At 41.5% G+C, this 144,179-nt stretch overlaps 3 protein-coding genes and 2 long non-coding RNA genes across 5 annotated transcripts; 3 read left to right on the top strand and 2 right to left on the bottom strand.

Annotated features, from left to right (window-relative positions):
- Positions 1-2,197: 2,197 nt before the first annotated feature.
- On the top strand, positions 2,198-21,058 carry LOC120528194. Its single transcript, XR_005633474.1, has 4 exons — positions 2,198-2,725; positions 12,772-12,864; positions 18,870-18,947; positions 21,018-21,058. It is a non-coding gene; the product is annotated as an uncharacterized LOC120528194 (long non-coding RNA).
- Positions 21,059-30,353: 9,295 nt separating this feature from the next.
- Positions 30,354-50,970, top strand: LOC120528187 (zinc finger protein 664-like). The gene is made up of 3 exons (XM_039752273.1): positions 30,354-30,467; positions 35,302-35,861; positions 48,586-50,970. Exons 2-3 carry the CDS (start codon positions 35,468-35,470, stop codon positions 49,449-49,451), a joined length of 1,260 nt encoding a protein of 419 aa, XP_039608207.1. The 5' UTR covers positions 30,354-30,467; positions 35,302-35,467; the 3' UTR covers positions 49,452-50,970.
- Positions 50,971-54,640: 3,670 nt separating this feature from the next.
- On the bottom strand, positions 54,641-85,830 carry LOC120528193. The gene is made up of 5 exons (XR_005633473.1): positions 83,877-85,830; positions 62,395-62,620; positions 55,453-55,645; positions 55,095-55,200; positions 54,641-54,912 (listed from the first exon to the last, which is right to left on the bottom strand). It is a non-coding gene; the product is annotated as an uncharacterized LOC120528193 (long non-coding RNA).
- Positions 85,831-86,098: 268 nt separating this feature from the next.
- On the bottom strand, positions 86,099-104,862 carry LOC120528184 (zinc finger protein 501-like). The gene is made up of 3 exons (XM_039752269.1): positions 104,784-104,862; positions 95,363-95,859; positions 86,099-87,405 (listed from the first exon to the last, which is right to left on the bottom strand). Exons 2-3 carry the CDS (start codon positions 95,772-95,774, stop codon positions 86,426-86,428), a joined length of 1,392 nt encoding a protein of 463 aa, XP_039608203.1. The 5' UTR covers positions 95,775-95,859; positions 104,784-104,862; the 3' UTR covers positions 86,099-86,425.
- A 2,648-nt stretch (positions 104,863-107,510) lies between these two features.
- Positions 107,511-137,394, top strand: LOC120528183 (zinc finger protein 501-like). Its single transcript, XM_039752268.1, has 3 exons — positions 107,511-107,636; positions 114,451-114,987; positions 134,634-137,394. The coding sequence occupies exons 2-3, from the start codon at positions 114,591-114,593 to the stop codon at positions 135,629-135,631; spliced, it is 1,395 nt and encodes a 464-aa protein (XP_039608202.1). The 5' UTR covers positions 107,511-107,636; positions 114,451-114,590; the 3' UTR covers positions 135,632-137,394.
- The last annotated feature ends 6,785 nt before the right edge of the window (positions 137,395-144,179 follow it).

Here is a 144,179-nt window from a genome sequence, read left to right as displayed (position 1 = left end):
ACCTTGGATCTCTTTAGAAGTTTTTCTGGGCTCTTTTGTTACCATTCGTATTATCCGTCTCTTTGATTTGTCATCATTTTCCTCCTGCGTGCCACGTCCAGGGAGGTTGGCTACAGTCCCATGGATCTTAAATTTCTGAATAATATGTGCAACTGGAGTCACAGGAACATCAAGCTGCTTCGAGATGGTCTTATAGCCTTTACCTTTGACATGCTTGTCTATAATTTTCTTTCTAATCTCCTGAGACAACTCTTTCCTTCGCTTCCTCTGGTCCATGTTGAGTGTGGTACACACCATGTCACCAAACACCACAGTGACTACCTGGAGCCCTATATAAAGGTCCACTGACTGATTACAAGATTGTAGACACCTGTGATGCTAATTAGTGGACACACCTTGGATTAACATGGCCCTTTGGTCACATTATTTTCAGGCTTTTCTAGGGGTACCATCATTTTTGTCCAGGCCTGTTTCATTAGTTTTTTTTTTTATTAATTCTGTTGAAGCATGGTTGAAAAGCAATGTCTGACTTTTATTAGTTAAATTTCATAGAATTTTTATTTATTATTACTTTTGTCAGATTAAAGTTATTTCTGTGACCATTTTGAGTTTTTCTTGCATTGACTGAAGGGTACCAACAATTTTGTCCACGTGTATGTCAAGGGGGTCTGTTGGAACCAATCCCAGCCAGCACAGGGCACAAGGCAGGAAATAAACCTCAGGCAGGACGCCAGCTCAACGCATGGCACACACACTAGGGACAATTTAGGATTCCCAATGCACATAACCTGCATGTCTTTGGACTGTGGGAGGAAACTGGAGCACCTGGAGGAAAGCCACGCAGACACGGGGAGAACATGCAACCTCCACGCAAGGAGGACCCGGGAAGCGAACCCAAGTCTCCTCACTGCGAGGCAGCAGCGCTACCACTGTGTCACCTCATTATTATTATTATTTACTATTATAAAAAAATCTTGGGAAAAGAGACGAGATGTGACTTTCTCAGAGAGATAACTTCACGCCCCACGAGATGAGACCTTGTGCCAAGAGATTTAACCACGCCCGGAAATTATAATTCTTTGCATTTATATAGTGCTTTCCTCACTACTCAAAGCGCTCAGCAATTGCAGGTTAAGGGCCTTGCTCAAGGGCCCAACACAGCAGAGCCTCTTTTGGCATTTACAGGATTTGAACTGGCAACCTTCTGATTCACTTCAATTAAACATACAGTCTTCTGCAGACTTTCAGGATGACTCCAGATCCCTTTAGGACAGGCAAATTCAGTCCTGGAGGGCCACAGTGGTTGCAGGTTTTTGTTCCAACCCAGTTGCTTAATTAATAACCAGTCCTTGTCAATTATTTAATTTCATGGCTTGTTTGTGCTTTAACTCTGCCATGTCAAGTCATTCTCATATCCTAGATTTATTTTTTCCTTTCTAAGGATATCATCCAAATGATCTGAAGTCTACAACGGATGACTTATTCTCAGTGCTTCACTTTTTTCTCTTCACTTTAATTAAACCCAACAGTACATGATAAATACACACAAGTGTAAATGGAAACAAGCTAAATGGAGAAATGCTGCTCTCTTTTGTCATTTGCATCTTATTGCTAATAAGGAGCAATTAAAAACCAAGAATACAGTTGTTTAAGACTAAAATAAGCAATAAAGGTTCAAAATCTTAATGAGCGAGACAACTAAAGTGAAGCAGAAGTGTTCCTTGAGTAATAATTGCTTGTTATTAAGCAATTGGGTTGGAACAAAAACCTGCAGCCACTGCGGCTCTCCAGGACTGAATCTGCCCACCCCTGCTTTAGGACCTACTGAGAGAGCAGCAGCATGGCTGGCATGCTGAAGACCACCTGGTGGTCACAATACATCTGTGCATACTGAGTTACAGTAGGTGTTGTGTTTCATTTTTATAGTGAACTTCGCAATGCATCCCAAATATAATTTGAAGCAGATTTAGTCACGCATTAACAGAAAACTAAGCACGGATCATCCCTCTTATTCCTGTATGTCATATCTTCATTATCTGGTCTCATGTGTCACATTACCTGTTCATCACAAGTGTCACATCAGGTGTCATCTCTCAGGTTACACTTCAAATCTCCTCCTTATTCAAAACAAGTCACCTCCTTGTTTGACTGACTCATTGGCTCTGCCTGCCAGTCTCCTGACTGACGATAGCTGAAGCCCACCTCTTTGGACTAGGGGATGAGTTGACCTGCTAGCTGTGTCTGGACACCCTGACTGATCCCATGTCACTTGATTGTGGACACAGTTTTTGTTTGATGTGCCTCACCTACTATAGGGATTGGGGTCAAGTGTGTGAGCAGCTTTCCTCAGTGCCCACAAATCGTCATGCTGAGGCCTCAACAATGTACTGAATTAAGTCATCAAGACATTAAAGAAGACAGAACTCATTCCAGTTCCTCCATCTGAGAACTATGCTAGCCATGGAGGAAGAAGTTCAGAGCAGTGAAGTCATGTCTGATCTACCTTCACTGGCAGTCTAATTATGAAGGAACTACCTGGAAGGAACACAAACTGACTGATCCAGATGGAAATCTAAAATAAGGAGGAACTCTGTGCACAACATCAGAAAAATTTGGAAATATTTTGCAAGATTGAGGAGACGTGTATCCGCATGATGTGTGTGTGGTTACTGGACATAATGGTTATAAAATGTTCAAGCTGGAGATGGACAGAGGAGACAAACAGGTGAGTGGGGTTTAGTAATAGAAACCAAATGAACAAAAAGAATTGAGGGATATATAATTGTGGTCTGATAGAGCAATCCACACATTTCACTGGGGAGTCTGAATTTACTTGTCTAGGATAGCAAGGAGCTGGAGCCTGTTCTGATGGGACTGGGTGCAAAGCATGGACTAGCCCAGGATGGGATATCCTGTATTACCACTGTACACTCAATGCTTTCAGCAACCAAGGGGAGATTCTTTGTGCTCTCATCTAATGTTTTTTGAATGTCTAAGATCACTTTAACAGACGTGTGATAGTCACATGTCATGATTCTTACGACGTCCATCAATTTCATTGTAGTGTTTTCATACAGAAGTTCTCACTTTAGTAATTAATAAAGTAATCAACCACTTAATTAGTGATCAGAGATCATTTAATTTGTCACATGTATGATGATTGTGAGATGGATTCGAACCTTTAAAAAATCCACCAAGTCCAGTAGTTGAGTAAAACATTTGGTAAAGGGGTCCAGAAATGTGAATATTGAAATCATCCTTCAACATGACAGGATCATGATTCATACTGAGATCAGATAAAAGGTAATTAAGTTCAGTGATAAATGAGGGACTGCAGATTAACACTCCAGCTCCACTTGAATCTGTTTGAATGTCTAATATGAGCACTTTTGTTAACTCACTCATATCTTTGCAAGTCCTGTGCAGTTCATCACATAAATTGTTCCAAGGCCACCCCCTTGACTGACGTCTCTTCATTTATGCAGGATTGAAATCTGCTTGGCCACCATTCAGTAAATTCACAAATGGCTGACTGTGTTCTCAGTACAACGTTGTTAACCGAAACAAGCAAACATTTACATAACAATAAATAAAACCGTAATGGTGTAGGCTGATTTTCAATTTTCAAACTTGATACGAATCAAAGCACTAATGCAGGGGGCTCTGGTGGAGGATCTGATTTTAATTCCAGGTCTCTCTGTGTTCCTTACCTTTTTTGGTTAACAGTTCCTTTAGATTCTTTTACATAAATTAGTTCCTAAGATGCCCCAAAGACAGACATCTGATGTTCCATTTTCAGCAGATCTTTAATTATTCCTCTGCAGTATCTGAGTTGTTAAAGGTTCTGTCATCCTTGAATGGGGAATATGTTCATAACTGAGATTTGGTTTCAATGAATGGAATGGAATTATTCTATGGTACTCCAGAAGTTTTAGTTTGTAAAAATCATTTTCATTTTGCCTAATTCGGATTAGAATGTGGAACCTGACTGTGCTGTCCTTTTCACCATTTTTATTTTTTTTTGTTTTTGAACTGTTAACAATCAGTTTCCAGAAAAAACTCATAGGTAAAGGTCATCATAAGAAATTATTTTTCATAATACTGATGATATGGTGCTGTGCATCTCCGATCCATACCCATCATTACCAGCTATTACACAAACTTCGTAAGACCTCTAGGTTAAAATCAATTGAAACAAAGAGTGATCCCCTCCCTGGGAATTCCCTCACATGCCAAGCTAAATTTGAACTCTTATTGTTGATGCTCTCTGAACAAATAAAGTACCTGGAAATAACAGGTACAGGAAATTGTAAAGGTTTCTTGAATTGTAACGTTTGTATTATTCTGGGGACCATTAATATGGGAATAGATGGACTTGTCTTCATCTTCTAATTGGTAGAGTAATGTTCCCAAAAGCCGTATCTTCCAAAGTTCCTATATCTTTTTCAGAGCATACCAATATAAATTAATATTTAATTTTATATAGATAGTGTAAAAGAATGAGTCTCAACACACTAGTCTTTACACTTTACATGCTTCCACTGGGATCTGTCATTAAGAAACATGTTAATTTTTACTCGTATGCAGATGACACCCATTTATACTTTTCATTTAGATCAGTTTCTCTGATGTTGTCTTTAATTAGTTGTGAACAGAGGCGACCTTGCTGTGTTGTGGTTGGACCTGGCCAATGCCTTTGGGTCTATACCACACAAACTGGTGGAGCTTGCACTACATCGCCACCATGTTCCCAGGAAAATCAAGGATCTGATCCTGGATTATTATAACAACTTAAGGATAAGGGTCACTTCTGGGTCAGAAATATCAGACTGGCATCAGCTTGGCAAGGGGATAATAACAGGGTGCACCACCTCAGTTATTCTCTTTGCCCTTGCCATGAATATGGTGGTCAAGGCAGCTGAGGTAGAATGTAGAGGGCCCCTGACTAACTCAGTGTACGACAGCCCCCGATAAGAGCCTATATGGATGATCTAACCATCACGAAAACATCAGTCCCAGGGAGCAGGTGGATCCTACAAGGACTTGAGAGACTCATCACATGGGCAAGGATGAGTTTTAAGCCTTCCAAGTCAAGGTCCATGGTGCTGAAGAAGGGGAAGGTGACTGATAAGTACCGATTTGCTATTGCAGGAACAGTCATCCCATCCATCACAGAGCAGCCAGTCAAGAGTTTAGGGGAAAATCTTTGACTCAAGTCTGAAAGACACAGCTGCCATTCAGAAATTCACGCAGGAGCTTGGGACATGGCTCACCAAAGTTGATAGGTCTGGCCTGTCTGGTAGGTTTAAAGCCTGGATCTATCAGCATTCAATCCTGCCCCGGGTCCTATGGCCTCTGCTGGTATATGCAGTCCCATTTTCAACAGTTGAGTCCCTTGAAAAAAAGATCAGCAGCTTTCTTCGGAGGTGGTTGGGACTCCCACGCAACCTCACCAGCGCAGCACTGAATGGAACTAGGAACATCCTGCAGCTACCATTTAGAGGCCTCACGGAAGAATTCATGGTAGCACGCACCAGAGAAGTCCTACAGTACAGGGACTCCAAGGATTGTAAGGTGTCAGCAGCTGGCATTGAGGTGAGGACAGGCAGGAAGTGGAGGGCGGAGAGGGCTGTGGAGGTGGCAGAGTCACACCTGAGACAGAAGGCTCTGGTTGGCACCGTGGCAACAGGTAGAGCAGGTCTGGGCTACTTCCCAATGACCCAGGTCTGCAAGGCCCAAGGCAAGGAGAGAATCCATCTACTCCAGGAAGAGGTCCGAGCAGGGGTGGAGGAAGAGAGAGTGAGCAGGGCAGTAGGACTCCGGCAACAGGGTGCGTGGACAAGGTGGGAGAGTACTCTCCAGTGAAGCATCACATGGTCGGACATCATGCAGGGAGATTTCTTTCGTGTCCGGTTCCTGGTGCAGGCAGTCTAAGATGTCCAGCAAACCTCCACGTCTGGGGAAAGAGCGAGACACCATCCTGCCCACTTTGTTCAGGAAGAGGCTCTCTAGAACATCTACTCAGCAGCTGCCCTAAGGCACTGGTGGACGGCCGCTACAGGTGGCGCCATGACAAGGTGCTCAAGGCAGTTGTTGAAAGCTTGACTGCAGCCATCAAGACAAGCAAACTCCTCCACGGCCCAAAGAAAGCAGTTACCTTCATTAAAGCGGGAGAGCAATCCCAGACAAAGGCAGTAACAACAGGCCTCTTCCACACAGCCTCTGACTGGCAGCGACAGGCTGACTTGGGAAACCAGCTAAAGTTCCCGCAGCAAATTATAACAACAACACTCCAGCCAGACATGATCATTACATCTGAGGCCTCAAAACAGCTGATCGTGCTGGAACTGACAGTGCCCTAGGAAGAACGTATTGAGGAAGCTAGTGAGAGGAAATGCGCCAAGTACCAGGAGCTGGTGGAGGAGTGTAGAAGCAGAGGCTGGAGGGTACTCTATGAGCCCATAGAAATTGGTTGCAGAGGATTTGCAGGACGCTCACTCTGTAGAGTCCTCACACAGTTGGGCGTAACAGGAGCGGCCAAGAAGAGGGCCATTAAATCCGGAAGTGAAGCTGCAGAGAAAGCCTCAAGGTGGCTTTGGATGAAGATGGCCGATCCGTGGATTGCTACTGGGACACAAGTTGGGGAGTCATCAACCCCGGCTGGGTCGCCTAAGCGAGGGTGTATGATGTTGTCAGACCCAAACGCCCGATGACCTCAGGATACATCACTGATGATGTGTCCCAGTGCATCCAGGTGATGTTTCTTATATTGTCTGACTGTGGATTGGTGGAGTGGATGGATGAGAACTACTTGTCATTAAACACCGATAAAACAGAGATGTTAATTGTTGGAGGGAATGACATTGATCACAACAATATTCTGTCATCGTTTAACTCAGTTGGAGTCCCCATTAATTTCACTGAATCAGCCCAAAATCTCGGAGTTCTCTTTGACTCTAACATGTCATCTAAAGCACATATTGCAAAGTTGTCCAAATCATGTTTAGTCCATCTTAAAAATGTTAGGAAATTTTAAGACGCTTTCTAAATAAACAAGATTCTGAGAAATTAATTCATGCATTTATCTCTAGTAGGATTGACTACTGCAATGCGGTGTTCACTGGCTGTTCAAACTGTTCTTTATACAGCCTCCAGTTAATCCAAAATGCTGCTGCAAGAATTATAACAAGAACTAGAAAATACGAACATATAACTCTAGTTCTTAAATCATTACACTGGCTCCCAGTTAAGTTTAGGGCAGATTTCAAAATCCTCCTTTTAACATATAAAGCATTAAATAGCCAAAGTCCGGCTTACTTGTCTGAACTTATCATGACTTACAAAACAGAGTGCACATTAAGATATCAAGATGCCAGATGACAGACCCTACCAAAGGTTGCCATTGATTTCAGGCAAGATTGCTTTCCTCCTAGACAACTATATGTTGCATTCTCAAGAGTGAGCTCGCGCAGCTTCGTCATATTACAACCAGAGTGCTGAACTGACAATGTGATATATAAAGAGAACTATAACAATAGTAATAAACGAACCATAAAACAGCGGAGAACCCCTGGATTAAATAAAAAGGCAGCTTCCTTGGCAAAGCAAGAAAAAAGGATGGCTTTATATGTCGTTCGTTTATAAAACAGCGGAGAAGCTGTGTAAAGGTTGCTTCACAAAAAACAGTGGAGCACCTTATATGAGCAGGCAGTCAGCTAAAGAAGGGAATCAATAAATAACTATAATCATAATAAACGAACAAACAATAGAGTACAAGCCGCGGATTAAATAAAGGAAATGGGTACCTGAACAGTAAAGTAAGTCTCGAATAGCTACACAATAACTATAGCAATTGTAATAGACGAACAATAAAATAGTACAAAACCGCGAAGCAAGGAGAAACGACGGCCTTATATGGTGTTCGTTTATAAAGCAGCGGAGAGGCTGTGTGAAGGCAGCTACACAAAAAACAGCAGAGCGCCACACTCTGAATGTATTCCTGGCATCACCGTTATACCCTCTGATCTCCATTTCAATTGAAATGCCTCAAATTTCCAGTAAGGCTCTGCTTCGCGATGACAATTAATAAGTCTCAGGGACAGACCCTACAAAAGATTGCCATTGATTTGAGGCAAAATTGCTTTCCTCCTGGACAAAACTATACGTTGCATTCTCAAGAGTAATCTCAGTGCACAGCTTGGTTATATTACAACCGGACTGCTGAATTGACAACGTGGTATACAAAGAGATCCTTAAAAGATAGTTATTGGTATATTTTCCCTCAGTTTAAAAAGGTTTTCTTTTCTTCTTAATAAAAATTTAAAAGCAGTACTTCGTCGCTGCGAAGTGCGGGGATTTTGCTATATACAGTATATATATATATACAGTATATATATATATGTAGATATATATATGTAGATATGTATATATTCAGTATATATGTGTGTATATATGTAGATATGTATATATATGTGTAACTGTATATATATGTATACAGTGGAACCTCAGTTCACGAACGTCCCGGTTCACGTACAACTCGGTTCACGACCAAAAAGATCGCCAAACTTTTGCCTCGGTTCACAACCACACACTCGGTATACGAACAAGCCAGGTTCCCTTGCCTGCCTGCAAGCTGAGCTGAAAGAGAGAGAGAAAGGGCGAGCGAGCACGTGCCTGCTAGGGAGGTGGAGGAGGAGATTGCTTCACGTGTTTGCTGAACAAGCCAGTTTCCCTTGCGTCCTCAGTAGAGAGAGAGAGAGAGAGAGAAAGGGCGAGCGAGCACGTGCCTGCTAGGGAGGAGGAGGAGGAGATTGCTGCACGTGTTTGCCTGCCTATCTGTAGGCTGTAGTGCAAGCGAAACCATCCCCCTCCCCCACAGGCAGCCTGAGAGAGAAAGAGAGCTGTCATGCTTTTTCATTTAAGCAAAGCCGCTCCTTGTTCATTGTTTTCAATAAGACGTGCACTCTTTGTGCTCTACAGTATTTCGTGTGCTTTTGCAGTTAACTATGGCTTCTAAGCAAGTGAAGAGTGGTCAGGAGAAAGTTTTGAAGAAAATTGAAATCGAAGTAAAGAAAGAAATTACAAGAGGTGGAAAAACTGTTTACCAGTTTACTCATTTACCAATGTGAGAACCCTCGTGCTTTCAAGCAGCATAATGTAAACAAAGCCAGACTGCCAGTAATGTGGAGCGTCACAAGAACGTTCTTTTTGGAATGGCTGCATGAGGCTTTCACTCCCACCAGCTAAACAGCTAAAAGCACCAGAAACCCAAGAAATCACAAGAGAGAAAACACCTGAAGGAAAACACTTCATGCTAGAACTCGTTTCATGCAAGGTTAGTTTTCTTGGTGGTTTTTGTATTATGGATTTTTCAAAAGTAATTTTTTTAGTTCATAATGCGATTTGTTGCAATGTTATTTTTCTCTTTTTCAAATGTTCGCTTTTTTCCTTGTGCTTAAAACTCATGAAAGGTTTACAGATGGAGTTTTTCATAGCGCGATTAGGTGCAATGTTACATTTCTCTTTTTTCAAATGTTCGCTTTTTTCCTTGTGCTTAAAACTCATTAAAAATTGTTTACATGGAGGACTTCATCGTGTGATTTGTTGCAATGTTACTTTTTTGGTTGCTTGCGAGTTGGTTTTTAAATGAAGTTCGGATTTGTGCGATGTTTTTTCTGCTGTGCTTAAAACTCATTTTAAAAACATTGTTTACAGCGATCAGGCTTTAGGTTTAATAGCGTGATCTCCTGCAATCTCGCTTTTTGTTTGCTTGTGAGTTGGTTTTGCAAGCGCTTTGGAATTTTTTTTCTGCTGTGCTTAAAAGTCATTTTAAAAAAAATGCTGCGCGAGCACGTGCTACAGAGAGATTAGAGAGCCGGGCAGCTGACAGGGAAGGGATTGGGGGGACGGATAGGTGTGTGTGTGTGTGTGTTTGTGCGCTCGCGCTACACAGAGAGAGAGCGCGTGAGCGAGCCAGCTCCTGTAGCTGATCAGGGAGCCTGGGTGTTTTGTGTCAGTGTTATTCAATGTTTTTACATTAGTTTACTATTACACTGTGGATTCTATGGTGTAATTAACTATATTTGTGCTTAATCTGTACATATTTTTACATATTTACATACAGTTTGTACGGTCTGGAACGGATTAATTGTATTTACATACAATCCTATGGGGAAACTGCTTCGGTTCACGACCAACTCGGTTTACGACCAAAGTTCTGGAACGAATTATGGTCGTGAACCGAGGTTCCACTGTATATATGTGTCTGTGCGTATATATATTGTGGTAGATAGGGGGCGCTCTCGCTCCCTTGAACCCCTGTCCACAACTCCAGACACCAGGTAAAAGTCCAAGATTCAACTTTATTTAATCGCCACAGTGCACAAAGCACACTCTCCACCACAATACTCATATAAATCACAATAATCACTAATAAACAATTCCTCCACTCCCAGAGGCGTTGCCACCCTTCCACCCAGCTCACCTCATCGTCTGGGAGCTCCCACAGTCCTTTAATATCTCCTGACCCTGAAGTGTTCCTAAACCCCAGTCCATGTGACTCTCAATCACTTCCGGGTCAGGTACAAGTTCTTTTCTTCACCCCGGAAGCACATCATTCCTCTTGTCCACGTGTGCTTCCGGGGCATAGGGAAAATATCCATTACTCCTCCCTGCAGCGTCCCTTAGTGGCCCCCATGGCATCCAGCAGGGCTGTGCATAAAAACTACATTGTCCATGATGCCCTGCTGGTCTTCTGGGGACCTCCATGCTGCAATGGGGTATTGGCCAGCCATCCTCCACAATATATATATATATATGTGTGTGTGTGTATGTATGTATGTGTGTATATATATGTACAGTAATCCCTCCTCAATCGCGGGGGTTGTGTTCCAGACCCCCGCGATAGGTGAAAATCCGCGAAGTAGAAACCATATGTTTCTATGGTTATTTTTATATATTTTAAGCCCTTATAAACTCTCCCATACTGTTTATAAATATTCCCTGCACAGTTATACAGCATAATCCCTTTTGTATTCTCTTAGATATTAGGTAAGATTCATTGAAATTATATATATAAACACACTGTTTATATACAGTAAAACCTAAATATTATTTTAAAGATATCAAGTGTGTCCGATATCACATATGTTACAGCCATTATGATAGACAGGCCACCAGCAATAAATACGTACAACGCAAGAAAAATAGCATACAGTAAAAGTGTGTACAGTGACACTAAACGTACGTACATGTACTAAGTACTGTAAGTAGAAAATTAATTATGTTTACTCACCAACAATGACACGACGACTTGTCCGATAACAATGAGTTTAATTTTACTGCACAACAAAGGAGAGCGTTACAGCCCTTATAAAAGAGCCACTTCAGGCGATTGTGTAGCACTGCCGTTGTTGTTCTTCTGCCAGTCTTCAATCCAAATCCCTAAAGCAGATTCCATCCAGACTATTGCCTTATTACATCCACTTACAACTCATTTTGCACCCTGGTTAAAAGGCTACTGCGGGCATAGATCTTATATTCCTTTCCAACTTTTTAAATAAAAAGAATCGTAGCCTTCAACAAATCCAAAACGTTTACCTTTTCGGCAATCGTTAACATCTTCCGTTTGCGCTTGGGCACGGCCCCTGAAGCAGTAGCAGATCGTTTTGGAGCCATAATGAAGGGCTTGGCTATACACAAAAATAAACACAAAAGAGCACAACTCTTTACACAGCGAAACACGTTGATGCTGAATGAGCGAGACGAGACTTCCTGGTTAACACCGCATTCAGCAAGCAGGAACTTAATTGCGTGCTCTGATTGGTTAGCTTCTCGGTCAGGAGAACTTAACTGCGTGCTCTGATTGGTTAGCTTCTTAGTCATCCGCCAATAGCGTCCCTTGTATGAAATCAACTGGGCAAACCAACTGAGGAAGCATGTACAGGAAGTAAAAAGACACATTGTCTGCAGAACCCTGAAGCAGCGAAAAATCTGTTATATATTTAGTTATGCTTTCATATAAAATCCGCGATAGAGTGAAGCCACGAAAGTCGAAGCGCTTGATATAGCGAGGGATTACTGTATATTTATCTGTATGTGTGTATGTGTATATGTGTGTGTGTGTAAGTATGTGTGTATATGTATGTGTACATATATGTTGATATGTATATATATATATATATATATATATATATATATATATATATATATATATATATATATATATATATATATGTGTAGATGTGTATATGTGTGTATATATATATATATATATATATATATATATACACAGGGTGGGCCATTTATATGGATACACCTTAATAAAATGTGAATGGTTGGTGATATTAACTTCCTGTTTGTGGCACATTAGTATATGTGAGGGGGAAAACTTTTCAAGATGGGTGGTGACCATGGTGGCCATTTTGAAATCGGCCATTTTGGATCCAACTTTTGTTTTTTTCAATAGGAAGAGGGTCATGTGACACATCAAACTTATTGGGAGTTTCACAAGAAAAACAATGATGTGCTTGGTTTTAACGTTTTACTCGCTTGCCTCCCACTGGGAGTCTACCTGAAGTGCTCACTTGCTCCAGCTCCCAGGCTGCTCAGCTGGAGGAACCCTCAGCCCCCTCTTGAGCATCGGCCACACGTTTCTCTCCTATTGTCACACATGTGACCTTAGGAGTCAACCAAAGGGACCAGGAAATGACAATTTCACGGCAGACAAGGGGGTGGAGGGGTGCAGTGAACCTCTCTCTTTTCTCTCCACAGACCAAACATAAGAAATCCTTCCTGTCCCGGGCCTGAGGATGTCACGTCCTGTGAACCAGCTATAAAAAACCCTCATCCTCCATACTCAAACAGGTCTGTTTTGAACTGTACCCAGTACACATTGTATGCTACTTTAAAGCCTTTTGCAGCCAGGGAAACTAGACGGGTGGCTGCTCCAAACCTTCATTGTGCGTCCGGCTGTTTCTTTCACTATATATACTGTATATATTATATAAAAATGAGACAAGACCTGTTTAGGGAGATGAGATGTGACCTTCTCAGACAATTTCTTTCTGTGCTAAGACATTTAACCATGCCCGGGGCCAGAAAAAGACAGCGTAAATGACAAAATAGAATGTCATAAAGAATTTTAAAATGTTGGTGCGATACACAGGCAGAGCAGGTTAGAGATAATGGATGTAGGAAAATTTGAAAGTCTCAAAAAAAATGAGAGTAAAGATCACATTAGTGCAAACAAATGGAAAAAATTACTCAGTCAATAATGGAATAGCAAAAAGAGATCAAATAGTGTTTGAGGATGTCTGGGGGAGAAGAGAGACAAGGAAATGAGTTAAAAGGACAGCTGCTGTACAGACTTTTAAACAAGATGCAGAGCACACGGCACAGCACAGCAGAAAGCCAGCAGCTGATCAAGCAAAGAGTGGGGTACAAAAAAAAAAGTATTTGTTTCCCATTGTATCACCGTTTAGGAGGGCTTTCGGAGGAGCGACTGTGTCTCCTTCGGGTGCGTTCAGCCCCCTCCTTTCACAACAGCGCGTAGCGCAGGCGGGATTAGGTTTGGGCCAGCGAAGCCCCCTAGTGTGTATATATATATATATATATATATATATATATATATACTAGCAAAATACCAGCCATGGAGAAGTAGTGTGTTAAAGAAGCAATGAAAAGAAAAGGAAACATTTTGAAAATAACGTAACATGATTGTCAATGTAATTGTTTTGTCACTGTTGTGAGTGATGAGTATTGTTGTCATATATATATATATATATATATATATATATATATATATATTTACACACACACATAAACATATATATATACATATCTATACATATACACACACATATATATACACACACATATATACACATACATACATATATATATATATATATATATATATATATATATATATATATATATATATATATATATATATATATATATATACATACACACACACATATATAAACATATATATACATATACATACATATCTACATATATACACACACAGCTATTTCATATCAGTGCAATACGCTGCTTGTTAAAACGGATAACTCCCGCTCTTACGTGCAAGTCTGCGTGGATATTATGAACTATCGTATTTGTTCAAGTTCTATTTAAATTTTAAATAGAAGGAATTTTTATTTAGTCGACAGAAATATCTTTGGTAGGAATGGTAAAACAGACAGGAATATTATTCTGAATAAATCAACTCAAACCTTAAACAACTTATAATATTTTGCTCTCCATAAAAATATATCCTGTCTAAATTATACAAGTTAGAAATAAAGTAAACGTTAAAAGAACAAACATTCAAATTTCTTTACTCTTATGTAATTTTATATAAAAATAAACTTAGATTTTAAATATCCCAAAAGATTTTGCTCTCCATAAAAATATATCCTGTCAAAATTATACAAATTCAAATATGAACATGCTGCATAACAAAACCTGGAAATATAAATAAAATGTGTTCCTTTCAGCAATAACAAATCAAATCATTCAGTTGTCTTTGCTCATATGTCATTTTAGAGCTGGACGCCTGGCATCTTTTTGGCACAGGTTCGTTTCTGTTTGGTGTGAGGTTCTGTGTTGTGGAGATTCTCAGGATGGATTGCAGGTGCTCATCAGTGAGGTGACTCCTGTGTGCTGTTTTGTTAGTCTTTATCACTGAGAAGAGCTTCTCACACAGATATGTGCTACCAAACATGCACAAGGTTCGAGCCGCATGTAGACGGACTTTTTGTTCTTCAAAGTCACCAAAGCGCCGTGCAAACTCAGTGCGCTCAGTTTATCAGCAAAGTGCGATTTGGGAACACCGTAGTGACGACTTGGTTTAACATTACTTGGCAACAGGGAAAGTGGGGCAAGTGCACTGGTGCATTTGTGTCTCCCATAAAAGCAGCTTCACTTGAAATCACTTTGTGATTGTGCACGGTAAAACGTCCGCTGAAGTGTCAGATTCTTATTTAATTATGCTGCTTTCTGTATCTTCTGCATTGCATTCAGGTTACCCTGATGTTTTGTCTCATAGTGCCGTCTTAGATTAAATTCTGTAATTACAGCCACATTAGCTCCACAAATGAGACACACGGGTTCAGTAAACATATACTCAGCCTCCCATCGGTTTTAAAGGCTCTATTTTCAGAATCAACTTTTCTCTTCAGCATCGTGTGAGCTAGCTTCGCAATAACTTGCAGCATCATAAGGTAGACTTGATTAACACGGTAAGTGTTCGGCAAGGCAGCTGAAGCGCTGCATTATGGGATCTGTAGTTTATTGTGTTACCAGCGCTTCATATACCCGGCTTTAATAACAATAATACAGTATATAAAATGATCTCGGGCGGATATAATTACGCCGGGCGGATGTGGCCCTGCCCTTGAGTTTGACACATATGGACTAAATAGAACTTGAAAAGATATATTTTTCAAATGTGATCGCGCAATTCAGATAGAGTTGACGCGCACTACAGCCTGCATGCCTCAATAAGTCATCCTCCCCTCGCTCTTACTTTTTTACAGTTCATCTAATGAATACACTGAGTATGGCTTTACCAAAACAATCATTGATGGCGAATAAAGTATCCATTATTCGAGTATGTAGATCGGGATATATATATACATATATATATATACCCGCGTATCGCAGCGAGAAGTAGTGTGTTAAAAAAGCTAGAAAAAAAAAGGGAACATTTTAAAAATAACGTAACATGACTGTCAATATACAGTATTTGTTTTGTGAGTGTTACTGAGTGTTGCTGTCATCAAGGATTTGATTATCATTATTTCTTTCAATCAGGTTCGTATTTGTAGGATGTGTTGTGTTCAAGTTACATTCCGTGTTTGTCAATCGTTGTAAAGATGACAGGTTTCATTCATCGATTCGTTTCTTACTGCATCAATAAACAGCTCGTCTTCTTCTTTATCTGAGACCTGACACACTGCATGCACGGTTTTTTACACTGTCTTCCTTTAGCGGGACATTGACTTTTTCCACGTGTGCTTTGTTTCCGCAGTAGCTGGATTTATGAATATGCTTATCAGACGCTTCATATTTTTGCTGCCTTTTCAATTGTGTAATTCGGTTTTGTTCAGCTCTTTGGAACTGTTGCTTTTATCTGTGCACTGCGCCAGTTCACGTGAGCCACTCGGTGTACATGCATCGAAGGTTCCCAGCTGTGCTGGTGCCATCTCCTGCTATGTCCATGGCTGTATTTAATGTTACCTTAGTCCTGGCACTTAAAACTTTCTCTCGCAGTTTCGCTGAGTTTGTGTCAAACACCACCCTGACCATCTCATCTTCCTCTCCATAAGCACAGTCCTTCACCCGTGAATATTTACCCGTGGCAGTTTGCTATTGGATTGCCGCTGACGGACGGCCTTATATGGGCAGGCACTAAATTACAAACGCCAGGCAGCCTGTCTATGAACTTAATTTAAAGGGTAGGTTTACATCGTGCTTTGTTTCAAGTAGCAGAACTCATCAACATGGTTGTATATGTCACTCGCTCGCTTCTTATTGTTTCGCTGCCTTCTCAATTATATAATGCATGTTTTCTTCAGCGCTTTTTGAGGTCTTCCTGGTTTTCTATGTACTGCGTGTTTACGTGGGAGGCGTGATGATGTCACACGAAACTCCGCCCCCACGGCGTTGAAGCTCATCTCCATTACAGTAAATGGAGAAAAACTGCTTCCAGTTATGACCATTACGCGTAGAATTTCGATATAAAACCTGCCCAACTTTTGTAAGGAAGCTGTAAGGAATGAACCTGCCAAATTTCAGCCTTCCACCCACACGGGAAGTTGGAGAATTAGTGATGAGTCAGTGAGTGAGTGAGTGAGTGAGTGAGTGAGTGAGGGCTTTGCCTTTTATTAGTATAGATATATAGTGTCGAGGATGCCAGGGGCCACAACCCGGCCGAGACGCTTTGAAGGACCGGAAGTGGGAATGTGCCCATCTGGGATCACGTGGGGGCCGCCTTCCTGGTTGCTTTGGGGGCCACGGGTTCAGGGCATGGAAGCCCTACCCTGTAGGGGCCTGTGTTCACCACCAGGAGGCGCCCCAATGCCTTCGGGACTTGTGACCTCAGCACTTCCGCCACACCAGGAAGTGCTGGGGGGAAGAATTAGACGGACACCCGGAGAGCTGCCGGGAGAACAGCCGGCACTTCCGCCATGCTGGGGCGTGGCCAAGAGGGGAATGCCGGGAACCACCTGGAGCTCATCCAGGAGAGAATAAAAGGGGCCGTCTCCCTTCATTCAGGGCTGGAGTCAGGTGGAAGAAGGACAAGGCACGTGTGGAGTGTGGAGGTGGCCCGAAGAGAGGCATTTGTGTGGCCAGGACTGTGTGTTGGGATTTGGACTGGGTCTGATTGACCATATTATTGTAAATTATTGTACATAATAAACGTGTGGTGGTGAGTAACAACATGTCCGCCTGTCTGTGTCCGGGTCGGCTCCACTATATATATATTTATATAGATAGATAGGGGAGCCGACCCGGACACAGACAGGCGGACATGTTGTTACTCACCACCACACGTTTATTATGTACAATCAGCATAATACATTTTGAACAACATGACATAAGTAATTCATAATGTAGGACCCAGCAAACACTTGTACGTAATCATTGGCAGGAATGTCCCAAAACATTTGCTGATTGTTCAAAATAAAGAGACAGTGCTTTTATGATGTGCATGAGTGACTGGATGATGTGGAGGTTGGAGTACTGATCTGTGAAATGTACCAAAGGGACTGAGAAAAACTGTAAGTGGTTTGATTCTCTGAATGATTAGGTTAAAACACAATAAAAAGAATAAAGTCAACTGTCTAACCAAAAGAACATGTCCATTAATGTTACTGGTGAGACATGGCCAGTTATCAACAGAGGAGAAGAAAACAAAAATGCCACTTGTCAGTAACCATGTGGGAAATTAAACCACTGGAGGTCGATGGTCAGTTAGAACAGATAAAGTCTGTAGACTTTGGCAAACTGGATGCCCATCACCTCCTGGTCCTTTAACAGTAGCGTCTGTACTGGGCAGGCTTAATAAAACGACAAGACCCTTTCACCCTTTGAATCCAAGCTTACGGGATCTCATGGGCTAAAAATAGCTGAGAAGTAGAGCAGTGGCACTAAGTGGACCAACAACTTATGAAGACGAGGAACAGAATAGAAGAGGGTTAGTAATAGTTCATAAATAGTTCATCATTATTTCTTTATGCAAATGAGTAACAAAGAGAGATGCAATAGGAACAGCTGATCTGCCACTCTAGTCGGGGTATTCCAGATTAAAGTAGATAGTCTTTCTCTATTCAGGCCAGCAGCTAAGAACTCAATCTCTCCATTGTTATTTTATTAAGCCTTGGACACACCACACACACACACACACACACACACCTTTTTGATATATTCAATAAAAAAATAGCGGTTCTAGCTTTTCTATCCTACTCATCCCCATCTCTTGGACCTACAGGTTCCATTTAGGACAATGACATCATATTTATGTGCACCAACATATAAAGTGGCATGTAAAAGTTTGGCACCCGTTGCTTAAAATGTCTTGTTGCTGTGAACAGTTAAGTGAGCAGAAGAGAATCACCAAAAGGCACAAAATTCAAGAGGACATATTTTGTTTCATTATTTGATACAAGATTAGTGTATTGTTGTTGATTTGTACAATTGTTCTGTTGAAATAATAATAATAATAATAATAATAATAATAATAATAATAATAATAATAATAATAATAATAATAACTGCAGTTCCTGATTGGTTCTTGATAATTGGTTATATTGTGCCCCATCCCCAACCTTCACTCATTTTATTTTCTCTCTTTTCAGACTCCTCTCTACTCAAATTGAACAGCAACATGGCACGCCAATTCCTCCATCTGTCTGAATGGAAGACGAAGGAGATATGTGAGTGCATGTATTATTATTATTATTACTAGACATTAAGCCTGTTACAATAACGGGCGCTAGAACAGTAGTGCATAAACATTAGTAGGAACAGTCCGTAATATGCCTTGAATTTTCTGTCACAACAGTGGGCAATCAGCAGAGTCTCACCTGCAGCTGATGTAATGTATGGCGTGCAGATGATAATCGTGCCTGTGGCGTCTCCCCAGCAAGTAATTTAATGTGTGGCATGTGTCAGCTGATGTAGCCTGTGGCGTCTCCCCAGCAAGTAGTGTTCAGCTCCGCAGCAAGTATTTGAATCCGTGCTGGCGTGCAGCTGATTACTGTATGCCTTGTCTCCCCAGCAACGGATTTTATGTGCGTGGCCACGACTACCCAATCAGCACTCTCCCCAGCAATGATGTCCTTTATTTGCTTATCATGCGCGGCTGCGGCTTTGCCATTCACTGTGAGCCCAGCTTCCAGTGTGTGTACGTCCACGGTGCCGTGCGCATGTGCGGGGCACGTGCGATGCGCGGCCCCGCGCATGCGCACTTCACCAGAAGACACACACACACATGGACACCCCTGACCCCTGGATGCACACAGGGGTTTTATTAAAGCAGATTATTATTATTATTATTATTACTACTACTGAGACCAAATATCCTGATCATCCAGAAGGATTTGATTGCTGTACCCAAATTCTGTGCAGAGAGCCTCTGACTGGGACTAGGTGATGCTGGGAGGTGGAGTGGAGTGGAAAAAGCATGGAGACGCTAGAGAGAGCCACATATTAAGGACTGAGCAGGAAGGAGCAGGCAGGGAGTGCATCCTTGACAATAACAACATGTTCTAGAGTTTGGTGTGGTCACATTCTTAGTTCATTATGTTTCATAATAGCAAGCAGATTATAATCAGCTCCAAAACAGGAGTGTATCTGAACTTACCAGCTGGCTCTCTGTCTCACACACAATGATCCTTCTTCACAGGATCTAAACATCCTTTACTTAGCCGCCCTATCCAGGGTTTACTTTTGTTCCTGACTTTGTGTAACAATTCACCATCAGGACATCTTTTTGTTTGGAATTCCGGGTCAAAATGAATTTTACAAGATGGTGGGGAGAGGGGCAGGGTGGACAGCACCTCAAAAAAACGGAATTTAGGCATGAGAATGCAGACTGAGTACAGCTGTCAGTGTCTCCATTATTACTGTGTTGGAGCTAATTTTTGAGAAGACAATCAGGTTTGTGAAATTTTAGTAACTGGCAAAAATGGAAATAATGAGGGTATTAGAAATAAACTTGATGCATTAGGATTAAAAGTCAACTATTGATTCTGACCTGAATTTTACATAACATATTAATCAGATTACTAGGACATCCTTTTTCACTTAAGAAATATAGCAAAATTTAGACCTCTTATAACATTGCAAGATGCTGTGAAATTTGTTTGTGCTAGATTACTGAAACGCACTCCTCTCAAGACCACCCAGAAAAGACACCAGCAGATTACAATGAGTGCAGAATGCAGCTGCTAGAATCTTAACTAGGAAAAGAAAATCTGAGCACATCACCCCAGTCTTAGCGTTGTTACACTGGTTACCTGTGTCATTTAGAATTGACTTTAAAATACTGCTTATGGTTTACAAAGCCTTAAATAATCTGTCCCATCCTATATTTCTGAACGTCTCTCACCTTACACTCCAAATTGCAACCTTAGATCTTCAAATGAGGGTCTGCTTATTATTCCAAGACTAAACTTAAAAGAAGTGGTGAGGCAGCCTTCTGCTGTTATGCACCTAAAATCTGGAATAGCCGACTGATAGAAATTCATCAGGCTAATATGGTGGAGCACTTCAAAAATCTGCTAAAAACATGTTACTTTAATATGGCTTTCTCAGAGCTTCATTTTAGTTGAACCCTGATGCTCTGAATTTTCAATTAATCATCATAACTATTCATGGTGGCTCCAAAATCCTTACTAACCCCTACTCTCTCTTTTGTTCTTTTTCCGGTTCTCTGTGGTGCTGATCTTCACCCCCATCATCTGATCAAAGCACCGTGATGTCCCTACATTGATGGATTAAAGGCCAGAGGTCCAAATGACCATCATCATCAAGTTCTTCCAAGACAACCCTGAATACCATGAGGACTGATTGATGTCATTGATGTTAGGTAGAATGCCTAGAGGGAGCTGGGTGGTCTCGTGGTCTGGAAACCCCTGCAGATTTTTTTTTTTCTTCTGTCCTCCCTGGCCATCGGACTTTATTGTTATTCTATGTGAATTAATATTGCCTAATTTTATTTTCTTATTTATTTTGTCATTTTATCTCTTTCTTCATCAGCTTTGAGCAACATTATTTGTATGAAAATGTGCTGTAGAAATAAAGGTTGTTGTTGCTGTTGTTGTGTGTCAAAGTGAGGGGGCAGTGACTCCTCAGATGTATAACTGCCAGTCTGGTCAGCAGACTGATTCACATGTCTTTCAGGCTGAAAACCCAACAACCTCTGCAGCCCATAAGTGTCATTGAATGTCATCTGCAAAGTTGAACTGGCATGTAGTCCTGCTGAAACAGCACTACTGAAAGGTGCTATATAAACTAAGTATCAAGAGCCATTCACCAGTGACTATATGTAGGAGCAAACATTGACAGAAGTGACTACATTGCTGTTCCCTCACCAGGCATTCTGTTCCTCTCTATTGGTCACTCAAGGTGTCCATCATGTCTAAATGAATTCATTGTTGAATATCTGAAGATGAGGTCTCTTATGTTGGCCATATTAACAGACTTTTATATTTTACTGAGCCTTTCCTGCTTCCAGATTTGTCACTGTCACCCAAACCCATGCAGATGTTTCAGTTAAACGACTTCACCATCACTGTCAGATTCACAGTGCCAACAAGATTTGATACTTGGAATCACTTGACACACACATTCCCAGGATTAATTCAGTGTTCTTGTAGGACCCCTGAAGCAGCGGAATGCCACCTGATATCAGGCAGACTGACAGCCCCTACACCCTGAAGTACGGCCTCACCAATAGGTGGTGGCTACAAGTTCTAAATCTGTCATTTTCATGGAGCCTGAGGAGATAAAAGGGAGAGAAGAAAGTGAAAAGGAGTGAGGGGTGAGAGTGACAGGAAAGAGTATCAGGGGGATAAAGGGAGAGATGAATGACCTTGGCCACCTGTGCTGTTGTGACACAACTTACACAAATAAAGAACTGAGATTTGATCCTCCTGTCTGATTTTCTCCTCTTTGACTCTTCACAACATGGTGGCCATTCTGCAATCAGAGGTTGCAGTCCTCGTTAATCACATATATATCCTGATGTGTGACAGATGTCTGATTCTTTAAGCACTCTGTCTCCACACTGGCTATCACATGATGGACTCTTCACTACTGACCTAAGCCTTACTGTCCTCTCCTCTTTCCTGATTTTTAACTCTGGCCATTGCTTCAATCCCTGCTGAATGACCTCACAAAGCCATTGGTCTCTCTGGTCATTCAGGTCCACATCACAGCTGCATATTGGAAGTCATTCAAAACTCTACGGGCCTCCTAGAATTTTGTGTTGGCTGAGCTCAGGATTAGAGAAAAGACGACAGTGAAATGGAAATGTCAATCAGCAGTGTGGACAGGTGGGCACATTTAGGTCAAAATCTCAATTAAAAGTTGATGAGCACATTGGACACCTTCTCAGTCACTGACGATTGACTCCATGTCACCTCCTGAGGCCCTCATCGCCCTGATCAGCTCTCCTGTTCACCTTGTCCAGATACGTCTATTCTGTCCTGATGTCTCTTCAAGGTGTTACCTGAAGACAACCTATTGATGTCTCTTGTTGTGGTCCATCTTGCCAGGTTTTGTTAATCATTTCCAGAAGACTTTGTGACTGACACTAATTCTCCATTCTTGTCCTCGGATGACCACAAAGGACTTCTTCAGCAGCTCTAAAGACGATGGGCATAACAACAGTTGGTTCAGGATTCCTACTTCTGTCCACTCTAGATATTACACAGCACGTTATACAACAAATAAAAAAGAAACATGGCAAAAAGCTCAGGATTGAAAGTGGAGAAAAGGTGCACATGGACAAGAAACTCTACTCTTACTTCACTACATTGGGCAACACTCGACTCGTTCGTTTTTTTCCATTAGATAAAGTCTGATAGATAGTTTTCAGTCTGATGTGTGCAGCGCATGCTGTCAAGTTGCGCACACGCCTTCCATTGCGTCTCCAGCTCTGACGCGAGGTTTTGGATGTTCCCCAAATCAAGGAACTGCAGCTTTGAGGACAGTTGTTTCATTTTTCGTTTGAAAGCATTAACTGAGCTAATCATATTGACCATATTGGTTTTCTCTTTTCCTTGCAGCTGTAAATTAAGCCCATTCAACATGTTGGCCAGATTGGGAAAAAAATGCCAAGTCTAGCGGCCATTGATCGTTATTAAGTTGCTTGTATTCTGCATTTTTAATGACAAGGAGAAACTCCTTTTTCTCCAGCCAGGGGTCTTGAAATCTCAGCAGGAATTTCTCCCTATAGCCACCTGTCTCAACGAAGGCATCTTTTATCATCTCTCCATTTTGAAAGGACCTCTTATGCTTAATGATCGAGTGACTCACCCGGAATGATGCTTCTATCTGTCTGCCTTTGCTTTTGAATTCAGCCGAGTTAAAAATGACGGCTGTCCGATTAACTGCGATTTTAGTTCTTTCTCCTTTCTCTTTCTCAGATCACTTTTCGGAAAGCAGTCAGTTTCGTAGTTTTTATGAACAGTTCCGAAGTGCCTTTCCACATTTTCCTTCTTTGGAATAGTAATGATTGATTGATAGATCAGACAAACGCACTTCGATTGTGACATTGAGAGAAAAAATCCTCTTCCAATTCCTCATCCAGCCCATAAACAACATTTTTTTTTTAAATCCCTTCTTTAGTCGATATAAATTGGAAGGCTAACAAATCACTTAGATAGCTGGAGTTTAGCAGTAGCTCGCGCGTTTGATCATGAGTGCAGGATGACCAGTGTGTTGGCAGAAAAGAGATCTCAGACTGGCTGCCCTGTATGTCAATCAAGTGGCAAACGCCATAGGGAGGATATATGATAGACTAACATTTAAAAAATGTTTTTGAATGCATCACGATCTACCTGCACTACCTTTACGATCTACTGGTCGATCGCAATCGACACATTGGACACTAGAGCATCGGATCTAATCGCCGGGCTTCCAGCAGAGATACTGCGTAGATGTCGGACAAAAAGAAGAGGCGTCCAACTCCACAGCCAGAGAGGAAGGTGCAGACCTTACCTGCAAACGATTATCATGGGAAATGTAAACTCGCTGGTGAATAATATGGCTGAGCTTCTGTTGTGGCGAAAAATTCATCATCAGAAGGCTTTTTACCTAAAAATAAAGGCTATTAGGACTCGGGATAGACAGACAGAATTTTAAAGCTTTATTGTAATAAATCAACAACACGGACTCAACCCAATTTGGCCGAATGAGATTGAGCCCTGAACATTGTCATAATCGAAGTTTTTATAACAATTTCTTATCATTTTAACCTTGTTCAGTGAGCTCATTCTGCACCTGGCCACACTGTTTATTGTTTATTCCAGTTTCTATTTGTCTTATTCTTGATTGGTTCTTCAACTGGGAAGATGTCCTCTATTCCATATTTGGTCTTTCATGGTGTCACTTCCTCCTCTAGCCTTTCAAGCTATACTGTAATAGTGACCTAAAGCTAAACTTTAATTAAAAAGAAATATTGTACACTGTATGCTTTCATTTAATCATTGCTTGGCATACTTGATTTGTCTTCATTTCTACACTAAAGCTAATTTCTAATATTTTCTTCTAATATTTTTTCTAAAGCCTGAATTTACTAAGATTTTCTCTTACTGTATTACAGTGTGACCTTGCTTACAGCAAAAGCCTTTCATTGCCTCTCTGCTGATTCTCCAATCCAGCTGGTTTAGCTACGTGCCTTCCAGAGCCATCTTCTCTGTGTGGGATTGTTCTTTTAGCTTCTCAGCCTTGAACACAGGTGTTCTCAATCTCTTATCCTATTCTAAACTGGTTTCGATGCGTCAATTTCTGTTCTTTCCCAGACTAGAAATTTTGCTGTAAACTTAAAAAAATAATGCAATATAACAGATTTTTAGTTAACTATTTGCTTGACCTATCTTATTTGCTTAACATTCTAATTTATGCTTAATCTAATGTTTTAGAAGCTTAATTACTTTTTATAGCTTTTTATGTTAATTTACTATTCTCTATGTTAATGTAACAAATTTCCCTTCTACACTCTCAGGATTGATCAGTTGCCAAAGGAAATCCAAACTCGGCAGTCTTGTGTGCTTCACGTAGATGTGGCTTCGAGCTGAAAACTGCGGACTTCACGGTGGCACTGGATGGATTTAAAATCTTGCGGGCAGACAGAAACAGAAGGGAGAGTGGCTAAGAAGAAAGGAGGCAAGCTTGTCATTTTTGTGAATGGAAAATGGTGCAACCTCAGACACATTAGCTGCTCCTGGGGGTGCTGATTATCTTATTATATGCTGAGAATTTTCACGTCCCTGTGCTGCCAGTTTACATCCGCGGCGAATCACAACAGACATGGCATATTCTGTAATAAGCAAGCTCTCTACTAACCATCCCAGTGTTTTCATTTCAATTTCAGTGGACTTTAACCATGTTTCATTTTCCTCAACCGTCACTAATTTTTACCAGTTTCTGGACTACACAACAAGAGAAAACGGGACCCTGCAGCACTTGTTATGTGTCAATATTAAAGAGCCATCATCAGGTATGGCTCACACATGCATATAAACCCATTGTCCAGAGGTTGCCAGCCACCACCAGGACCATGCAGAATTGGTCAGCAAAGGCTTAGGAGACTCAGAAGGATGCCTTTGAGAACACTAACTGGGATATGCTTTGTGAGTAACACTGCAAAGACATTGGGGGGCTAAGCCACTGTATCACAGACTACATCAAGTTTGGTGTGGTTAACACAGACTCCACAAAGGTAGTGCAACTTTTTCCCAACAACAAATCATGGATCACAAAAGACCTGAAAGTCCTACTGAATATGAAGAAGAAGAGAGACTTCAGGTCTGGAGATAAGGATGAAATCATGCAGGTGCAGTCAGAAGTAAAGAAGCAACTCCATGAGAGGAAAGCCCACTACAGAGACAAACTTGAGGATATGTTACAACAAAACAACATGAAGGAGTGGGATGAGGATTATCACTGTAAAACATGCAGAGGAAGGGAGGAAGAGCAGAACTAATTAAATGAAGTAGATCTGCAGGTTTGACTCACTCTTGTCAGTCTAGCCCTCAAATAACACTGTCAGCCTCTGAGGAGGTTCAGGAATTCCAACTACCATTTGGATTCTTCGTGACCTAAAATGACATCACATATTCGGTCTCCAGCCCCCTTCCACTCCTTGGACTATGTGTCTCTGGTGATAATGTGAGAAGATTACTGGGAAAACTCTGCATTAACAAGGCTTTAGGGCTGGATGGAATCAACAACAGGGTGCTGAAAACATGAGCCAGCCAGCTCTACGGGGATCCTTCAGCAACTGTTCTACCTTTTCCTGAATATGAAGAAGGTTCCCTCCAGCTGCAGAAAACATCCTGTGCGGTCCCAGTGCCAAAGAAAGGACATTCTAGTGATCCCAAGGACTTCAGAACAGTTGGTCTTACTTCATACTTCACGAAGACCCTTAGAGAGGCTGGTCCTTAAACAGCTATGACCCCTGGTCTGAGAACATCAGTTTGCCTATCAGACACATATTGGTGTGGTGGATGCTTTCATCTCCATTCTCCACAGAGTCTACTCCCACTTGGACCAAGCCGACACCACAGTCAGACTCATGTTCTTTGACTTTTCCAGTGCTTTTAACACCATTCTGCCTCATCGACTAGGGAAAAACCTCAAGGTTTTGAAGCTTGATGCCCCAGAATCTCCTGGATGATGGACTACCTGACCAACAGACAGCAGTCTGTGAGGCTGATTGACTGTTTGCCAGAAATGGTGGTGTGTAACACTGGAACACCTCAGTGAACTGTTCTGTGTCCCCTTCTGTGCACTCTCTACACCTCAGACTTCCACCTCAACACCAGTGCTTGCTATCTACAGAAAGTTTAAGCTGTGTCCTCTGTCATAGACTGCATTAATAATGGAAATGATCCACAGTACTGGAAGGAGGCCTTTGTCTTGTGGTGCAGAATCCACAACCTGCAACTCAACATCAGCAACACAAAAGGACTGATGGTGGACTTCCTATGTGTCAAGTAGCCTCTTAGACCAGTCACCATCCAGGGGGAGCACATGGAAGTGCTACAGTGCTACAAGCACCTGAACATAGAATAGATCAGAAACAAGAACCATAATTACAACAGTATTCAAGTACCATGAACAACAAACTGGACTGGTCTGGTAGCCAGTGTGGTTTTCTACATTGGAGTTTCCTGGGGAAGCAACCTGAGCTCAAAACAAGCACAACACCTGAACAAACATATTAAGAAAGCCAACCCTGTACACACTGGAAGTTGTGGTGGAAAAGAGGATGGGGGCAAAATTGGATACCATCATGAAGAATCCCCTCCATTCCCTTCTGGATAGACTGGAGAGTTTCCTGGACATGGACCCAAAATTTCAATGTTTTGTTCCCCAAGCCACTTAGTTCCCACTTTTACCTTATGGCCCAGTGGTCCATCATGCTGGAAAAGGCATTGTTCATCACTAAACTGTTCTTGGATGGTTGGGAGAAGTTGCTCTCGGAGGATGTTTTAGTGCCATTCTTTAATCACTCCAGAGATCTTTAATCCCATTGAAAACTTGTGGTCGATCCTCAAGAGGCGGGTGGACAAACAAAAACCCACCAATTCTGTCAAATTCTAAGCACTGATTATGCAAGTATGGGCTGCCATCAGTCAGGATTTGGCCCAGAAGTTGATTGACTGATGGCCTGCCAGGGCAAACTGCAGAGGTCTTGAAAAGAAAAGAAGGACAAACACTGCAAATTTTCACTCTTTGCATGAACTTAATGGAATTGTCAATAAAAACTTGTGAAACTTATGAAATTCTTTTAATTGTACTTCAGTCTACCAGAGAAACATCTGACAAAAAGATCTAAAAACACTGAAGCAGCAAACTTGGTGAAAACCAACACTTGTGTCATTCTCTAAACCTTTGGCCATGAATGGATTGATTGATTGATTGATTGATTGGCTGTAATAACTGACCTGTGAGTCTGTATCCTTGTTTTTAGTTTCCTTTGAATAGAACAGAATTATAGAATGCCTTTTATTGTCACTATACACACGTACAATGAGATTAAGAGCAGCTCCTTCAGTGCAGACATATATGTAGAACACAACAAGTAAATAAACAAATGGTGCCAAAAGTTGCAAAAAAGTTCTGCGATGCTATATACATATGGAAAGAATAATAACTATTGCACTATTGGGTTATTGCACATAATTTAAATACTGCGCACTAATGATGATCATGTGCAGTGAGTAGTGGATGTTGGACCCTGAGAGTAATGATATTGTACAGTATACCGATATTATTATCAGTACCATTTCGATATTGGATATTGCACAGTTGATGGATAGAAGGAAGTCCAGGGGTTGGGGGGTTAGACTGTGTAGTCAGTGCATGTGTGAGTTTAGAATGGTTATGGCTTTTGGGAAAAAAAAACTGTTCTTGAGTCTGATTGTCCTTGTTGTGATGCACCTGTAGCGCCTCCCTGAGGGCAACAGGTCAAACAGATCAGAGCCAGGGTGGGAGCTGTACTTGATGATGTTTTTTGCTCTGCTGAGGCAGCGGGAGGTGTAAATGTCCATCAGGGAGGGGAGAGGGCAGCCGATGATCTTCTGTGCTGCCTTTACTACTCTCTGAAGCTTCTCCCTGTCTGCCATGGTGCAGCTGCCGTACCATACTGTGATACAGTACTTCAACAGGCTATCGATGGACGAGCGGTAGAAGGTAAGGAGCAGGTAGGAGTCCAGGTTGTGCTTTCTGAGGGCCGTCAGGAAGTGTAACTGCTGCTAAGCCTTCTTGATGACTGCTGTGATGTTGTCTGTCCAGGAGATGTCAGCAGAGATAAGGACGCAGAGAAACCGGAAGGTATGGACCCTCTCCACACACTCGCCATTGATGTAAAGGGGGGCTAAGTCGGTGCTGTGCCTCCTGAAGTCAACAATTATCTCCTTGCTTTTCCTGGTGTTCAGAGCCAGAATGTTCTTTGAACACCAGGCTGCCAACTTCAGGACCTTCTCTCTGTAAGCTGCCTCGTCTCCCTTTGAGAAGAGTCTGACCACTGTGGTGTCGTCAGCAAACTTGACGATGAGGTTATTGTTGTGGGCCGGACTGCAGTCGTGGGTGTAGAGACAGTACAGGAGGGGGCTCAGCACGCAGCCTTGTGGGGTACCGGTGTTCAGTGTGTGAATGGAGGAGAGGTGGGGACCGAGTCTCACAGTCTGGAGCTGGTTGGTAAGAAAGTCTTTTATCCAGACACATGTGAGAGGGGAGAGGCCAAGAGTGACCAGCTTTGTGATGAGAATGTCAGGAATGACTATTAAAAGCTGAGCTATAATCCACAAAGAACATCCAGACGTAGCTCTGCTGCTGCTCCAGATGGCTCAGCACAGAGTGGAGAGGTACGGCGATGGCGTCTTCTGTGGATCTGTTCACACAATATGCAGATTGGTAGGGATCGAAGTCTTGGTGGAGATGGTCCTTGATGTGCTGCAGAACCAGTCTCTCGAAGCACTTCATGATTACCGGAGTGAGGGCCACAGGGCGATAATCATTTAGGCTGGTGATGGGAGACTTCTTCGGCAATGGTAAGATTGTGGCTGATTTTAGGCAGGACAGAATGACTGCCGGGGCTAGGGAGAGGTTGAAGATTTTGGTGAAGGGTGAGCTGGTGGGCACACGCTCTGAGCACCCTACCAGGCAATCCATCTGGGCCGGCAGCCTTCTTGGGGTTCACTGCCAGGAGCACCCATCAGACATCGTGCCCTTTTACAGTGAGTGGCGTAGTACAGGAACCTGGTGAGGGTGAGAGCAGGGCTGGAGCAGGTGAGTGCTGCTGTTGTGATGATTCAAAGCGAGCAAAGAAGCAGTTAAGCTCCTCTGATAGTGGCACACTCAAATCTCCTGTTGTTGCATCACAGCCTCTGTAGTTTGTGATGTTTTGTATTCCCTGCCCTTCCCTTGCTGTATGTATCTGAATTACTTTATGTGTTTATTAAGTTCATCTATGTAATCAACTCTAAATAATCCCCCTTCCGTCCAGTAGATGGCAGTGTTTACCAGAAGATCCGCACCGGAGCGCTTTCTTTCTTTCGAGTTGCTCATCGATGTCTTGTTTTGTTCCTCTTTGATTTCTCCCGCGGACTGCTCGGGCTGTCGTACAAGGCACGTGTCTGCACTTGCGGTGACAAAAGGGAGCAGAAGAAAGCGAACAAGTGAAAGAGCGGCGATGAGGAGAATATGTCCGTGTGTCGGTGAGCAACGGGAGCATGACGCGGGGTGGGAGAGGACATGGGCCGGAATGTTAGAGAGAGAAGAAGAACAGCTTGTGGGCGATGAATCAGGAGAGACGAGGAGTCAAAGAGTGGCATTCAAAGTGAAATTGACAGTGAGAGAGCGAAAAGAGAGTCGCGGCGATCTGCCGAGGCGCTCCACTGTTAACGGTCACCCCGCCCGCCCGCGTTACACCGGCCACTCGCTTCCGCTGGCCCGTTTACGTGTAAGTCGCTCGGTTTCCCCGTCTTGTCATTTGAACTCTTCCCGAGTTTATTGTGCGTTCGGATTCGAAAAGAGTCGAGATTAAAGATTGGCAATTTCACAACTTTCTTTCTCCCGAATTTCGTTTGCAGTACGTGTGGAGTACCCGAAGGAAATGCCATGTTCATACGGGGAGGATCGTGCGGAGGGCTCGATTAAGACACTGTGTTTGTACCTCTTGCGCCCCCCTATACTCAAACGAAGACAAATCAAATGCAGTTTACTGCACATCTGAAACAATTTAGTCAGCCAGTATTCCAAGCAAACGGACACGTTTTCAGAGGACAGACACCTGCATGAATGTTCATCGATTCCACAGGAGTGTTCGATGAACATATAAATGATTGTATTGCTAGTCTTACCAAAAAAATTAGTGTTTGGATTTTGAAAAATCTTTATAGCTTTATACGGTTCTTTTTTGCCCCAAAAGAAAATCAAGTAAACAAGGCCTGAACTCTTACTTTCTAATTCAGTGTACTAAAGCAGGACAATAAAATGTGAACAAAAAGTGCAACATTAAATAGGAAAAAGAACTATAATTACTTTTAATTATAATTACTACAGTATTCAATTCTTACGGTTCAAAATACAACAAATCAGCATTAAATGTCAAAGTATGGTGCCTTTTAGCTGTGTGTACAGAAGTAAGACAAATCTATAAATGTGAACCTAGTGTAGAAAAAGAAAATAAAAGCAGCAAAGGACATCAGAACTTTTTACGAAAGTGAAGACCCCGCCTAATAGTTACTACTCTTACATGTGCTGTGCAGGGTCTACAGAAACCCTGTAAAGGGGTCTTCTGCCAATAATCAGGTGGGCCCTGGGCACCATCATCATCATCAGACACACTGACCTTGACAACTTGTTTATGGGTAGTTGTGATTCTTCCACTTGAAATACCCCAGTAGCTGCCCCTTAGACCTAGCCAAGCTCATGTTAGCTTATTCCCTGTTAATGCTAAATTCTAATCATTGTGATAATAATAAAAACTAAAATGTAGTAGTTTCAGTGGTTTGTAAAATGACCCCATTTCTAGACTTTTTAGTGTTTCTTTTAGTTCACCCACTAAGCCCAGTGTTCTCAATGTTCTCTTACTGGGGCAGCAGCCGTGGTGTCAACAAGCCAAGTGGGCCACACAATAAGAAAATTCAGGCTTACATATAAAATATTTACCTGGTAATGACATTTATATTTGTTTATAAGTTTTGAAATCAGATCTTCACAAAAAAAAAATGGGAGTGATCTCCCCTTCACTTTCTTGTATACTCAGATATGAGGATGGATATTTGAGGAGTAAACTGCAAGGCAATGATTATATTTTTATATTATGTACACTAAAGGACCATCAACAACAAATCAAATTAATAATACATTGAACAATTATTATAAAAGTAAAGTTGAATAAATCAGACTCTGCAGCTGCATGAAAAAAAGGTAAAGTACCACTTCTGGTGAGCAGAAATAGCCCAAAAGTTGATAGAAATCTACGTTTTGTACCTAATACTTGTATGCAAAAATTGGTCGACCTACGTGAAAGCGTACTTAAGTTATCGTGTTTACACACACACACGCAGACATAATTCCAAAAATGGTATTTTTGGACTCGGGGAGGTCTAAAACGTTGATATTCATCAAAATCTCAAAATGGAATTTTTTGGAGGATTGCAGCACTTCCCCTGTACTTCATACATGAGAAAGTCAGGGTGGTATAAAACACTGAGATTCATCAAAATCTCGACATTGAATTTTTACACGATTACAATTCTTTCCCTATACTTCGTATACGAGAAAGTGAGGAAGGTCTAAAACATTGAGATTCATCAAAATCTCAACATCGAATTTTTGCACGATTACTATACTTTCTCTATACTTCGTATATGAGAAAGTCCGGGAGGTCTAAAACGTTGAGATTCATCAAAATCTCGACATCGAATTTTTGGTCTAAAACATCGATTACAATACTTTCCCTATACTTCATATGAGGGAGGTCTAGAAAGTCAGGGAGGTCTAAAACATCGAGATTCATCAAAATCTCGACATCGAATTTTTGCACGATTACAATACTTTCCCTATACTTCGTATATGAGAAAGTGAGGAAGGTCTAAAACATCGCGAGTCATCAAAATCTCAACAGAAAGACAGGGAGGTCTAAAACATCGCGAGTCATCAAAATCTCAACATCAAATTTTTGCACGATTACAGTACTTTCCCTATACTTTGTATATGAGAAAGTGAGGGAGGTCTAAAACGTTGAGATTCATCAAAATCTCGACATCGAATTTTTGCACGATTACAATACTTTCCCTATATTTATTTCGTATACAAGAAAGTCAGGGAGGTCTAAAACATCGAGATTCATCAAAATCTCGACATCAAATTTTTGCAGCCGGCTGGCACTTAATTCCTTTGAGGGTAAACAGTGGACACTTGCAGCATGGGGTGCAGAGCAGCAACTGACCCTGGAGGGGGCGCCAGTCCATAACCAGTTAATTTAGAGCTGTCAGTGAGCCTAACACACACATTTGGAATGTAACAAGAAAATTGGAGGACTGAAAGAAATAATTCAAACCTTGAGTGGCCAGGCCTGTACTAGAAACAGGCCATCTGAATGTCTGAGGACAATTAACGGTGAGTGGGATAAATGGTTGGGAATGTCAAATGTGTTTTAAGTGGCCATCAATTACTGGACATATATTTCCAGTATAAATTTGAAACGATGAAAAAAAAAAAATACATTTAAACATTTCTCCTTTGTTTAGTTTCGTCTTGACTGGCCAGATATTATTTAAGCGTCAAGTAGGTTTTCACTTTGAATCTGCCGAGATCTCCTTAGTCCGGGGGTCTCCAACCTTTTTTCCCCTGAGAGCTACTTTTACAAAATGAAAATGGCCGAGAGCTACTCGTGTTTTCTAACATTTATTCTCATAACTTATTGCAAACTGAGTAAGCTTGTTTTTCCTGTACATTTTCAAAATGTTGGTGTCCACAACTCACATTTTGCTTTTTAAACATCACAAAAATTTTTAGTTCATTTTGTAGATCTGTATGCATTTGCTAGTGTATCTCACACTACTGAATTAAAACATGAATGCTGTCAAAGCAAAACAATGCATTTCCAAATACACTTCTAACCATTATCCAACATGCTATATCCTAGCTACAGGGTCACGGGGGGTCTGCTGAAGCCAATCCCAGCCAACACAAGGGCTCAAGAGGAGAAAGAAACCCTGGGCAGGGTGCCAGCCCACCACAGGGCACACACACTAAGAACAATGATGCACCTAACCTGCATGTTGTTGAACTGTGGGAGGAAACCGGAGCACCCGGAGGAAACCCACGCAGACATGGGGAGAACATGCAAACTCCACCCGGGAAGCGAACCCAGGTCTCCTTCCTGCGAGGCAGCAGTGCTACCACTGCGCCACCGTGCCGCCCTCCAAATGCACAGATATGACTTATTCCTTTGTCATTTTGTTCCATGTCATTGTTTCACTTCCCAAGAGTATTCACATGTCCGGTTGCATGTGTGACGTGTTTTTTAGTTAGTGAGATGACTGGCACTGCATGGAGTCAACAAGAGAGGCAGGTGTACGGTGGAGTGGAGCCACTTAGGTTCACTCTTATGGAGTCATTTCAATGTTCATCTGTCAGTCTTGTTCTGAACTTTCATTTCATAACATTCCTGTGTCAGAAAAGAGAGACTCACAGAGGGACATTTTCGGAGCTGCTTGGTGAAGACTCTTATAGTTATCGGGCTTTACTAAGCTCCAGAAATGCTGAGAATGCTGTTGAGACTTTAACTGCACATTACATGTATTTTGAAGGTTTACTAATATTTAATGTATAAAATCCAATGTCTGTCCGCTTTTCACGAGACAACTACTAACAGATTTAGATTGCTTTTTTTTTTTTCTTCTATAATTTGCTTGAACATTAAGGTTGATTTTTATGACTTCTCTCATTTCACTCTGTATCATAGTTCGCTTGCAGTACCGATTTATTTGCGCAAATCCGAGATCCACGCAACGGGTGGGGGGCTCTCCTCACTCCGTCACCAGCTTCGAGGCGTGTTCCTTAACTCCGCTTAGCTAGCAAACGTGAGAACAATTGAATTCAACTTTGTTTGATATTTAAGATAAAGTGTTACTTAGGTCTTGATGAGTTTGAGTCCGGATATTCTCTTAAGCGTATGCCACATTCAAAAGAGAGATTGCAATTTAGGTTGTGGATTGCGAATTTGTGCTAATAGGATCGTGATATGATTTTTTAGGAAATATCGCCTACCCCTAATTTGACTAATCAAGTTTTCAAATTTACGTAGGATTCATTAACCCTTTGGCGAGCTACTTGGAAAGGGGTTGAAAGCTACCGGTTGCTAGCGAGCGACGTGTTGGAGACCCCTGCCCAAGTCTATCATGGAGGGTTCACAGCATTTCAAATTTCTCAGTAAAGTTTAATCGATTAGTTTTGTGGTGTTTAGTGTACTCTGAAATGTGCACAATTTATTTTTGACAGCTTTATGAAGTAATTGTGTCACTTTCATTTTAACAGATATAAAGGACCCTCCTTTACAGGTCATATGGACATGAAGTGAGATGTCTAATGACCTCCAGGCCAGGACCGTCCATGTGAGAAGGAATCTTAGAAGAGAAGAGCAGACACTTGCGGGAGTGAGAAGAGCTTTACTTGGAGCACAGCCTCAGCAAGCAATAACCGCATGGATGGAGGACTGGAGCCCATTAAACAAGAGGACAGCGAGTGGGGTCCCCCCAAACATTTGTCTGTTAAGCTGGAGGATTGTGAAGGAAGAGTTTCACTTTTTAAAGAGGAGGAGTGCAAGGAGAAGACTATTGAAATTAAAGCTGAGAAATCCGAGGATTTGCCAGTTAGTCTTGAACTGCAAAAACATGAAACAGGGAATTTTTCTAAGGAAGATATTTGTGAAGAATCGCATTGCAATTCACAACCTTCTTTCACTAATCTGAAACAACAGATGAGCCGGCAGAATTCTATAGAGCTGAAATCTGAGCTAACTGAGTGTGAAGAGAAAATCAGCAAAGGAATCGGGAGAGACGCAGATGAACGGGATTCATCTATGAGTGTGGAAAGAAGTAAGTCATGTAATGAGACATTCTCCTTTCACCTTTTATACATTCTGTGTGTGTTTCTTATGGTGTTTTTGGTAGATGGAAATGAGAGTGAAATACATAAAAAATACTAACAATAGCTGACCTAATAAATAATAAAATGGAAATGTTTGTGTGAACTCAAACAAAAAATAAAAATGAAAATCTCCAGTATATAAATTTCCTACACAAAGTTCTGTAAGAAAGAAAGAAAATCAGAAAATCCTTCCACCAATGCAGCTAAATATACTGGAGAGATTTTGGTCCAAAGTCTTCATTTTCTAAATAAAGGTCAGTCAAGGAGGAGGTGAAGTGCATCAGGAATAGTAAAGGAGAATTAAAAAGTACAGACAGTGAAGCAGCAGATGCTCTAAATAAGCATTTTTACGATGTCTTCCCAAGTGAGAAATTAGATAACCTCCCAGCGGTATTTGGGACTGCTGAGGAGGTACTGATTGATTTGGAAGTTTTAGAGGAGATTAAATTGGCTGAAATCAAACAAATCATCAGGACAAGATAATATTTACCCTCTGGTTCTTACAGAGGCTAGAGAGTACAAATATAAACCCTTGACACATATTCGTAGGAAGTCACTGCACACTGGGGAGATTGTGAAGGACTGGAAAATGGCAAATATCGTCCCGTTCTATAAAAAGGGTGACAGGGCAGATCCAAGCAACTACAGGCCAGTAAGCTTAATGTGCATCACAGGAAAATGAATGGATGGAATTATTAAGGGTAAGATTGAGCAACACATGGAAAGGGCAGGAGTTTACTGAACAGTCAGCAAGGGCTCAGAAGAGAGAGGTTGTGTTTTACTAACATGCGGAATTCTATGAGGAGGACACAAAAGGATTTGATCAAAGTGGAGCTTATGATATTATTGATCTGGACTTTCAGAAAGCATTTGATAAGGTGCCACATGAGAGGGTGGGCATCAAATTAAAAGAAGTGGCAGTTCAGGGTGATGTGTGTAGATGGGTGCAGAATTGGCTCAGACACAGGAAACAGAGGGTGATGGTGTGAGGTAACTCATCAGAACTGGCCAATGTTAAGAGTGGTGACCAGCAGGGGTCAGTGCTAGGGCCGCTGCTATTTTTAATATATACTGCTCACAAAAATTAAAGGAACACTTTAAAGAAACACATTAGATACATCAGATCTCAATATGAAGTTGGATATCTATACAAATAACGACAGGGCAATGTCTTAGGAACAAAAGGATGCCAAGTCTTTTAATGGAAATAAAAGTTTTCTGCCTACAGAGGGCTCAATTGTGTAGACACCCTAAAATCAGAGTGAAATGAAGATGTGGCAGGCTAGTCCATTTTTTCGAAAACTTAATTTCTGCTACTCAAAATGCTTTTCAGTATCTTGTGTGGCCCCCACGAGCTTGTATGCATGCTTGGCAACGTCGGGCCATGCTCCTAATGAGACGACGGATGGTGTCTTGTAGCATTTCCTCCCAGATCTGTATGAGGGCATCCCTGAGCTGTTGTACAGTCTGAGGAGCAACCTGGCGCCTAATGGACCGAAACATAATGTCCCACAGATGTTCTATTGGGTTTAAGTCAGGGGATCGTGAAGGCCATTCAATTGTTTCAATTCCTTCATCCTCCAGGTACTGCCTGCATACTCTTGCCACATGAGGCCGGGCATTGTCGTGCATTAGGAGGAAACCAGGACCTACTGCACCAGCGTAGGGTCTGACAATGGGTTCAAGGATTTCATCCCGATACCTTATGGCAGTCAGAGCACCATTTCCTATGCAGTAGATGTCTGTGCATCCCTCCATGTATATGCCTCCCCAGACCATCACTGACCCACCACCAAACCTGTCATGTTGAACGACGCTGCAGGCAGCATATCGTTCTCCTTGTCTTCTCCAGACTCTTTCACGTCTATCACAGCTGCTCAGGGTGAACCTGCTCTCATCTGTAAAAGTACAGGGCGCCAGTGGCGGACTTGCCAATTCTGGTGTTCTTGAGCAAATGCCAGTCGAGTTCCACGGTGCTGGGCAGTGAGCACAGGGCCCACTACAGGATGTCGGGCCCTCAGGCCATCTTCATGAAGTCTGTTCCTGATTGTTTGGGTAGAGACATTCACACCAGTGGCCCTCTGGAGGTCATTCTGTAGGGCACGAGCAGTGCTCAGCCTGTTCCGCCTTGCACAAAGGAGCAGGTATCGGTCCTGCTGATGGGTTGAGGACCTTCTACGGCCCTGTCCAGCTCTCCGAGAATAACAGCCAGTCTCCTGAAATCTCCTCCATGTTCTGGAGATTGTGCTGGGAGACACATTAAACCTTCTTGCTGCAGCACGTGTGGATGTGCCATCCTGGAGAAGTTGGACAACCTGTTCAACTTCTGTAGGGTTAAGGAATCGCCTCATACTGCCAGTAGAGATAATTACTCAAGCCAAAACTAGCACGAGTGGAAAACCAGCCAAAAAAGATCAAGAGGGAGAAGCTTGAAATGACCTCCACATGTAAAACCAGTCCTGTTTTGAGGGTTTTCTAATTGTTGCCACTTTAGTGCACCTGTCGTTAAGTCCATGAACACCAATACAGCTGAAAGTGATTAACAATGACCTCAGCTGCTTAACCAACCAGAAAATTATCAGACAGGTTTAATTGATTTCATGCCAGGCCCAATAAAAAAAGTGTTCCTTTAATTTTTGTGAGCAGTGTATATAAATGATTTAGACTGGAATATAAGTAACAAGCTGGTTAAGTTTGCAGATGATACCAAGATAGGTGGATTTGCAGATAATTTGGAATCCATTATATCATCACAGAGGGGCTTGGGCAGATTTATGGCAGATGAAATTTAATGTCAGTAAATGTAAAGTATTACACATAGGAAGTAAAAATGTGAGGTTTGATACACAATGGGCGGTCAGAAAATCGAGAGTACACCTTATGAGAAGGATTTAGGAGTCGTAGTGGACTCTAAGCTATCAACTGCCAGACAGTGTTCAAAAGCCATTAAGAAGGCAAACAAGTTATATAGCGCCTTGACGTGTGGAGTACAAGTCCAAGGAGGTTCTGCTCAAGCTTTATAACGCACTGGTGAGGCCTCATCTGGAGTCCTGTGTGCAGTTTTGGTCTCCAGGCTACAAAAAGGACATAGCAGCACTAGAAAAGGTCCAGAGAAGAGCGACTAGGCTGATTCCAGGGCTACAGGGGTTGAATTATGAGGAAAGATTAAAAGAGCTGAGCCTTTACAGTTTAAGCAAAAGAAGATTAAGAGGTGACATGATTGAAGTGTTTAAAATTATGAAGGGAGTTAGTCCAGTGGATCGAGACTTGTATTTTAAAATGAGTTCATCAAGAACACGGGGACACAGTTGGAAACTTGTTAAGGGTAAATTTCACACAAACATTAGGAAGTTTTTCTTTTTGTAAAGAACGTTAGACATTTGGAATAAGTGACCAGGTAGTGTGATGGACTGACTTTAGGGACTTTCAGAACTCGACTTGATGTTTTTTTTTTTTTTGGAAGAATTAGGTGGATAGGACTGGCGAGCTTTGTTGGTCTGAATGGCCTGTTCTCATCCAGATTGTTTTAATGCTCTGCCAGGTTCCATTCAGACGGAGTGATTTGTCTGTGATGATCGTGTCTACAGACTCGCCCCCTTACACAGATAGATATTTACTCTGTAAATGGATTTGTTAAATACAGCACTGACATTAGGCTGGTTATTGTAGAATTTACACATAGAGGAACATATGGGGAATGTTCACTTATTCAGCGTGCACTTAAGATTAAAATATATAAGCTCAATCCCATAATATTATCAAACGCTTAATTTCAGATTTGCATGTGGGGCAGCAGCAACATTAGACAGCAGGCCTATAAGGGGTGAAAGCCCAGTTCATCTCAGGCCCCTTTACCTCCCACTGACACCCCCATTGGACCAGTTTAGAGTCCCCAGTCCACCTGACCTGCACATTTTCTGAGAACTTCAGAGAATAACTGGAGTGTCTCTTGAGGAGGACTTGTGCAGAAAACATGTGAGGTCCATGTGGATGATATCTGGGTGTAGAATTTGACCTCAGAATCACAAACCCATGAGACAGCAGAAAAAAATCAAACTGTCAGTACAGATTCCATGTGATGTTGAATAGCAAACCCACTCCCCTCAAAAGCCCCTCTATTGTTAAACTACACATCAACAGCCTTCGAGCCATCAGTGGCTGTGCCAACAACTGCACCACTGTGCTTTGTTAATGCAAGGCGAATCGTTGAATTTCTAATTCGTTTCTCATTTCTAAGGCATCAGAATTATATGAAACTAGCAAAATACCCGCGCTTTACAGCAGAGAAGTAGTGTGTTAAAGAATTTATGAAAAAGAAAAGGAAACCTTTTAAAAATAACGTAACATGATTGTCAATGTAGTTGTCGTAGGCTTTTTTTGGTATTGAGAGTGAATCTGATGATTGTAAAGAGTTTAATTTAGGATTGTAAATGTCGTGTATGAGAAATGCCCATTTTTAGGATGTAAGGATCTCTTTGTAAACGACGTTTGCAGTACTCGGGCTGCAAAATGACCAAGCGGTCTGCCGAGCTCACTCTTGAGCAATGCAACGTATAGTCGGCCATGTGAGAAGCCATCTTGTGTCAAGTCAATGGCGACCTTTTATTGAGAGTCTGGCCCTGTGACTTATTTATTGTCATAGCGTACTGGAAATTGGAGGCGTTTGAAATGGAATGAGAGGTCAGAGGGTGTGAGAGGGTCTCCCCCACTGAGCCAGCTCCAGTGAAGACAGTTGCCTCAATGAGGTTCTTGTGCAGAGATTTCATCTGAAGCCTGGTGCCGTTACAACGTTTTGGTGGTTGTAAGTTTCGTCGTAACATAATTGGTGCGGCGCCCTTCAAAAGTAGAGTATGTGGAGGCATGCCTGGAGGATTAAGAGTGTGAAGAAACTAAATGAAAAGGCAGGAGTCGCCAGCAGGAAGACGTGAAGCAAGGTGAACAATAACAGGCTTGAAGCGGTGGTCTAAAGAAGAAGGGGAGGAGTGAGCACGACAAACAGCTGAGGGAAAGTAAGGAAGCGAGTGAGGAGGCACAGGATGTCGTTAATGTATATAGGTAGGACATCGGCCATGTGGAAAAAGGAAGGGCGACTGGGGGCGGCCCTTGTGCGTCTCTGCCATGAAATAAATCCTCCGTTAACGGAAATAAGGAATGAAACCGGCAAAAGGAGAGGTCAGTTCCGAAAGTTCCTTACAGAATAATGGTGAGAACCGCCAAAAAGAAAACGTTATTTTCTAAAGTTCGATACGGGGCACGGCATGAAATGAAACATACTTAACGTTTGTAAGTATAGTGTAAAGGATGAGCGTGGGAAATTTGGGCTTCCTATGTATTATGGAAGTCGCAGAAATAGTGAGGTGGGTTTTCCACTATCTATATATACAGTTTAGGGAGTACACCCGTTTCCCCCCTTGGTTGTTGCAATAGGACATGAAACATACCTAACTTTTGTAAGTACATTACCAGAAATGAACATGCAAAATTTCAGCTTTCCACCTTTATGGAAAGTAGGAGAATTACTGATGAGTCAATGAGGGCTTTTATATGTAGAGGTAAATCGAACAAAGAGGGAAAACCCAAATTCATATCCCAGATTTTCATTTCTTTTGGTCAGCTGTCCACTCAGGCCTTTTCTGTTCCTCCATCTTGATGGATATGAATGTTAACAGAAAGCTTTGGGGCTGAGACCATCATGGAAGATGACACATCAACTGCAGGGTCTTGTTAACAATCAGGGGGATATGAATGAGAGAATTGAGAGTAACAAGTAGATCATGAGAATTTGCAAGAGCACTGAGAATAAGGAAGAGTGGCCGCTCGACATGGAAGGCATTGAATTTGAGTTTGAGTTTGGCTGAATCCACATGACAGACGCATTTGATCAGCTCCACTTGTTAGATCCATCCATCCATTTTCTTCACTCAAGGTCTTATTTATAAAATGTTGTGTGGGTTCATACCTGAAAAAGAAAAGCAAAATATATACAGTGGAGCCTTGGGTCATGACCGTAATTTGTTCCAAAACTCTGGTCGCAAACCGATTTGATTGTGACCCGAACTAATTTCCCCCATTGGATTGTATGTAAATGCACTAAATCCATTCCGGACGTAGGAACTGTATGTAAATATGTTTTTTGAAGATTTTTTAAGCACAAAAATAGTTAATTATACCATAGAATGCACAGTATAATAGTAAACTAAATGTAAAAACATTGAATAACACTGAGAAAACCTTGAACAACAGTGAAAACTAACATTGCAAGAGTTCACGCTACAGCCTCACGAACCGCTCGCTGTAAACACTTTTTTTAATGAGTTTTAAGCACAGGGAAAAAAATAAAAATTTGAAGAATCCTTAATTTATAAAAAAAAACTAACCATAAACAACCAAGAAAACTAACCTGGCAGCAAATCGCCATGAATCTTCCTGGCTTTCTCACATAACATCGCCTCGCATACGATATCCCCTGCAAGTTGCTTCTCGTTCGGCCACACTAGCAACAGTTTTTCCACCTCCTCCAGCACTTGAGGCCTCTGCTTAGTTAACACTGTAACTCTTTTTGCAACATCAAGTGCTTTAATGGCCTCTTTCTGCTTTAGAATAGTCGAAATTGTAGATTTTGACTTCTTGTACTCGGCGGCAAGATCAGTAACATGAACACCACGCTCATACTTTTCAATGTGTGTATATATATATATATATAGATATAGATATAGATGTAGATATAGATAGAGATATATATATATATATATATATATATATATATATATATATATAGATAGATATATAGATATATATATATAGATATAGATAGATATATAGATATAGATATAGATATAGATATAGATAGAGATATGTATATAGAGATATGTATGTATATATATATATATATATATATATATATATATATCTCACCTAAAGGATTATTAGGTACACCTGTTCAATTTCTCATTAATGCAATTATCTAATCAACCAATCACATGGCAGTTGCTTCAATGCATTTAGGGGTGTGGTCCTGGTCAAGACAATCTCCTGAACTCCAATCTGAATGTCAGAATGGGAAAGAAAGGTGATTTAAGATATTTGGAGCGTGGCATGGTTGTTGGTGCCAGACGGGCCGGTCTGAGCATTTCACAATCTGCTCAGTTACTGAGATTTTCACGCACAACCATTTCTAGGGTTTACAAAGAATGGTGTGAAAAGGGAAAAACATCCAGTATGCGGCAGTCCTGTGGGCTGAAAATGCCTTGTTGATGCTAGAGGTCAGAGGAGAATGGGCCGACTGATTCAAGCTGATAGAAGAGCAACTTTGACTGAAATAACGACTCGTTACAACCGAGGTGTGCAGCAAAGCATTTGTGAAGCCACAACACGCACAACCTTGAGGCGGATGGGCTACAACAGCAGAAGACCCCACCAGGTACCACTCATCTCCACTACAAATAGGAAAAAGAGGCTACAATTTGCACGAGCTCACCAAAATTGGACAGTTGAAGACTGGAAAAATGTTGCCTGGTCTGATGAGTCTCAATTTCTGTTGAGACATTCAAATGGTAGAGTCAGAATTTGACGTAAACAGAATGAGAACATGGATCCATCATGCCTTGTTACCACTGTGCAGGCTGGTGGTGGTGGTGTAATGGTGTGGGGATGTTTTCTTGGCACACTTTAGGCCCCTTAGTGCCAATTGGGCATTGTTTAAATGCCACGGGCTACCTGAGCATTGTTTCTGACCATGTCCATCCCTTCATGACCACCATGTACCCATCCTCTGATGGCTACTTCCAGCAGGATAATGCACCATGTCACAAAGCTCGAATTATTTCAAATTGGTTTCTTGAACATGACAATGAGTTCACTGTACTAAAATGGCCCCACAGTCACCAGATCTCAACCCAATAGAGCATCTTTGGGATGTGGTGGAACGGGAGCTTCGTGCCCTGGATGTGCATCCCACAAATCTCCATCAACTGCAAGATGCTATCCTATCAATATGGGCCAACATTTCTAAAGAATGCTTTCAGCACCTTGTTGAATCAATGCCACGTAGAATTAAGGCAGTTGTGAAGGCGAAAGGGGGTCAAACACCGTATTAGTATGGTGGTCCTAATAATCCTTTAGGTGAGTGTGTATATATGTATATATATATATATATATATATATATATATATATATATATATATATATACATTGTCTCATAGATTCTTGCTTTACTAATCGCAGACATATTTTTTTTTGTTATTACAGATCAAGTGACATTCTTTTTTCAATTGCTGAAAACAGAACTGGTTCTTTTTTTCCCAGGATACACCATGCATCCCATCAGATTCACACTTTAAGTCACAGATACTCAACCTTACAGATATTTTGCTCTCCACCATGTATCTTTTCTTGTGGTAGAAACACGCTTATCAAAGATGGCACACATACTGTAGTTTCAGGAAGGTAGCCAGTTTTATTGCGTGATGCATACACAGACAGAACCCAAATAAAATGAGTAATTAGCAAATTCAGAAAGCTTACATTTATTACAGTTCTTATTACTTATGCAAAATACTCTCCTCCTTCTGGCTCTTCCCATCATTACCTGACCGAAACTGCAATCATTACTTCATAGCCTGTGCAGGTGTCCAAAACTTACAATCGATTCTCTCCAGTAAGACAGAATCAGGCAGACCCACACATTAGATACTGGGCTAGAGGTTGGGGCAGTTGCACCCCAAAACAATAACGCTCTTTCTTATAAGCTGCATTTTCCTTGACCAGGCAAGCAGACAGGGAGGCAGAGGACCAGCCACTCACTGCAAATGAAAGCAAACAGCCCATCTGGTTTTCTCTCATGGCCAAATCCTCAATGGCTGCATTTCTTTAAACAATGGCCCGTTTAGCCCTCTAAAAGTACACAATTGACAGAAGTTTTTAAGCTTAGCAGCTGCAAAGAGAAAAATAACAAAATAGACAAGTGAGGTCTTTTTATGGTTTAACCCCTTACTATGCTAATGTGCATCAGAATATATAATATTTGTTCTCATACATGCTTTACAGTTCTCTTTAAATATATGTAAATCATCAACTTTAAGAATATTCTTTTCTACAATTTCAGCCCTCACAGTGATCTGCTGTCTGGACATTTTACAACTATGCACAAAATTAATGGATTGCCTCAGTCCATCTTGAGCTGACGGTAAAGCCTTTGCATTTGTGAAATTGATTGGGCCTGTTTTATCTTGGTAGAGTAATATATTGCTCTACTTTCCCGTTTGTATTATTAAGATGTAGCCTCTGTCAGAATGTCTAATCCCACAGACTTACCACTGTTAATAAGGTATTATTGTATATAACTTCTCCACACCTTCCTTTCTACATAACCTCAGGCAATTAGATGTAGTAAAAAGACAAACAGGAGTTAAGTTAAAATTTAAACAATGTATTATTGATAATTTTCATAAATAATAACAATATGCAAAGTACATTTGAATATTGGCGACCATACAACCTGATTAAATGGTGACGTGCGGCACACAGACTTGTTTGTTACTTAATGTCTCAAGTTAAGGCATCATTGGTGCTCAGCTTTCTTCAGAACAGGCCACAAGCCTGGTCAATATGGCTGCTGAGCTGTGCTTTTCATTGTGTTGTCTTCATCATCAGAGGTTAGTAAGAGATGCTTCTTTCAGATGTTAGTAAGAGAGAGAATGTGGTTGAGCAAGCAGATTTATAGATTCTCTGTACAACCCCTAGAGCCAATAGGACATCATGGTACTTAAAGGCTTCTGATAAAAGCCAATTCCAAACAACCATACTTCAGACCAATGGGGAAAATAGAACATCTTAACACCTGCCATCCCTTCCCAAAACCATATGTTAAGGTGCAGCTTGGCAGTTAGGCAATTTGGCTTTGTGTGGGGGATGAGAGACTATATACAATACAATACAAATTTTTTTGTATACCCCAAAATCACACAGGAAGTGCCGCGATGGGCTTTAACAGGCCCTGCCTCTTGACAGCCCCCCTGCCTTGACTCTCTGAGAAGACAAGAAAAAACTCCCAAAAAAACCCCAGTAGGGAAAAAATGGAAGAAACCTCGGGAAAGGCAGTTCAAAGAGAGACCCCTTTCCAGGTAGGTTTGGCGTGCAGTGGGTGTCAAAACGAATGGGGTCAATACAATACACAGAACAGAACAAAACCTCAATACAGTATAAAAATTAAAATTTTAGAAGTACGTAGCAGAATTTAACAATGGATGACATCACATAATATGATTTGGATTTGTTTATAATCCTGGAGACCTCATCCATCAAGCTGCCTCCTCCATTTGGCCATTCCACAGCCGAAACAGTGCTGGGCCAGCCAATCCGATGAAAGGACCTCTCTTTCCCATGATTCCAGCAGTCCTCCATCAGGGATGACTTTACCATAAGCAGGCACAACAACTTGGCAGGTGGTCTGTGGCACCGAGTGCCACATTTGAGTACCGAGAAGAGAAGCAGAATAGGTAAGGGTTAGTAACAAATTCTAACTATCATATTACTTATGTTTTAGTGCTAATGACTAACAACAGAGATGCAGTCTGAACAGTTAATCAGCAGCTCTAGTCAGGGTGTGCTAAACTGAAGTAGTGAGTCTTCAGCCGGGATTTAAAAGCTGAAACTGAAGGGTCATCTCTTATTGTAGCAGGCAGACCACACCACAGTTTAGGGCCCCTGTAACTAAAAGCTCGACATCCCACTGTTAGTTTATTAATCCTTGGAATACTAAGCAGACCTGCATCTTGAGATCTTAATGTGCGCTCTGGTTTGTATGTCATGATAAGTTCAGATAAGTAAGCCGGACCTTGGCCATTTAATGCTTTATACAAGGGATATTCAGAAAAAAAGGTTACAACAGCTGTTAAAAATCAAAAAATGAATATATTTCAACCAAATTTACAGGGTATGTTCCAAAATATGTGTTTATTTCTCAACATAATCACCGTCAACTTTGATGCACTTCTTCAGCCTGGGCACCAGCTTTTTTATACCCTCGTCGAATACGCTCCGCTCCACCTCCGAAAGCCACTTCTCCACTGTCTCCTTCACCTCCTCATCGTTGGAAAAACGTTTCCCACCCAGGAATTCTTTCAGTTTGGTGAAAATCTGAGGGCGCAAGGTCCGGGGAATAGGGTGGGTCGGTAACAATATCCCATCCAAAGGACACAAGCAGGTCCTATAGGGGCTGGTGTTGTCGTGAAGGAGGGACACACCACGAGTCAGCATTCCCCTTCTTTTGTCTTTAATATTTTTTTTCAATTTTTTTAGGGTCTCACAATATGCATTGATGGTGGTCCCTTTGGCTATGAAATCCACCAACAAAACCCCTTTTCTGTCCCAAAATACAGATGCCACAATCTTCCGCTCTGAAAATTGAACTTTGAATTTTTTGGCTGATAGGGAATGGGTATGGCGCCATTGTTGGGACTGCCTTTTGGACTCAGGAGTATAGTGACATACCCAAGTTTCGTCTCCAGTCAGAATAGAGTCAAGGAACGCCTCACCCTCGATTTCATAATGCTGAAGAAAATTACGTGCAGCCAAACCGCGATTTTGCCGATGTTCTGGAGTCAACATTTTTGGCACCCATCTTGCACTCAGCTTCCTGTAATCAAGTTTTTCTGAGACAATTTCAACCTTGAGACTTCGTGAAATGTGTGGGAACATTTCATGAAGGGTGTCAATCATCACACGACGATCACTGTGAATTTTTTCATCAACTTGCTGCAGAAGCTCTTCTGAAACGAGACGCCTCCCACTCCTTTCTTCGCCATGAGTGTCAGTGCGACCTTCTTTGAACGACCTAACCCACTTGTAAACATGCTGACGTGACATTACCTCAGGTCCATAAGTTTCCACAAGCTGACGATGGATCTCGGCCGCGGATTCGCGACGCAAAGTGAGGAACTTGATGACCGAATGAATCTCGCATTGGCGGTAGGTGGAGCAAACAGCCTCAGCAGAGGTTGATGAACTCGCTTGCTGTGATGACATTTCACAACTGACTGATGCAGTCCCGGGCTTATTTTGTCCGTTAGGACCCCCCTAAACGCAGGTATGCCAACCTTCGAAAAAAAAAATTCTCTGCACTCTCCAGGGCACTTGTAACCTTTTTTTCTGGATATCCCTCTTAAGGGAGTAAAAGGAGGATTTTGAAATCTGCCCTAAACTTAACCGGGAGCCAGTGTAAGGATTTAAGGACTGAAGTTATATGTTCATGTTTTCTTGTTCTTGTAATAAGTCTTGCAGCAGCATTTTGGATTAACTGGAGGCTGTATAAAGAGCAGTTTGAACATCCAGTGAACACCGCATTGCAGTAGTCAATCCTACTAGAAATAAATGCAAATCCTGCCGTAAAATTCAAACAGACCCATTCCTTTGTAAACATGAATGCTTCTCACTAATATTACATTGCTTTGCCTAAATTACAAATAAAGACATACAAAATATTTATCAAGTTATATGCAAAATCTCGCATCACAGCAGGGCCTCAATTTGAAAACAAGGCTTATTCAAACAAGACTTAATCAGACTGCCCTAGGAGTAAGAAGAGTAAGGCAGAGACGCCAACCATTTTGCTTACCTACCTCATGTTAAAGTTTTATTTATTTAAAACTATTTCAGTTCTATGTTTCATTGCAGATTTACGTGTGAATGTCCGCTTCTCCCCATCTTCAACTGCTCAGCCCTTTCTTGAGTGCAAACTGGAACAGAAACAGGACAAAGAGAAGATAAAGAAATCAATAAGAAGATCAAAAAATTTGACAACATCCTCTTTCCAGTGTAGTTCTCTTTTTCTGGGAGAAGCTATCAAAACTGACCGAGAACAGGCACATAACATGGATCAAGAGGCGTTGTGTCTTGGTCAAGAATGTGGAGAAACTTTGAAAAAGAAGTCTGACTGTAAAGATAACAAGTCAGCCCATTCAAAACCAAAGCCATATGGCTGTTCTGCATGTGGCAAACGTTTCCTCTATAACAGCAAGCTTCAAAGGCACATAACAATTCATACTGGAGAAAAGCCGCATTGCTGCTCTTATTATGGCAAAAGATTTAGCCAACTTAGCAATCTTCAGAGTCACACAAGAATTCATACTGGAGAAAGGCCATATTGCTGTTCTGAATGTGGCAAAAGCTTCTTCTATAACAGCAACCTTCAGGTACACCTAAGAATTCATACTGGACAAAAGCCATATTGCTGCTCTGAATGTGGCAGAAGATTTAGCCGGAGTAGCGATCTTCAGAATCACACAAGAATTCATACTGGAGAGAAGCCATATTGCTGTTCTATATGTGGCAAAAGATTCAGCAAGAGTACCAATCTTCAGATTCACACAAGAATTCATACTGGAGAAAAGCCATACTGCTGTTCTGAATGTGGCAAAGGATTTAGCCGGAGTAGCGGTCTTCAGAGTCATGCGAGAATCCACAAAGGAGAAAAGGTCCTAAAGGAGTACGTTGGGGGGCTGAAGAAGCAGGAGGAAGAAGTCAAAAATTCCTCTTTCTAATTACTAATGAGTACCATCATGTGGAGGGCTTTGTTGTAAAAAATCTAAACCAAACCTCATGAAGGCAAAACTACTTTTATACTAGGAAAAGGACCCGACAAAGTAATTCATGCTGGCCGCACGTCTTCCAGATTTAAAAGGTGCTCTTTACGTGACACTGCACCAGGGTAGGTGATGGTGCTAGTGATAGTGCAAAATCTTCAGGAGAAGGAAAGAGGATCTCCAGTGTGTTGTCAGTCTAAATGGACAGTATTGCTGGCCCCACCACAGGGGAACAGAAAAGACTACAAAGATGTAGCGTGAGTAAGAAATGAAGAGGACTGGACATAGTCCATTGGTCACTTGAAGATAAAGAGGAGATCGTGTACTGCTACTTTTATGTACCAAATCCCAAATTTCTGACTAAACGATACGCCAAGAGGTCTTGCACAAAACTGGAATCTCGGAAAGTAGTATTGACTTCCAAACTAAATAACTGATGACAACCTTAGATCACTAATCACAATACTTAGAGTGTAAATGAGCCAAGACAGAGCAGCAAAAGAAGAAATAATACTGGAAGAAAGGCAAGACCCGGGAGCATAAGAATAGAACAGTCAAAGACCTGAAGAGAAGAGGAGAGATCTTGTATGGTGTGGCATCTACGCAAACAAAATCATTAGCCACCTAACTTAATAAAAAGAGAGGAAACAGACATTTGAAAACAAATTCAGAAATAAAACACCTAAATTTGAATAGACACACAGAGAGAATGCTTACTACTCAGAAATTAAATGTCTTTAAAAGTAATCAGTTCTCAAATAAAGAAATAAAGGAAAAAAACTTTTGAAGGAGTTAATCGAAGGAATCGAGGTACAACATTCTGAATCTGACAGTGAGAACCTGTCTGCCACAGAAACCACCCAAGGACCACAAGAGAAGTTGACTCCAAAATGTCCAGGATGCAGAACAGCCAGAAATAGAAAAACCTGCAAAAACGCCAACAAAAGTTTAATGGAATTCTAAAATGAATAAATATACCATGAAAGAAACAGAAAAGAGACCATCAATTAAGGATAAAGGAAATCAAGGAAGAGCTGCTGGACCTTGTCGATATGGACAAACACAGAGAAATCTATAGAAGAGAAAAGTGACCAAGAGTGTCATTAAACAACGTGACACATGCAGTATTATAGCCGAGGTCAACAAGGCCGTAACTGAAATAAAGCAAAGCCAACAGCAGATGATGGAGCTAACAGTAGTCAACAGGATCAAATACTGTCCAGTGAAACTGATCGCTGTTACATTAGCAGACCAGAAGAATATTAGGGTAAGGGAAAAACAACAGAACTACATTCCTCCATAGATGAAACAAATTGAGGGGAAAAAATAAACAATCTGGGCGATTTCATTAATCAAGGCCTACTTGGAAGAGGTGAGATCTGGTAAAGTCCTGGCTGAAATACGACAGCTAAAACTACAGTTTTGTGTATTAAACACATGAGAAGTTGGAAACTACACAGTAAAAAAAAAAAAAATCTGTCGTTTTTAAGAAAACAAACTGGCAACTGTGGTTGCCAGAATAATTCTGTAAAAAAAAAATACGGTGAAGATGTGAACAGCTTTACAGAACAACCTGTAAATTTCACACTTTAAAACTGTTATTTACACACGTGGACAAAATTGTTGGTACCCTTTCAGTCAATGAAAGAAAAACTCAAAATGGTCACAGAAATAACTTTAATCTGACAAAAGCAATAATAAATAAAAATTCTATGAAATTTAACCAATGACAGTCAGACATTGATTTTCAACCATGCTTCAACAGAATTATTAAAAAAATAAACTCATGAAACAGGCCTGGACAAAAATGATGGTACCCCTAACTTAATATTTTGTTGCACAACCTTTTGAGGCAATCACTGCAATCAAACGATTCCTGTAACTGTCAATGAGACTTCTGCACTTCTCAGCAGGTATTTTGGCCCACTCCTCATGAGCAGACTGCTCCAGTGGTCTCAGGTTTGAAGGGTGCCTTTTCCAGACGGCATGTTTCAGCTCTTTCCAAAGATGCTCAATAGGATTGAGGTCAGGGCTCATAGAAGGCCACTTTAGAATAGTCCAATGTTATCCTCTTAGCCATTCTTGGGTGTTTTTAGCTGTGTGTTTTGGGTCATTGTCCTGTTGCAAGACCCATGACCTGCGACTGAGACCAAGCTTTCTGACACTGGCCAGCACATTTCTCTCTAGAATCCCTTGATAGTCTTGAGATTTCATTGTACCCTGCACAGATTCAAGACACCCTGTGCCAGATGCAGCAAAGCAGCCCCAGAACATAACAGAGCCTCCTCCATGTTTCACAGAAGGGACAGTGTTCTTTTCTTGATATGCTTCATTTTTCCGTCTGTGAACATAGAGCTGATGTGCCTTGGCAAAAAGTTCAATTTTTGTCTCATCTGTCCATAGGACATTCTCCCAGAATCTTTGTGGCTTGTCCACATGTAGTTTGGCAAATTCCAGTCTGGCTTTTTTATGATTTGTTTTCAACAATGGTGTCCTCCTTGGTCGTCTCCCATGAAGTCCATCTTTGGCTCAAACAACGACGGATGGTGCGATCTGACACTGATGTTCCTTGAGTTTGAAGTTCACCTTGGATCGCTTTAGAAGTTTTTCTGGGCTCTTTTGTTTCCATTCGTATTATCCGTCTCTTTGATTTGTCATCAATTTTCCTCCTGCCACGCCCAGGAGGTTGGCTACAGTCCCATGGATCTTAAATTTCTGAATAATATGTGCAACTGTAGTCACAGGAACATCAAGCTGCTTCGAGATGGTCTTATAGCCTTTACCTTTGACATGCTGGTCTATAATTTTCTTTCTAATCTCCTGAGACAACTCTTTCCTTCGCTTCCTCTGGTCCATGTTGAGTGTGGTACACACCATGTCACCAAACACCACAGTGACTACCTGGAGCCCTATATAAAGGTCCACTGACTGATTACAAGATTGTAGACACCTGTGATGCTAATTAGTGGACACACCTTGGATTAACATGGCCCTTTGGTCACATTATTTTCAGGCTTTTCTAGGGGTACCATCATTTTTGTCCAGGCCTGTTTCATGAGTTTATTTTTTTTTATTAATTCTGTTGAAGCATGGGTGAAAAGCAATGTCTGACTTTCATTGGTTAAATTTCATAGAATTTTTAATTATTATTACTTTTGTCAGATTAAAGTTATTTCTGTGACCATTTTGAGTTTTTCTTTCATTGACTGAAGGGTACCAACAATTTTGTCCACGTGTGTATTTAAAAATAAAAACACAATTTAAACTGTTAAATCCAACAGTCCTTTTCTGCTGAATTAACATGACCACACTGCTATTAAACTGATTTTTTTTAGGTAAAATTTACATGCAGTTGTTTTTTATTTTACAATGAACCCCATTCAGTTTTACTGTGATCATGCTAATTCAGCAGAAAAGAGAAGCTGGACTTACCAGTTTAAACTGTATTTTTTTTTTTAACAACAGTTTTAAAGTTTAAATTTACAGGTTGTTCTGTAAAGCTGTTCACATTTTCACTGCATTTTTACAGAATTATTCTGGCAACCGCAGCTGCCAGTTTGTTTTCGTAAAAAACAAGATTTTTATTTATTTATTTTTTTTTTTTACAGTGTACCAAACAAAATTGTTTAACTGTAAAAACCTCATTATAAGACTGTCATCCATCCATCCATTTTCCAACCCGCTGAAATCAAACACAGGGTCACGGGGGTCTGCAGGAGCCAATCCCAGCCAACACAGGGCACAAAGCAGGAACCAATCCCGGGCAGGGGTGCCAACCCACCCACACACCAAGGACACACTAGGGCCAATTTTGAATCGCCAATCCACATAACCTACATGTCGAACCCGGGTCTTCTAACTGCAAGGCAGCAGTGCTACCACTGTGCAACCGTGCCGCCAATATAAATATATATATATATATATATATATATATATATATATATATTGTAACATCCCTTTACCAAACGGGCAAATGAATCTCGCAAGCAAGTGGTGGTAATTATCAAATAAAGAGCTAATCAAAATGGTTTTTACTCACTTTCCTTCTTACTTCAACAAGCCGAAAAACAACGTTGTCAGGACAAAAGAGCCAACACAGGGCACAAGGCAGGAACCAATCCCGGGCAGGGTGCCAACCCACCGCAGGACTGTCATTTAACTGAAAACTAATTTTTTTACTCAAATTTTGTTTTAGTGTCTTCTGCAGTTTTAAAGATAAGATAGCAAGTTGCTTTTCAAATAATCTCTTAACCTCAAAGTAGTGAAAAATGAGATGTTTTTGTTCAACATACATATTCCAATTACAAACTTTACAAAACAGATTAATAACAAGAACAACATTTATTTATACAGCACATTTTCATACAAAAAGTAGCTCAAAGTGCTTTACATAATGAAGAATAGAAAAATAAAGGACACCGTAAGAAAATAAAATAAGTCAACATTAATTAACATTGAATAAGAGTAAGGTCCGATGGCCAGGGAGGACAGAAAAACTCCAGACGGCTGGAGGAAAAAACTAAATAAATTAAATAATAATGGTTATTGGAGCTGAAAGAAGAAAGATGCAGATAAAGAGTGAAAAAGAAAAATAGCGAAAGGGCAAGAAAGAAGGAAAGGACTTTCATTCTAAACCTGTCTTAAGGACAATTAAGGGGTTATTTTTTATGAAAACAGCCTTTAAGGATTACTGCATTTCCTTACTAGAATACATAGAACACATGTACAAATATTTTCATACAAGCTCTTCAAATTGAGGTACAGGCATAGAAATGAGGAACTACAAGACAGACAAAACTCCGTAATATTGCTTACAAACTTCGTCTGAAACTTTGACTTGCTTCTTGAACTTGTACAGCTGAGCAGATAATGGACTGGAAAACAGAAATTCAAACTCTAAGTGAGGCACATCAATAAATGTCATAAATATCACTGTCCATAGTCAGGCATCACGCCACTCATGATCCGAAAGTTCTTGAATCGAGGGGTTAACATGAAGACGCGATGTGTTTGTCTTCTGCACTTTAGTGACCTTCTCTGGGTTGATTGAGAAAAAAAACACCTTGGGAAACAGAAGAATCACAGATGACCATATTAATAATGAACCCGCTTCATTAACAATAAGCAGATTATCTTAAAGCCTCTTATAATAGTAAGAAGGTGCAATGATGGGTTAACCTCGAAGTTAAATGCAGCAGCTATTTTAGATTTTTGTGTAAAAATTGGGTAAAGCCAAGTCAAAGTGACACCCCTGCAGAAACTCCAGAGTTGATGCCAGCTCCGATGGGTAATGGATGTTGAAGCAATAATCGCTCCCAAACATCATGCACAGGGCAGAAACGAAGGAAGGGTACGTTGTTGCTTACAATGTTTCGATCAACACTCAGCATGAACCGCCTTGAAAAATAGCAGGATTGTCCTAAATAGAGAAAAAAAAAAAAAAAAAATTCAAACAAAATTAAAACAAGTCTTGAATTCCTAAAATATTTCACAAAGCAATTGGAGGATTTGTTTTTAGTTTTTCAAGGTCATTTAAAATTGCTTACGATCAGTACAGAAATCAATGTATGTGCAGATTTAGTTAAGGCCACTTTGACTAACCTTAAGTGCTTACAGTAACAGAGGATGAACTGGGTGAAGGAGACTAAGGATCCGGGAGGTCCTGGTGAGGCACCAGCAGAAGAACTGCTGCTTTCAGGAGTCTGGCCTGCAAAACACACACACACACGTAAAAAGAACTACAAGGAACACTATGTTTCTAGTCCTGCAGTGGGTTGGCACCCTGCCCAGGATTGGTTCCTGCCTTGTGCCCTGTGTTGGCTGAGATTGGCTCCAGCAGACCCCCGTGACCCTGTGTTCGATTTCAGCGGGTTGGAAAATGGATGGGTGGACTATGTTTCTATATTTGTGATTGATCTTCTATGCAGGCTTGCATCCTGTACTGTAATACTTGACTTACATCTCCGCTTCCAAGCAGCAAGGACTTTCCTGGCTTCAACGCTGACAGCAAATCGGCTTCCTCAAATCATCATATGTCTCCACCCCAAAGGACTGCAAGTTCTCTTCTGGAATATCTTTTGTGGCCTCCGGAAGGTCAGGCAAGAGATCAGTGATAGCGGTGCGTAGAAATATTTGCTCCAAGTCAGCCATTTCTGGAATTGAGGAAGAATGGCACCGGTTTTCAAGATTATAAATAAAAGACGGGCGTAATTAGACATTCATTCAAGTAACACTGGACATAAATACCGAGAAGAGGAACCTCTGCTTTGAGTATATAACGTGGGTGAGGATTTGCACTTTTTATTTCTGTATCGCTAAAAGTAAAAACTGCTGTCACTTTCATATTTTTCCAATAGTACTTTTTACTAAGCATACATATGCATTTTTGTGATGAAATGTAAACTTTTTTTCTATATTGAGGTCGCCCTTTTGAACCCCCCTGATATTTACTACGCGGTGAGGCATTTGTACTCCATCAACATTAATTATTTCCAGAGACATCATTTTGTCTATTTTTCCAGCGCATCGCGCACAAAAGCAAGGGAACGATGGGAGCACCAGAACTCTGCTCACATCATGTCGCCGCACGCAAGCTGCAAGTAGTAAGTCTGTGATAAGCGGAATACCGCTACGCTTTCCACTCATGGGACGGAAGGACAATCCCGACCGCTTTTATATAGTAAGAAAGAAGAAGAAGAAGAAGATATCGCACAGTCTGGAGTAGAAAATCATCTTTTACCTGGAAAAACGAAACTACAAATCCCATCGTGCATTGCAAAATGGACGGGGCGTGTGTGAAACTCTGCACTCACGGGATGGAAGGACAATCCCGACCGCTTTTATATAGAAGGATTCACAGCAATCGATGCTAAGAGATTTATAGTCACCTGGAAGAAAACAATTGAATGGCAACAGAACAAATAGGGAAACAAATGATCACCATATGGAATAAAAGACCAGCTATTGTTGAAGACAGTTGTGATGGAGTGCTGCACAAAGGGCTGAAACCTGAGTGTGGCTTGGGTGGATTACACGAAAGCCTTTGACAGCGTGCCACACTCATGGGTACTCAAATGTGTGGAAATATATACAATCTATCGTACTCTCAAAGTTCATTTTCACTGTCATGAGCCATTAGTAGACAACCGTGCAGTTCCACCACAACAAAAGACAAATTACAATTCCATATACCAAAAAAATTTAAAAAGGAATTTTCCAGGGAGACTCGCTTTCACCACTGCTGTTCTGCCTATAGCATTAAATCCATTAAGCACCCTTCTTAGTATCCTCGGCCACAGATTCAGTATCTGCACCCAGAACCAGTCAAACCGCCCGATTATCACACATCTGCTGTTTGTGGATGATTTGAAGTTCTTTAGCCCCAGTGACCGGCAACTAGAGGAAGCGCTTAGCCTGGTAAAGAAGTTCTCAGAAGACATCAAAATGGCATTCGGGCTGGACGAGTGCACCAAGGCAACTTTCATAAAACAGAGTAAAAATATCAAACTGGACGGGGGAGTGTATTATCAAACATCTTTATCCAGAAGAGACAAACAAGTACTTGGGAGTAAATGAAGGTGCAGAAATCAATCACATAGAAGAATGGAGGAAAACTGGAAAAGAATACATTCACTGAACGGAGATGGTACTCGAAACTTGCTTTGCGTCACGCAATAAAATCCAGATGATAAACCAACTTGCCATTTCCGTCCTTTCTTACTGCTTTGGTATCATAGACTGGCCGCAGAACAATTTACATAAACTGGACATAAAAACATGGAAATCTCTTTATGCACACCAGTCAATATACAAGAATCAATGCGTCCCAAGGTTATACATCCCCACATTTGAAGGAGGCTCGGAGCTCATTGAAACAGATTACTTACACAGAGCTAAAATCATTGGACTGCAGATAAACCTCCTCTACTCAACAGACGGTGACAGGAAAGAAGCGCAAGGAGATAGATAGATAGATAGATAGATACTTTATTAATCCCAAGGGGAAATTCACATAAATATTACATATCTGAAAATATGTTTAAAATATAAAAATATATCTGCACAGAAAAAAGCTCACGGGAAATAACCGCAAGTGGAATAATGCACACATGGAAAAATGCGTGAACGGCAAAGGCGTATATGCAAAGAAGAAAAAAATGTTGTTATACATCGCAATAAACGAAATTGCATAATTGTTCACTAAACGTATTTATAAGTTTGTATGTTTTAATTTGTTAGAGTTTTCTTTAATCTTTCCCTGACTTTCGAGCAAGGCAAGTTGACTCTTTTTTTTTTTTTTGAATAAGCGAGATGGAGTTTTCGAACCAGTCAGAAAGGCAAGCAAATTCTCGGTTACAAGGGATTTGAATATCTGCCTTTTCGCACAACAAATGGGATACTTGGAGGTGCCGTGAGAATCGATCAACAAAGTGCCATTCCTTAAGGAAAAAGAAGAACGGAGACATTGTACGAGAGCCAACCGGTCATTGTCATGACTCCTGTCCCCAGAAAGCAGAAGCAAACATCGCCATCTTATCAGAAGTGAGCAATGACGCACTGGCTAATTTACAATAATACTGCTAATTAGAGTGTGTTAATCATTTATATTTTATTATAATAAAAAAAACGTCTAGCAGCATAGGTGGTGTATATTTTATATTTGTAATAGTTATATGTCGGCGCCGTGTGCTTTTTTCCACGTGCGCACTTAATTAACTGTATGGGTATTCTTCCACGTGCGTTTTATTCTGTGCGCATGTTACCGTGTGAGGTTATTTCCCGTGCGCTTATATGACTGTGCGAATATTTCCTGTGCCCTTCCTTCCGAGATTCCAACAGACAACCATGTAAAGAAGATATGTCAATAGAATGATACTTTACTAATCCCAAGGGGAAATTCACATACTCCAGCAGCAACATACTGATAAAGTCATACACGGATGACACAAACAAGTCTAAATCAACCTCAGTCATTAAGTCCGGACAAACGTTTTGAAGAAACGAAAGCATGACAGAGACGCCCTCACCTTGTGTGCAAAGAACAGCAGTGCAGCTGACATGGCAACAAAAACAAGAATATAAAAGGATTGATCAACAGATGTGGAAGAGCAATTGGAAAAACCACAAATATAGCGGGCAAAATCCAAACCTTTCAACTCCAGTCCCACGTTGACCAAGATCTAAGACATGGATGGCTTAGGGCCGATTTATACTTATCATGGCTGCCACGCGTTACCAGCGTTCATTTCACGCGTCCTCTGAGCAGGTCCTCAGAAATTAACGCGACGCGTGCGCGAGTTGCAGTACCAGCAAAAAAGTCGGAATGTGACGTCAGAGTCTCTGTTTACTATACATGTGACAGAAAGCTATACGGGGATCGATGTGCGTGCTTCGCTGTTTGATGAATGGTTCGATGTGGTGAAGCAAAATGCCGACATACAGATGCATTCGTGGCGCTTTTATATTCAAGCGTCGCATATTCCCGATCGTAATGACACGATGCATTTTAAAAGTCTGACATAACATCTTTTGTGTCGTCTTTTTTATTTTTGCGACTTAACAACAGCAACATAATGTATAGCGTTATATTTGAGCCACTGAGAAAAAAATAAAGGACACGGTGAAAACGTGTATTTTGTGATTAAAGTGGAAATTTCAGCTTTAATCTTGAATTGTCCACTTTAACCTAGTAGTTTACTTTATCATTAAAGCAGACGGTCGTAAACGTCATCCCAGTTTTTAATCGCTACGAGTTTCTTGGACCTGACAGCTGCGGCAAGCAACAATAGATCGCCAAACAGAACAAATTAAATATATGATATTCCAACTCTTCTGCACATTTACAATCTTTAGATTTATACTTGATATCACTTTCATGATGAAATGCATTAAAGTGTGTATGTTACACTTTACATATAATTTCATTTAAATAATGAATACTGTTAATAATTACACACATGGGGGTGACACGGTGGCGGAGCGATAGCACTGCTGTCTCGCAGGGAGTTATGTTGCTGGTATTTCCTGCTTGTATTCCACACTGTGCTCCGCTTTCCTTCCAAAGATATGCAGATTTGGTGCCGCTAAAATGACGCTAGTGTATGTGTGTGCTTGTATTCACCTTGCGATGAGCTGAGACCTCATCCAGGGATTGTTTCTCACTCGTGCCCAATGCTTGTTGGAATGAACACATCCCTGGATTGATGGATTTAATCAGTAAACATCCTTTTCAGAGATATTGCGGTAAGGTGTCATCAGAATTTAATGAGTGTTCTAGGCAATTCACTACACAGAGAACACGAACATGTTCTCTCACCGTGATAATATCTCGCACTGCCACCTGGTGGATTCCTCCAGATTTACGTAAAGTACGCGCGCAAGTATAAACACTAGTACACTTGCGTAGTTGGAACGTCCGCTGCAGCATGCGTCGCGTCGCGAGAAGTATACTCCGGCCTTAGAAGCAGTCCGTTAAAACCAAGAGACGAGCACCTAATAATGGCTGCACAGGTCAGTGGTCTGAACACAAGATGGTTCAAGGCAACAGTAGAAAAGAATGGTCAGTGCTGATCCTGCCAGACAGAGATGGAAACAGCCACTCATCTGATTGCCGGCTGCAAGGTGCTGATGGCAGAAGGCTTACACACACAAAGACACAATAAAGTTGCCAGACTACTGCAGTGGAAAATATGCAAAAAAAAAAAACAACTTGCCAGGACCACAGATGTATTGAGATACACTGCAGAATGAATAACCGAAAACGAGGAGGTGTTAGTCACTTGGGACAGAGCAATGCCAACAGACAGAAAAATAGATGCTAGGAAACCAGACACAGTTGTCCGTACTCCAAATGGAAAGACGAAAGCTAACCAAATATCAAGAAATGCAATCTGAGATGAGCCAGATGTGCATTAATTACTGAGATAGTGCCAGTGGTGCTGAGATCAACAGGCCCTTATCCAAAAAAAAAAAGAAAAAAACCATTCCAGGCTCATCTGGATACCTAACCAATCACCATCGCTCCATATGAATTACAGAAGAATGCACTATTAGGAACAAATCAAGTGCTACACCGAACCGAAGAGAATAACAACAGTAGCCGTGCAAAAAGTGCTCCAGAAAAACGAGCAAACTTCAGTATTCAATAGTGAGAGTCATTCCTATCCTGAAAAGTAAGCCAAACTTAACAATTATTGAGAAATGAATCAAAAGAGAAGCCATATTGCTGTTCAAAATGTGGCGAAAAATTTGGAAAGAGTTCCTACTGGAGAAAGTATGCATTGCTGAATGTGGCAAACAGTTTTTCATACAATGGCCACACAAGAATCCACACATTTTTAACTTATATGTTCGTTCTCTGAGAATTTACGTCCTTTATAAGCCAGAATATGTTTTACTAATTTGGGACCTTTAAAATACACTCACCTAAAGGATTATTAGGAACACATTAGGAATTTCTCATTAATGCAATTATCTAATCAACCAATCACATGGCAGTTGCTTCAATGCATTTAGGGGTGTGGTCCTGGTCAAGACAATCTCCTGAACTCCAAACTGAATGTCAGAATGGCAAAGAAAGGTGATTTAAGCAATTCTGAGCGTGGCATGGTTGTTGGTGCCAGACGGGCCGGTCTGAGTATTTCACAATCTGCTCAGTTACTGGGATTTTCACGCACAACCATTTCTAGGGTTTACAAAGAATGGTGTGAAAAGGGAAAAACATCCAGTATGCGGCAGTCCTGTGGGCTTAAAATGCCTTGTTGATGCTAGAGGTCAGAGGAGAATGGGCCGACTGATTCAAGCTGATAGAAGAGCAACTTTGACTGAAATAACCACTCGTTACAACCGAGGTATGCAGCAAAGCATTTGTGAAGCCACAGCACGCACAACCTTGAGGCAGATGGGCTACAACAGCAGAAGACCCCACCGGGTCATCTCCACTACAAATAGGAAAAAGAGGCTACAATTTGCACAAGCTCACCAAAATTGGACAGTTGAAGACTGGAAAAATGTTGCCTGGTCTGATGAGTCTCGATTTCTGTTGAGACATTCAAATGGTAGAGTCAGAATTTGACGTAAACAGAATGAGAACATGGATCCATCATGCCTTGTTACCACTGTGCAGGCTGGTGGTGGTGGTGTAATGGTGTGGGGGATGTTTTCTTGGCACACTTTAGGCCCCTTAGTGCCAATTGGGCATCGCTTAAATGCCACGGGCTACCTGAGCATTGTTTCTGACCATGTCCATCCCTTCATGACCACCATGTACCCATCCTCTGATGGCTACTTCCAGCAGGATAATGCACCATGTCACAAAGCTCGAATCATTTCAAATTGGTTTCTTGAACATGACAATGAGTTCACTGTACTAAAATGGCCCCCACAGTCACCAGATCTCAACCCAATAGAGCATCTTTGGGATGTGGTGGAACGGGAGCTTCGTGCCCTGGATGTGCATCCCACAAATCTCCATCAACTGCAAGATGCTATCCTATCAATATGGGCCAACATTTCTAAAGAATGCTTTCAGCACCTTGTTGAATCAATGCCACGTAGAATTAAGGCAGTTGTGAAGGCGAAAGGGGGTCAAACACCGTATTAGTGTGGTGGTCCTAATAATCCTTTAGGTGAGTGTATATGTAAGACATGAGAAATGTTACTAGAAAATACCATTTATTTTGCTGATTGAGGTAAATTGAAATGATTTGAATATGATATGTACTGTAAATGAATCTTTTGAACTTTACAGGTTTGTCTTTTTAGTCAGCCTTGCAGTTATGCACTACACAAGAGCACGGCGTGGCTTCATTAAGTTGGTGTAAATAAAGGATGTCCATCTTTGAATTTATTTGTAACAGCGACTCATGACTTTACTTACAGAGTATTTTTCCATAGCAGTTACCTTCAAACCTGGGAATGTCTGCACATCTTGCCGTGACCTTTGCCTCCATGGTCCCTGAGCAATGGATTCTCCTTGCTTGAGGCTCACCGAGGTTCGGCACGAAGAACATTCCTTGTTTGCTGCAGGATTTGAATCACCAATGGGTCTCCCAACTCTGGACCAGAAAAAGATTAGTAGAGCCTGACCTTTGGGTATATCAGGAACTGTTGGTGAGTGTTAATGTTGTCTGTTACAATAGATAATAAGATGAGATATGTTAGCTTTTTTAAATAAGTAAATTAGAGAAAAATAAAATAAATTACAGATACTATAATATACTGTACATGATTTATGAGACTGAGCTCAGTACAGAGAGTAATAAAGTAACATCGATTTAGAAATTGCATTGAGATCATGCTAAAGACACTTAAATTGAAAAACAGCAAAACAAAAGATGGAAAGAATAAAAGGTTTAAATAGAGAGAGACTCAACAGTAACAAAGCAAGTTGACGCGGACATAATTTTTGAAAAACAGTGCAGTAGCTTAAAAAGGAAATGCTGCAACGGTATATGTTTAGATAGAAAGATAAAACTCAAGCATACTTGTATACCGTATATACACTCATATAAGTCGGGTCTTGAAACCCAAAAAATTGATCATAAAATCAGACCCCGACTTATATGCCCGTTCAAAAATACCACATTTAATTTAATTTTTTTTAAATCTTCTTGCTTTCTCTAATCTCACACCAGTTTCTCAGACACATCGAATTTTGTTGCAGCAGTGCAGTTAGCAATTTCTTTCGCCACTTCAACGACTTTTAATTTAAAACCAGCTTCATATTTTCTTGTGATTGAACGCTCCATTGTAGATAGGGAATGCTCTTACAATAAAGGTGTAGGAGGGTGTAAGATACAAAAAACACAAAACAGTGCAAACGTCACTTCTGAATAGTTCGGGTATTACCATGTGGTCATGTAGGCATAATACATAGAAAAAAAAAAAAGGCAGTGTGCTTCGTGGTTACTCTCTCAGGTGGGTGTTAGCATATCATAATCCCTCGTACCAATAGAGTGAATTTTCTGCATTCGAACTTATATGACCGACATTATAAAATACTGGAAATTATATGGTAAAATCAAGCCCCAACTTATCAGCAGGACTACTTAAATGTGGGTATATATGGCAAATCCCTTTTGCAATGGATTGTGGACAGCAAGAATTGGACTTCCCAGCTGCCTTTAGGGGAAAGACTAAAAGGTAACAATAAAACAAAAGAGGTAACCAGTAACAGAGACTGAGAAAATGAAGACATGGAAAGTTTAATCATGAAGCCAGTAGGGTCAGACCCTGAACTGAAATGAAGGGGTAAGTAAAAAGTTCCTGCATAAGATCTTTTTGAAACTCGGCAAAGTATCCGAGACAGAAGCAAAAAATGGCAGATGGTAAAGCAGGAAGTTTGTTTTTCTCACAGACACTACTAAAACAATTTAACGGTGGCCGAATGCATAGCTAGACAGAAAGATCTTAACGTGCACCAAGAACGTACATGCAAGAAAAACTGAGAGGATGTTTGAAAAGGTGAAGGGAGATAAAATGCTGCTTTGGTTATTTTATAAGGTAAAATGTGTGAAGAAAAATGTTGCAAGTAATTCAAATGAATTAAATGGAAGCTGAGTGAGTCCAAGAATGTTGTATTATGAGAATGCAAAGAGATTTGTTTGTTTGAAATATTCTAATGTTAAAATGTTGGTCCCATTTAAATCATTAAAGCAATTACTAAAAATAATTTGAGCACACAAAATTAGAAATATTTTTGGTATAAAATAACAGCACAACTTTACACAATTTGGGTAAAATATAGTTGGCTGTGAATATGTGTAATATTTGGTATAATGCAAATGTCTTTACATTTGCTTTCTCTCTCTCTCTCTCTCTCTCTCTCTCTCTCTCTCTCTCTATATATATATATACAGTCATGTGAAAACATTAGGACACCCTTTGAAAGCATGTGGTTTTTTGTAACATTTTTAATAAATGGTTATTTCATCTCCGTTTCAACAATACAGAGAGATTAAAGTAATCCAACTAAACAAAGAAAACTGAAGAAAAGTCTTTTCAAGATCTTCTGTAAATGTCATTCTACAAAAATGCCTATTCTAACTGAGGAAAAAGATAGGACACCCTTGCCCCTAATAGCGAGTGTTACCTCCTTTGGCTGAAATAACTGCAGTGAGACGGTTCTTGTAGCCATCTACCAGTCTTCGACATCGGTCTGAGGAAATTTTACCCCACTCCTCAATGCAGAACTTTTTCAGCTGTGAGATGTTTGAGGGGTTTCTTGCACGTACAGCCCTTTTCAAGTCACCCCACAGCATCTCAATGGGATTCAAATCTGGACTTTGACTTGGCCATTCCAGGACTCTCCATTTCTTCTTTTCAGCCAATCTTTGGTTGATTTACTAGTATGTTTTGGGTCATTGTCATGTTGCATGGTCCAGTTCCGCTTCAGCTTTAATTTTCTAACTGATGGTCTCACATGTTCTTCAAGCACCTTCTGATACACAGTAGAATTCATCGTGGATTCTATGATGGTGAGCTGACCAGGTCCTGCTGCAGCAAAGCAGCCCCAAACCATGACACTTCCACCTCCATGCTTCACAGTTGGTATGAGGTTCTTTTCTTGGAATGCTGTGTTTGGTTTACGCCAAACATGTCCTCTGCTGTTGTGTCCAAATAATTCAATTTTGGACTCATCTGTCCAAAGAACATTATTCCAGAAGTCCTGGTCTTTGTCAACTTTATCTCTGGCAAATGTCAGTCTGGCCTCGATGTTTCTCTTGGAAAGCAAAGGTTTCCTCCTTGCACACCTCCCATGCAAGTTAAACTTGTACAGTCTCTTTCTGATTGTAGAGGCATGTACTTCTACATCAACAGTAGCCAGAGCCTGCTGTAGTTCTCGAGATGACACTTTAGGGTTTTGGAGACCTCTTTTAGCATCTTGCGGTCTGCTCTTGGGGTGAACTTGCTGGGGCGACCAGTCCTGGGCATGTTGGCAGTTGTTTTGAAAGCCCTCCACTTGTAGACTATCTTCCGGACAGTGGAATGGCTGATTTCAAAATCTTTTGAGATCTTTTAAATCCCTTCCCAGACTCATAGGCTGCTACAATCTTTTTCTGAAGTCCTCTGACAGCTCTTTTGTTCTCACCATGGTGCTCACTCTCACTTCAACAGTCAGGAGCACACCAAACTAAATGTCTGAGGTTTAAATAGGGCAAGCCTCATTCAACATGCAGAGTAACGATCTACTAATTATGTGCACCTGGTGTGATATACCTGTGTGAGATCTGAGCCAATTTAAGAGGGAATACATGTGAGGGTGTCCTATCTTTTCCTCAGTTAGAATAGGCATTTTTGTAGAATGACATTTACAGAAGATCTTGAAAAGACTTTTCTTCAGTTTTCTTTGTTTAGTTGGATTACTTTAATCTCTCTGTATTGTTGAAACGGAGATGAAATAACCATTTATTAAAAATGTTACAAAAACCACATGCTTTCAAAGGGTGTCCTAATGTTTTCACATGACTGTATATATATATATATATATATATATATATACTGTATATATATATATATATATATATATATATATATATATATATATATATATATATATATATATATATATATATACAGTGGTGTGAAAAACTATTTGCCCCCTTCCTGATTTCTTATTCTTCTGCATGTTTGTCCCACAAAATGTTTCTGATCATCAAACACATTTAACCATTAGTCAAATATAACAAAAGTAAAAACAAAATGCACTTTTTAAATGATGGTTTTTATTATTTAGGGAGAAAAAAAATTCCAAACCTACATGGCCCTGTGTGAAAAAGTAATTGCCCCCTGAACCTACTAACTGGTTGTGCCACCCTTAGCAGCAATAACTGCAATCAAGCGCTTATGATAACTTGCAATGAGTCTTTTACAGCTCTGGAGGAATTTTGGCCCACTCATCTTGGCAGAATTGTTGTAATTCAGCTTTATTTGAGGGTTTTCTAGCATGAAGCGCCTTTTTAAGGTCATGCCATAGCATCTCAATTGGATTCAGGTCAGGACTTTGACTAGGCCACTCCAAAGTCTTCATTTTGTTTTTCTTCAGCCATTCAGAGGTGGATTTGCTGGTGTGTTTTGGGTCATTGTCCTGTTGCAGCACCCAAGATCACTTCAGCTTGAGTTGACGAACAGATGGCCGGACATTCTCCTTCAGGATTTTTTGGTAGACAGTAGAATTCATGGTTCCATCTATCACAGCAAGCCTTCCATGTCCTGAAGCAGCAAAACAACCCCAGACCATCACACTACCACCACCATATTTTACTGTTGGTATGATGTTCTTTTTCTGAAATGCTGTGTTCCTTTTACCAGATGTAACGGGACATTTGCCTTCCAAAAGTTCAACTTTTGTCTCATCAGTCCACAAGGTATTTTCCCAAAAGTCTTGGCAATCATTGAAATGTTTCTTAGCAAAATTGAGACGAGCCCTAATGTTCTTTTTCTTAACAGTGGTTTGCGTCTTGGAAATCTGCCATGCAGGCCGTTTTTGCAGGCCAGTCTCTTTCTTATGGTGGAGTCGTGAACACTGACCTTAATTGAGGCAAGTGAGGCCTGCAGTTCTTTAGACGTTGTCCTGGGGTCTTTTGTGACCTCTCGGATGAGTCGCCTCTGTGCTCTTGGGGTAATTTTGGTCGGCCGCCACTCCTGGGAAGGTTCACCACTGTTCCATGTTTTTGCCATTTGTGGATAATGGCTCTCACTGTGGTTCGCTGGAGTCCCAAAGCTTTAGAAATGGCTTTATAACCTTTACCAGACTGATAGATCTCAGTTACTTCTGTTCTCATTTGTTCCTGAATTTCTTTGGATCTTGGCATGATGTCTAGCTTTTGAGGTGCTTTTGGTCTACTTCTCTGTGTCAGGCAGCTCCTATTGAAGTGATTTCTTGATTGAAACAGGGGTGGCAGTAATCAGGCCTGGGGGTGGCTACGGAAATTGAACTCAGGTGTGATACACCACAGTTAGGTTATTTGTGAACAAGGGGGCAATTACTTTTTCACACAGGGCCATGTAGGTTTGGATTTTTTTTCTCCCTAAATAATAAAAACCATCATTTAAAAAGTGCATTTTTTGTTTACTTGTGTTATATTTGACTAATGGTGTTAAATGTGTTTGATGATCAGAAACATTTTGTGTGACAAACATGCAAAAGAATAAGAAATCAGGAAGGGGGCAAATAGTTTTTCACACCACTGTATTTTAAATGTGAAACAAAAAAACCTTTATGTATTAAAAATATCATGAGTAGTTGTTTAAAATAAGAACAGAATGATCATGTTTGAATGACCGCACAGCTAATGGAAGGTTTAGGTTTATTTCCTATAACTTGATGTGCTACAGAAACATTCTGGACATTTTGTTAAAATTCAGTGCATAAGTTTTAAAAAACATAACTAGGATATGTTATAAGGAAACTGTTTTAGCTTTAACATACTAAAAACATATAATACAAGATCATTTCTGTTGATCTAAATAGCATCTGAAATAATTTAACGGACTTTATGTGAGGAGCACGCATTGTGTCACACACGTGAGCTTGGGAGTCAACCAAAGGAACCAGGAAACATCAATTCTGTGCCAGGCCAGGGGGTGGTGGGGTGCGGTGAACCTCTCTCTTTTCTCTCAGCAGACCAAACATGAGAAATCCTTCCTGCCGTGGGGGCGGAGTTTCGTGTGACATCATCACGCCTCCCACGTAATCACGCAGTACATAGAAAACCAGGAAGACCTCCAAAAAGCGCTGAAGAAAACATGCATTATATAATTGAGAAGGCAGCGAAACAATAAGAAGCGAGCGAGTGACATATACAACCATATTCATGAGTTCTGCTACTCGAAACAAAGCACGATGTAAACCTACACTTTAAATTAAGTTCATAGACAGGCTGCCGCTGGCGTTTGTAATTTAGTGACTGCCCATATAAGGCCGTCCGTCAGCGGCAATCCAATAGCAAACTCCCACTAAATATTCACGGGTGAAGGACTGTGCTTATGGAGAGGAAGATGAGATGGTCAGGGTGGTGTTTGACACAAACTCAGCGAAACTGCGAGAGAAAGTTTTAAGTGCCAGGACTAAGGTAACATTAAATACAGCCATGGACATAGCACGAGATGGCACCAGCACAGCTGGGAACCTTCGATGCATGTACACCGAGTGGCTCACGTGAACTGACGCAGTGCACAGATAAAAAGCAACAGTTCAAAAGAGCTGAACAAAACCGAATTACACAATTGAAAAGGCAGCAAAAATATGAAGCGCCTGATAAGCATATTCATAAATCCAGCTACTGTGGAAACAAAGCACACGGTGGAAAAAGTCAATGTCCCGCTAAAGGAAGACAGTGTAAAAACCCGTGCATGCAGTGTGTCAGGTCTCAGATAAAGAAGAAGACGAGCTGTTTATTGATGCAGTAAGAAACGAATCGATGAATGAAACCTGTCATCTTTACAACGATTGACAAACACGGAATGTAACTTGAACACAACACATCCTACAAATACGAACCTGATTGAAAGAAATAATGATAATCAAATCCTTGATGACAGCAACACTCAGTAACACTCACAAAACAAATACTGTATATTGACAGTCATGTTACGTTATTTTTAAAATGTTCCCTTTTCTTTTCTAGCTTTTTAACACACTACTTCTCGCTGCGATACGCGGGTATATATATATATGTATATATATATATACCCGATCTACATACTCGAATAATGGATACTTTATTCGCCATCAATGATTGTTTTGGTAAAGCCATACTCAGTGTATTCATTAGATGAACGGTAAAAAAGTAAGAGCGAGGGAGGATGACTTATTGAGGCATGCAGGCTGTAGTCTTGCGTCAACTCTATCTGAATTGCGCGATCACATTTGAAAAATATATCTTTTCAAGTTCTATTTAGTCCATATGTGTCAAACTCAAGGGCAGCGGGCCACATCCGCCCGGCGTAATTATATCCGGCCCGAGATCATTTTATATACTGTATTATTGTTATTAATGGCCCGGTATATGAAGCGCTGGTAACACAATAAACTACAGATCCCATAATGCAGCGCTTCAGCTGCCTTGCCGAACACTTACCGCGTTAATCAAGTCTAGCTTATGATGCTGCAAGTTATTGCGAAGCTAGCTCACACGATGCTGAAGAGAAAAGTTGATTCTGAAAATAGAGCCTTTAAAAACCGATGGGAGGCTGAGTATATGTTTACTGAACCCGTGTGTCTCATTTGTGGAGCTAATGTGGCTGTAATTACAGAATTTAATCTAAGACGGCACTATGAGACAAAACATCAGGGTAACCTGAATGCAATGCAGAAGATACAGAAAGCAGAAGAATTAAATAAGAATCTGACACTTCAGCGGACGTTTTACCCGTGCACAATCACAAAGTGATTTCAAGTGAAGCTGCTTTTATGGGAGACACAAATGCACCAGTGCACCTTGCCCCACTTTCCCTGTTGCCAAGTAATGTTAAACCAAGTCGTCACTACGGTGTTCCCAAATCGCACTTTGCTGATAAACTGAGCGCACTGAGTTTGCACGGCGCTTTGGTGACTTTGAAGAACAAAAAGTCCGTCTACATGCGGCTCGAACCTTGTGCATGTTTGGTAGCACATATCTGTGTGAGAAGCTCTTCTCAGTGATAAAGACTAACAAAACAGCACACAGGAGTCGCCTCACTGATGAGCACCTGCAATCCATCCTGAGAATCTCCACAACACAGAACCTCACACCAAACAGAAACGAACCTGTGGCCAAAAAAAGATGCCAGGCGTCCAGCTCTAAAATGACATATGAGCAAAGACAACTGAATGATTTGATTTGTTATTGCTGAAAGGAACACATTTTATTTATATTTCCAGGTTTTGTTATGCAGCATGTTCATATTTGAATTTGTATAATTTTGACAGGATATATTTTTATGGAGAGCAAAATCTTTTGGGATATTTAAAATCTAAGTTTATTTCTTTATATAAAATTACATAAGAGTAAAGAAATTTGAATGTTTGTTCTTTTAACGTTTACTTTATTTCTAACTTGTATAATTTAGACAGGATATATTTTTATGGAGAGCAAAATATTATAAGTTGTTTAAGGTTTGAGTTGATTTATTCAGAATAATATTCCTGTCTGTTTTACCATTCCTACCAAAGATATTTCTGTCGACTAAATAAAAATTCCTTCTATTTAAAATTTAAATAGAACTTGAACAAATACGATAGTTCATAATATCCACGCAGACTTGCACGTAAGAGCGGAGTTATCCGTTTTAACAAGCAGCGTATTGCACTGATACTGAAATAGCTGTGTGTGTATATATGTAGATATGTATGTATATGTATATATATGTTTATATATGTGTGTGTATGTATATATATATATATATGTATTTGTGTGTATATATGTGTGTGTATGTATGTATGTGTGTATGTATATGTATGTGTATATATGTAGATATATATGTATGTATATATGTGTATATGTATAGATATGTATATATATATGTTTATGTGTGTGTGTGTAAATATATATATATATATATGAGAACAACACTCATCACTCACAACAGTGACAAAACAATTACATTGACAATCATGTTACGTTATTTTCAAAATGTTTCCTTTTCTTTTCATTGCTTCTTTAACACACTACTTCTCGCTAAGCTGGTATTTTGCTATTATATATATATATATATATATATATATATATATATATATTGTATATTGTATTCTTTATAGGTAACATGGTGCCGACTGTTGAGGCACGCCATCAGCCGCTCTGGCTTTTCTGTTTCTCGTTAGTTCTGCTTTTTCCCCAGCTTACCTGCTCCTGTGATGCTCTTCCTGACTCGATGATTCGTTATGATTGCCTCACCCTTCTGGCTCTTCGAAAGAGTGTGGGGGTTTCTCAACATCTGACCCCTGAGTTCAGTCAAACCTTTGGCCGACTGTTTGAGGACGTCCCAGCCTTCCTCATCACTGCCCACAACTTGGCCGTTCGCCGATGGAAACGCCGCCACCGGGGGAAGCGCGGAGGCACCAGGGCTCGGCTCAGAGCTTCCCAGATCCTCTCTAGGAACAACTGTCCTGGCTCCCAACATGAGGTAATGCTGTCGGAATACCACTTGCCCTCAGACGCTTTCACACTGGCGTAGCCGGCATGATGGTCTTCTTAAAGAAGCAGGAGAGAACCATTAGAGGAGCCTGGACACACCATCCAACCAACAAAAAAAAGGTGGGAGAGTATCGTTTCCAAGCTCCCATGGTGAGGTCCTTCGGTGTTGGTGGAGGGAACCTGGGGGCACTTCGACCCAAGGGTCTGATATAAAGCCCTGGGCATGTGGACGTAAGGGTTAGAGAATAAGGCTGGTGTCAAAAAGGGGCACAGGCGGGACTGATTACGTGCTCCTGGATGAACGGTCCGCTCACAAAGCCCCCACAAAGGGAAAGAACCGTTGTAATTGTGGGAGTGCCCCAGGTCAGCAGGCAAGGAGAGTGATGCAGTGGGAGTTTGTTCCCCAAATGCCATTAGCTCCCGAAGCCATGAAATTATGGATTAAAGTCGGGTGTTGACTACAGCCCAAACGAAATAACACAGTAAAAGAACAAGTTGTGTGTGCACTACTGCACAAAGCCCTCCCGAATGACCTCACCCAGCCGGCGTGGGGTCGGCTAATCAAGGATATGGTCTCATTACTCAAGATTATACAACCCGCAAAGGCGGAGACCTACCCAGGGAAAACAGAATGTAGCCCCTGTGAACCCAGACAATCTTGTGTCCCTACCTCAATGCCTCATTGCCACCCCACAGAGCAAACCCGGGAACCTTCTAGCCGGCAGCGGCCATCATCCTGTGGTGAGCAAGGGGTCTGTGGAGGCATGGAGACTGCGAGGTGCTGTGCTCTTGCTAACCCTCTGGCTTGTGAACATATTGGGGAGGTTTTATTAAACGGGATGAAAACACCAACCCACTTCGATTCAGGCAATAACATTTCAATTGTTGCTCGCCACTAAGTGTTGCTGTGACAATGTGAGAGCATGGCTGAGGAGTGGAGAAGAAGTGTACTGGTGCCGATATTTAAGAATAAGGGGGATGTGCAGGACTGCAGTAACTACTGGGGAATAAAATTGATGAGCCACAGCATGAAGTTATGGGAAAGGAGTAGTGAAAGCTCAGTTAAGAAGTGAGGTGATGATTAGTGAGCAGCAGGATGGTTTCATGCCAAGAAAGAGCACCACAGATGCAATGTTTGCTCTCAGGATGTTGATGGAGAAGTTTAGAGAAGGCCAGGAGGAGAAAGGAGACCCTCCAGCATATGACAGGGTGACTGAAAGGAGCTGTGGTATTGTATGAGGAAGTCGGGAGTGGCAGAGAAGTACGTAAGAGTTGTACAGGATATGCACCAGGGAAGTGTGACAGTGGTGAGGTCTGCGTTAGGAGAGACGGAATCATTCATGTTAGAGGTGGGAGGGATCGGCTCTGAGCCCTTTCTTATTTGCAATAGTGATGGACAGATAGACAGACGAGATTAGACAGGAGTCTCTGTGGACTATGATGTTTGCTGATGACATTGTGATCTGTAGTGAGAGTAGGGAGCACGTTGAGGAGACTCTGGATAAGTGGAGATATGCTCTAGAGAGGAGAGGAATGAAGGTCAGTAGCACCACTAAGACATAGTACTTGTGTGTGAATGAGAGGGAGGTCAGTGGAATGGTGAGGAGGCAGGGGAGTTGGCGAAGGTGGATGAGTTTAAATACATGGGATCAACAGTACAGAGAAATGGGGATTGTGAAAGAGAAGTGAAGAAGAGAGTGCAGGCAGGGTGGAATGGATGGAGAAGAGTGACAGGAGTGATTTGTGACAGACGGGTATCAGCAAGAGTGAAAGGGAAGGTCTACAGGACAGTAGTAAGACCAGCTGTGTTATATGGTTGGAGACAGTGGCACTGACCAGAAAGCAGGAGACAGAGCTGGAGGTGGCAGAGTTAAAGATACTAAGATTTGCATTGGGTGTGACGAGGATGGACAGGATTAGAAGTGAGGAAATTAGAGGGTCAGCACAGGTTGGACGGTTGGGAGACAAAGTCAGAGAGGTGAGATTGCATTGGTTTGGACACGTGCAGAGGAGAGATGCTGGGTATATTGGGAGAAGGATGCTAAGGACAGAGCTGCCAGGGAAGAGAGAAAGAGGAAGGCCTAATAGAAGGTTTATGGATGTGGTGCGGTCTCATGGTCTGGAATCCCTACAGATTTTATTTTTTCTCCAGCCGTCTGGAGTTTTTTGTTTTTTTCTGTCCTCCCTGGTCATTGAACCTTACTCTTATTCGATGTTAATTAATGTTGATTTATTTTGTTTTCTTATTGTGTCTTTTATTTTTCTATTCTTAATTATGTAAAGCACTTTGAGCTACTGTTTGTATGAAAATGTGCTATATAAATAAATGTTGTTGTTGTTGTTGTTGGTGAGAGAGGACATGCAGGTGATGGGTGTAACAGAACAAGATGCAGAAGACAGGGCAAAATGGAAGATGATGATCCGCTGTGGCAACCCCTAACAGGAGCAGCCAAATGAAGAAGAAGAAGATGAAGAATGAGGAGGTCTGCCGCTTTTGCTTGTCCTGCCCAGAATGTCAACTGTGGCAGATTCCATAAAGAGGCCGTGTTTCTTTACCCCTAGTTGATGTCCCATTCGGACGTGTCAGGGTGGACCTGGTGGGACCCCTGGAACTCTCGGCCATAAGTATATAATGGTTCTGGTGGATTATGCCACCCGATTTCCTGAAGCTGTTCCGTTGCTCACAGCTACTACTAACGCTATCGCACAAGAATTAGTAGGGGTTTTCTTGCGTTTCACCATCCCTAAAGAAATCCTTACGGATCAGGGGATGCCCTTCAACTCTCAAATGTTCAGGGAGACAGCCAAGTTACTGAGAATTAAACATTTTAAAACCTTGGTGTATCATCCTCAAACCGATGGTTTAGTGGAGCGGTTCAACCAGAACCTCAAACAGATGCTTCGTAAGGTGGTCAGTGAGGATGGAAGGAACTGGGATCAGCTCCTCCCCATCATTCTTTTTGCATACCGGGAAGTCCCACAAGCCTCTACGGGCTTCTCACTATTTGAGTTATTGTACAGATGTCAACCCCAGGGCATATTAGACATTCTAAAGGAAGGTTGGGAGGAAGAGGCCCCCACTTCCACAAATATATTAGAATATATTGTGCAGTTACGCGATAGATTCGCTAAAATTAGGCCTATTCTCAAAAGTCACTTGGAAAAAGTGCAAGCAGCTCAGGCCCACTGTTACAACATCTCTACGGGAGTTCCGACCAGGTGATTGTGTCATGGTACTCATTCCTACCTCCCTTTCTAAACTCCTGGCCCATTGGCAAGGCCCCTATGAGGTTAAGGAGAGGTAGGGGCTCATAGATGATTTGGTTAAACAACCAAATCATCAACCAAGCAAGTTTATATACCATATTAAGTTGCTGAAACCGTGGAAGGCTAGGGATCCCGATCCCTCCTCCGGACAGCCCCACTCACTCTTCGCTCACAAATCTGACCTTAACTTTAGTCCTGATTTAATCACCCTTCAACAACGAGAGCTGGAAGCAGCCATCTTGGCTATTCCTGAGGTAGTGAATGAAAAACCAGGGCAGACCTCACTGGCTGTGCATGACATAGTGACCGAACCCGGGGTAATAGTCCAAGAACGGCCATTTTGCCTTCCGAAGGCAAAAAGAACTGAAGTGGAGCTGGAGATCAAATTGATGCTGGAACTAGGTGTGATAGAGGAGAGTCATAGTCCCTGGTTCAGTCCAATCATATTGGTCGGAAAGCCTGATGGAAGTTGGAGGCTTTGCAATGACTTCCATCGGCTTAACCAGGAGCTACCCGGGTTTAGCACAGTTAGAGCGGACAGAGACACAAGTACATGCGGGAAGCGGAAACGAGGAGGACTCGGTCTCTATGTGAATACAAGGTGGTGCAACTCTGGACATGTAAACGTCAAAATCTCCACTTGCTGCAGGGACATCGAACTGTTGGCCCTAAGTCTGCGTCTCTATTATTGCCCAGAGAGTTTGGACACGTTATTGTTGTTATTGTTTACATCCCCCCTCGAGTGAACGCAGAGATAGCGAGAGACGTCTTCCATTCCACTGTTGCTAAATTACAAACACAGCACCCCGAAGCGCTTGTGCTAATCTCTGGAGACTTTAACCATGTGACGCTGGACAAAACATTACCTGCCTTCTCCCAGTATGTGGATTGTATCACCCGGGGAAACAGGACTATTGACCTACTGACCTACAAAGACGCATACAGTGCCACCCCGCTGCCTGCACTTGGGAAAGCAGATCATAACCTGGTCCTGCTTCAGCCTCAATACAAACCAAGAGTGAAGGCGCTACCTACAACCACACAATCATTCAGGAAGTGGTCCCCTGAGGCAGAGCAGGCTCTGAGAGACTGGAACTATGGACTAGGATATACTGCAGGGGTCACATAGTGAGAACATTGAGGAGGCTGTTGACTGCACAATTGATTACATCAACTTCTGTATGGACATTGTAGTTCCAGTAAGAACAGTACGCTGCTATGCTAACAACAAGCCATGGATTACAAGTGACATCAAAGGTCTTTTGTACCAGAAGAAAAGGGCTTTTAAAGGTGGTGATCAGCATGAGCTCAAGTGCAGAAGGAACTCGAGTCCAGCTCAGGGCGGCGAAAGAGCAGTACAGGAGAAAGCTGGAGCAGAAGTTGCAGAATAACAGCATGAAGGAAGTGTGGGATGGGATGAAGATCATCACTGGGTGCAGCCACCATCGAGAGAGAAGTGGAGAGAGCAAACCAAATGAACATCTTCTTTAATAGGTTTGACCACCCGAACTCACTCTCACCTTGGAGTACTGCATCCTCCAACCATCCTTCTGTTGATACCAGCATAGGTGAGACATCCCCACCCACAATTACAGCAGCGCAGGTGAGCAGAGAGCTGAGGAGACTTTGTGCCAGCAAAGCAGCAGGTCCAGATGGTGTATCACTACGACTGCTGAAGGCCTGTGCGTTGGAGCTGGGGAGTCCTCTACTGCACATCTTCAACCTGAGTCTGGAACAAGGGGAGAGTCCCGAGGCTTTGGAAAACATCTTGTATCACCCCAGTCGCAAAGGTATCACGTCCTAGTGAGCTGAATGACTTCCTGCCTATTGCTCTGACATCACATGTGATGAAGACCATGGAGCGGCTGCTTCTTCACCACCTGAGGCCACAGGTCCACCATGCCCTCGACCCTCTGCAGTTCGCATACCAGGAGAAGGTGGGAGGGAGGATGCCATCATCTATATGCTACACCGATCCCTCTCCCACCTGGACAGAGGCAGTGGTGCTGTAAGAATTATGTTTCTGGACTTCTCTAGCACCTTCAACACCATCCAACCTCTGCTCCTTAGGGACAAGCTGACAGAGATGGGAGTAGATTCACACCTGGTGGCATGGATCATGGACTATCTTACAGACAGACCTCAGTATGTGCATCTTGGGAACTGCAGGTCTGACATTGTGGTCAGCAACACAGGAGCGCCGCAGGGACTGTACTTTCTCCGGTCCTGTTCAGCCTATATACATCAGACTTCCAATATGACTCGAGTCCTACCACGTGCAAAAGTTCGCTGCCAACACTGCTATTGTGGGCTGCATCAAGAGTGGGCAGGAGGAGGAGTATAGGAACCTAATCAAGGACTTTGTTAAACGGTGTGACTCAAACCACTTACACCTGAACACCAGCAAAACCAAGGAGCTGGTGGTGGATTTTAGGAGGACCAGGCCCCTCATGGACCCCGTGATCATCAGAGGTGACTGTGTGCAGAGGGTGCAGACCTATAAATACCTGGGAGTGCAGCTGGATGATAAATTGGACTGGACTGCCAATACTGATGCTCTGTGTAAGAAAGGTCAGAGCCGACTATACTTCATTAGAAGACTGGCGTCCTTCAACATCTGCAATAAGATGCTGCAGATGTTCTACCAGATGGTTGTGGCGAGAACCCTCTTCTATGCGGTGGTGTGCTTTGGAGGCAGCATAAAGAAGAAGGACACCTCACACCTGGACAAACTGGTGAGGAAGGCAGGCTCTATTGTAGGCATGGAGCTGGACAGTTTGACATCTGTGGCAGAGTGACGAGCGCTGAGCAGACTCCTGTCAGTCATGGAGAATCCACTGCATCCACTGAACAGGATCATCTCCAAACAAAGGAGCAGCTTCAGCGACAAACTGCTGTCACCATCCTGCTCCTCTGACAGACTGAGGAGATCATTCCTCCCCGACACTGTGAGACTCTTCAATTCCACATTGTTATCACTCTTTAATTTAATATTGTTTTTTATCAGTATACTGCTGCTGGAGTATGTGATTAATAAAGTATCTATCTATCTATCTATCTATCTATCTATCTATCTATCTATCTATCTATCTATGTTTGGATATGCGCAGAGGAGAGATGCTGGGTATATTGGGAGAATATTGGGATGCTAAGCTGCCAGGCAAGGTGAACAGAGGAAGGCCTAAGAGGAGGTTTATGGATGTGCCGAGAGGGGACATGCAGGTGATGGGGGTGACAGAACAAGATGATAAGGACAAGAAGATATGGAAGAAGATGATCTGCTGTGGCGACCCCTAATGGGAGCAGCCGAAAGAAAAAAGGCATAAATCTATTCAACTTTCTGTTTAAAAATTATACATCAGTGAAGAATATCTCTTGACAGTTTTAAAAATAAAATAAACTCTGATTCAAAGCAGATTCTTTTATTTAGAAATAGTCCTCACATTTAACTGTAGCTTCATTTCCAGTCTTCTCTTGATGCCATTTTAATACAGAAGTTGCCATAAAGACTCTAGACTGGAAGTCACGAGGGTCCTTCAAGCATTAATTTCTATACGTTGCTCCCGATTAGTTATTTACAATAGGGAGCGAGCCATTAAAATTAATTGTATTAAAGTTGCAGGGATATTCTGCTCTGTGCTTTCTAATCTTTCTATTACACTATTATATTGTATTGAGGAATACTTGTGTTTAGTTCTGTGCACTGTACTGTATTGGCCCCCTTTTATTTATGACACCCACTGCATGCCCAACTTACCTGGTTGGGGGGGTCTCTCTTTGAATTGCCTTTCCAAAGGTTTTTTTTTTTTTCTCCCCTACAAGGTTTTTTTTTTTTTTTTTTTTTCGGGGGGGAGTTTGCCCTTGTCTTCTTCGAGAGACTAGGCTGAGGGGGCTGTCTTGAGGCAGAGCCTGTTAAAGCCCATCACTGCACTTCTTGTGTGATTTTTTTTTTGGGGCTGTACAAAAAAAAAACGTAAATTTCTAAATCTTTTAAATAATTTTAATTTACACTAAACTAGCCATCCACCGCGGCTCTGCCTGCATTCAAGTGAAACAGGACAAACTTTAAAAATCAATAAACAAACAGGTATCGCTAGCTAAGCGAAGGCAAGATGCACTCCAACACGTGGCCAGAGGTACACCGCATGAGGGAGGAGGGCCCCGCCCAGATCCCCACTCCTGACGTCACGTTTCCTCCTCCACTCGGCCCGTAGCCTCTGTCTCGGAGTGGCGCGGATACATCACTCCTACAAGCGAACTGTGATTCTTAGCACTATGAGAGACGTCGCAAAATCAACTAGAATGTTCAAGCAAATTCTAGAAAAAGACCCGATCTAAATGTGTTAAGTAGTTCCCTGGTTCGCTAGCTAAGCAGAGGTAAGATACCTACACCCCAAGAATGGCGAGTGAGTGAGGAGCGCCCCGCCACCCTCCCCTCGGCCCGCTGTGTGTCTTCTTAAAATAAATTGGTGCTGCAAGCGAACTAAGATACTTGGCGCGATTAAAGAAGTCGTAAAATCAATCGGAATGTTCAAGCAAATTATCTATCCATCCATCCATTATCCAAACCGCTATATCCTAACTACATAGTCACGGGGGTCTGCTGGAGCCAATCCCAGCCAACACAGGGCGCAAGGCAGGAAACAAACCCCGGGCAGGGCGCCAGCCCACCGCAGGACACAGACACATCCACACACCAAGCACACATTAGGGACAATTTAGGGTCGCCAATGCACCTAACCTGCATGTCTTTGGACTGTGGGAGGGAACCCAAGCAGACACAGGGAGAACATGCAAACTCCACGCAGGGATATATATATATATATATATATATATATATATATATATATATATATATATATATATATATATATATATAAAGATCTAAATCCGTTAAGCAGTTCACAAGTTCACTCGTGAAAGGCAGACAGACGGACATTGAATTTTATATAGAGAGAGATTTATTCGTGTCCTAATTCTATTCCGTTATTGTGTTAATACACTTCTAGGCTGTCTCAATCTTGCTTGCCTACAATTACTTTCAGCTGTATGTACCAGTAAACTGATAAGCTGCACAGACTCCAACGCAAGCAGCCGCAATCCGGTCGACGCGCGGTGAAGTGAAACCTCCACATGTGCGGGCAAACCCAATGCGTGCGCCAACAATTTCAGCAGCTGCTCTAAAATCGCGATTTTTATACCTTAAACAACACCTTTTTTATAGTTGTTTGTGTTTTAGTTGCACATATTAAAGTATCGCTCGTGTTTTGTTTGCATTTTAAAAATATTATTTGAGTCCTCGTATTATGCACTTGAATATGAAGCGTCAAGATGTCATTTTCATTTAAACTGTTTTAATGAGGCAACAATATCAAGGAATTTTGCATTACCGTATATACTCACGGATAAGTTGGGATTTGATTTTACCGTATAATTTCCGGTATTTTATAATGTCGGTCAAATAAGTCGAATGTGGAAAACTCACGCTATTGGTACAAGGGATTATGATCTGGTAATGCCCGCCCACCTGAGAGAGTAACCTCGGAGCACACGGCCTTGTTTTTTCTATGCGGGTGCGGCAATGCGCTATATCAGCGTGTGCTCCTACCCCTCTCTCTCTCTCTATCTCTCATGCCTACGTGACCACACGGTCATACCCAAACTATCCCGAAGCGACGTCTGCACCAATTTGTTTTTGGTATCTTACACCATCACACACATTTATCGTTAGAGTATCCCATGATCAGAAGAAAATATGAAGCTGGTTTTAAATTAAAAGTTGTTGAAGTAGCGAAAGAAATCGGTAACTGTGCTGCTGCAACTAAATTCGTTGCATCTGAGAAACTGATGAGAGATTGGAGGAGGCAAGAAGATGTTAATATATGTGTGTATATATATATATATATATATATATATATATATATATATATATATATATATTATATATGAAGTGTCGCATCTTTGAACGGGTGTAGAAGTCGGGTCTGATTTTATGATCGTTTTTTTTTTTTCAGTAAATGTAAAGTATGATTAAGGTACAATGTACACTCATCTAAAGGATTATTAGGACCACCATACTAATACGGTGTTTGACCCCCTTTCGCCTTCAGAACTGCCTTCATTCTACGTGGCATTGATTCAACAAGGTGCTGAAAGCATTCTTTAGAAATGTTGGCCCATATTGATAGGATAGCATCTTGCAGTTGATGGAGATTTGTGGGATGCACATCCAGGGCACGAAGCTCCCGTTCCACCACATCCCAAAGATGCTCTATTGGGTTGAGATCTGGTGACTGTGGGGCCATTTTAGTACAGTGAACTCATTGTCATGTTCAAGAAACCAATTTGAAATGATTCGAGCTTTGTGACATGGTGCATTATCCTGCTGGAAGTAGCCATCAGAGGATGGGTACATGGTGGTCATGAAGGGATGGACATGGTCAGAAACAATGCTCAGGTAGCCCGTGGCATTTAAGCGATGCCCAATTGGCACTAAGGGGCCTAAAGTGTGCCAAGAAAACATCCCCCACACCATTACACCACCACCACCAGCCTGCACAGTGGTAACAAGGCATGATGGATCCATGTTCTCATTCTGTTTACGCCAAATTCTGACTCTAACATTTGAATGTCTCAACAGAAATCGAGACTCATCAGACCAGGCAACATTTTTCCCGTCTTCAACTGTCCAATTTTGGTGAGCTCGTGCAAATTGTAGCCTCTTTTTCCTATTCGTAGTGGAGATGAGTGGTACCCGGTGGGGTCTTCTGCTGTTGTAGCCCACCCGCCTCAAGGTTGTACGTGTTGTGGCTTCACAAATGCTTTGCTGCATACCTCGGTTGTAGCAGTGGTTATTTCAGTCAAAGTTGCTCTTCTATCAGCTTGAATCAGTCGGCCCATTCTCCTCTGACCTCTAGCATCAACAAGGCATTTTAAGCCCACAGGACTGCCACATACTGGATGTTTTCCCTTTTCACACCATTCTTTGTAAACCCTAGAAATGGTTGTGCGTGAAAATCCCAGTAACTGAGCAGATTGTGAAATACTCAGACTGGCCCATCTGGCACCAACAACCATGCCACGCTCCAAATTGCTTAAATCACCTTTCTTTGCCATTCTGACATTCAGTTTGGAGTTCAGGAGATTGTCTTGACCAGGACCACACCCCTAAATGCATTGAAGCAACTGCCATGTGATTGGTTGATTAGATAATGGCATTAATGAGAAATTGAACAGGTGTACCTAATAATCCTTTAGGTGAGTGTGTATGAAGCAGTCAGTGTTCTGATCACCATAGTTTGTTGTTTCACGGGGCCGTCTTTCTGCCTGAATGTCCCCTGCTGTCTGTTTATCTCACTCTGTAAGTGAAAACAGACAAGAGTTGTGGTGTGACCACAATCGGACTGAGTTGTAGTGAAGTAAAACCTGCATATGTTGATTTAGTTACATTAACATTATACAAAGTTATTGTCTGCTTTTACATGCATTGTTATCACTCTTTAATTTAATATTGTTCATTATCAGTATGCTGCTGCTGGAGTATGTGAATTTCCCCTTGGGATTAATAAAGTATCTATCTACCCATCCATCCATTTTCCAACCCGTTGAATCCGAACACGGTCACGGGGGTCTGCTGGAGCCAATTCCAGCCAACACAGGCCACAAGGAAGGAACCAGTCCTGGGCAGGGTGCCAGCCCACTACAGGACACACACACACACACCCACCCACATACCAAGCACACACTAATTTAGAATCGCCAATCCACCTAACCTGCATGTCTTTGGATTGTGGGAGGAAACCTGGAGCGCCCGGAGGAAACCCATGCAGACATGGGGAGAACATGCAAACTCCACCCAGGGAGGACATGGGAAGCGAACCCAGATCTCCTAACTGCGAGGCAGCAGCGCTACCACTGAGCCACCGTGCCATCCATCTATCTATGTGTTATATAATGCCTTTCATATCTGTCTATCTAAAATGGACACATGGACCAGCATTTCAGTACAGCTGCACTAAAACCCGACGCCTTTATTCCTAAATGCTATGTATGCTGTAAATCCCTTTATTGTATTGCCTCCATTGCCACACTAAGGTTTCTACCTTTCTTGCAACACTCTGTGATCCCTTTATTTAGCAGTAACTGGTCTTCCGATCCCTTCGACTTTCTTTTAATTGTCCTTTTTGTGCCGTTGCTATTAAGCCGTTTGTAAATTTTCTCTGCGTCGAATGCCATGAAGAGCTTGTAGATGGTGGAGCGGCCGGTTATTAGTCGATAGTTTTCAGGCATGTTGCTTGGTTGGTTTTCATTTTATGAGCAGGGCCGGCGTCCCTGTTGTGAGCCACTGTGATGCTGCTTCATTACCGTATTGATACCGTCAACCATATCCTGGTGTAGGGTGCTGTGATTTATCTCACACTCTGCCCCAGTGATGTGAGGCCTTCAAAAATACGCAGGCCAGAAAGGAGCCCTAGAGGAGGCGCACCAAAAGGCGGCCAAACTTCCACTGGAGAGGCCGACTTTGGGTTACACCGTGTGCTTCTCGCTCTCTTTCTCTCTCTCTCTCTCTCACAGAGTTCACAAATATGTTCTGTAAGGTCCAAAAATACACTCAAAATGTCCCAACATGGGGGAGGAATTCCATAAACCCCTGGCTTCTATAGAGTAAGGCTACAAGAAATCTTTTATAATGGAGAATTTATTGGGGGAAAAAAACAAATGGTCCAAACAAGTAAAAAAAAAAAAAAAAAGGAGCTGCCAAAGGCAATTCTAGCCACGAACGTCCAAAGACACAAACAATATGTAAAAATATCCAAGTTCCAGAATTGAAAAGTTTGAAAGCCAAAATAAATCCGAACTCGCCTAGAGAACAAAACTACAAGACCACCAACCCCACCCGAGCACACAATGGACTTTACTTCCCAGCCTGCCTTAATATGGCTGTGTGTGGGCCTTAACACTGGCTGGAGATTCGCCTACAAAAATGCACATACATACTCACCGGCCATTTTATTAGGTACACCTTGCCTTCAGAACTGCCATAATTCTTCACACCATAGACTCAACAAGGCGCTATAAAAAATCCCCCGTGATTTTGGTCCATATTGACATACTAGCATCACACAGTTGCTGCACATCCATGATGCCAATCTCCTGTTCCACCACATCTCAAAGGTGGTCTACTGGATTGAGATCTGGTGACCATTTGAGTCCAGTGAACTCCATTGTCCTGTTCAAGAAGCCAGTTGGAGATGATCCGAGCTTTGTGACATGGCACGTTATCCTACTTGAAGGAGCCATCAGAAGATAGGGACACTGCAGTCATAAAGGGGTGAACATAGTCAGTGACAATACTCAGGTTGGCTGTGGTCATTTAAATGATGCTCAGTTGGTACTAAGGGGCTCAAAGTGTGCCAAGAAAATATCCCCCAAACCATAACACCACCAGCCTGAATCATTAACACAAGGTAGGACGGATCCAGGCTTTTCTGGTGTTCACACCAAGTTCTGACCCTACCATCCAAATGTTGCAGCAGAAACCGAGACTCGTCAGTCCTGGCAATGTTTTTCCCAGTCTTCCGTTGTCCAGTTCTGGTGAGCCCGTGTGAACTGTTGGCTCAGATGCCTGTTTTCAGCCGACAGGAGTGTCACCCGGTGTGGTCTCCTGCTTCAAGGTGTGTTCAGAGATGCTCTTCTACATGACGAGTACTTATTTGAGTTACCGTTGCCTTTCTATCAGCTCGAACCACTCTGGCCATTCTTCTCTGACCTCTGGCATCAACAAGGCACTTTCACCCAGAGAACTGCCGCTCATTGAATATTTTGGCTTTTCGGACCATTCTCCGTAAGGCTGTGCATGAAAATCCCAGCAGATGAGCAGTTTCCGAAATCCTCAGACCAGCCAAGTCTGGCACTAACAACCATGCCATGTGTCAAAGTCCCTTCAATCCCCTTTCTTTTCCCCATGTTGATGCCGTCTTGACTATGTGCTGCCGTGTGATTGGCTGATTAGATAACAAGCAGGTGTACCTAATAAAGTGGCTGGTGAGCGTATCTGTAACGGAAAACAATTAAAATCATAATGAAGCACTTTAAGCAGGAGCCAAGCAAGGAACCCTGACTTGACCATAATACAAGAATGACTGGTGCTCCACCAGAGGGTTGATGCTGCGCCGGGACCATCTGGAGCCTTCCGGTCCTCCGTGCGTTTCTCACCTCAGTCCGGGACATTTCTTGTAGTTGGATGATTTCTGTTTCTGTCTGTAGTTTGGTTATCCGTGTTGCTTCTTTATTGTGTTCTTGAGAATCCTCACAAGTCCTCTTTCAGAATTCGTCCTTCATTTTATTTTTCGAGGTACGGCCTGTTCACCGCGGCAACACTCGCACAATCTCGCTAGTTTTACTCCACATCTGGCTCATCCTCCAATTGCATTTCTGGACATTTGGTTATTATTATTTTTTTGGTCTTTCTATTCTGAGCACTCTAATCGCTCGGCTCCTGCTTTATCAGACTGTTTTTCTCTTTGACAGCTACGTCTCGTTTCCTTTCATCTCTCTTTCTGTCCCAAGTGACCAACACCTCCTCGTTTTCGGTTATTTGTTACATCTGTGGTGCTGGCAAGTTATATTTTTTGTATATTTTCCAATGCGTTGGTCTGGCAACGTTATTGTATCATCGCGTGTGTAAGCCTTTCCTCCATCAGGACCTCACATCCGGCAATCCGATTAGTGACTTGTTTCCATCTCGGTTTGGCAAAATCGGCACTTATCTGTTTTTCCACTCTTATCTAGCATTTGCTTGTACATGCAGCCAACGGTCCTGTTCAGCCATTATTAGAAGCTTGTCCCTAACTTTTATTAGTCCATACATCCACCCATTATCGAACCTGCTATTTCCTAACTACAGAGTCATGGGGGTCTGCTGGAGCCAATCCCAGCCAACACAGGGAAACAAACCCCGGGCAGGGTGCCAGCCCACCGCAGGGTACACCACCACACACTAGGGACAATTTAGGTTCCTAACCTAACCTGCATGTCTTTGGACTGTGAGAGGAAACCCATGCAGACACGGGGAGAACATGCAAACACCACGCAGGGAGGACCCGGAAGGCGAACCATTTTATTATTTTCAGTGTGAATTTGTGAAGATTGCTACGTGAATTGTTTAGAGCAGTGATATGGCTTCCCTCCAGTATGAATATCCGTGTGCTTTTTGAAGAGTGCTTCTGTTGGAGAACCGATTCCCACGTTCAAAGCAGCAATTACATTTTTTTCTCTCCGAGATTAATTTTCTCAACACCGGTTTTAGTTTGGTTACTTTTTCCGGATAGGAGTGAACCTCACTCTTGTGTCCTGAGGTTTGCATCGCTACTGTTTTTATCCTCTTAGGTTTGCTGCCAGAGCTTGACGTTGCACTTGCATTGTCCCTAATAATGCTTCCTTCTGTAAATCCTATGGAGTGATGGTGATGGGTCAGGCATCCAGATGGCCTTGGATTTTTTTTTTGGATAAGGCCTGTAGATTCCCAGCACCACTGGCACAATCTAAGTTTTATTCCACATCTGGCTCATCTCCAGTGTGGATTCTCTTGTGTCCCTGCAGAGCGCTACTGTTAGAGAATCGTTTGCCACATTTACCACAGCTATAAGGTTTTTCCCCCGTGTGGGTCCGTTTGTGCCTGTTCAGATGACTGACTTGTGAGAACTGCTTGCCGCATTCAGAACACCGATAAGGTTTTTCTCCAGTGTGGATTCTCAAATGCTTCTGAAGATTGCTGTTGCTGGAGAATCGTTTATCACACTCAGAACAGCAATAAGGTTTCTCCCCACTGTGAATCTGTTTGTGCTTGTTAAGATTGCTGCTATTAGTGAATTTTTTGTCACATTCAGTGCAGTGATATGGCTTCTCTCCAGTATGAATTCTTGTGTGATTCTGAAGATCGCTTCTGTCGGAAAATCGCTTGCCGCATTCGGAACAGCAATAAGGTTTTTCTCCTGTGTGGATTCTTGTGTGCCTCTGAAGAGCGTTGCTGTAGCAGAATCTCTTGCCACACGTAGAACAGCAATAAGGTCTTTCTCCAGTGTGGGTTCTTGTGTGCCTATGCAGATGGCTTAGTCTTGAGAAATGTTTGCCACACTCGGAACAGCAATGAGTTTTCTCTGCAATGCGAATTATTTTGATATCGTGAAGGTTTTGGCTGTGTTGCAGTATTTTGCCACATTCAGAATAGGCACATGGCTTCTGTTTCAAATAAACCTGCTTATGGTCTTTACAGTCAGGAGGGTTTTTGAAATGTTTTCTGCACTCTCTGAATGCATTCTGAGCGTCTTGATTTGTATGATGCTGGTGATGTTGGTCACTGTTGGTGGGTCCTATCTGTGCTTGTTCGGCAGCAGGAAGAGAGCTGCAGTGGAAAGAGGCCGGGGTCAAACTCTTTGGTCCACCTACTGATTTCTTGTCCTTCTTCTTCTTCTTCTCCTGAGAAGTCTTAGAAAATGTCGGTGGGGAGAAAGTGCCACTCTCCTGGAAACCTGCAAAAACACAAACAGTTTAGCTAAATATTTTTATATAAAGAAATTATAAAAAAAAATGGGAAGCACAATGGTTGGTACAGCTGCTTCACATCTTAGTTCCATTCCTGGTTTGGCTTTTTCATCTTCTCCTGAGGTCTGTGGAATTTCTTCATCTTTTTCCCATATCCCAAATATTTGTCTGCTGTGTTTAATTACTCTCTCTAAATTGACCTGATGTGGATGTGTGTGCCAGTGTGCCCGGAGTTGGACTGGCATTCGTTCTCTGCCTGTAAGTGCAGGTTAAGTAAATTGACGGTGGATTATAATGGTATTTGATAAGTGGAGTTGATTAAATGCGTCTTTCATGAGGATTCAGCCGAAGTCAAGTTCAAGACCTCCCATGTCCAGTGGTCCACTGTTGTTTCCTCACTCTTGTTATTTTCACCGCTTTTACTAAGCCCTGTTATCTCAGTGCTGCCATCCTTTTCATCAAGCTTTACCCTAATCATTACTAAGAAAAATATTAGGGTATATCACATATACATACATACACACACATATTATATCGCTGCCGGCGTCTTCTCTTAGTGCGGAGGAAGTCAGTTTAAGAAGCGAGTAGTGATTAACAACTGGGTCGGGAAACATAACACAAAGAATTTAATGTGCTGCATAACTTATGATGGGGTTTGAGAAAATCTAGTAAATTAAACATTGATTTTAAGATGAAGTTTAGTTTATGACATTCTACTTTAACTCTAAAATAAACTATGAGAATAAAGTGGAAATGTCAACTTTAATCTCGACATAAATGGTGAGAATAAAGTGGAAATGTTTGTTTTTTTCTTCCCTGTGTCCGTATTTTTGTTTCTTCACCGTGGCCCTAATACACTTCTGTAGGGCTATATCACAAAGAGCATAAATGCAAGTTGCAGTTTTATTATTTATGTATATAGCTTAGCTTGAAGCAAGGTTCATTTTAATGCAATGTGCTTAAATGATGGTTCAGTTGATAAAGATGTCGTCACCAAGTTAAACTTGTTTTATTTTATTGTATTTTTATTTGGTGAATACAGTGTAATGCACCTCGGCTTGAAGTCTTGAAGTAATAGTATTATTAGTGGAAGTTGTACTTTTATTTATTTTATTGTTATTACTTATTAGTTTAAATATTATACAGTTTAATGATGGTAAAGTTGTTTAAAAAGTCACTTTAACGCGTCAATGAACAAAGATTGTTAACAGTAACAGAAAGTGTAGTTGGTTTACAAAAAATATTTACTATTTATTCCTTTCGAAGACATGTTCAGTGCAATACAACTTTTGACAAGCACCTCTGGATATTTGACTAAGTCTAAATGCCTTTTTGGACGGTTCGAAAAAATTTAGAACTTTTCAAGTTCTATTTGGATAGAAGTAGGTTCTATTTAGTCGACAGAAATATCTTTGGTAGGAATGCAAGTTAAATTTAGTCTTTAAAATTTCTATGGTGAAGAAAAATGTATGAAATGATGACTGAATTTAACTTACATTCCTGCCAAACATATTTCTGTCAACTAAATAAAAATTACTTATATTTTAAAATTTAAATAGAACTTGAACAGATACGATAGTTCATAATACCCACACAGCACTAAGTGCGTATAAGAGCGGAAGTCATCCGTTTTAACAAGCAGTGTATTGCACTGATACGAAATAGCCTGCCCATTTAATTATTTAGGAATGGATAAATAAATTAAGATTTTGTACAAATAATGTTTTTCATTTTTCTTCCTCAATGGATTCTGGAACCCCCAGCAACAGCTGCTCGCACCCCAAAGGGTGTATATATCTATATATATATATATATATATATATATATATATATAGATATATACACCCACAATTACAGCAGCCCAGGTGAGCAGAGAGCTGAGAAGACTTCGTGCCAGCAAAGCTGCGGGTCCAGATGGAGTATCACCACGATTGCTGAAGGCCTGTGCGTTGGAACTGGGGAGTCCTCTACAGCGCATCTTCAACCTGAGCCTGAAACAGGGGAGAGTCCCGAGGCTTTGGAAAACATCTTGTATCACCCCAGTCCCAAAGATATCGCGTCCTAGTGAGCTGATTGACTTCCGGCCTGTTGCTCTGATGTCACATGTGATGAAGACCATGGAGTGGCTGCTGCTTCACCACCTGAGGCCAAAGGTCCACCATGCCCTCAACCTTCTGCAGTTCGCATACCAAGAGAAGGTGGGAGTGGAGGATGCCATCATCTGTATGCTACACCGATCCATCTCCCATTTGGACAGAGGCAGTGGTGTTGTAAGAATTATGTTTCTGGACTTCTCTAGCGCCTTCAACACCATCCAACCTCTGCTCCTTAGTGACAAGCTGACTGAGATGGGAGTAGATTCACACCTGGTGGCATCGATCGTGGACTATCTTACAGACAGACCTCAATATGTGCGTCTTGGGAACTGCAGGTCTGACATTGTGGTCAGCAACACAGGAGCGCCACAGGGGACTGGACTGTCTCTGGTCCTGTTCAATCTATATACATCAGACTTCCAATACGACTCGGAGTCCTGTCACATGCAAAAGTTCGCTGATGACACTGCTATTGTGGGCTGCATCAGGAGTGGGCAGGAGGAGGAGTATAGGAACCTAATCAAAGACTTTGTTAAATGGTGCAACTCAAACCACTTACACCTTAACACCAGCAAAACCAAGGAGCTGGTGGTGGATTTTAGGAGGCCCAGGCCCCTCATGGACCCTGTGATCATCAGAGGTGACTGTGTGCAGAGGGTGCAGACCTATAAATACCTGGGAGTGCAGCTGGATGACAAATTGGACTGGACTGCCAATACTGGCAGGCCATCTAAACTGAACGATCTGGGGATTAGGGCTTTAGTCAGGGTGGTGACCAAGAACCTGATGGTCACTGTGTCAGAGCTCCAGAGGTCCTCTGTGGAGAGAGGAGAACCTTCCAGAATGACAACCATCTCTGCAGCAATCCACCAGTCAGGCCTGTAGGGTAGAGTGGCCAGACGGAAGCCACTCCTTAGTAAAAAGGCACATGGCAGCCCGCCTGGAGTTTTCCAAAAGGCACCTGAAGGACTCTCAGACCATGAGAAACAAAATTCTCTGGTCTGATGAGACAAAGACTGAACTCTTTGGTGTGAATGCCAGGCGTCACGTTTGGAGGAAATCAGGCACCGCTCATCACCAGGCCAATACCATCCCTACAGTGAAGCATGGTGGTGGCAGCATCATACTGTGGGGATGGAACTGGGAGACTAGTCAGGATAAAGGGAAAGATGACTGCAGCAATGTACAGAGACATCCAGGATGAAAACCTGCTCCAGAGCGCTCGTGACCTCAGACTGGGGCGACGGTTCGTCTTTCAGCAGGACAACGACCCTAAGCACACAGCCAAGATATCAAAGGAGTGGCTTCAGGACAACTCTGTGAATGTCCTTGAGTGGTCCAGCCAGAGCCCAGACTTGAATCCGATTGAACATCTCTGGAGAGATCTTAAAATGGCTGTGCACCGATGCTTCCCATCCAACCTGATGGAGCTTGAGAGGTGCTGCAAAGAGGAATGGGTGAAACTGGCCAAGGATAGGTGTGCCAAGCTTGTGGCATCATATTCAAAAAGGCTTGAGGCTGTAATTGCTGCCAAAGGTGCATCGACAAAGTATTGAGCAAAGGCTGTGAATACTTATGGACATGGGATTTCTCAGTTTTGTTATTTTTAATAAATTTACAAAAACCTCAAGTAAACTTTTTTTCATGTTGTCATTATGGGGTGTTATGTGTAGAATTCTGAGTAAAAAAATGAATTGAATCCATTTTTGAATAAGGCTGTAACATAACAAAATGTGGAAAAAGTGATGCGCTGGGAATACTTTCCGGATGCACTGTATATACAGTACAGGCCAAAAGTTTGGCCACACCTCCTCATTCAATGTGTTTTCATGACCATTTACATTGGTAGATTCACACTGAAGGCATCAAAACTATGAATGAACACAAAGGTGAAATAACTGAAAACATGTTTTAATTTCAAGTTTCTTCAAAATAGCCACCCTTTGCTCTGATTACTGCTTTGCACACTCTTGGCATTCTCTCGATGAGCTTCAACAGGTAGTCACCTGAAATGGATTTCACTTCACTTCAGGTGTGCCTTATCAGGTTATTTAGTGGAATTTCTTGCTTTATCAATGGGGTTGGGACAAGCAGTTGTGTTGTGCAGAAGTCAGGTTAGCTGGACGATCATTTATTTTTCAACAGGACAATGACCCCAAACACACCTTCAGGCTGTGTAAGGGCTGTTTGACCAAGAAGGAGAGTGATGGAGTGCTGGAAATGGTCATGAAAATAAAGAAAACACATTGAATGAGGAGGTGTGTCCAAACTTTTGGCCTGTACTGTGTGTGTGTATGTGTGTATATATATGACAGCAACACTCATAACAGTGACAAAACAATTACATTTACAATCATGTTACGTTACTTTTAAAATGTTTCCTTTTCTGTTTCATTACTTTTCTGCTGCGAAGCGCGGGTATTTTGCTAGTATATATATATACACACATAATATATATATATATATATATATATATATATATATATATATATATATATATATATATATATATATATATATATATATATATATATATATATACATATATATACATATATATATATATACATATATATATATATACACACACACACACATATATATATATATATATATATATATATATATATATATATATATATATATATATATATATATATATATATATATATATATATATATATATATATATATATATATATATATATATATATATATATATATATATATATATATATATATATATACATATATATACATAAATATATACATATATATATACACATAATATATATATATATATATATATATATATATATACACACACACATAATATATATATATACACATAATCATGTAGTGCATTTCACATCTATCTTATGAAAGGCACTATATGAGAGACTGATAGACAGACAGATATATACTGAAGGCACTATATGATAGATTTTTATTTGTTTCCAAGGACAAGCTAAAGAAAAAAAAATATTTACACAGGTACTTTATTTTATTTTTTTCCAGTGTACCAGCTACAAATTCCTAATTCTTGAGTTGTAATTTTGAATACAGATTACCATTTTAATTATGCAGTACTTGCTTTTCACCAAAACAGTGTGTAACACTCACAAAAAGTAAACAGTAAAAAAATAAAAAATACAAAAAAAACTGCCAATTTATCAAATGCCCATAAAATGTTTATTAAGAAGATCCAAGGCTGGCAGGCTTAATAGATTTACAAGTGAAATTAACAAAATTTTGCCGCTAAGATACCAAATCTGTTGTTTACTAAACAGCAATTTCAAATTTTTCCTTCTCTTTTCTTTTTCTAATTGATGACGTGAGCTGCTGTGCTTAACCCTAACCCTTACCAACACTGACAAAAAGAGAGTCCATTTTAATTAAAGGATATAATAAAAGTGTCAATTCATTAAAGTAACCTTTCTTGCGGTTTGTCTAACGGCACAGGACGACTCCTCTGATTTCCTTTTCTTAATTTATTACTCCACTTTAACATAAATATTCCACACTTCTCTCTCTTGTAAAGTCTGCCTTGGCTTCCCCCCAAACAATAAATAAATAAAAAGCTATGTATACTTGGCTCAGCATCCTCACATCAAGGAGCACTGCAACTAAACTACTGTAACGCTTAGAAAAGCAGGGTCTGAAAAAGACTTGTCTTTTATGATTGGTCGATTTACTGATTGCTGACTGTGTCTTTTGTAGTGGAAAATCGATTGATCAGAGCATCACTAAAACACACTGTAACACTGAATGTGCTGTGCACCAAGTCAATGTTTTCTCAGATTAATACGTTTTAGGAATCCTCTTACAATGTACGAGTCTCTCTCTGTGTAAGGACGGGAGTCTGAAAAGTTAACCCAATCCAAATGAATGACAACCTGAATGAACAACCTAGAAGGTTATGCATCTGAGCAAAATCACTGCAGTACTGATTTAGCATCTGCTGCTGCCCACTTGTCTCGTGAAGGAGGAGTTTGGTATTTTTCAAGTAGGAATATGCAAATCAATATAAATCGCCCCTTCCATTCAGCGTTTGTTAAAAGACAATGGCAAAAGCACATGGAAAAAAGTAGAATTTCAGCAAATGTGAAGTGGAGGCAAGGATAAAACGTACTATTCGTTGGCTTAAGCAGTGGTATAAACAGCAAAAGGAAATTGATGGAGAGATAAGAGTGTGGCGGAGACACTCAAGAGTCACAAAATGCAACAGTGGATAATGTAAGAGATGTGGCCAATCACCTAAGGAATATAAGGGCTGTACTCTGTGATAGTGACCATAAATTTAAATGAATTGGTTACAAAATGACTGCGGCATCTGATTACCTGTTTTTACATTGTAACGTTGTGTGATTTGGTTGGGTCAGGGTCAGGTACATCATACAGGGTCCCTTCAGGTATGGGCAAGCCACAATTGTGTGCCAAATTACACAGGGTGAGTCAAAATGTTAACATTAAATGGTACTGCTATCTACAGTATACACTTACATACATTTTTTGTGGACAATTATGTGCCACATATGGTACCATGTGTTGAACATGATGGCGAACAGGCTGAGACACTCCTATGTTCTATGAATAAATTGTTTCCGCCGTTCAAATGTTAACATAATTTTGACTCGCCCCATATATGAAGCACACTACATGCTTACATAATGTGACACACTTTCTGTGGACTATAGAAAAGCACATTAATAAGAGTAGAAAAACATTCTATTTACATAACTAAATCCATTCTCTGAAGGCACCTTTATAGGAGTAGTGTCGGCATCGAGTGCCACAACGGATTGATTCTCTGCTCTTTGAGGTGACTCTCAGTCTTTAAAAGGACTGCTTCTTTTTGCGACTGTTCAAAGTTGCTCTTTTTATAGGCATTCCTGCTATAGATGACGTAATGCCAGCTCATTCTTTTGGTGATTCATTCCTGGCTGATGTAACGTGTCCAGCGCCGTTGCAATAGCAATGTGTTTGCAGCTGAACACTCCGATTACATTTGGAAAAGCGGACATTGCTGTGAATTGCACTTTGATGTTTGCCAGTTCAAGCACAGTGTAAGGAAACCTTATATATCACATGGGGATAATGCCATCCTATACAGCTGGCATGGCATGACTCTGTGATGATCATGAAATACCTGATCAGTCAGCCAGTTCACGTTGAAGAGCTCCTGAGAGTGGCCAGAACTTGCAAAGGAGCAGGTAGATCACAATTCCTCAAAGTCTGCCTTTGTAAAGCCGGCGCCAGTTCAGCACACAGCACCAAGAGGATACGGAGCTCTTGGAAATCGACTTAGAAGCCAGTCGTCCTCATTTAAAAATACGCGCTCTCTTTTAATTCTTCCATCTGTGATGTCTTCTAACAACGCTAAAGCAGCCACGGTAGTTAGTTTGGCCATTCTGTGCACCATTATATTGTTACAGAACGATTACACTCAAGTGAATTCAATTTGTAAATGATATGCAATTCACGTTGGTGTATTTGATAAAGTCCACATCATAGATGTGAATCTAAAAAAGAATCAGTAGCACTGCTTTGAGGCTGGGTAACACCAGTTTGCAAAACCGAGCAGAAACGTGCGTAAGGACAGTGGGAGGCTGCCATGAAAAGGTGTGTGGCTTTACGCTAAGTTTAGTTTTTGTACATCTTGACGTGTGCGTGGAAATGGGCATACACAACATTTTTGTGAATATGCACTATTTATACAAGAGGCCCCTGGTCTCTATTAAAATTCAATCACGTCTCTCACTTTAATTTCTACCAAATAAAAATGGCAACACAACCACCATTAAAATGTGTAAATATTCTTTCTTTCATGTTGAATTACATTACTTACTTATTTTGACACGCCTAGATGACTGCTGCTCTTCATAGTCTCTCCTGCTTCCATCTGTGATTTCCTCTTCAAACTCAGCACCCTTGCATATCCAGTCCATTGAATTCTGTCTGGTTAACAGTTGTCCTGAATTAGCAAAGCGGGGCTGTAAACTGGAATGACATTCTTCAAACGCATCTTGCCTGGAAAACGTTTCATGTTTTTGCAGTTCAAGACTGACTGGAAAATCTTCAGACTCCTCAACTTTAACCTGAATAATTTCCCCCTCAAACTCCTCCTCTTTAAAATCGGAAATGACCTCTTCACAATCTTTTGATTTCACCCACAAATCCTCACATGAACCCCACTCACTGTCCTCTTGCTTAATGTGTACCAGTCTTCCATCCATGTCATCCTCTTTGGCTAAGGCCATTGGTCTGTGAGAAACTCTTCTTTCCCCGAAGCGTCCACTCTGCTCTTCTTTTCTAGGATTCTTTTCTCACACGGACAGTGCTGGCCTGGAAACAAACGAAGTCTAGACAGTAAAAACAAAGTCAAGAACATGAACATTTAATAATTTATTATTATCAGTAGTAGGAGTAGTAGTAGTAGTAATATTTCCTACTGACAGCACAGGTCTAATCAAGGCTGGCCCAATGAAAGCTCAACAGGCTGAAATTGACCTAAACTAAGACCGGCAGTTCCAAGAGACTTGCCCTGTGATGTACTGAAATGCCTCACCTCCATTACATGAAACCAAAAGAAATGCCAGTGAAAGAAAACACATATGGAGTGGTGTTTGACAGCCATTCCAAAACAAGCCAGCCTAGAGCCTCAGTGGGCCTGCAAGAATGTCTGCTGACCCTCCTGTATTAGGTGGTGTGGGGCTGGGGGCTCTTATCCAAAGCACTACTCTCCCCATTCTCACTCACTCTTCCACTCCTCTCTCTCTGTTGCCAGTTGACTCCACAATTCACGTTCTCACGCCAATCAGTTTATTTCTGGCATGCAAATGGCTTTAGTGCCCAGTAGATGTTGTAACTGGCTCCACCCCCACAATTACTGCCTGGTCAGGTCACCCTAGCTTTTTGCTCCTATGACATCTGACTAGAACTGCACTGTCTGCCCCAATATGCCCGCACTCATGAGCCTTCACTTAAAAGGAGAAACTGCTGCCTTCATTATCCCACCCTTCCTTCCTTAAAGAGCTCACTTGGTTCCAATGTTCCCAGTCTAACACTGACCCCCCCTCCCTTGCGAGTCCTGGCCTTTAAAACAGCAATTTAGTAGAATTCTGTTTTCAAATAACTTCTGTAGAAAGATATTTGCATTTGTTTGCATACAGAATGTGGCTCACCTGGGACATATAGATATATATATCCATCTATCTATATATAGATATATATATATATATATAGATATATATATATATATATATATATATATAGATAGATAGATAGATAGATAGATAGGGAGGGAGGGATAGATATCTATATATATATATAGATATATATATATATATATATATATTGTCACAGACGGCTGGGCTTCTTACCCAGCCGGGACACCTAGAAGGTCCGGAAAGGTGGCAGTAAAAGCTTCCGGGTCAGGAGGACACAACCGCCCTGGAGCAGGAGAGGACCACGGGAGGGGAGGAGAGACTTTCCAACTCGTTGGGACTCGTGGCCACTGCCAGGGGGCGCCTTAAGCCTCCTAGAACCTGGGAGAACATTACTTCCGCCACGCTTGGCAAGATGGCGGAGGAACCTTCCAGGGACGCCCGAAGTGCTTCCGGGGCAAAGGGCAGCACTTCCACCACACCAGGAAGTGCTGCCGGAAGATCGTCATCAGCCACCTGGAGCACATCCGGGCGGGAATAATTGGCGCCGCCTCCCAGCAATCTGGGAGCTAGAGTCGAGAGTGGGAGCAGGACGAAGCTCCCAGGAGGAGATTGGCGGCGAAGGAGTTCGATTCATTCCAACCGTTAGCAGGACTTTCCACGGTGAGGTCATTTTGTTTTTGGGAAGGAAGCACAATATCACTACAGCCAGTTTCAATACTGCCGGACTTCAGTTTGGACACATCTTTCACCCCATTTTCAATTGCTGTGTTTATCCAATCCATGTTCGTATTTGTGTTGTGTGCTTTTGTTAATTGTTTTGGGGCAAGGGAGGGTTTAATGTTAATTTTTGTAATTAGTCACTGGTGTTTTTGGGATAAGTGGTGGTCTGCGCACACACAAATATAGATATATTTGAATATTTTGTCTGTCTTTTCATTTTCCAATATGTCAGCATTTGATTTTACATATCTGCTTACCGTTTCTGGTTATTTTGTCATGTCGGGAAAAGTAAGACAACTTGTAAGGAGTACGGCTTGTGGTTAGAGCAAGAAACCTCAGGTGATCCAAGGAATAAGTGGTGTAGTGGCTGGTCTGGGTAAGGGGTCGGCCGTTACAAGTCCTAGACTGTCATATCATATTAAATAACATGAACAATTTCACATTATTGCGATATTTTACATTACAACCTCACAGCGTGCCTATGTATAGCCATTTTAAGGCCGGTGCATAAAGTAGTTAGGAGATGAGAAATGGTGCGAGGAGTTAAGGGTTAAAAGCACACAAACGTTAATTGATTCATTCATTTCTCACCGCCGAAGGAGGATCATGAAAATACAAAGCAGGCTTTTTAGAGGTTAATTTCTCACAGCGCCCTTTGTCTGCCCTCAAATGAAGCAGCTCAGCAATTCAAAGGGAACAAATGTGTGACCACATTTTTACAACTGAAATATGGCTGTGAAAATGCGACAATCTCATACCCCCCGAACCAATAGGTTATTATTTCTTTATTATTATAGCATCATAACAAAGACTAAGCGGCTGAATATCAGTTTCTGCCTTGTTGCTATTAGGGCACCGAATGCCACCTAATCACCTCCAATGCAGCATTGCAATAGATGACATCTTGGGCAATAAGGTCTTATGTTGAATGCTTGTGTTCTATCTTATTTCTTCTTATTCTTTTGTAATTTTTTTATATTTTGACACCGCAGAGACTGCACCTAATTTTGTTGTATTTGCTACAATGACAATAAAGATATTCTGATTACTCTTTAAAGGGGTGTATTGGTCATGGAGCTTTCTCACATATTGAAGCAGATCAGTATTTAAAAGCACACCAAAGTGGAACTTCCCCCAAAAAATGTAGGAGGTGATCATATTTTGCAATGGAAAGTGGAGGGGGAATGGCGAAAAATAAGATCCCCACATATATTAGGTTTTAAACTTTAAAGTGATAAATTTGTCAGAATTTGTTTAGTTTAATCCACTTATAAAATTTTTGGTTGAATAATTCATCCTTTATACAGTCAAAGTAAAAAGTATGTGATCCCCTAGGAATAATCTATATTTACAGTCAGGAAATGGAAGGCCACAGGCACAGTTGATGTTAAACCCAGCAGGTCTGGCAGGCCAAGAAGAATACAGGAGCGGCATATGCACAGGACTGTGAGAATGGTTACAGACAACCCACAGATCACCTCCAAGAACATCTCGCTGCAGATGGTGTATCTGCACATCGTTCTACAATTCAGCGCAATTTGCACAAAGAACATCTGTATGGCAGGGTGATGAGAAAGAAGTCCTTTCTGCACTCACGCCACAAACAGAGTCACTTGTTGTATGCCAATGCTCATTTAGACAAGCCAGATTCATTTTGGAACAAAGTGCATTGGACTGATGAGACAAAAATGGAGTTATTTGGTCATAAATAAAAGCGCTTAGCATGGCGGAAGAAGAACACCGCATTCCAAGAAAAACACCTGCGACCTCCTGTCTAATTTGGTGGAGGTCCCATCATGCTGTGTGGCCAGTTCAGGGACTGGGGCCCTTGTTGAAGTCGAGGGTTGGATGAACTCAACCAGAGAGAGAGAGAGAGAGAGAGAGAGAGAGAGAGAGAGAGAGACTTTATTAATCCCAAGGGGAAATTCACATAATCCAGCAGCAGTATACTGATACAAAAAAAATAATAATAATAATATTAAATTAAATAGTAATAAAAAAGCATGTAAAATCAGACAATAACTTTGAGTAATGTTAGCATTTACTCCCCCGGTAAATATCAACAAATTCTTCAGGATAATGTTCAGGCATCAGTCACAAAGTTGAAGTTACGCAGGGGTTGGATATTCCAACAAGACAACGACCCAAAACACAGTTCGAAATCTACAAAGGCTTTCATGCAGAGGGAGAAGTACAATGTTCTGGAATGGCCGTCACAGTCACCTGACTTGAATATCGAACATCGAAAATCTATGGGATGATTTGAAGCAGGCTGTCCATGCTCGGCAGCCATCATATTGAACTGAACTGGAGTGATTTTGTATGAAGAATGGTCAGAAATACCTCCATCCAGAATCCAGACACTCATCAAAGGCTATAGGAGGACAGCGTTGAGAGGCAAAAGGAGGCTCAACTAAGAATTGATGTTATATCTCTGTTGGGGTGCCCATACTTATGAACCTGTTTAATTTTGTTATGATGCATATTGCATATTTTCTGCTAATCCAATAAACGTAATGTCACCGCTGAAATCCTACTGTTTCCAAAAGGCATGTCAGATATTAAAAGGAAGTTGCTACTTTAAAAGCTCAGCCAATGATAAACAAAAATCCAAAGAATTAAGAGGGTTTCCCAAACTTTTTCATATGAATGTATGTCAGGATGCTATTCATAGATTTTAGCTCCGCCTTCAACACAATCGTCCTTCAAACACTGGTAGTAAAACTGAGCAGGTTGGGCCTGAACACCACCCTCTGCAATTGGATCCTGGACCCAATCAGTCAGTTCGGATGGGCTGCAACACTTCCAGCATCATCACACTGAGCACTGGAGCACCGCGGGGCTGTGTGCTTAGTCCACTGCTCTTCACCCTGCTGACTCACGACTACACAGCCACCCACAACACCAACCACATCATCGAGTTTGCGGATGATACGACGGTACTGGGACTGATAAGCAGGGATGATGAAACAGCATACAAAGAAGAGGTGGAACGGCTGTCTGTATGGTGTGAAGGCAACAATCTCTCTCTCAATGTTAACAAGACCAAAGAGATAATTGTGGTCTTCAGAAAAATCACATCCTGCCCACATCCCACTCAACATCAACAGTTCAGATGTGGAGACTGTTAGGAGTACCAAGTTTCTTGGTGTGCAAATAACTGAGGAACTTACATGAACACATAACACCTCATCATTAACCAAGAAAGCCCAGCAGAGACTACACTTCCTGAGGCGGCTGAATCAAGCATGTCTTCCCCCTTCCATCCTCACCATGTTCTACAGAGGCACCATGGAGAGTGTTCTGACCAGCTGCATCACTGTCTGGTATGGCAAGTGCAACATATCTGACCGCAAGCGCCTGCAAAGGATAGTGAAGACAGCAGAGAACATTATTGGGGTGCCTCTCCCTTCACTACAGGACATATTTTACAAACGCAGTGTCCGCAAGGCCTACAGCATTGGGCAGGACCCCTCACATGGACTTTTCACACTTCTGCCATCCAAGAGAAAAGATACTGCAGCACCAGAGCCAGATCTGCCAGGCTGCAGGAGAGTTTTTACCCCCAAGCTATCAGACTCCTCAGCACCAGGCTGTCCCCTGAGATCTTCCACACGGCCTCAACCAGCTCTAAAAACAGAACTTTTATACATGTGAGCCACTTTCCTGCAAAGACGAGTGTGCAGGTAGGAAAGAACTGAAAATCTCATACTGACCTTTAAGGATTCTGACATTCGTTGATATCCTTTTGCTGTGAAACATTCTGACCTGTCACTGTTTACACATCTTAAACAACTCTTATCATACACTGATAATTTATGTATTATCTATATCTCTTATTTTTTTTATGATATTACATATTTATTGACTATACTTATGTATCTAGATTGCAAAATACCATAAATTGCATCAATCTTGTCCTTGCACAATGCCTTGTTTATGTTTTAATTTTAAATTTAAACTTGAATTTTATTTCTGTTTTTAATTTAATTTAAATTTTTACAGGAGAGTATACAGAGGAAGAGGATGGCAAAGAAGTGTGCTAGTCAGAGAGATGCAGAAAGTAGACAAGAGTACAAAGGAGATAAGGCGCAAGGTGAAGGGAGAGGTGGCGAAGGCTAAAGAAAAGGTGTATGGTGAATTGTATGAGAGGTTGGACACTAAGGAGGGAGAAAAGGACCGGTGGGCTACAGAGAGGGGCCGAGATGGGAAAGATGTGCAGCAGGTTAGGGTGATAAAGGATAAAGATGGAAACGTACTCACAAGCGAGAAGAGTGTGATGAGCAGATGGAAAGAATACTTTGAGAGGCTGATGAATGAAGAGAACGAGAAAAAGAGAAGAGGTTGGATGATGAAGAGATAGTGAATCAGGAAGTGCAATGGATTAGCAAGGAGGACAGCTATGAAGAGGATGAAGAATGGAAAGGCCGTTGGTCCAGATGACATACCTGTGGAAGCATGGAGGTGTTTAGGAGAGATGGCAGTGGAGTTTCTAACCAGATTGTATAATGGAATCTTGGAAAGTGAGAGGATGATGAGGAGTGGAGAAGAAGTGTACTGGTGCTGATATTTAAGAATAAGGGGGACGTGCAGGACTGCAGAAACTACAGGGGGATACAATTGATGAGCCACAGCATGAAGTTATGGGAAAGAGTAGTGGAAGCTCAGTTAAGAAGTGAGGTGATGATTAGTGAGCAGCAGGATGGTTTCATGCCAAGAAAAAGCAACACAGATGTGATGTTAGCACTGAGGGTGTTGATGGAGAAGTTTAGAGAAGGCCAGAAGGAGTTGCATTGTGTCTTTGTGGACCTGGAGAAAGCATATGACAGGGTGACAAGAGAGGAGATGTGGTATTGTATGAGGAAGTCGGGAGTGGCAGTGAAGTATGTAAGAGTTGTACAAGATATGTACGGGGGAAGCGTGACAGTGGTGAGGTCTGCGGTAGGAGCGACAGATGCATTCAACATATAGGTGGGATTACATCAGGGATCGGCTCTGAGGCCTTTCTTATTTGCAATGGTGATGGACAGGTTGACAAATGAGATTAGACAGGAGTCCCCGTGGACTGTGATGTTTGCTGATGACATTGTAATCTCTAGCAAGAGTATGGAGCAGGTTGAGGAGACCCTGGAGAGGTGGAGAAATGAGAGGAGAGGAATGAAGGTCAGTAGGAACAAGACAGAATACACGTGTGTGAATGAGAGGGAGGTCAGTGGAATGGTGAGGATGAAAAGAGTAGAGTTGGCGAAGGTGGATGAGTTTAAATACTTGGCACGAAATGTACAGAGTAATGAAGATTGTGGAAGAGAGGTGAAAAAGAGAGTGCAGGAAGGGTGGAGTGGGTGGAGAAGAGTGTCATTAGTAATTTGACGGATATCAGCAAGAGTGAAAGGGAAGGTCTACAGGACGGTAGTGAGACCAGCTATGTTATATGGGTTGGAGACGGTGACATTGACCAGAAAGCAGGAGACAGAGCTGGAGGTGGCAGAGTTAAAAATGCTAAGATTTGCATCGGGTGTGACAAGGATGAATAGGATTAGAAATGAGGACATTAGAGGGTCAGCTCAGGTTTGGAGACAAAGTCAGAGAGGCGAGATTGTGTTAGTTTGGACATGTGCAGAGGAGAGATGCTGGGTATATTGGGAGAAGGATGCTAAGGATAGAGCTGCCAGGGAAGAGGAAAAGAGGAAGGCCTAAGAGACTGTTTATGGATGTGGTGAGAGAGGAAATTCAGGTGATGGGGTTGACAGAGCAAGATGACGAGGACAGGAAGATATGGAAGAAGATGATCCGCTGTAGCGATCCCTAATGGGAGCAGCCGAAAGAAGAAGATTTGCACTTCACGTTGTTACACCGTGGACCCTGATCTTAGCAATTTCATCTATCTGTATACTTGTATATGGTTGAGATGACAGTAAAGTTCGCTTTGAAAAATCGGCGGCCCCATTGTCTGTCACTAAGAGTCACGGATGCGCAGCACGCCATGTTGACAGTTAATGCCTTGCCACTAATCTTTTTGCGTTCTCTCTTAGATAGTGCAGTGTACCCAGGAACAATGAAAATTTGGGAACTTCCAAGCAGAGAGGAGACATCTGTGTCCTTTCTTCTGGACGCAGGTATTCTTCCAATAGAAAGGCTGTGTCCCTGAAAACACCCTATTAAATTATATTTCTCCGACCGGGAAAAGTGGAGGTGCTCCAGGAAAATTGCTGCACAAATGTCACCATCCGACAAGGGAAATGGCTGGAGAATTCCCGATTATCATTCACGACTGTAGTTCGGTTCATTTATTCGTGGTGTGAGGAGCTAACGGTAGTGAAATGGTGCGAAACCCAATTAGACATGACGAAGGGAACAATAGTTGACTGGAACAGCTATATGCGGGAAGTTTGCGCGTGGGACGTCAGTCGTCGCGAGAGGACGTAAATTAGAGGCGAGAGACTATGCGTCGAAATCGACAAAAAGTTTGTCCGACACGTCGGGTGAGGTGGGAGACCCCACCGATTTGCGTCACGATAGTAAACAAGTACCTAAACCTGTTTGAAAGGGAGAAAATGGAGTAATGATCACGCTGTCACAATTCTACTCCTGCTTCATTCTGCCAACAGTTTCTCTTGTTTAAGTTATGATCTAACTTAATAAGTCCCCACATTTGTAAATGACTTTCATTATTGTTTACTCCCAAAGACATTAGTCCCCTTGTATTTTCTGAATACTTCCTTTTCTCTTTTTCTTTTTAACTTTAGGGTTATTATTATTTATTGTACAAGAAATGTATTCGTTGAAACAAAGTAGTTTACAAAATGTTGAAAAATGAACGATAGCATTTTTTTTTTTTTTTGGTTGTAGTATTAAAGAAGAACATTTCATCATCAAGTGTTTGCTGCAGAAACCTCCCTGCTTACTGAACGGATCAAGTTTGAAGTAAGAAACATCGGGAAGAGGCTGTCAGCGGCGTCATGGAGAAGGCAAAGTTACAATAAGTCGCTTATCTCTATATAAAGCAGCCGCGCTCACAAGAATACGAGACACTGAACTGATGTATTTATCCTACCGAGTCAGTTTTACAAATGTTGTTCTGTACAAGATGCGCTCCGATTGCTGTGCTACTCCTCATAATCAGCGCGCTTGCGAATGAACATAAAGCACCTCACTTGTATTTTTTATGTCACATACGCTTAAAGCTCAAAGGGTTTGTCAAGGAGCACGAAATTTTTCACTACACCACCACCAAAACACCGTAAAGACGGTGCCCAAACTTGAGCTCCCATCCCGGTGACGTGCACCGCATAAAAATCTGGAAACCCGCATTGCGTTCTCTCGCATCGCCGAGGATTGCAAACCGTACTCGACTCACAACTACGACTTTGTCTTACTTACCGTTCGTTCTTTCGCTTGTTCTTGTCCAGAAAGAAATCCGACCACGTGTCTGGAAACGAACAAGAGCCGTGCGCAAAAAGAGAAAGGCAACAAGGCGCGGCAAATGTACGTCATCAACAGGCGACGAGCGAAATATGACCACGCCTATTTCTCTCCAACATTGGCCCTCTTGTTTTGTATTGTGACGCTGCACAGTGCCTGCCAGCGCTGACCAGATGAATTCGTGCTCATGTAATGCTCATTTAGCAGCTTGCTATCTGTTAAATGACCTATAGCTTTAAGCCACACAAAGTTAAAAGGAGACTTTGCAAATTTGCCGTTTTTATAGGTAGGGGCTGCTATCGATGATGATCTCTGACTGATGTCGCTTCTCCAAGCCTTTCCCATCAAAGTCGCCGTCCTTAGCGGCTCTTGGTGCATAAACTCATGTAAACAATGGGGTGGTCTTCTTTTCCGCTTCGGTCGTGCAGCCGATGACGAGAGCACAGGGATCGGGGGTGCTGTGTTGTCAAGTGGCACAACACGGATGTTACGTGATGTGCTGTCATTCAGTGCTGCAGGTATGCTTAACGCTGCACCGCTCTTCTGGCAACCTACCTTTACCTGGCACCACCTCAGACAACTGGGCCAGGACAGTACGTGAACCGTGGCAGCACTTGGCCAGTTTAGGGCAGAGTGCCCTTTTTCAATAAGGGCTGTACAGCCATACCAGATCACCAGGGAGAAGTGGACTGTCTTGGCATTGACTGTTAAACACCCTTTCCTGTCGATTACTAGCTTCCTTTTAATGGTTATGAGCTAGTAAGACTACCCCGTAAGTCCTGCATGTACTGAGGCCCTGGACTGGGGTTGATATTAGACTGGGTAAAAGGCAAAACTTGCAAGAGTTCGCAACTCCCGCCTGAACATCATCATAGCAGGAGTGAACCCAGTGGACTCCTGGACATCAGAATTATAAGCCCATGGCATGGCACAGAGATGTAGGTCCCAGTCTCTCTAATGCTCTGCTGTTGAAATGGAGAGCTTTGTATGCAGGGTCCGATTAAATCTTTTCATAAACCCCTCGCTCTGAAGGTGCAGCAGAGTGGTGGAAGTCTTGTGGATATGGAGAAGCTGACATACCTACTTCATTAGTTCAAACTCGAAGTTTCAACCTTGTTCACTGTACAGATCCTCACTGGGCTTCTTAGCGCAGGTGTTTGCACTCTGCATCGTGCATATATAATATGGATGGATGGATGGGTATATATATATATATATATATATATATATATATATATATATATATATATATATATATATATATATATATATATAAATAAAGTACTGTATATATTTTTTGATTTCTTACATGTGGTTTTGTATGAGTTACAACTGAAGTTTTATTAGAAAAAAGTTAGCATTTATTCTTTTAGCGTAGTGCCCTGGCACTTTGATGTAATTCGACTGGGTGTACAACATGGCCATGTGTATATCCATCCATCCATTATCCAACCCGCTATATCCTAACAAAGGGTCACAGGGGTCTGCTGGGGCTCCCAGCTAACACAGGGCATAAGACAGGAAACAAACCACGGGCAGGGCGCCAGCCCACCACACGGTGCACACACACACACCAAGCACACACTAGGGACAATTTAGAAGTCATGTATATATTTTGAGTTTTCATTTTTATTTAAATTTTCATTTTATTTATTTTGTATTGATAGTTTGTGTTTGTAATAATTTGTAGTCGATTTGATTTATCATTTAATAGTTATTGGCGAGAAGCTGTTTGTATGGTTCTAGAAAGGTACACAAATTATTTGTGGTTAACAATATATAAGATTATAAAATTAGAATGTTTTTATTGTGCGCAGCTATGTATATTATTAATATTTTTTTCTGGTGAAATGTGTGTAATATATTGTAAATAGTTATGTATGTAATAGTTCAAGCTCATACACTTTATTGTCATTGTGTAACACAACGAAATGACTTTTTGTGACAGCCCCAAGGTGCATTTAAAGAAAAGTCAAATAATTCCAAATATGTCGTATACAGTGTTATGTGATCAAGTAACCAGAGCAAATTATTATTATTGCTCAAAGTACAGCAGCATAAATTGTTATTGCACCTGTTAATATAAATAATATTAATATTAATAATGTGAATTTCCTCTTGGGATTAATAAAGTATCTATCTATCTATCTATCTATCTGTCTGTTATATAGTGTCTTTCATATCTATCTATCTATCTAATAAATAGTACATTACATATTCTATATTGAAATACATTAGTATATTGCAAATCACCAATATAGCTTATTGCACATATTTAATTAAAAATGATCTCAGACTGAAGAGATTCAGAGTTCAGAAAGTTTATGTCAGATGGGAAAAAGCTCTTTTGTAGTCTGTTTGCGCCTACACGGATTGGCGTAAAGAGTCTTCCTGACGGGAGGAGCTCAAACAAAGACTTTCCAGGATGAGTTTTGTCCTTGGGAAAGTTTTCGGCCCTTCTCACACAGCGAGCTTATATGTATGTTAAGAAAAAAGAGTCAGACTCGTGGTGGATGCTGTAGGGACTTTGGCGAGAATTGGAGAGGAAAGGAAAATAAACTTCTGTTCAATTACAGAGCAAAACGAAACGATTATAATTAATCATATTTCAGCCCAGTAGATGGCAGTGTTTACCTACTTGTGTCACGTTTTTCACTTGAGTCGCTCGTTGGTGACTCGTTCTGTTTCTCTTTGTTTTTGTGCCGCTGGCTGATGTCTCGTACTGTCGTACGAGATTCTTGAGAATAAAAGGTGCAGAATAAGAGAAGATAAAGAGAAAAAGAGCGGCGAGGAGCAGGTCAAGAAGTGTCGGTAAGCAATGAGAACGACGGGTGGGAGAGGAGAGGAAAGAGTGGAGCAGGAGTTGGGGAGGGCAGTCCTGGGGATAGAAAACAGAGGACAGAATGAGGGCAATAAACATGGAGAAAGGGTGATAAAGAGGGAGAAACAGAGAAGGAGAGGGTGTCACCGCTGTCCGAATTTTACTCTAAATAGCATTTACAATACAGTACTAACGGAGCCCCTCAGGAAATGCCGTGTGGACTTTTGTACAGGGCCGGGTTAATGCAGGGGCTTAAATAAGTGAGTTAAGAGAATGGAGGGGTGCGTAGCTGTGACATTAAAACCGTGACACAAGTTTTTGTAATGTATTTTCGAGTACTTTAAAATCGTAGCGATAACATTTAAACGTCAATAACAAACCCTGGAATTTCAAGGCTGACTCGGTGGATCTCGAAATGTGGGCGCCTGAAGCGTCTCGACTCGTCTGTATGGATGGAGTGACTGCAGGCAGGGCTTCAGATTTATATACAGGTGCCGGTCATAAAATTAGAATATCATGACAAAGTTGATTTATTTCAGTAATTCCATTCAAAAAGTGAAACTTGTATATTAGATTCATTCATTACACACAGATTGATGTATTTCAAATGTTTGTTTCTTTGAATTTTGATGATTATAACTGACAACTAATGAAAGTCCCAAATTCAGTATCTCGGAAAATTAGAATATTGTGAGAAGGTTCAATATTGAAGACACCTGGTGCCACACTCTAATCAGCTAATTAACTCAAAACACCTGCAAAAGCCTTTAAATGGTCTCTCAGTCGAGTTCTGTAGGCTACACAATCATGGGGAAGACTGCTGACTTGACAGTTGTCCAAAAGATGACCATTGACACCTTGCACAAGGAGGGCAAGACACAAAAGGTCATTGCTAAAGAGGCTGGCTGTTCACAGAGCTCTGTGTCCAAGCACATTAATAGAGAGGTGAAGGGAAGGACAAGATGTGGTAGAAAAAGTGTACAAGCAATAGGGATAACCGCACCCTGGAGAGGATTGTGAAACAAAACTGTGGGGGAGATTCACAAAGAGTGGACTGCAGCTGGAGTCAGTGCTTCAAGAACCACCACACACAGACGTATGCAAGACATGGGTTTCAGCTGTCGCATTCCTTGTGTCAAGCCACTCTTGAACAAGAGACAGCGTCAGAAGGGTCTCGACTGGACTGCTGCTGAGTGGTCCAAAGTTATGTTCTCTGATGAAAGTAAATTTTGCATTTCCTTTGGAAATCAAGGTCCCAGAGTCTGGAGGAAGAGAGGAGAGGCACAGAATCCACGTTGCTTGAGGTCCAGTGTAAAGTTTCCACAGTCAGTGATGGTTTGGGGTGCCATGTCATCTGCTGGTCTTGGTCCATTGTGTTTTCTGAGGTCCAAGGTCAAAGCAGCCGTCTACCAGGAAGTTTTAGAGCACTTCATGCTTCCTGCTGCTGACGAACTTTATGGAGATGCAGATTTCATTTTCCAACAGGACCTGGCACCTGCACACAGTGCCAAAGCTACCAGTACCTGGTTTAAGGACCATGGTATCCCTGTTCTTGATTGGCCAGCAAACTTGCCTGACCTTAACCTCATAGAAAATCTATGGGGTATTGTGAAGAAGAAGATGCGATACGCCAGACCCAACAATTCAGAAGAGCTGAAGGCCACTATCAGAGCAACATGGGCTCTCCTAACACCTGAGCAGTGCCACAGACTGATCGACTCCATGCCACGCCGCATTGCTGCAGTAATCCAGGCCAAAGGAGCCCCAACTAAATATTGAGTGCTGTACAGGCTCATACTTTTCATGTTCAGACCTTTCAGTTGGCCAGCATTTCTAAAAATCCTTTTCTTGCATTGGTCTTAATTGATATTCTAATTTTACGAGATACTGAATTTGGGACTTTCATTAGTTGTCAGTTATAATCATCAAAATTAAAAGGAATAAACATTTGAAATACATCAGTCTGTGTGTAATGAATGAATCTAATATACAAGTTTCACTTTTTGAATGGAATTACTGAAATAAATCAACTTTGTCATGATCTTCTAATTTTATGACCGGCACCTGTACACACGTCGCTGTTACATTCATTGTAGACATTTCCTCAGATATGTGTCCTTGCTCGCCACCCAAGAATCCTTCTATATTGTGACGGACTATGAAGGGACAGAAAGGGTGGAACAGTGTGAATGGAGGGCCTGATTAAAGGGGTCTGTCTTGTGAGGGGGCGAACACGAGTCTTTGGAGATGAGAGACAGGAGGAGGTTTGGAGAAAAATCGGGAGTGCTCTCCCCTCCACTTTCTCGTATATTTAGATATGGGGATGGATATTTGAGGAGTAAACCGCAAAACTGATTATATTTTGATATTATGTACATTAAAGAACAATCAACAACAAATTAATATTATATTGAACAATTACTATAAAAGTTACATTGAAAAAATCGAACTCATGGAAAAAACAAATCAAGTATGTGTTCAGGTAAAGTAGCACTTCCGGTTAGAGGAAATAGCCGGAAAGTTGATAGAAACCTACGTTTTGTACCTAATACAGAAATTGTATGCAGAATTTGGTTGACCTCGGTGAAAGCGTACTGAAGATATTGTGTACACACACACACATAATTCCAAAAATGGTATTTTCGGACCCAGAGTGGTCTAAAACGTCGAGATTCATCAAAATCTCGACATCGAATTTTTGGACAATCACATTACTTTCCCTATACAATATTTCGTATACGATAAAGTTAAAAGGAAGGAGCAGCCGTAAAGAGGTGTGAGTTAAGGAGTCAGGAAACAACAAGCAGGAGTGTTAACGGGATAGAGAAAGACAAAGTGAGTGGCAGAAGACAAACTGATAGATTAAGAGAGTTTTCCTTTTCTGCTTTGTTTTGAGAGTGTACTCTTTAACCCAAATAAGAAAGACAAGACATCGTTTGTAACACTATAGGAGTTAAACCTTTGAGGACCTCAGAGTTGTGTTGGCTAATTACGCTGGTCGTTAAAATATATTGTAGTGACGGATGACACTGCCTTCCCAGGAGGCTCTGCGGCGCTGCAGCTAAAATTAAACAGTTAATTATGATTTATTGCAGCGTTTCTCAACCTTTAAGTATTTGCAACACGAGTTTTCATAACAGTTTTAATCTCGCCCCCCTTCCAATATTTTTTTGAAATGTAGATGCATATTTTATTATACCTACTTAGCTTTTATCGACATTTATCTAACTCTATATTTATTGTTCTAGTATCAGAATGTAGTTTAAGTTAATTTGTTTTGGTTTCAACAGATGTCTTTTTCATATTTTTGATTCTTGTTTTCTTTTTTTCACATCTTCGCGCCCCCCTTGGGGGGGTCCCCGCCCCACAGGTTGAGAACCACTGATTTAATGTTTGTTGTATTTTAAAATAGTTGTTGTGTTTAATGTTGGGTTATAGCTTTTGGTAACGGGAGTGTTTTATTAATGTTTAAAGGGGAGGTTGGTGTCGGGACGAAAGCGGTGTGCTGAAGTTGAGTATTGCCGTTTTGTAATGGACGCGTTACTTGAATGTACAACTCTACCAGTATTAAAAGTGTTTTTTTTTTTATACATTGAGTGTGCCAAGGTGTCACAATTTACTCGGTAATCGAGATGGAAAAGTGTCTCATGTTAAACAAACACCACATCAAAAGAAAATTACATGTCACCTCTTAGTGACAAATCAAGTAGACTAATTCGGATGTTTCAACGGTAGATGATTAACGTAAGGCAAAGAACACGTGAAAAGACCAAACGTCAAGCTTATCCCCTGCTGTTTGGATTCCCACTCTCGTTTATTGACGGCGAGCTCTTATCGCGGAGCCTTTCGTGCCCCGAACTCCTCACTCATGGCTGCTTAAAATGGGTTGAAAGACTATTATAAACAGGATATCATACGCCGCTGGAAAACAAACAAACAAAAAACAATAGAATTCTGTCATCGCACTAACGCGGTTGGGAGTAATCGAAGGACAATTTCTGACAAAGCACAAAATGGAGGACTTAATAGCCAAGTGCCAAACGGGAGAGAGCCTCGTTCGGCCAGCAGCGATTGCAATGACCTGCACGGTGATAAGTTTGATCGTCAGCTTGAAATAACAGCTCTCTTTGACACATTGACAACCTGCCTCACACCATTGCAGGTTTGAATGAACGAGTCTGGCGGAGGGCAAAGTGAGACGAACAAGCTAATATGAGAGCGGGGTCTGCTCGGGCACCTGTGTTGTCAAATACGGCTTTGGTATATTTATGATCAATCATTAGTAAAACAAATCATGTGTAATGGGAGCATTGGGCCAGAAGTGACCCTCATGTTACAAACGGGGCCCGTGACAAAAAAAAAAGTTTGAGAACGGCTGCGGTTTAACTGTAGCCAGTTCGAGAAGAGTTAGTTGTAAAATGACTTCTGTGGTATTGTTGTGTCCTCCATTGCACGCTGTCCTGTTCTTCATCCTTTGTGTACAGTCTTCAAATTGAATAGCGATCTGCAGCTTACAAAGTGGAGTCGGTTTTGTTTCGTTCAAGTCTGAACTCAACACTTATGTTTACATTTACACTTATTTGCTTAGCACATGCTTTTATCCAAAACTAGCCGCCCCCAAAACTTCACTCGCGTATTAGTGAAACAGGACAGTGAGGAGGGCCCCACCCAGCTCTCTACTCCTGACGTCACGCCTCCCCCTCCCCTCCGTCCCCTCGGCCCGCAGCCTCTCTCGCGGATTAGTATAGCGCTCCTGCAAGCGAACTGTGAATCTTAGCGCGATGAGAGAAGTCGCAAAATCAACCGGAATGTTCAAGCAAATTCTAGGGGAAAAAACACCCTTAAGTAGTCCTCTTGTTCGCTAGCTAATCGGAGGTAAGGTACACTCCCAGAGGCTGGTGCGTGAGTGGGGAGGGGCCTGCTGTGTGTCTCTGGAGTACAGTATGTGAATTTCATATTGGAATTAATAAATTATGTATCTATCTATCTTGGATTCATTCAAATATAACAGTACCACAATCGGAATATGATGCTTAACGCGATGAGAGAAGTCGTAAAATCAAGCGGAACGTAAAAGCAAATTCTAGAAAAAAAAAAGCCAATCTAAATCCGTGAAGTAGTTCTCTCATAAAAAACGGACTGACATACAGACAGACGTGTTGTGTGTGTGTATATATATATATATATATATATATATATATAGTAACGATCTGGGAAAGAAATTGCCACTGGGCAGAGTGTTTAATTATAAATAGTTAAAAAAAAGGGGGCGTCAGAGACACAACTGCCACTCTTAACAAAACAGCCTCTGGAGTGCTGGGAAGGTTGGGGTGCTTGTATGTGGGTTGGGTTTTAATGGGGTGTGTTTTTGCAGTTTTTTTTGTCCTGACGACGTTGTTTTTCGGCTTGTTGAAGTAAGAAGGAAAGTGAGTAAAAACCATTTTGATTAGCTCTTTATTTGATAATTACCACCACTTGCTTGCAAGATTCATTTGCCCGTCTGGTAAAGGGATGTTACAACATATATATATATATATATATATATATATATATATATATGGGCGGCACGGTGGCACAGTGGTAGCACTGCTGCCTCGCAGTTAGGAGACCGGGTTCGACATGTAGGTTATGTGGATTGGCGATTCAAAATTGGCCCTAGTGTGTGCTTGGTGTGTGGGTGGGTTGGCACCCCTGCCCGGGATTGGTTCCTGCTTTGTGCTCTGTGTTGGCTGGGATTGGCTCCTGCAGACCCCCGTGTTTGGATTCAGCGGGTTGGAAAATGGATGGATATATATATATATATATATATATATATATATATATACATATATATATATATATGTGTGTGTGTTTATATATATATATATATATATATATATATATATATATATATATATATTATACACACACACACGCACATCCCTGATAAGGGAGTAAACATCAGTCTGGGAAACTGTTTGGGACAAGGGTACAAAACTGATCAGCACAAGTGAAGAGCTAGTTAAAAACGGCTGTTATCAGTTTGATAGAAATTCACAGAGCAAGAGAAGTGTGTGTAGGATAAAGTGCTGTGAATGTCAGATTTATTTTAAGTGGTCACTCCTAACAGTGGGGTCATCGGGTGCAGGCAGTGGGTATTCAATCCAGGGGTCTGTGGAGTAAAGACAGGGCTTCCTCTGATCCGGAGAAATCATTTTGGGTTGGATGGAAGTGACGCCAAGGGGGTTTAAAGTCGTTTCCATGCCAGAAAGAGAAACAGATAAGGGTGGCAGAGAGAGAGAGAGAGAGAGACAGTGAAGTGGATTGTGAGAAGGGGTGCTTTTGAATATGGAGTGGGCAGGTGGAAGAGCCATCCCTCCTAGCAGACAGAGATCAGCAGCCATTTAGGCAGGTCCACTGAAGCTGTCATTCGGCTTCCGAATATTCTTAATGGCTGTCAAAATGTGACTCGATGCGTGTTTGTGCTGAACGTGTTCTCTTCAATTCTGTTGGTCCCACTGTAGGTGATGTGTGTCATATCATGATGTATGTCACAGGCAGAGTGTTTTTGAAGTGGTGGTCTTAAGTCAAATCCAGACTTTTTGTTAAATTTTGACAAGACGTTAAGTAGACCTGTTTCTGCCTGAATGAACCGATTCAAAATAAAATCCCTGCATTTTTAAACGTTCTTCTTAGGGTAACAGCGAGGGTTCAAATCAGTTCATATCTCCCATAAAAACTGAGCTGGTAGTTCTTTGTTCTTGTTATTGTCCCAAGTTATTTTTAGTTAATTTATAGAGTAATTCTATCACTTTTATTTTACAGAGAAAAAGTCGCCTCCTTTACATTAGGCGCTGCATTGAGGTATCTTAATGGCTTCCAAGCCTGCACTGTCCATGTGAGAAACAAATCTTAGAAAAGAAGAGCAGACACTTGGGAGGGAGAGAAGAGTTTTACACGCAGCAATGACCTCCACCAAAGAGGACAGCGTGAATGAAAGACTGGCACACATTAAAGAAGAGGACTATGAGTGGGGTGTACCAGAGAATGTCAAGCCCGAGGCCTGTGAAGGGAGAATTTCAGTTTTCAAAGAGGAGGAGTGCAAGAGGGAGATTATTGAAGTTAAGGTGGAGGACCTGAAAGATGTCTCACTTAACCTTGACACCCTGAAGGTTTTCAAGCAAGAGGTTTCTGAAGAATTTCATTCCAGTTTACAGCATCGCGACATTGACCCGGGACAACTGGCTGCCCAGCAGAATTCTGTGAACCTGAAATCGGAGTTCTCTGAGTTTGAAGAGAAAACCAATGAAGGAAACGGGAAAGAAGAAGAAGGCCGGCCATCATCTAGGAATGTGGGAATAAGTAAGTAATGTGATTAAACACCAAAGAAAGTGAAACAGATACTATTTGCAAGTTCTACCTGTGATTTGTTTTAGTGTTTTCAGGAGGTGGAAATTGCAGTCAGGTACACAAATGGAGACGAGCTGCTTATTTACAAATAATAAAACTGTAAAGGTTTGTGCAAACTCAAAAAAAAAAACAAACCATAAAGCTAAGTGTCCACCTCATGATTTTCCTGTAATAAGCTCTTATTTGTGTAGTAAAGTATCACCACTATTATGTTTATTGAATTTAAATGATCATTTGTAATTAAATAGGCTTCATGAACTGTGTCTCAGACAAATATGCACAACAACCCTACATTTCTTCCATCAACGCAGTTACATCTGCTGGAGTGATTGTGGTCCAAATACTTCTGTCCTTTTCTAATTTTGTCCCCAGTATCGTCCAGTGGAGTGACTTGTCTGTGCTGATCGTGTCCACAGACTCGCATCCTCACACAGGCAGACATTTACGGTGAAAGCGGATTTGTAAAACACAACACTGACACCGTAGCGCTGATTATTATATGATGTAAACTTACAGAATATGTGGGAAACGTTTGATGATTCGGTGTGCACTTAGGACTAAAACAGAAATGTTGCATTCCATAATATTCTCAAGCACTGTCAATTCAGTACTGAGATCTGCAGGCGGAGAAGCAACCTCACACAGCAGGCCTATGGGGGTGCCTGTCCAGTCCAGTCCAGTCCATCTCAGGCCCCTTTAAAACCCACTGACATCCATCCACATTGGACCAGTTTAGAGTCCCCAGTCCACCTGCTCTTATTCTGTGTTCTTAGAAATGTGCAGAAGTCCAAATGGAGAATATCTGGGTGCAGGGTTTGACCACACAAGACAGCAGAGAAGACCCCACTGACCTGGTAGACTCCAGTTGATCTAGTTGTTGGATAGCGTCAGTCTCACCTGGACCCTCTATGGTTCATTTCACAAATCATCAGGCCTAAGCCATGAGTGGTCGTGCTAACCACTGCACCACCGTGCTTTACTAATGTAAGAGAAGGTACAGATAGTCGTATTATTTCATTTAAATCAAGTTTCAGATTGCATCAAACAAAGACGGAAAGCCCAAATTCATGTCTCAGACTGCCGTCCCTTTCGGTCAACTCGGCCCCCTCTCTGTTACTCCATCATGGTGGAGGTGAATGTCAACAGATTAAGATGAATCTCTGGAGCCGAGTCCATCATTGAGAATGGCACGTCAACTGCAGGGTCTTGTTAAAAATCAGGGGAACAGAAACGAGAGGGATAACAAGAAAATGCAAATTAGCAAGAGCACTGAGAATCAGTAAGAGAGAGAGGGCAATTGTGACCACTGGACATGGAGGGGCTTGAACTTGAGTTTGACCGAATCCACGTGACAGGCACATTTCATCAGCTCCACCTGTCAGATCCTTCCATCCATTTTCTTCACTTGTGGTCTCTTTAATAAAACTTTGTGTGGTTTCAAGTGTGAAAGTACATGAATGGCAAAACACAGGAAAACGCATACGCCAAAAAAAATCTATATACAGTATATATGCTGATTTGAGCATATCATTGCACAATTTACCCTTTATAAACCATAATCATCTTGTAAATGTGAGTCTGTGTGTGTAAAAAAGGCTCATGTGTCTTTAAGGCACTGAGGCACAGACCCGTGAGTGTGAGAGACGTACCACGTAAAAGCAGAACTACTGGAGAAAGATTAAGTTTGTGCATTTATTATTACTGCCAATTTCATTCAGTAAAATAGAGGATGTTTGTATGTTTAATATAGACTCGGCCTGTAAATTATTGGGATAATGCATTAAATCTTTAAGAGATGTTGTGTATTAATATGAATATAAATATGTTACGTTGCCGCATTGAAGTTGTAATTGCAAATACGGTACCTTACGTTGATATTGTGCAGATATAGTGCCATCTATTGGACATTTTCTGTATTGCATAGTGAAACATTTATATACTGTTTGTACTAATTTGTTGTTTGCCTTGTTAGAACCTCACACTGACATGGCTGGATTAAGGTGGGTGCTATTGATGCTACAGCATTAGGCCCATTCCTGAAATAGGCCCAGATGAAAATAGACGAGAAAGCTGAACAGTTTTCCTTTGCTATATTAACCTCAAAATAATTATTAGAATGAAATTTGGAGTCTGACTTTCGGACGCCTCGACACAGCGTTACTTATTATACAGTTACTATTATTCTTTACGCTGTGACGTAAATATAACATGGTTGGGTTTACAGTAATCCCTCGCTATATCGCGCTTTGACTTTCGCGGCTTCACTCTATCGTGGATTTTAAACGTAAGCATATCTAAATATATATCACAGATTTTTCGCTGGATCGCGGATTTCTGCAGACAGTGGGTCTTTTAATTTATGCTACACGCTTCCTCAGTTTGTTTGCCCAGTTGATTTCATACAAGGGACGCTATTGGCGGATGGCTTAGAAGCTACCCAATCAGAGCATGTATTACATATTAACTAAAAACTCCTCAATGCTATAAGATATGCATCCCGCGCGGAGCTTAATTGTTTGCTTGTCTCTGCCTCTCTCTCACCCTCTCTGACATTCTCTGCGCCTGATGGAGGTGCCGTTTGCTTAAAAGATACTGACGCTCCTCTAAAAAAATGCCGCTTTATTGCGGTGCTCGGCATATTTAAAAGCACACGTATTGATTTTTTGATTGTTTGCTTTAATCTCGCTCTCTCTCTCTGACGTTCTCTGCGCCTGACGGAGGAGATGTGAGCAGAGGGGCTGTTTGCTTAGAAGATACTGACGCTCCTCTAAAAAATGCCGCGGCAAACTTAAAAGCACACGTATTGAGTTTTTGATTGTTTGCTTTTCTTTGTGAGTGATCTCTCTCTCTCTCACTGAAATTCTCTGCTCCTGAAGAGAAGAAGATCTATTTGCATTCTTTTAATTGTGAGAAAGAACTGTCATCTCTGTCTTGTCATGGAACACAGTTTAAACTTTTAACTAAAGGGTGTTATTTCATGTCTAGAGGGCTCTAATAATGTTAACAGTGTGGGAGAGTTTCTAAGGGCTTAAAATATATAAAAATAACTACACAAACATATGGTTTCTACTTTGCGGATTTTCGTCTATCGTGGGGGGTTCTGGAACGCAACCCCCGCGATCGAGGAGGGATTACTGTATTGTTAACCGAAGATTTCAAGTTAATGCAATGAATTTTACATTAAACAGTTTACTTTGTAATTTAGCTGTGTTTTTTTGCAATGTCTTGGGGATTCTTGACACTTTATTATTGTTCGGTAAGTGCCACGTAGTACATTTTTCACCTTGAAAATTAGTTGTACAGTAAAAATCGATGGCTATTTAAATGGTTATCTGTAAAGGTAAAACTAAAAGCCAATCCGCGGGACCGGCAAGGATGTTTAGAATTTTTAAAATCCTCGACAGGATTCTGGTCTATTGTGAAATTTAAATCGCGGACAAATTGTTACCCTCAAGAGCCTGAACGGAGTCACTTTGACCCAATGTCTCTGCAAATAGATTTTTTTCTTACTGCATTTCGTAAGAGAATTGCAACATTTTGTGTATTTCATTGTTAGGTAAGGTAGGCTAAGCATGCTGGCGCTTATGAGCATTGAGTATGAGCTGCTGCGCAGCCTTGACTTCACTGACACGATCGAAGAATTTGCACTTGCTAAGACTCGAAAAACAGCAATATAAGTAAGCAGCACTAGTGCAGTAGTTAGGGCGACGATATGCGTAGGTTAAGTTGATCTGGTTTAGCCTTTTCTGCATTACGTGCACTTTGCAGACAATTGATATTGAATTTTGATGTTAATCTCGAGTTGTCACGATACTATGTTGTTATTATTATTCATGTTCAATAAAGGCTGGCTGGTTGCCGTGCACGCAATTAAGGCTCCTTGGTCGGTCTGAGTGGGCATGTATGGTGAGTGTCGAATGTACATGCACCAATGCCGAGAAAAAATAGGCCTTTTTTGCGTTGCAGCATCAGGCCCAATTTCGTCTTAATCTAGCCCTGCACACTCACCTACCTAAAACTACCTGTACAGTTCTACCTCATGTGTATTTCTGGCATTTCAACATTAAAAGTAATGTTTCTGCAATGGTTGGATTAGTTCCTGTGTTCTTACCGACACACCGACCTACAGTGAACTGCAAGTCCGCTATCTCATCTTCCTTTCCAATAGTGAGCGCACCTTAAACCCCGCCCAGTTCCACCCGGAAGCAGCCATATATGGACCATGCTAATGAACCTCATACATATGCAGTCAGGATACTGCAAACCATCTTTGGCTGGTAGTGCAGCCACAAGATGCATCCGGTAGTGCCAGACGGAAATTAGAGGCATTTGGGTGTCGGGAACAAACACAAAAGTGTTGAATGGCATCGTGTTACTGCTACTGTGAATGCCAAGAGCTCCAGCCACGACATATCTGAAATAATAATAATAATAATAGTAATAATAGACGGCCCAATCTGTGGTGACAAAACAGCCGAGTGTTAGTGTAACAGGAAGAATAAAAAGCACACGTACGCTCTCTGACTGCGATCTGTGAATGGCGTCTGTAATTGAAGAGGCCCTTTTTATGTTGCATCAACAACAACATTTATTTATATAGCACATTTTCATATAAAAAGTAGCTCAAAGTGCTTTACATAATGAAGAATAGAAAAATAAAAGGCACAGTAAGAAAATAAAATAAGTCAACATTAATTAACAGGGTGGACAGAAAAAACAAAAAAACTCCAAATAAAATCTTCAGGGATTCCAGACCATGAGACCGCCCAGTCCCCTCTGGGCATTCTACCTAACATAAATGAAACAGTCCTCTTTGGATTTAAGGTTCTCACGGAAGGACTTGATGATGATGGTCACGTAGACTTCTGGCTTTTAATCCATCCATCATGACATCTGATGATTTTTCAGCCTCATCTTGGCATCACAAGTGACTTGTGCTTTAACAGAATGAAACTGCTGACAACTAACAAAAGCAATCTGATTCTCGCTTAGTGCCCTTTTTGGAGTATGATAACCATAAATGTTTATGTATGTGCACTCACACCATACGGAAGCTGGATGCAGTGCCTCACCCATTGGTCAAAGGATGGAATGAGGCTTGGCTGAGATAGCGCTGAAATATCGGCCAGCTCCCGGAGAAGTGACAACAGGTAGCCAAAGTGAACTGCTGAAAAACCAAGTGGGCCGACTGGGGACGAAGCACACTTAGCAAGTGTTATAATAAGTTTGTTATCCTATTAAGGGTAATGTCACTGTCTCTGTAAAATACTCCTAAATGATTTTTGTTCCTTTTCTGTGTACATGCATAGCTGAGCCAGATTTAGTACAAGGAGTGTCAGCATTTAGAATGGTTGGGCCAAGCGTAGGATAAGATGGACAGGGACAGCTGGAGGAATGTGTTGTCAGTCTCAAGAGAAGTGAGTGCTATTTGTATCTGTTGTCTGATGTCAGCACAAAATCTTCTGTCCTTGTTTGAAATTGAACTATGTGCCATCTGGGGGCCTGCATGTGTAGAAAGCAGTATAAAAAAGCTTGGAGAAATTGATGGATGGATGAAAACTACATCAAATCAGTCCTGAAAATCCCTCCTATGCCGCGACGATGACCGCATACTCTACACGCCAGGCCCCCACTCTTGGACTGAGCACTGCTGTTTGATTTTCCCATCTTATATGCAGTGTAAGCCGATATTAAACAAAGCTAAGTTATCCTTTCTTTTATGTGATTTTTCACCGCCGTATCACCAAGGGAGGGATATCACCTCTTTTAACTTATAATTATTTTAAATTTAGGTTAATTAAGATGCCGCAATTGAAAAGAACATACAGTGGAACCTCGAGATATGAGTTTAATTCGTTCCAGCACTGAGCTTGTATAGCGAATTTCTCATATCTAGAACAAACTTCCCCATTGAAAATAATGGAAATCCAGTTAATCCGTTCCGCACCCCCAAAAATATCAACATAAAAATCAATTTTCCTAACCAATAACACTGATAAATAATATATACAAGTGGAACCTCGGTTTTCGAGTAACTTGGTTTACGAGTGTTTTGCAAGACGAGCTAAATTTTTTAATAAATTTTGACTTGATAAACGAGCGATGTCTTGCAATATGAGTAGTATGGATACACTTTGTCTGGTGAGCGTGATGTGATCATAATTGAGCTGATGGTTCTTCTCTCTCGTGCGCATCTCTCGCTCCTTATCTCTCTTACTCGCTCGCCTCTCTCTCCTTATCTCTCTCTCTCACTCGCTCGCCTCTCTCTCTCTCTCTCTCCTTATCTCTCTCTCTCTCACTCGCTCGCCTCTCTCCTTATCTCTCTCGCCTCTCTCTCTCTCCTTATCTCTCTCACTCGCCGCCTCTCTCTCTCTCTCTCTCCTTATCTCTCTCACTCGCCTCTCTCTCTCTCCTTATCTCTCTCACTCGCTCGCCTCTCTCTCTCTCTCTCCTCTCTCCTTATCTCTCTCTCTCCTTATCTCTCTCGCCTCTCTCTCTCGCCTTATCTCTCTCACTCGCTCACCTCTCTCTCTCTCTCTCTCACTCTTCTCTTGAGGGTAGAGAAAAGCCAAGCAAAATGACACCTTTTATTGGCTAACTAAAAAGATTACAATATGCAAGCTTTCGAGGCAACTCAGGCCCCTTCTTCAGGCAAAATGTAATCAAAGCTTGCATATTGTAATCTTTTAGTTAGCCAATAAAGGTGTCATTTAACTTTCTCTACATTCATAATGGCTAACACAGTACAACACCCTAGTACTCCTCTTGAGGGCAATCATCTCCTATTCTCCGTCTGCATGTCCGCAATATTTTTGGATACGCTTATACAGCGAACTGCTACAGCGAAGCAATGAAATCACAAGCGCACAAACACGTGGATCTTCACGCTACGGGCGAACAAAGAACACTGAGTGAGCTGACGGGCTGGCAGCGTCAGCTTGGGTGAATCCCCGAGTCGAGGCGGATTAAGAAACGCGTCACGCATACCCACAGCCTGGCTTGTGGCTCGTTACGTGAGCCAATGCTCGTATTTAGATCCGAATTTTTTGCTCATACTTTCCTTGTGTCTTGAATTTCTTGTATACAGAGCTGTTCGTATCTCGAGGTTCCACTGTAGTTCCAAGGAGCTAGTGTCTCCTATCGGACAACAGCAAGTAAGACTCGCTGAAATTAACAAGCCGGGTGCATTTCAGTTCCACTAAAGAGGATCCGTGCAAGTCACAGCTGGTGACCGAGGGCACGAAGTGTCACCTGTTAGGTGTCTCTGTCCCAGATGAAGATGAAGTTTAGGGGAGTGTTGTGGATTGAGAGGTCAGGAAACTCGCCATGGATGAGAAACAGAAGGTGCAGACAAGTTAGTGTTAGCATATCTAATGTGACTGAATTCTCATTTAAATTAATCCTCTGTAGTAATTACAAAATTGTAAAAGAATTGTTTAATATAAATCTTTTGAAATATGGTTGTTTGACACCACCTTTTTTAAGCATATCTAATATTGTTTGAAAATCATTTAAATGGTTCTGTTTTGTTTGTTACAAAATGGTAAAACATTAAAGGCTAAACTGCCTATTGAAAATGACAAGAATTTGTGTATATCAGATTTAAATTATTTGGCCATCTGTCCCTTTTGTAATTTTGGTCAGCAAGAAGCAAAAGGAAAAGATAAAGAAATAAAAGCAAAGAGAGGCTGGAAAGAGGTGTTCAATAATAATATTCAGATGTTAAGTAAATCTCAAACACTCGGTGAAAAAATGGATGTCACCGGGTTCTTTTACCTCAAATGGACGGGGATTGAGTCGATTTGTCAGACTTGTGGCGAACGAAGAGCAAATGTTCACGGGCCCATTTCAAGACTTGAAAAGTGTAGTTCCTTCCTGCAGTGGACTGGTGACATCTACGTCAGATGACACAAAGAAATTACAAACATATTGTGACCATTTTGAAGCTTATGTAGCGCCAAAAGCAAACCCGATATTCCTGCACGCTACAAATGTAATGAAAAGGTTTAGGCACCTAGTGAATTATTTGAACTACGGCCGCTACTCAGACTGTGCCTATGGTAGTGATGTGCAACGAATGAGTGAACTAATGCTTTTGTTCTTTTCTTGGTCTCTGAACGAACGTTCTGATACAATGATATTAAAGAACAAATCTTTTTGAGGTATGTGCAGTGCATGCTAGTTTGATATTGCACTCCATAACAGTCCGGAGCCGCCATCTTGGCTTCACTTAAATGGCTGCTGTCTTCAGTAAACCGTTTCAGCAAAACAGTCATGGCGCCAGCTAGCCAATGAGTGACTTGTTACGTGACGCCAAGCACCTCCCATTGACTGGTTCACTCTGATTGACTCCCTCAGCATACTGACTGACAGAATGAACCAGTACGCCCCTACTGGTCTGGAGAACCACTGCAAGTTCACTCACAAACTGCAGTACAGTGAATCTCCGTTCAGGTCACTGATGATATATGTATGGGAGATTACATCACAAAGGACGGGGTATAAAAGAAGGAAATTGAGGGAGATTAATCCAAAATTAAAATAAATTTTATTTAGTCACACAAGATACAAGCACTCACGTTATGTTCCTTTCTCTAGGTTATAACATTTGATTTTTTTTTATTATTATTATGAGTGAATGATTTATTTTGTTGCTTGCTTTTTACATTGTTTATATTGTTTGGTGGTCACAGTTGTTTACAGATTTGTAGATTTTAAACTACAATATAACTTGTTGTTTTTGAAGTGAACGAATCAAATCATTTGGGTGAACAGAACAAAATGAATCGAATCACTAAAAACAATTGTTTTGCACATCACCAACGTATTGAAATAACTTGAGTCATCTGTTACTTTAAATGTAAGGCTGATGGGACTGACGGCATATTATGGGATGCTATGTACATCTCTCTCTATATATAAAATCCAACATCTGTCTGCTTTTTCTGTCTCATTTATCTTCACATTGACACAGTATGAGATGTGATTCCACAACTATCTCTCCATCTGTTTTGTAAACCTACTTATCCAGATCAGCTCTTCATCAGTGGCTAAGTAACGTTTCACCCGAGTGAACAGACTTCAAATATCCATAATGTTAAGAAAGCACGGCTAACGTGTTTCAGGGACACAAAGATCCTCTTCTTCAGTACAAAGAGCATGTGAACATCTATCTATACATATATAAATGGATGGATGTATATAAATATACATCCATCCATCCATACAGGGGGTCCTCGGGTTACGACACAGTACCGTTCCTACAACAGTGATGCAACCCGAATTTTGGTGTAAGTTGAAACACACTCTAGCCTAAGTCACTTACCTATCTTAACACATTTGCAAAATCATAATCTAGAACATAAAAACACAAATATCAAGCCTGAGAAAAAAGACAAGGACATAAATATACTGTACTGTAGTAACAGAAAAAATGAAATGAAAATCCTTACCTTTATTCCTTCTCATGTCTCAATTTTTTTTAAGTTTTTATGGAAGTGAGCGTTGTAAACACAAAATGTATGTTGAAACGTTGTAACCTGAGGACCCCCCTGTGTGTGTGTGTGTGTGTGTATATATATAAAATATACAGTGCATCCAGAAAGTATTCACAGCGCATCATTTTTTCCACATTTTGTTATGTTTCAGCCTTATTCCAAAATGGATCAAATTCATTTTATCGTCAGAATTCTACACACAACACCCCATAATAACAACGTGAAAAACGTTTACTTGAGGTTTTTGCAAATTTATTAAAAATAAAAACACTAAGAAAGCACCTGTACATAAGTGTTCACAGTCTTTGTCATGAAGCTCCAAATTGAGCTCAGGTCCATCCTGTTTCCCCTGATCATCCTTGAGATGTTTCTGCAGCTTCATTGGAGTCCACCTGTGGTAAATTCAGTTGATGTGACATGATTTGGAAAGGCACACACCTGTCTATAGAAGGTCCCACAGTTGACAGTTCATGTCAGAGCACAAACCAAGCATGAAGTCAAAGGAATTGTCTGGTGACCTCAGAGACAGGATTGTCTCAAGGCACAAATCTGGAAAAAGTAACAGAAACAGTTCTGCTGCTTTGAAGGTCCCAATGAGCACAGTGGCCTCCATCATCTGTAAGTAGAAGATGTTCGAAACCACCAGGACTCTTTCTAGAGCTGGCCGGCCATCTAAACTGAGCAATCGGGGAGAAGGGCCTTAGTCAGGGAGGTGACCAAGAACACGATGGTCACTCTGTCAGAGCTCCAGAGGTCCTCTGTGGAGAGAGGAGAACCTTCCAGAATGATAACCATCTCTGCAGCAATCCACCAATCAGGTCTGTATGGTAGAGTGGCCAGACGGAAGCCACTCCTTAGTAAAAGGCACATGGCAGCCCACCTGGAGTTTGTCAAAAGGCACCTGAAGGACTCTCAGACCATGAGAAACAAAATTCTCTGGTCTGAGGAGACAAAGATTGAACTCTTTGGTGTGAATGCCAGGCATCATGTTTGGAGGAAACCAGGCACCGCTCATCACCAGGCCAATACCATCCCTACAGTGAAGCATGGTGGTGGCAGCATCATGCTTTGGGGGGCAGGAACTGGGAGACTAGTCAGGATAAAGGGAAAGATGACTACAGAAATGTACAGAGACATCCTGGATGAAAACCTGCTCCAGAGCGCTCTTGACCTCAGACTGGGGCGACGGTTCATCTTTCAGCAGGACAACGACCCTAAGCACACAGCCAAGATATCAAAGGAGTGGCTTCAGGACAACTCTGTGAATGTCCTTGAGTGGCCCAGCCAGAGCCCAGACTTGAATCGGATTGAACATCTCTGGAGAGATCTTAAAATGGCTGTGCACCGACGCTTCCCATCCAACCTGATGGAGCTTGAGAGGTGCTGCAAAGAGGAATGGGCGAAACTGGCCAAGGATAGGAGTGCCAAGCTTGTGGCTTCATATTCAAAAAGACTTGAGGCTGGAATTGCTGCCAAAGGTGCATCGACAAAGTATTGAGCAAAGGCTGTGAATACTTATGGACATGGGATTTCTCAGTTTTTTTATTTTTAATAAATTTGCAAAGACCACAAGTAAACTTTTTTCACGTTGTCATTATGGGGTGTTGTGTGTAGAATTCTAAAGGAAAAAAATGAATTTAATCCATTTTGGAATAAGGCTGTAACATAACAAAATGTGGAAAAAATGAGGCGCTGGGAATACTTTCCATATGCTCTGTACTGTGTTGATCTTTTCTTTGTAGGCCTCATTCCGTTTTCTGTAAACAGTAGAATGATGAGCTTTACCATAAAGCTCTACCTTGGTCTCATCTGTCCACAAGATGTTTGCCCAGAAGGATTTTGCCTTCCTCAAGTACATTTTGGCAAACTCCAGTCTGGCTATTTTATGTTTCTGTGTCAGCAGTAGGGTCCTCCTGGCCCTCCTGCCATAGCGTTTCATTTCGTTCAGATGTCGACTGATAGTTTGAGCTGACACTGTCGCACCCTGAGTCTGCAGAACAGCTTGAATATGTTTTGAAGATGATTGGGCTGTTTATCCACCATTCATACTGTCCTTCATTGCAGTCTTTTATCAATTTTTGTCTTCCATCCACGTCCAGGGAGATTAGCTACAGTGCCATGTGTTGTGAACTTGTTGATTATGTTGCGCACAGCGGACAAAGGAAAATGAAGATCTCTGGAGATGGACTTGTGGAAAAATATGAACAATCTCAAGGCTACAAGTCCTCAGACAATTCTCTGCTCTTCTTTCTGTTCTCCATGCTTAGTGTGGCCCACTCAGACACACAACAGAAAGGTTGAGTCAACATGTCTCCATTTTAACTGGCTTCAGGTGTGATTGCTATATTGCCAGCACCTGTTTCTGGCCACAGGTGAGTTCAAACGAGTATCATATGCTTGAAATAAAATAATTTACCCACAATTTGGAAAAAGGTGCCAATAATTTTGTCCAGCCCGGTTTTTGAGTTTTATGTGACATGATGTCAGATTTGGCTTTTTTTTTTTCTCTGCTTTTTTGTGTTGTTCCAATGCACATAAAGGAAATAAATGTGTTTATACCAAAACATTTGGAACTGCAACAATTTTCTGGGAGAAATGGTGCATTTTCTGGAATAATTCCAGGGGTGCCTACAATTTCGGCCATGACTGTATCTGTAATTACTGACCATGTTATAGAAGTCACATTCTCTAAGCTATTCAGTTATAATATATACTGCTTGTCGGTGTTACAATATACTAGTTAGGCGTCACCGTGAGTGGGGATTAATTATGTATGTATGTAGACAGATACTTTAATAATCCCAAGGGGAAATTCACAAGTAGTAATAAGTGTCCAGGGAATGAGTCCACATAAAAGAAAGTGGTAGAAGTGATCAGAGAGAGAGAGAGAGAAAAAGGTAGAAAGATAAAGTCGTACACAGAGCTGCTGGACAGGCTGCCACTCACGGCGGCGCCTGAGTTAGGTATCTATCTATCTACCTACCTATCTGGTGGTCCAGATCTAATTATGCAGTTTTCATTATGCTATAACTTAAGTTTATTACATAGAAAATCATGAAGAATCGTCCCTGCATAAATCAAAGTCATCCAGATGATCTGGATCTGCATAATTAGATCTGGACCACCCTCTATCTATCATGCCAGTTGTTGCACAGGTTAAACCCAAAACAATTTAAATTCACAATAATTCTATAGTATTTCCATTGATAAAACAGTAGTACTGTATATTTAATAAATACATGTTGCTTTTTTGTGCCTACAGCTAATTAACCTCCTGTATCAGTGATCATGCCACGGTTCAAATCCTTTTTGAAAGATGTTGCTGTAGAAAAACAGATATTAGAATGTGACAAAAATGTCTTCTGTAATGGAGGTTTAATATGATAATCGGGTCTCGGGGTCCAAAACCCCAAAGCAAAGGAGGTTAATATCCGAAACTCTTGATCCGATGTGCCATCTACAATTCAGGACCCACAATGATCTTTTGACATCAACGGTCACCAGCACAGGTGAGTTGCAGTGGGCAGGGACCCATTATGGTCCCTTGGACTGGAACTGAAGTACGTTGTAATAACGGAGGTCCAGTAGTCCACCTAATCTGTGGCTTGGACCCGGCCTAACAAGTCTGGTTTCTCCTTGGAGTTGGATGATTTATTTGTCTGCAGTCCTTTATCACAGCCCAATCTCCAGGTTCAAAATCAAGTGCTATTACCTCTGGTGTGCTCGGAAAAGCAGCTTTTACCTGCAGGTACACATGTTTAGCTCAATATTAGTCAGTATTGCAATACTTTGTTAACGTGTGGATCACAAAAATAATGTCTGATGAGGTGTTAGGCCTGTTTCTTGGGGGCACCTTTTGTTAACAGTAATGCTGACATTAAAACAAATTGTCATTTTATCCAGTCTCTGCTTGTCTTTTGGCCAATTTCTTTTTAACATTCAAAAATGAATTCTGAAATGGTGATAAGCACAATGTTCAACTTTCAATTCAATTTGTCGGTTATACTCAAAATAAATTCTTAATTGAAAAGCAGTTCCATTATATACAATTTGGCTGTTGTTGCAAAGTCCACTCAGTTCAAATTATATCCAATGTATCAAGTAAATCATCACAAAAATAAAGTCAATCTTAACATATACCAAGGGAAAAGCATTCAATTGGTTTCACAATATTCAAATTATTGCCACATAACCGGTCAGGTCAGGTCAGGTCAGGTTGAGGAGTATGCACTGGTACAGCGTGTGGCCGCACCTGCCACACAATGAAATAGCTCGGGATTCCTGTTAGTGAACCCACAGTCAGACACGCGGTTCAGTCCCACCATCCCAGAAATGACCCTCTATCTATCTGCCACAACCAGGTTTTACGTGGGTGCCCCCTTGGTGTGGTCCAGCTGCTCGGATCCTCAACAATGACGATCATCCTTGAGGAATCGCCCCATATGGCCGTCCTGCTGTAACGGACTCTCCCTCACAATGCAGGTCACGTGTCTCATTCAGGACTCCATGAGCAACACAAAGTCAAACCAGCGGTACCCAGAGATTCTCTGGAGAGACACAGTACCTTCGGTACATAACTTTTGCTGTTTAGCCTCAAAAACTAAAATTAAAATTAATTTACTATAGCCTATCATAAAATCCCCAGCCATTGACACTTATGTTAGTTTTCCTATTACTATTTTATTTTTATAGGAAATATGGAAAAAGAAGAGTATCGGGCAGTAAGAACCCTGAAACCAATCGCGTAAATACAGTGGTGTGAAAAACTATTTGCCCCCTTCCTGATTTCTTATTCTTTTGCATGTTTGTCCCACAAAATGTTTCTGATCATCAAACACATTTAACCATTAGTCAAATATAACACAAGTAAACACAAAATGCAGTTTTTAAATGATGGTTTTTATTATTTAGGGAGAAAAAAATCCAAACCTACATAGCCCTGTGTGAAAAAGTAATTGCCCCCTGAACCTAATAACTGGTTGGGCCACCCTCAGCAGCAATAACTGCAATCAAGCGTTTGCGATAACTTGCAATGAGTCTTTTACAGCGCTCTGGAGGAATTTTGGCCCACTCATCTTTGCAGAATTGTTGTCATTCAGCTTTATTTGAGGGTTTTCTAGCATGAACCGCCTTTTTAAGGTCATGCCATAGCATCTCAATTGGATTCAGGTCAGGACTTTGACGAGGCCACTCCAAAGTCTTCATTTTGTTTTTCTTCAGCCATTCAGAGGTGGATTTGCTGGTGTGTTTTGGGTCATTGTCCTGTTGCAGCACCCAAGATCGCTTCAGCTTGAGTTGACGAACAGATGGCCGGACATTCTCCTTCAGGATTTTTTAGTAGACAGTAGAATTCATGGTTCCATCTATCACAGCAAGCCTTCCAGGTCCTGAAGCAGCAAAACAACCCCAGACCATCACACTACCACCACCATATTTTACTGTTGGTATGATGTTCTTTTTCTGAAGTGCTGTGTTCCTTTTATGCCAGATGTAATGGGACATTTGCCTTCCAAAACGTTCAACTTTTGTCTCATCAGTCCACAAGGTATTTTCCCAAAAGTCTTGGCAATCATTGAGATGTTTCTTAGCAAAATTCAGACGAGCCCTAATGTTCTTTTTGCTTAACAGTGGTTTGCGTCTTGGAAATCTGCCATGCAGGTCGTTTTTGCAGGCCAGTCTCTTTCTTATGGTGGAGTCGTGAACACTGACCTTAATTGAGGCAAGTGAGGCCTGCAGTTCTTTAGACGTTGTCCTGGGGTCTTTTGTGACCTCTCGGATGAGTCGTCTCTGCACTCTTGGGGTAATTTTGGTCGGCCGGCCACTCCTGGGAAGGTTCACCACTGTTCCATGTTTTTGCCATTTGTGGATAATGGCTCTCACTGTGGTTTGCTGGAGTCCCAAAGCTTTAGAAATGGCTTTATAACCTTTACCAGACTAATAGATCTCAATGACTTCTGTTCTCATTTGTTCCTGAATTTCTTTGGATCTTGGCATGATGTCTAGCTTTTGAGGTGCTTTTGGTCTACTTCTCTGTGTCAGGCAGCTCCTATTGAAGTGATTTCTTGATTGAAACAGGAGTGGCAGTAATCAGGCCTGGGGGTGGCTACGGAAATTGAACTCAGGTGTGATACACCACAGTTAGGTTGTTTTTGAACAAGGGGGCAATTACTTTTTCACACAGGGCCATGTAGGTTTGGATTTTTTTTCTCCCTAAATAATAAAAACCATATAAATGAAGACTTTGAAGTGGCCTAGTCAAAGTCCTGACCTGAATCCAATTGAGATGCTATGGCATGACCTTAAAAAGGCGCTTCATGCTAGAAAACCCTCCAATAAAGCTGAATTACATCAATTCTGCAAAGATGAGTGGGCCACAATTCCTCCAGAGCGCTGTAAAAGACTCATTGCAAGTTATCACAAACGCTTGATTGCAGGTATTGCTGCTAAGGGTGGCCTAACCAGTTATTAGGTTCAGGGGGCAATTACTTTTTCACACAGGGCCATGTAGGTTTGGATTTTTTCTCCCTAAATAATAAAAACCATCATTTAAAAACTGCATTTTGTGTTTACTTGTGTTATATTTGACTAATGGTTAAATGTGTTTGATGATCAGAAACATTTTGTGTGACAAACATGCAAAAGAATAAGAAATCAGCAAGGGGGCAAATAGTTTTTCACACCACTGTACAACAACTTGATTAAGAGCCGAATGTCATAATGTAACTCTCTTAAAGAAAACAAAAATACGTCCAGGGATGGAAAACAAAAAAGAGAGAAGGCAGAGTGGTGTGAAGTTTATTACTTAAAGAGCCATGTTCTATAGAGGCTCCATCAGAAATTAAGCAACGTATAAATTAGTTTGTCTCTCTGTTCACTGTATCCGTTAATGGATGGCAACGCAATGCCAGTGGTCTCTTCCACACTCTGGACCGGTGAATTCCTAATTCTGTTAGAGAGGAGAACAAAAATGAACTAAAGCAGAGAGGCTTCACATTCCCTTTTCCTAATTTCATAATATTCTTCAAATATGTGCAATCTCTGATTTTAAATCCTTTACAAAAGAAATTCATATTTGACTTTCTCTAACGCTAGCGGGGTAATTCATGTAAAATATATTGTAATCATTTCCCACATAAAGTTCCTAAAATTATTTCAAATGTTACTTTGATCAGCAGGAATCCTCTGGAAATTTACATACTAACATATCTTAACTTGTTATCCAAAAGCTTTCAACATATACCAGTTATGTTTCTTTAGGCTAAAATTTTACTAATTAAATCAACACAAGCATTTCTACCCATGGCTTTAGAATTTAACAAAGTGTCCAGAATGCTTCATTAGAACTTCAAATTATAGGAAATAAAACTAAACCTGGGCGGCACGGTGGCACAGTGGTAGCGCTGCTGCCTCGCAGTTAGGAGACCCGGGTTTGCTTCTCCTCCCTGTGTGGAGTTTGTATGTTCTTTCCATGTCTGCGTGGGTTTCCTCCCACAGTCCAAAGACATGCAGGTTAGGTGGAGTGGCGATCCTAAATTGTCCCTAGTGTGTGGTGTGTGTCCTGTGGTGGGTTGGCACCCTGCCCAGGATTGGTTCCTGCCTTGTGCCCTGTGTTGGCTGGGATTGGCTCCAGCAGACCCCCGTGACCGTGTGTTCAGATTCAGCAGGTTGGAAAATGGATGGACGGAAAACTAAACCTTCCATCAGTTATGTAGTCATTCAAATGACATTCTGTTCTATTTCACATTTAATGGATGCAAATTATTTATGAACAAGGAGTGGACGGATAAAGAAATCAATATATGACATTGCATCAGATATCTTTATAATTTAAAATCTATTTGTATTTAAAATGCATCCAGGGCAGTCGATGCATCACTCAATTGCATACTGAGAATCGTGGGTTCTGCTCATTTGCCAAGTTTATCGATGTTTAATAACGTGGATTTCTTTTACCCATAACCGCCTGGGTTGTTGCACACTCTTTTGCTGATGTCTTCTGAGTAACAAAATGAATCTATCTTCTAACTTATCTTTTCCAACATGTTGGTTGTACAGAGAGATGACCAATTTTAAGAATACCATTTTCTGTAAGACCAGCTATGTAAAACCCCAATCGCTCATCATCACATCAGAGCACAGGGCAGTCCTTATAAATGACATTCATGTGTGTGGCCAGTCAGCCATTGTGAGCAGGGCAAACTAATCAGGAGGAGTGACATTGGGTCACCACACCTGGGGCAGAAGTTGCAGCTTCCTTTTTTGGTTGTGTCTTGAATACAGATAGCAATTAATTAAAAGTAAATAATGTGATTATAATAATATATAATAATTAAATAAAAAATAATGATATAATAATATAAATAATTTATTTTATCACAACACTACTTACATTTTGCTAACAGTGCTAACCATTCTGTGGCTTCATTGCTAAGTGCAACAGAAGGTTTCTAGTAGCATGCCCCCGGTATTCTCAGTGGATGTTGTCATTGCCATGACCGTATAAAATCCATAATTGAATTCAATCATGAAAAATTCTCTCTCCAACTTTGTGGATACCTGTAAAGAACTCTGTTATGTGATTCCTGATTTTTGATCCTTGCTAGTTTTCATCTTTATGATTTTGTCTCTTCCTTGGGTTTTGTTTGCAGTTGGTTTTCCTGCCTGTCATTGCAGGTGTGAACTTGGCCCAGACACAGACAGGCGGACATGTTGTTTATCAAACCACCACACGTTTATTTACAATGATTGGTCATTCAGACCCAGTTCAATGGTCACTAAGACCCAGTTCAAGGTGCACAATACCCCAAATAACACACAGTCCTGGCCACAATGCCTTGTCTTCGGGCCGCCTCCACAGCTCCTCTTGCCTCGTCCTCCTTCCACCCGACTCTAGCCTCGAATGAATGGAGACGGCCCCTTTTATATGGTACCCGGATGAGCACCAGGTGTTCCCGGCATTCCTCCTCTGGCCATGCCCCAGCGTGGCGGAAGTGCCGGCTGTCTTCCCGACTGCTCTCCGGGTGCCGTCATAAATCTTCCCCCCAACACTTCCTGGTGTGGCGGAAGTGCTGGGGTAACAGGTCCCCAAGGCATTGGGGCGCCTCCTGGCGGTGACCACAAGCCCCTACAGGGTAGGGCTTCCATGCCCTGTACCCGTGGCCCCCAAAGCAACCCGAAAGGCAACCCCCCATGTGATCCGGTCCTTCCCGTCGTCCCGGCCGGGTCATGGCCCCTGGCATCCCTGACACAGGTTTCCTGTGCTTCTATTTGAATTTCCAGGTTAAGCACAGCTCAATTCTACACCTTGTTGGCATCATAACAGATTGCTAAATGCGTGATATATGTCTGTATATAATCAGATATTCTGGAAATTCTGAAAAATGTTCTTGGATGCAGTTTTCACTTGTCACAGTATTGTTTGAAGTGTTTGAGAGCTGACAATCGGCCATTATAAACTAGTACATTTACAACCAAGCTGGGCAAGTCAAAGAGAAGCTTTTATATTTGAATATTGATATTTAATTGTCCAATGTAGAAACTCAGAACAGTAATGTACTTGGTCATTGGTCTCCTATACATTGTCTCATAGACACTCTCACATTCTTAATAACAGACACATTTTCTTTCTGTTATTACAGATCAAGTGATATGTCTTGTTCAGTTGCTGAAAAGACCTCCAGTGTCTCTGTTGTATGTTCTTTTGTCCCATGACACACTATTCATCCCATCAGATTCACACTTCAAGTCAAAAATACTCAACCTACAGGTACTGCACTCTCCTCCATGCATCTTTCAGTCCTCACAGTGATCTGATGTCTGGGCGGCTTACATTTTACAACAGTGCACAAAATTAATGGATTGCCTAAGAAAATTTTGAGGTGATGGTTAAGACTTTGCTTCTGTGAAATTGACTGGGCCTTTGATTTGAAAACAAGGCTTATTCAACCAAGACTTAATCAGCCAAGTCTCACGTTCATAAGCACTCAGACTACCCTAGGAATGGAACTGATGGCTGAGCCAGAGACGCCAACCATTGTGCTACCTACCTCATGTTAAAGTTTTATTTATTTAAAAATATTTCAATTCTTTGTTTCATTGCAGATTTATGTGTGAATATCCGCTTCTCCCCATCTTCACCTGCTCAGCCCTTTCTTGAGTGCAAACTGGAACAGAAACAGGACAAAGAGAAGATGAAGATATCAACAAGAGGATCAGAAAATTTGGCAATGGTCTCTTTCCAGTGTAATTCTCTTGCTGTGAGAGAAGCTGTCAAAACTGACCAAGAACAAGGACATAACACGGATCAAGAGGCTTTGTGCACTGGTCAAGAATGTGGAGAAACTTTGAAAAACAAGTCTGACTGTAAAGATAACAAGTCAGTTCATTCAAAGCCAAAGCCATATTGCTGTTCCGAATGTGGCAAAAGTTTCCTCCATAACAGCAAGCTTCAGACACACACAAGAATTCATACTGGAGAAAAGCCTTTTTGCTGTTCTGAATGTGGCAAAAGATTTACCAAGCGTAGCAATCTGCAGAGTCACACAAGAAATCATACTGGAGAAAAGAGATATTATTGTTCTGAATGTGGCAAAAGATTTAGCCAGATTAGCAGTCTTCAACGTCACACAAGAATTCACACTGGAGAGAAGCCGTATTGCTGTTCTGAATGTGGCAAAAGATTTAGCCAGATTAGCAGTCTTCAGCGTCACACAAAAATTCATACTGGAGAAAGGCCATATTGCTGTTCTGAATGTGGTAAAGGATTTATCCGGAGTAGTGATCTTCAGAGTCACACAAGGATTCATACTGGGGAGAAGTCATATTCTTGCTTAGAATGTGGCAAACGATTTTCTGTCAAGTCCAATCTCCAGAAACACAACAGAATCCACACAGGAGAAAAGTCATATTGCTGTTCTGAATGTGGAAAACGATTTTCTGACAGTTCCAGTCTGTCAACCCATAAGAGAATCCACACTGGAGAAAAGCCATATGGCTGTGCTGAATGTGGCAAAAGGTTTAGCCAGATTAACGATCTTCAGAGTCACACAAGGATTCATACTAGGGAGAAGTCATATTCTTGCTTAGATTGTGGCAAATGATTTTCTGTGAAGTCCAATCTCCAGAAACACAACAGAATCCACACAGGAGAAAAATCATATTGCTGTTCTGAATGTGGAAAATGTTTTTCTGACAGTTCCAGTTTGTCAATCCATAAAATAATCCATACTAGAGAAAAGCCATTTGAATGTGTTGAGTGTGGGAAAGGTTACTTCTTTAACAGCAAGCTTCAGGCACACATAAGATTTCATACTGGAGATGTGGAATAGAACTACTGAGATTGTACCAGTGGTGCTGGGATCAATAGGCATTATTAAAAAAAAAAAAATTTCCAGGCCAATCTGAATGCCTCACCCATCAACATCACTCCATTTGAATTACAGAAGGATGCACTATTAGAAACAATACAAAGTACTACACTGAGCACTGGAAGCAAACCTAAGAAAATAACAACAGTAGCCGTGCAAAAATCACTCCAGAAAAACAAACACACTTCAGGATTCACAAGGGAGGTTCAATCCTGTCCTGAAAAGTAAGCAGGTTAAACCGTTCTTGAGAAATCAATCCCCCAAGAGAGAAAGCTGTACTGCTGTTCTGAATGTGGCAAAAGATTTAGCATGTGTAGCAGTCTTGGTGTGCACAATCAGATTCATACTGGGGAGAAGCCATATACCTGTGCTGAATGTGAAAAAAGATTTTTTTAGGAGTACCACAATAGAATTCACACAGAATCCTGCACCTTCAATTTCATTGTTCTTTTGCAAAAATGACAATGACAATAAAGATCTATCTATCATATAATGCCTTTCTCTATCTGTCCTTCTATCTATATTGCTGTTGTGATTGTGGATTATGATTTTCTGACAAAATGCATAAAAGAATCCACTGGAGAAAAGCCCTATGGCTGCTCTGAATGTGGCAAACGATTTTCTGTCAGTGTTGGTCTCAAACGACATGCAGGAATCCACATTGGAGAAATGGCATATTTCTGTTCTGAATGTGGCAAACAATTTCCTGACAGTAGCCATAATTTTGGCAGCATAAACAACTTCATACTGGAGGGATGTCATAATGCTGTTCTCCATTTAGCAAAAGGATTCTCCCATAACCACTGTCTTTAAAATCACTTTAGAAGTCACACTGTGCTGCAGTTGTGAATGTGCCAGATGATTGTCCCATAACAGCCGCCTGCCCAATCATTCATAGATTCACACTGAAGGAAATCCTTACTGCTGCTGTAAGTGTGGTAAAGGATTCTCGCTATTAAGTAATTTTCATGGTCACTTCAGACTTATTTCTATTCTGGATTCTCATTGTTGTCATGAGGGTGGTAAGCGATTTTTCAATCAGCAGTTGACTTCATAACCATAAAGGAATTCACACAGAGGTAAGAAGCCTCAGGGCTGTTCTGAATGTGCCAAGTATTTCCCGCACAGCAGGAGTCTTAATGGCAACCGGACCACTTACACTGGAGCTGCCATGACAAAGTTAGTGAGAGGATAGAGAATGAAGGAATGGAAGGAAAGTTGAAATGTAACTCTCCAAACTACTCCAGTTTTGATGAGTAATGGTGGCCTAACACATTAAACATAAAAATAATTAAAAGTAATGTGCATTATTTAATGAGATCTCTGTAACATAATGCTTAGGTATTTTTGTTCCAGTAAATTGTTCTACTTGGGTATGGGGGGTGAGGGGGATAGTGTAACTATGAAAGCTTATTTTCACCTTTTTAAAAAAATAAAAAATTATGTATTATTTCATAGAAGTTTCCCCTTTAATTGCAAAGACCATGTTGCCTGATGCTTTCAGTGTCACATTATGTAGGTGTGCGCTCAGGTCTTCTGATGGCAGCTGAAGAAGAGGTTAAATGTACTGTAGCTTTAAATCAAGTCAAGCAAACTGAACAAGAGTTCTGACTCTACCTTTACTTCTGCATGGTCTGAGGGGTACATTTCATCAGCCCAGTTTAGGGGTTCATGTGCCAGGGATCATCGCAGCAGCACTGGATGTGAAGAAAGAAGCAAACTGGCACTCCATCGCAGGGCCCAAACAATCAATCCAAAGCAGAAAACAGTGTGCTGTGTGCAGTCCAGTAACATTAACGTTGTCATACCCCAGAGACCCTATCAGAAGCTTTTGCGGGAACTTTGGGAAATGAAGTATCGGGACCGAGAGTCACTGGGACAAAATGGGAGGCAGACACAGCTGTAACAAGTATAAAGGTGTTGTGGTGTAGCGGATCCAGGGCTCAGAAGAAAAGCCCAGTTTTAAATCGACAATCGCCGCACTCACGGCCTATAGAGGGGGCGTGGTAGTGTGGCCGGAGCAGTTCTGGGACGCTACGTGAGGCGGGCATTTCCTCACTTAAGTGCACAGGTGAGGAATTGTCCCGAAGCCGGGAGCTGCTAATCGTCACACTTGAGCCACATCCCCATAATATATAGGAGGAGCTCGAGTGCAAAGGGGGGAAAAAGAAAGTGAATGGAGGTTAAGAGAGAAAAACACATCGTGCAAGCGGGTGAAGGCAGGCTTGCTAGAGAGAGCTGGGAGGACAGCCCCTTGGAAGTGTTAGGCTGACACTCGGCGGTTTGGAGTGGGCAGCTAGAAGTGGTCACTCTTGCTGAGCACTTTGGAGTAGCAGGAGTGACCAGAAGGCGGTTGGCTTGCCAGAAGGTAGCGGGAGTCAGGAGGCTTGGGATGTGGCAGCCCCAGCATGAGCTCCCTGGTCGCTGGGAAACCCAAGCCATAGTCTGAAGAGTCCTACGAAGCCAGGGACTACAAGGCTACTGACTAGAACAAGAAGGGCAGCTGCAGGTTGGGCGACTCCCCTGGTGCATCGCCTGGATGGGAGAAGCAGGGGAGCCGCCAGTAGAAAGAAGGCGCCAGGCTTTGCATGGAAACACGTGCCACCCCGTTCACTCCAAGCATGACAAACCCACAGCCCCTTCATTTGTGCACCCGAGGAACAAATCAGTAAGTTAACAAAAGTATTTTTTTTTTTTCTTTTATTGTAAGGACGGTGCTGCAAACAAACAAAAACAGAGCAAAGTACGTTAAAATTACTGCATTGCGAGGCGTTTCCTCACAAACGAGGAGTTGGTTTAGTTTTAATCCGGTTATTAGTTGTAGACGTGTTAAAACAATGTGAATCGGTAACGCAGCAGTCAGCCCCTAACACCAAAAATCTTCAGGGGCTCGCAGTAGCCATGGAAACACAGGGTGCATGTTATTTACTTCACTGCACATGAAGGACTAAACACATTTAACCCTAAACAACCTGACGAGATTATTCTGAGTAGTCCTGATGATCACAAACCCACTGCCTTATTTAGATACCCCTCTTCTTCCTTCACCTTTACTGACTACTGATGATCAGGATTATATAAATATTATTTCTCCCAATAAAGTAATTAATTATTTCTACCTGATGCAGTTTTGTTAAAGCTCTCTTTCTCCAGTTTATCATCTTTAGTCAGAGAAGTGATGTGATTCACTTAGTTGCCTTAGTTAAAGCTAAAGAGGGTTGTTATGAAATATTTAACGCTATCTGACCATCAGGAGAGCTCAGCAGATGCAGCTTTAATATCAAACACAGGAACTGCTGCTGCTGCTGCTGTTATCGAGGCTGCGGACCATCAGCCTTCTGAGGCCTTTATAGTAACACAAGTTCAATGATTTGTTTGTTGATTGACAGCCAAAGCTTCCATCCTTTTCCCGTTTTAGCAGAAATGAAAACATCTTTGGGATTCTATGGTGGTGGATGAAAAAACGTTCCGTGTTTTAAGTGTCCTGCTCATTTTAGTAAATTTTTAACTCACAAAAGTAAATCCTAATTGCCGTTGTTTACATTTACTTTGCAGTATAAATCGCTAAATTACGCAACAGAGAAGGGGGGAAATTGATGAGCATTATTTATGATTATAAATTAAATAAAGCAACTTCTTACCACCCTATGCTCTTTTTCAATTGTTTGTTTAGTTACATTGCACATTTCTATAAATATGAACATTTGTATATCGTGTTGTACACCGATATTGTACTTCTGAATAGAATACAGATGGACGTGTGATTTGGTGGCGCTCTGCGCCATCTGTTTCTTTCCTCCTTCTTCACTGCTAATCGTCTTTAAATAAATGAGCTTGACTTGTCAAATGATAAACACTTACCGCAGAACTGAAAGATGTCACTGCGACCTCTGGGAGTCTTGGCCACCTGCTCATTCTGCAGGAAGGGCGCATTGTAGTTAGTTCATTGACGAGAAGGGCCTACGGCAAGTGAGGAGGAAGATGATAAGATTTAAGTGTGCGGGAAGGTCATACGTTAGTATCATCGCGGTAAGGGCGCAATTACAGAAATCCTAAATAAATGAATAAACACATACATACATAAAATAACCGTAATAAAAAAAGAAAATCAGGATATCCAGCCATAGAAGGAATATCAAAAATCACATTAAAACCCACAAGAGAATATCCCAGCGGTCCTTCAGACCGGCAAACTCCCCGTTATTTAAAACGAAGGAGCCAAAATGCCATACCGGAGCCGTTAATTGGTTCCCGAAAGACCCATGAACGTTCTTTAAAAAATACGGGGAGTACCTCAATTTACTTTGGGTCTTTTTTTAATTAATAACATTTTACTTACTCTTATTTGAAAAAAGATTAGGACACATCCAGTTACAGGACTGAAAGCAATAATTGTAAAAAGAATTCGAGTGCCTCATAAACAGATCATTAGTAAAAAAAAATATATATATATATATTTTGGTTATAAGTCATTGCACAACTTAAAGGAATGCCTTGTTATCTCGAACAAAAAATACCGTGAAATATCCAAAACTGTCAGGACACTCGGAGCACATGTAAATCATAAACGTGACGGTTGATTTTTTTTTTTGGTCTCTAATTTTGCAGCAATACCTCTCCAATGATACAGCACCCGATCGAACATAAAACCACCACGGAGCACCACGAAAGACATTCCTTTAGTGACTGATATGACATTAAAATAGTATTTAAAATCTTAGCAAACTATCAAGCCCCGCACTGCAGGAAAAATAAAAGGTAAAATACCACTTCCGGTTAACAGAAATATACGGAAGCGTATTAGGGCCACAGTGATGAATGAAAAACAAACTATATGTTGAGAATACAGTCGACATGCTGACTTTATTCTTGTAGTTTGTCATTAAAGTAGAACATAGTAAACTAAACTTCATCTTAAAATCAATATTTAATTTATTACATTTCATTCCGGGCTGTGCAAGTAGAAAACCCAACACATGAACTGTGCTGAGCTGTCTCGATGGGTCACACCTGACAATTTTAAAATGCGATCAAGGCAATGCATCATGATTGAGCAGATTTTTCAAATATTTCCTATGAAAATTGTAAATGTACAAACTTCACGGGTAAAGTTTTTATAACAAAGGAAAGATATGTATAAAAGTGCAGATTGTGCGACGTCAGTCGTGCTGCTTTTGCTTGAACACGCGGGGGGCTTTAACTCCGCGCAGGCTTAGCCACGCCCACTTTGTAAACTGCACCAGGAACATGTCACTCCCCGATTCACGCAGAAATTTCACATTCATGTCGCTGCCATATCTGCTTATTTTACGAGTCCTCATCGGATTTGCATTGCGCATGCACTCCCTGCTCACTCATTTTTTGTTTATGACACTGCCCAATTTGGACTGTGCATGTGTAATATTTTATGACCGTCATACGACCTGCATTACGCAGCATCAGTTTCAATTGTGTGCAGGTCTTTTCACAAATGAAATTACTTAAAAGGCATGTCTACAAACATATAAACAGATTTTTGCAATAAATTATTGCGACATCCAGCATTTTCATTTGATAGTCACCATTTGTGCAGGAGCAAGCAGCTTGATGTTCATGACCAGGACAATGCCATAAAGCTGCTGTTACTGATCAAGTGTTTGAACATCACCTTCAATGAAAACTTTGATCATTCAAACCATTTTTTTAAAACCACTAGTTTGAAAAAGAATGTGTGAGATAAACGCACATGCTAGCTTAGCTGGGTTCATAGACACACCTAGAGTTTACACGGCCCACTGCACGAGTCATTATTAATTTATGACACTTCCAGAAAAGTTTGCCCAGCCCTGCTTTACACTAAGTACGGAAAAGTGGGATCAGTGGGATTTATGAGAGCCCCATTCATTTTTGCATTTAGCCTTCAAATCATTAAATCCTCCTCTGTGATCAATTAATGTGGTTCAAACCTGACAGAAATCCTACCAGTTGTGTATCCGCATGTACGGATCAGACCGGGCGGTGCCGTCGATTCCCCCTTATTTCTTCTTTCCATTAAGCATTGGCGGGGTGTAAATCCGCGACATCGCGCAAGCCGTGAATAATTTACACATGCGTAAAACAGATCGGACGGCACCAGTTACAATACGCATGCACGCGATCAGGTAGTAACAGGAGCTTCTGGCCTGCCGTTACACCCAGCGCACCATCCGATCTTAGACGAGTCGAGCCCTTTTAGGCCCCCGCTTTGTGAAGTCCGAGTGTGACTACAAGTCCCTAAAGTTGTATTGGCTCTTTTAAATGAAAACGCAATCATTTTCCCCCTCCACACTCTTGTACGGCGTTCACGTGATTCAAACAGGCAGTGAATGCGAGATGTCGAGTCGTGCACATGAATACTCGACGAACCGGCAATTAGTGTCGCTACCCCCCACTTAATGCATCAGTATTGTCTCCAGTGCACCGTTCGTGTTGCAGACGCTACTTGAGGGAAACTGCTTATGAAACGTACATCCTCGATTTTTTTTGTACATTTCTCAGCACAAACCCGGGCTCAGATTGAATGACGATCGCGGACAGAACAAGCCCGTTTATACTCGAGTTCAGGCAGCTCCAGACCCGATAATGGATGCACACACTTTTTTTAATATATGTTGGTTTATGAATTGCAAAAGTTCGATGCATGCATAAAACACAATACAACAAAATATATATACACACAACAATACAGATATAATTTTCATATGTAAACAATTTTGTAATGAAGTATAACACACGAAAAAAATACGAGAGGGATAAAGTTAAGGGATCTCTTCATATAAATTAAAAGCATTAATAATATTTAGCAATTTTTTTTCTAGGATTTCTTTGAAGATGTTTTTACTATAATAGAGAGACAATACAATGTACAAGACAAGTCAAGTTGGGGAGCATGCACCGGTACAGTGCGTTGCCACACTCACTACATGGTGAACCCCCCAGGCATACACATGGTCCAGTCTCAACATCCGGAAACGACCCTCTATCTGCCGCAGCCAGGTGTCATGTGGGTGACCCCTTGGCCTGGTTCAGCCACTTGGGTCCCCAACAATGAGGATCTTACAAGACGGGTCACCCTCGGGGAAACGCGCCACATGGCCGTAACTGACGCTCCCTCACAATTCAGGTCATGTGCCTCATTCGGGACTCCATGAGCAACACAAAGTCAAACCAATGGTACCCAAGGATTTTCTGGAGAGACACAGGAATCCAGTCTTTGTTTCAGGTCACTGGATAGCGTCTATGTCTCGCAACCATATAGCAAGACAGGAAGCACCAGGACTCTAAAGACTTGGACCTTTGTCCTCTTTCAGAGATATCGGGAGCGCCACACACCCCTCTTCCAGCGACCTCATGACCCCCCATGGCCTGCTAATCTGTCTAAAGACTCCATAGAAAAAGAATGTCACTGATGAGGTAAGTAAACCTCTCGACGAGGTCAAGAATCTCTCTGCAGACATACACACTGCTGATGGCCGAGCCCAAGAGGTCATTAAAGCCCAGACAATCAGACTCCTCACTCAGTCTCTCAAGCACCCCGATCAGAGCCTCCATTGACTCCGCGAAGATCACAGCATTGTCAGCAAAGTCAAGATCCATGAATCTTTCTTCACTAAAGGTGCCCCCCTGTCGCTGTACCCCATGACCTTGCCCAACACCCAGTCCATACAAGCATTGAACAGAGTAGGAGCAGAACACACCCCTGACGAACCTCAGAATCAACTGGTAAATACACAGAGGCTCTGCCTCCACTCTGCACAGCACTCACAGTACCAGTGGACAGACCGGCCATGATATCCAGCAACTTCGAGGGGATCCCGTGAACCCTTAGGATGTCTCACAGGGCAGCTCGATCAACTGAGTCGAAAGCTTTGCAAAAATCGACAAAGGTTCCAAAGAAACTCTGCCGATATTCGCGTTTGCGCTCCATGAGAACCCTCACTACCAGGATGTGGTTGATGGTAGACTTCTTAGGCGTAAAACCAGATTGCTCCGTTAGCTGATAGGTGAGCAAGCGATCACAGATCCTATTGAGGATGACCCTAGCAAGGTCCTTAGCCGGCACAGAGAGCAGCGTTACCCCCTGTAGCTGCTGCAATCCAGGCGATTACCCTTCCCTTTCCAGATAGGGATGACAAGTCCAATTTTCCAGGGAGTTGGGATGATGCCCGTCTCCAAAATGGAAGCAAAGATCATTTAATCACACTTTGCATTCCAAGCAAAGGGGAACTTTTGTCAATGCATGATTTCCTGGTACACCGATTAC

Source organism: Polypterus senegalus, chromosome 4, assembly GCF_016835505.1.
Source record: "Polypterus senegalus isolate Bchr_013 chromosome 4, ASM1683550v1, whole genome shotgun sequence".
In the NCBI taxonomy this organism is placed as follows: Eukaryota; Metazoa; Chordata; class Cladistia; order Polypteriformes; family Polypteridae; genus Polypterus; species Polypterus senegalus.
This window is presented reverse-complemented; position numbering and strand designations above follow the sequence as displayed.

Bases quoted from the DNA above. Each gene is read 5' to 3' on its own strand.
- LOC120528183 (XM_039752268.1), top strand. From the start codon at position 114,591: ATGACCTCCACCAAAGAGGACAGCGTGAATGAAAGACTGGCACACATT. The intron at 114,988-134,633 runs GTAAGTAATGTG...GTTTCATTGCAG, and splicing joins ATCTAGGAATGTGGGAATAA to ATTTATGTGTGAATATCCGC.
- LOC120528184 (XM_039752269.1), bottom strand. From the start codon at position 95,774: ATGGCCTTAGCCAAAGAGGATGACATGGATGGAAGACTGGTACACATT. The intron at 87,406-95,362 runs GTAAGTAATGTA...GTGTTTTTGCAG, and splicing joins ATCTAGGCGTGTCAAAATAA to GTTTCCAGGAGAGTGGCACT.
- LOC120528187 (XM_039752273.1), top strand. From the start codon at position 35,468: ATGGATGGAGGACTGGAGCCCATTAAACAAGAGGACAGCGAGTGGGGT. The intron at 35,862-48,585 runs GTAAGTCATGTA...GTTTCATTGCAG, and splicing joins ATCTATGAGTGTGGAAAGAA to ATTTACGTGTGAATGTCCGC.